The sequence below is a fragment of the Hemiscyllium ocellatum genome, chromosome 43 (genome assembly GCF_020745735.1).
Source record: "Hemiscyllium ocellatum isolate sHemOce1 chromosome 43, sHemOce1.pat.X.cur, whole genome shotgun sequence".
In the NCBI taxonomy this organism is placed as follows: domain Eukaryota; kingdom Metazoa; phylum Chordata; class Chondrichthyes; order Orectolobiformes; family Hemiscylliidae; genus Hemiscyllium; species Hemiscyllium ocellatum.
Window position 1 is genome coordinate 29,539,102 of NC_083443.1, and position 144,179 is coordinate 29,683,280.

General features: G+C 44.4%; 1 protein-coding gene and 1 non-coding gene across 2 annotated transcripts; one reads left to right on the plus strand and one right to left on the minus strand.

Annotated features, from left to right (window-relative positions):
• Positions 1–21,668: 21,668 nt before the first annotated feature.
• Positions 21,669–103,091, plus strand: spock2 (SPARC (osteonectin), cwcv and kazal like domains proteoglycan 2). The gene is made up of 10 exons (XM_060854234.1): positions 21,669–21,920; positions 56,155–56,197; positions 71,705–71,819; positions 77,327–77,432; positions 79,173–79,287; positions 84,122–84,241; positions 87,997–88,215; positions 90,162–90,224; positions 97,002–97,139; positions 99,373–103,091. Exons 1-10 carry the CDS (start codon positions 21,750–21,752, stop codon positions 99,516–99,518), a joined length of 1,236 nt encoding a protein of 411 aa, XP_060710217.1. The 5' UTR covers positions 21,669–21,749; the 3' UTR covers positions 99,519–103,091.
• Positions 88,639–88,711, minus strand: trnar-acg (transfer RNA arginine (anticodon ACG)). The gene has a single exon. It is a non-coding gene; the product is annotated as a tRNA-Arg (tRNA).
• Positions 103,092–144,179: the final 41,088 nt, after the last annotated feature.

A 144,179-nucleotide genomic window follows, 5' to 3' on the forward strand; every position in this document is an offset into this window, starting at 1 on the left:
GCTGATCCTAGTTCATTGATTGAGGATTTATTCACCAATAAATGGATGTGCCAAAAAACAATTCTTTTTCCTGAAGACACAAGCTGACAAATTTAAACTGGACAAAACAAGTATGAAATTTGATACTGTTAGAATGCCCATGCCTGACCTTTATAATGTAGAATAGAAAGACTCTTCCTTTTGGGCACTGGCTGCAGTTTGAACATCACCCTTTTGAGGTAAGGTCCTCTCACTGCCTTCCTAGTGATCAGATGTGTGAACATCAAAGGGGAAACTGGACTGAAATCAGCTTGGTTTTTTTTCTTCCAATTTATTGCGAATTTATTCCAAATGTGCCTGTGAAGATAGAGAGTGCGATGCAGCACCACAGGGGCAGCTGGTTATGGACGCCACAAAGTGGCTTGTTGTCCCTTACATATCTTTGAAATGTAGCCTTTGCTCCTGTTTTGGCAGTGCTTTACTTGTAGCTTTCTCATCCCTGTTTTTAAATTTCTCCATCCTGCAGGCCCTGTAACAAATTGAGATCTCTGTGCAGTATATCTATTGTGGGGCCACTTGTACATGCACTGTTTCAACTGCACCACCTTTGGTTGCTCTGTTTTCCAGCTGCCTGGGACCTAACCTCTGGCAAACTCTCCTTAAACCCCTCTGCCTCTCTCGGAGTGCTGGAGGTGGTTAGTGGCCATATTCTGAATCACAAGTGTATCTGTCATTTGAGCTGTCATCAAACCCACCTTGTGATATCAACAGGGATGATTTCCACCACGTCAGGGACCCAAGGCACCATTACAGAACCGACTCTCGATGCAATTCTACATTTTCATTGCATCATTAGATCCAATCTGCAGCCAAACCACCAACTGCTGCAGCATTTAAAACAAATGAGCTTTCTGTCGCTGCTGCTGTTCCTAGCTGCCACATTGCCTCCCTCAGCAGTTCGATAAGTTCATATGAATTGAGGATAATTATCGTCACCGCTGTCGCTCTGTCAGCAGCCAGGGGAAAACTGGTGGAATCGAAAGCAAAATAACGCGGAGGCAGGAAATGAAAAACAAAAACACTGGAAAGCACTCGCCGTGTTCAGCAGCAGCCGTCGAGAGTAAAAGAGTGTTGACATTTCAGGCTAATGACTTTTCATCAGAAGAGCATTTGAACAAGTACAGGGACAGGCTAAAGGGGGATTAAATAACAGAAAGGAAAAGTAATCCAAGGCAAGTTAAAGAGCGGATGTCAGAAGGAAGGAGAGAACGTATGAACAGTTGTAGGAGAATAGGAGAGGGTGGAGAAAATGTTACAAATAGTCTTCAGAGAAGGGTATGTGGTGGCAGAAAATTGGGTGGAACTGTTGCAGCAACTGTACAAATGGAAGGGGTTTCCCAATCTGAGTGACATCCATCTCACTCCCAGTGGAGCTTATGAAGCACTCTCTGAGAAAGAGTGGGAGCAACGGTTAAGGTCGAAATGAGGTTTACCTCCAATGTTATTGTTGGTTGACTGTACAATGCCTAGTAAGAAAGATGAGGTGCAATTCCTTGATGTTTTGGGAAAAAATAGTGACGCCCCTTTTTGAACGACTCTGCTCCTGCCATTATGGATCTTCACTCACTCCTAATCCCAGCAAGGAGTCAGTTAGCTTAGTTGGCAGCACGGTGGCTCAGTGGTTAGCACTGCTGCCTCACAGCACCAAGGACTTGGGTTCAATTCCAGCCTCGGGTGACTGTGTGGAGTTTGCACATTCTCCCCGTGTCTGCGTGGGTTTCCTCTGGGTGCTCCAGTTTCCTCCCACAGTCCAAAGATGTGCACGTCAGGTGAATTGGCCGTGCTAAATTGTCTGTAGTATTAGGTACATTGGTCAGGGGGAAATGGGTCTGGGTGGGTTACTCTTCGGAGGGTCAGTGCGGACTGGTTGGGCCGAAGGGCCTGTTTCCACACTAGGGAATCTAACCTAATCTAATCTAATTACTGGTTTGTGATGGAGGGTGGTGAGTGAGAGTACAATTCCCACACACGCTGAGGTTGCTGTGAAGGATTCTCCTTCTCAACTTCTTCTCTCATCTGAGGCGTGCTGACTCTAGCGTTAAACCACCACCAGTCGTCATTCTCCAGTGAGAGAGCAATCCAGGGGTCCAGTAGGATAATGGTGACTTTATCTTTTTAATCCCAGCACTGAGGAATGAGAGATTAAGACTCTGATGACAATGAACCTCAAAATCCCATCCTCCAAAGAGAATTGCAAAACACAGGCCCTTGCATAGTTGGTTAACCTTTTGTGAGAGTAATTTTACCACAATTCAGGAAAATTCAGCAACTTCTGAAGGGCTAGTACAAAGAATGGATGGTAAGTGGTCAGTGACAACAGCATCCTGACCCATTTTTCCTTTTAGAAACATACTGCTGCGGACTTCCAACTTTTGAATGCACCTTGATCAAATTGTAAGTGTTGTCTGTTTGCCGGATGATGGATGGTACTGCTTGATTTATTTGTTGCACACTCATGGGCCAAAGGGCGATTGATTACCTTGCTAGTCCATCTCATGGAGCATTCAGTCAAGCGTGCCACTTGGGACTGAAGTCGTGCTTACGCCAGGTTGGACTCGGGTGCAAGTCCTGCTCTCTGAAGTGAGTCTGATAAAGCGGTCTGGGTTTTATCGCAGCCCAGCAGTTTTCAATAGGAGCTGGAGTCAGTTTTCACATATATTGAGTTATAACTTGCGACAATGCCCTCTGAGCTCCCAGTCTGAATTGCTAGCCCAGTATTATAACGACTACTCTACCATACTCTGAGATAAGGATCATAATATTAAATTTATATTACTGTGAGTCTGTCGTGCTTATTCAGTGAATGAAGGTCACAGTCTGTCTCCAAAGTCCGTTAGCCCTCGGGTATTCCCGCAGTATCTGCAAAAATCACTGTCTTCCTTACATTTTGGTGTCAACATTAATTAATTCTGAGCAATTTCCACCATTTCGCTGCAATAAACTCTGTCTAACATATCTGTCTGCCTCTGCCTGTAGCTGTCTTCAGATCCACAGTAATTCTTGAGCCAATGTAATTCCTGGAGCTCCATTAGTGTTTGCAGATTGATGTTTACTGGCATCAATTATTAAGATATTTAAATTGCCAGAGAAAATTGGCAGGAAGGAAGAAACCTTACGATGTTCTGCCTGAAGATATCTGAAATATTCTTTGCGCTGCACAGAAAATACGTCTACGCATACTGAAATGTGGATATCTTTCTGTCGAGATAATATTGTCTGTTTACCTCAATTGACGGCACCTCTATCACCAGATTAAGAAAGAGCTCCTTTTTAGCCCATACTTGAGATCAACATTCCCTCAGTGTTGCTAGAACTTTATCTTCCTCACAACGTCCCAAAAACTGTAGTGGGTCAAGGAGGTGACTCTCCACCACCTTTTTCAGGGCAGTCAGTAATATGTGACCAAAGTTGGCCTAGCCAGTGCTGCCTACATTCCATGAATGAATCTGAAAGAAAACTCCAGTGCATCGCTAATGGAGTGTGGTGTTGCTGTACAGACTATCCTTTAGGGTCACGCATTAAGAGGGCATCCCCTAACATTGCTTGCTCTCCCTCACTCATGTCATTGAATAACGGCTGAACTGCATAATCCTGTCTTCATACCCTTACCTAATAGAAATCTCATTGGTCACAGTCTTGAAATCGTGTTTGCCCAATGTTGACAATAACTTGCATTTATTTAGAGCCTTTATTGAGAAATGTATGACAGCCCGCGCCAGCAGAAAGCTCCAGATTTCTCATCCCTGTTCAATTTAAAGATCTCATGACACTAGTTGAAGAAAAGCAAGGGAGTTCTCTTCCCGAGGCAACACCTCTCACAAACCAACTTAGATCCAGACAAAGATGCAAGAGTGGAATGCCAGCTGAATTCCTTCCCTGAAGGACTTTAGAGAACGGGATGGGTCTTTATGATAATCCAGTGGTTAAACAAATCACCATCCCAGATATAATCATTAGCTGAATTTACTGATACCAGATGCTACAGTGGGATTTGAATTCCTGGTCTCTGGATTATTAGTCCAAGTAAAAAGTGAGGTCTGCAGATGCTGGAGATCAGAGCTGAAAATGTGTTGCTGGTTAAGCGCAGCAGGTCAGGCAGCATCCAAGGAACAGGAAATTCGACGTTTCGGGCACAAGCCCTTCATCAGGAATGAGGAAAGTGTGTGTGTCCAAGTGTCTCACTTATTAGTCAAGGACTATAACCACTGTTACCACTGTCAGATCTGAGGAAGGGTCACTGACCCGAAACATTAACTCTGATTTCTCTCCACAGATGCTGCCAGACCTGTGAGTTTTTCCAGCAATTTCTGTTTTGTAACTACTGTTACCTTACAGCTAAGCTGGTTATTGAAATGCTGGTTCATATAGAACTGGGTTTCGATCATCTTCAGCTCCTTCATCAATGACCCTCACTTCCCTGCATCATAAAGTCAGAAGTAAAGATACTCATTGTGCAATGTTCAGCACCATTCATGACTCCAGGTACAGAAGCAGTCTGTTTCCTTTTACAGTGAGATCTGGACAAGATCAAATCTTGGGCTGATAAGTGGCAGGTAACATTAGTGCCACACAGTGACAGACCGTGACCAGCTCCAATAAGAGAAGATCTCAACATCAGCCCCTGAGACTCCACAGCAGTGCCATCACTGAACCCCCTATTATCAACATCCTGGGAGTGGATATAGGTTTGCTCGCTGAGCTGGAAGCTTCATTTCCACACTTCTCGTCACTATATTAGGTAACATCTTCAGTGAGCCTCCAGGCAAAGCACTGCTGATAATTCCTGCATTCTTTGTATATGTTTGGGTTTCTTTGGGTTAGTGAGGTCATTTCCAGTTTTTTTTTCTCTCAGGGGTGGTAGATGGGGGTCTAACTCAATGTGTTTACATCGAGTTAGGACCCATCTATCACCCTATGAGGAAAAGAACTGGAAATTTCATCATCACAGGAAATGACATCAACCCAAAGAAACCCAAACATATAAATAGAAAGCAGGAATTATCAGCAGCGCTTCGGCTGGAGTCTCACTGAATAGTATGGTGACGAAACGTCTGGAAATGAACCTTTCAGCTCAGCAAGCAAACCTACATCCAGCTACAAATCTTCTCAAAACTCACTAATCATGGGAGTTGGTATTGACCAGAAATAGAACTGTAGTTAAAAGAGCAGGTCAGAGGCTAGGAATTCCGTGATGATTAATTCACTTCTTGTCTCTCAAAGCCTTTCCACACCTAGACGCACAGGTCAGGAGTGTGATGGAAGACTCTCCTCTTAGCCAGATAAATACATCTCCAGCAACACTGAAGAAGTTTCACATTATCCAAGGCAGAGCAGCCAATTTGATAACCTGACAACATTCACTCCACCACTGATGCTTAGTAAGAGCAGTGTGTACACTTCCAGATGCACTGCAGCATTCACCAAGGCTCCTTAGCACCTGCATTGACCACTTCCACCTAGAAGGTCAAGAGCAGCAGATACAAAAGAACAGCACTACCTACAGGTTCCCCTCTGAGCCACTCACCGTCCTGACTTGGAAATATATCACAGTTCCTTCAGAGTTAAAATCCTGGCACTCCCTCCCTAACAACAGTGCATGTACCTATACTCCAAGGACTGCCATGGCCTAGGGTGGTAGCTGATGACCACCTTTTTCAGGGCAATTAAAGATGGGTAATAAATGCTGACCCATCCAATCAGCAAATTTAAGGGACCTGTTGTGATTTGAATGTTCAAATTGAGGCTTTGAGGGTTGGATTGGCAGGGAGCTACATTTGACCCCGAAGCCTAAATTTGAACATTCTTGGAGAACCCCATTAGTATTACTAATATATATCATGAATCCTTTGCATTTATAAAGCACCTTGCGCAGACAGTGCGACCCAAAGTGACCTACAATCAATGACACATTTCTTGAAGTGTAATATGAGTTGTAATAATAGACCTGCTGCAAGAAAGTTGTACCCAGCAAGCTCCCACTGACAACAATGAGATAATCACCAGATTATCTACAGTTCTTTTATGGATAAATATTGGCTAGGACATCAAAGGACAACCACATTCACCCGAGGGAGTAAAGAGGTTCTTGGTTATTATCTTACCTGAGAAATGGCACCCACAACAGTGAAGTACACCCTCAGCACTGCATTCATTAGGCCAGATGATAAACACGAGCCTTTGATGAGGGAATCTGAACTCACTAACCTGTGACTCAGAGGCAAGAGTGCTACTTCCTGAACCACAGCTTGTTCATGCCTAATGAAGACAATAACAAAGTCTGATTGTAGGGTTGGGAGCAGTGAGGGATTTGGGGAGCCCAGGGATTGTGAGCTTGACATTTGGAGTGGGGATACAGGGAGGTGCCAATGGTGGGGGTGGAGAGTGGTGGGGACAGGGAATGTGTGGGTGGGGAGTGGCGATTGGGAGCTATGTGGGTGGAGAGTGGTGGGGACAGGGAATGTGTGGGTGGGGAGTGGTGGGGACAGGAATTGGGTGGGGTGTCAAGGTGAGCAGGAGCTGTGAGGGAATAGTGGGGACAGGGAATGTGTGGGTGGGGAATGGCAATTGGGAGCTGTGTGGGTGGAGAGTGGTGGGGACAGGGAATGTGTGGGTGGGGAGTGGTGATTGGGAGCTGTGTGGGTGGAGAGGGGTGGGGACAGGAATTGGGTGGGTGGGGAGTGGTGATTGGGAGCTGTGTGGGTGGAGAGTGGTGGGGACAGGGAATGTGTGGGTGGGGAGTGGTGATTGGGAGCTGTGTGGGTGGAGAGGGGTGGGGACAGGAATTGGGTGGGTGGGGAGTGGTGATTGGGAGCTGTGTGGGTGGAGAGGGGTGGGGACAGGAATTGGGTGGGGTGTCAAGGTGGGCAGGAGCTGTGAGGGTGGAGAATGGGGAGATTATTGTGGAGTGGGGAGTCAGAGTGACAAAGACAAATGAGATGATGAACATAGTGCTCATATGGATGATGCAGAGATACAGTATGGTGACCATAAAGAAAACTCATGAAAACTACAGGGAACCAGATTTTAGATGTTGTCCCATTACCAATCCAGATAAAAACCAGTATACACCAGAGAATCTTGATCTGGTTTTGTGTGGGTTTCATACTGGTCCATGATCGATTTCTCCCTTTGGATTTCTGGGCACTGCAGTAAACAACTAGTTCAAATGGTTACTAGAGTTTGACAATTGCAATTGCATACACTGCATTGCTGATGAACCTAGTGGGCTTTTCCATTTACGATTTTCAACTGCTCTTTGTCGGAGGACTAATTGCAACCTCCATTCTGTTAAAGGGTTGGCTTTACGGCAGCCAACTGTAATAGTTTTGCTCTACATGAATCTCACAGCACGTCACTGACATTGATGGAGTGCTTCTGCCTAACGTGGGATACACTGTGTTTGTCTCCTAGTTTTTGCAGAGGAGAGTTTCAGATAAAGATTATTCTCCCATGGCATGGTTTTGTCAAATGTGGAAGTTGTAGGATACATAGAAGAATATGTCAGCCTTTTACATCCTTTCTCCTTTAATATTCTTAACGCAGCCAATTCTGCTGCCAAATTTCTCTCAGAAACAATTGCACATTAGTATTCTAATCCCTTCTGTGCAAACTATGTTTCTGTTTAATGCTATCTGTTGTTTACGTACAGAATGGATTTCTAAATGGATGCTAAATGAATTGTGGTGCAAAGATTTGCTAATTGACCAATTTTAGCTAAGTTTATAGAAATTCAGATCCAACAGGCTTTCAGTGCCAAGAGCACATTGCACTTCTTGGCAAAGGGCTTGTGTGATCATCAGGATTCAACAGCACAATATTAATTTGTGTAATGATCAAATCTCATCCTTGGTTTTGCCACTCTTTAAGAAAGATGTTTGTCTTTTTACTTAACTTCCGAATCTTGTTTTAAACAGAAATTGCCTTTACTTTTGCTTTACTTGAGTAATTTCTTGCCATTATGATCAGAAGTGGCACAAAGACAGCTTGCTGCTGATTTATTCCAGCTTTCTCAGAGGACGCCAAGTTAAAATTACACAGGGGCAAAGATTGAGCAGATCCTTCAATATTTTAAATAAAAGCAACACACTGGAGAAACTCAGCAGACCTGGCAGCGTCTGTGAAGGGAGGAAACAAGGGTAAACATTTCGAAACCAGTGTGACTCTTCAGTTATGCTAGACATGCTGAGTTTCTCCAGAACTTTTTATGACCTTGAATGCTGCGTCTGGTTTTGGTCGTTGATACATGTGAGAAGCATTCAAATCCTGGGACTGACACACAAGACTGATGCTTGCAAGACTCAAAGCTGAGGAGGGACTTGGGCATTCACCCCTGAAATTTGGCAATTGTGATTTGTTGTTGCATTCAAGAAATGCAAGCATTTCTGGCTCTACATGTTATGTCAAATATGAAAGTTGTAGGATACATAAACGAATGACTGGGCCAGCATTTGTTGCCCGTTTCTAATTGCTCTTGAGAAGGTCGAAGCGAGCTAACTTCTTAAACACTGTAGTCTGTCTGGTACAGATACACACACAGTGGTGCAGGTAGTGAGTTCCAGCGTTTTGTCCCCACAACAGTGAATATAGGCCAATATAGTCCTAATCGTGGATGGGCATGTGGCTTGGAGGGGATCTCACATGCATCTGTTGCTCTTGTCTGTCTTGGAGGAAGGTGCTGACCAAGATGCATATGTGATACTCAGCCCTGCAGAAAGACAAAATTCATAGCAATCCTTCAGATTAAATCATGATGACAACTGAATTTGTATCGTGTTTCCAACATTGTGGAACAACATGAGGAGTAAGGGATAGATGCTCAGGCAAATGTGGAGAAATTAGGCAGGGCAAATATTTAAAAGAAATTTGGATAGTACATGGATAGGAATGGTTTAGAGGGATATGGGCCAAATGCAGGAAAATCGGACTATTTGAGTTAAGGACACCTGGTCGGCATGGAGGAGTTGGGCTGAAGGGTGCTGTATTACTCTATGACTCTATGACTGCAGATTGGAAGAGGCAGATTTTGAGATGGAACCTTTTAAAGAAGGAATAGAGACACATTAGAACTGAAGTAGCTCAAAACCTATCACGGTCGGCACGGTGGCACAGTGGTTAGCACTGCTGCCTCACAGCGCCTGAGACCCGGGTTCAATCCCCGACTCAGGTGACTGACTGTGTGGAGTTTGCACGTTCTCCCCGTGTCTGCGTGGGTTTCCTCCGGGTGCTCCGGTTTCCTCCCACAGTCCAAAGATGTGCAGGTCAGGTGAATTGGCCATGCTAAATTGCCCGTAGTGTTAGGTAGGGGTAAATGTAGGGGTATGGGTGGGTTGTGCTTCGGCGGGTCAGTGTGGACTTGTTGGGCCGAAGGGCCTGTTTCCACACTGTAAGTCTAATCTAATCTATCCTCAACTGGCCGATGGGAAAAGAAAGAGGAATGTTCAAGTCTGGAGTCAGAGGAACATCTGAAGGCAATTATCAGACTGAAGGAGACCGCATAGATCGGGAGGTCATAGAGTACATTTAAAGAAGGACAGAATTTTAATGCATTGGGTGAAGGTCTGCAAACGATCAGGAGAACTAGAGTTTGTTCAACTTGAAGCAGTGGTGTTTTGGACATATTGCGGCTTACAGAAGGAAAAAGATGTTAAGTCAGGAAGGAGCAAGTAACAAGTGTCTGAGGGTGTAAGCAATGGAGGAGGTAAAAACAATGACTGCAGATGCTGGAAACCAGATTCTGGATCAGTGGTGCTGGAAGAGCACAGCAGTTCAGGCAGCATCCAACGAGCAGAGCCAAGGTAAGGGTGGGGGCAGGCAAGACAATGAAAGTGAAACTTAAGTGATCCAAGTGATGGATATTCACAGTTAAAGAGGATCCCAGCAATGTAAACAGTGTGCTATAGTTTGAGAGAGAATTCCTGGTGAAGGAAATGGTGTTCATTATGAGGATTATGGACTGAGTTGGAGAAAATTATGACTTATCCAAGGCCAAGTGTCAGACAGACAAGTGTCGAGGCAGTTGGCAAGTCAAGAAAAGTGATGGAGAGGTTGAACTATTTGTCACTGGCATTCAGATTGAATCCATCACTATGTCTACTATGTTTTGCCAAGGAACTATATATATATATCAGAAAAGAACAGACAAATAATAGATCTTGGAAGACTTCCCAGGTGGAGATGATTCATTGAAAAAGGTTGGAATGCAACCACATAAGGGCAGTCCAATAAGGCTGGACAACAACCAAGAGGCATTGGAGCAGAATGACTTGATCAGCTGTCCTTAATGTGACAGAAAAGTCAAAAGGGCGATAATGTGTTACATTCGCAGAGGACCAGTCCACGGTTTCGAATCTAGAATGAATGACTTTGGTTTCAAAACACAACTATCAGACAGATCTATAGGATTCTCTTCAAGTTGACATACAGGTTCAGTTAACAGTTAGGAAGTCTAATGGAATGTTAGCATTCATTTCAAGAGGGTTAGAATACAAAAACAGGGATGTACTGCTGAGGCTGTGTAACTCCCTGGGCAGATCGCATTTGGAATATTGTGAGCAGTTTTGGACCCTGTATCTGAGGAACAATGGAAGGTGTCCAGAGGGTATTTACAAGAATGAAGCCAGGGATGAAGGGCTTGTCATACGAGAAGCAGGTAAGGACTCTGGGTCTATACTCAATGGAGTTCAGAAGGATGAGGGGCTGATCAATGAAACCTATAGACTACCAAGAGGCCTGGAAAGAGTGGGCATAGAGATGTTTCCACTAATAGGAGAGACTAGGAACGAAGGACACAGCCTCAGAATTCAGGGACTACTTTCAGAACTGAGATGAGGATGAATTTCTTCAGCCAGAGGGTGGTGGGTCTGTGAAACGCATTGCCACAGAGGGATGTGGAAGCCAAGTCAGTGAATGTCTTTAAGACAGAGATGGGTTCTTGATTAGTGAGGGAATCAAGGGTTATGGGGAGAAGGCAGGAGAATAGGTTTGAGAAGTTCCTGATAAAGAGCTTTTACTTGGAATGTCGACTCTCCATTCCTTGGATGCTGCCTGACTGGCTGTGTTTTTCCAACGTCACACTTTGAGAAAATTGTCAGCCATGATACAATGGCAGAGAAGAATTGATGGGCTGAGTAGCCTAATTCTGCTCCTGTATCTTCTGGTCTTAAGATTTCAGCGAGCCCAGGTGAATGGAATGAACAACATAATGAGAAGATTGCATGAGGAGTGGTGGAGGTAATCATTGTGAAATAGTTAAAGGAATGGCTTAGTGCTTTACAAAGGAGCTGTAGCAGCATGTCAATGTGCCCTTTGTCCATTTCTACTTATGTGTTCTTGCAAAATAAGCTTACAGCCGAAATCTGTGGCAGTCTGTTTCACTTCCTAGTGTGGATATCTCTGGAAAACTATATAAAAGGAAAGGCTCACATTTCTATCACATCTTTCACAATCACAAGACATCCCAAGCCCTTTACAAGCAGTTACATAGTTTTGAAACGTAAGCACTGGTGAGGGAAATGCAACAGTCAATTTGTACACAGTAAGTAGCAGCAAACAGCAATATAATAATCATTGGATCATTAAAGCAAAGAATTATGGATGCTGGAAATCTGAAACAAACAGAAATTGCTGGCGAAACTTAACAGGTCTGGCAGCATCTGTGGAGTGGGAAGCAGAGTCAACATTCAAGTGACCTTTCATCATCAAATCATCTTTTTTTAGTGATGATGATTGAGAGATTTAATGTTGGTCAGTGCAGTGGGGAAACCTTTCTTATTCTTTGGTTATGGGCTCTTCTGTGACCACAAGAGGATCATACTGTTTCACCTGAGACACAGAGTCTCCAACGTTTCAACCAGGAATGAATACCTCCAACAAGAGAGTATCTAACTATAATAAAAACACTAAAATTACAGAACTGCAGATGCTGGATATCTGAAACAAAACCAGAAATTGCTGCAGTAACTCAGCAGGTCAGAGTTAGCCTTTCATCTGATGAAAAGTCACTGGACTCGAAACGTTAACTTTGTTTCTCTATCCACAGATGTTGCCAGATCTGCTGAGTTTCACCAGCACTTTCTGCTTTTGTTTCAGAGAGTCTAACTATTTCAATTGCATATCATCACTGAATTCCCCCCAAACTACCAATATCTTGGACATTCCCACTGACCAGGCTAGATCAACCAGATAAATATTGTGGCAGGGCTCACGCAGTGCAGTGGTGCTGTCCCCACCTCTGAGGTCTGGGTTCAAGTCCCACCTCCTCTAGAGGTGTGTAATAACATCTGTTGACAGACTGATTCGGAAAATATCTATAAATAATCGGACTGCTAGAACAGGTCAGAGGTAAGGAATCCTGCAGAAAGTAACTCACTTTCTGAATCCCAACATCTACAAGGCACAAGTCAGGAGTGTGATGGAATACATCCCACTCCATAAACATGCCCTGTCTGCGCTGCCAATTTTAGTAACAGCGGTATATCCCACCTACAAGATGCTCTGCAGAAATCCACCAAGTCATTGTGGAAAACACCTTGCAAACGTGGGTTCCACACAAATGATCACTACCATCTAGAAGGACAAAGACAACAGATACATGGAAACACCACCACCTGCAAGCCACTCATCATTCTGACTTGGAAATATATCACTGTTCCCTAAGTGTCACTGGATTAAAATCCCTAATAACACAGTTGGTGCCCCTCCAACCCATTGACTGTAGAGGTTCAATAAGGCATCTTGCTATTACCTTCTCAAGAGACACTTACGGCTGAGAAATAAGTACAGGGACACCCACGTTCTGTGAAGTAATAAACAAAAGTCCAGCACTCCCTCAGAACTGCGCTGGAGCATTGCCAAGTAATGAAAGTGCACAAAAAAAGCTATGCAATACCATTGATATTTTGCTGTGTCATTTTCAATTGCCGTCCCATCTTCTGAGAGCATTTATTTAAATTAGTGTATGTTGGACATACACCAGCTATGTCTCTTTAAAATGACCATTCGCACTGAGCGAGCATAGATTGAGAGTCGGAAGGCTACTTGGCTGTGGAAGGGATTTCAGCCGGGTCCATCCTGTCTCAGATCCTAGTTTGCAGACAGGCAATCATTCAAATAGCAGCCTCTGCTCGGAAACCGGAATCTATCCTGAATAATTCTCTTGTTGAAATGTATCTGCCTAATTTTACCCTCTTTTGTTCTTGAAGCCTGACAGAAGCCCAACATACACTTGACAATCACCACATTGCCTGCGGTCATTCCTCAGCTATCTATGTATAGCTGTTCATCATCACTGTGAAAGGATTCAGAGAATAGCAACAATGTGCTTCCATGGTTCAGGGATTAGCTTAGAATGATAGACTAGGTAAAAACAAGGATTGCAGATATTGGAAACCAGAGTCTAGATTAGAGTGGTGCTGGAAAAGCACAGCAGGTCAGGCAGCATTCGAGGAGCAGGAAAATCAACGTTTCAGGCAAAAGCCCTTCATCAGGAAGAGAGGCAGGGTGCCTGCAGAGTGGAGAGATAAATGAGAGGGGTTGGGGTGGGGAGAAAATAGTATAGAGTACAATAGATTAGTTACAGTGTGGAAACAGGCCCTTCGGCCCAACAAGTCCACACCGACCCGCTGAAGCGCAAACCACCCAGACCCATTCCCCTACATTTACCCCTTCACCTAACACTATGGGCAATTTAGCATGGCCAATCCACCTGACCTGCACATGTTTGGACTGTGGGAGGAAACCGGAGCACCCGGAGGAAACGCACACAGACACGGAGAGAATGTGCAAACTCCACACAGTCAGTCGCCTGAGGCAGGAATTGAACCCGGGTCTCTGGCGCTGTGAGGTGAATGCGGGGGGGGGGATGGAGGTGATAGGTCAGAGAGGAGGATGGGGGAAGGTAGCAAAGAGTACAATGGGTGAATGAGGGTGGGGATAAAGGTGGTAGGTCAGAGAGGAGGGTGGAGTGGATAGGTAGAAAGGAAGATAGGCAGTAGGACAGGTCATGAGGGCGGTGCTGAGCTGGAAGGTTAGAGCTGGGGTGAGGTGGGGGAAGGGGAAACGAGGAAACTGGTGGTCTACATAGATGCCCTGGGGTTGAAGTGTTCCGAGACGGAAGATGAGGCATTCTTCCTCTAGGCGTCTGGTGGTGAAGGAGGCCCAGGATCTACATGTCCTCAGCAGAGTGGGAGGGGGAGTTGCACAGGGCGGTGGGGTTGATTGGCGAGGGTGTCCCGGAGATGTTCCTAAAGCGCTATACTAGGAGCAACAGCTCTTAACTTTGATGGAAAGGAGTGAAATACAGACAAAATGATTGTTTAGTTTAAAAGTAAGAACAGAAGTGGATACAATCCAAATTGGGCAGAGTTAGAGATTAGGACCTCTTTTCCCAATGAAAGCTGAGGAATAGAGTCCTGGGAGAAGTAGCTAATTGCATGGGACTAAATTATTTGAACTGTTGAGAAAGTCAGACGAAGATTCTTGAGATATTAATCTGTCTGTTTTACTCTGACAGGGTCAGGAAAAGAATCTGCAGCTGAGATGGAAGGGTGGGATTTATGGTTCTGGTAATTTTACACTGTTTGTGCAGTGCTCTCCATGTGATAAAACATCTTATGGAACTTCACTGGGGTGTTATGAAGAAATATGATACCAAAGCACATAAGGCAATAGTAGGGCTGATGACCAAATGCTTGGAAAAAGAGGTAGCTTTTTAAGGAGTGTTTTGAAAGGAGGGTAGAGAGCAGAGGTGAAAGGGTTTAGGAAGGGTGTTCCAGAGTAAAGGACCTAGACAACTACAGATAAAGGTGCCAGTAGAGTGATTACATTCAGGGATACTCAAGGTGAGAATGTCACTGAATTTAGTAATGCGGAACTTCCAGTCATGCTCTGGTGACGGATTCAAATCCATCCTGGTGGATGGTGAAATTCCAACTCAATAAGAAAGAAAATATGGAATTAATAAGCTAACCTGATGGGGACTAGGAAGGTCATGTTGCAGCTGTACAGGACATTGGTTAGGCCACTGTTGGAATATTGCGTGCAATTCTGGTCTCCTTCCTATCGGAAAGATGTTGTGTAACTTGAAAGGGTTCAGAAAAGATTTACAAGGATGTTGCCAAGGTTGGAGGGTTTGCGCTACAGGGGGACGCTGAACAGGCTGGGGCTGTTTTCCCTGGAACGTTGGAGGCTGAGGGGTGACCTTATAGAGGTTTACAAAATTATGAGGGGCATGGATAGGGTAAATAGGCAAAGTCTTTCCCTGGGGTGGGGGAGTCCAGAACTAGAGGGCATAGGTTTAGGGTGAGAGGGAAAGATATAAAAGAGTCCTAAGGGGCAACTTTTTCACACAGAGGGTGGTACGGGTATGGAATGAACTGCCAGAGAAAGTGGTGGAGGCTGGTACAATTGCAACATTTAAGAGGCATTCAGATGAGTACATGAATAGGAAGGGTTGGGAGGGATATGGGCCGGGTGCTGGCAGATGGGACTAGGTTGTGTTGGGATATCTTCGAGTAAAAAATGAGGTCTGCAGATGCTGGAGATCACAGCTGAAAATGTGTTGCTGGTCAAAGCACAGCAGGCCAGGCAGCATCTCAGGAATAGAGAATTCGACGTTTCGAGCATAAGCCCTTTCAGCTGTGTTGGGATATCTGGTCGGCATGGACAGGTTGGACCGAAGGGTCTGTTTCCATGACTCTATGACTCTATAACCAATGTCAATTGTTGTTAAAAAAATCTCATCAAATTCACTAGGAAAGGAAACTTGCCATCCTACTGGTCTGGTGATGGGTCTGCCTTCCTTACCTGGTCTGGTGATGGTGATGGGTCACCCTACATGTGACTCCAGGCCCACAGCAATCTGGTTGACTCTTAACTGCCCTCTGGGCAATTAGGGATGGGCAACAAATGCTGGCCCAGCCAGTGACACCCTCATCCCATGAACAAATATTTTAAAAATAACTAGCTGACTTCAGAGGGTCGTGGGGGCTGGAGGCGACAGGGAAATACGAAGTCAGGGGGCACACAAGGATGTGTTGCTTATTGAGAGCCAGTGTCAGTCAGTGATGTACCATAAACACTGTACAGTTTGACTTTGGACCAGTACGGAATTGGCTAGAAAAGTTCTTGCTCCAACAATGTCAGACCAAGTTGGTTGATATCTAAATATCTCAGATCATAATTGTTATAGAAAGTGGACATTAGTCATTCCTGACTAAACAGAGATTAGAGCTGCAAATGTGTTGCTGGTCAAAGCACAGCAGGTTAGGCAGCATCTCAGGAATAGAGATTAGGATGTATATGTATACGTGATTGTAATCGCTAAAGAGAAGAAAAAAAACCATGGAAGATGACTTGTATTAGATTAGATTAGATTACTTACAGTGTGGAAACAGGCCCTTCGGCCCAACAAGTCCACACCGACCCGCCGAAGCGCAACCCACCCATACCCCTACATTTACCCCTTACCTAACCCTACGGGCAATTTAGCATGGCCAATTCACCTGACCCGCACATCTTTGGACTGTGGGAGGAAACCGGAGCACCCGGATTCTGTAGCACTTTTAAGAATTCAGAACATCCAGGGGGCTTTAAAGTCAAGAAAGTTGCAGAAGTGGAAACATAGCACTCAGATTTAGCACAGTAAACTCCCATAAGCAGCACAGTGATATCGAGTAGATTAGTGTTTTTGTGATGTTGGCCGAGGGATATCCTTTAGTCAGGACACCAGGGAGAAATGACAGAGATGTACAGCACGGAATCAGACCCTTCAGTCCAACTCGTCCATGCTGACCAGGTATCCTAAATTAATCCAGTCCCATTTGCCAGCATTTGGCCCATATCCCTCTAAACCCTTCCTATTTATATACCCATTTAGATGCCCTTTAAATGTTTTAATTGTACTAAGTCCTGCTCTCTTTCAGAAAAATGGCCCAAGATTATTTTGTATTTCTACTAGTAGAAATCATATCTGAGATATGATTAACATCATATCTGAGAGCACCTTCAACAGTGCAGCACTCCCTCACAACTGCACAGAAAATCAATCTTGAGTTTTGTGCTTTAGTATCGGAGTGGGTCTTGAAACCACAACCTTCTCACTCAGAGGCAAGTGTCCTGCCAACTGGACCAGAGCACATCCCTACCACAGCCCTTACTGAATAGGGATTTAACTGCAGGTGGATCATGGCAAACTGCTTCATTCTCATCAACAGGACCTGCACAGGATGGCCACCTCTGTCCCTAACTAATTTGTAAGTCAACATCTTCTACTCTGTTCTTGATCTGGCTGGAACATATCTACATAAATGCAAACAGCAGTACAAGCATATTTTAAAGTGAATATTTATCCATCATTTCCTGTGCTAATTGGCAATCAATATTGCAAATAGGATGGAGCAATTTCTTATATTTTTGACATACTTGTACAATTTTACAGCTTCTGTTTGACATCTTTATTGTTTTCCTCTCTGGTCTGACCATGCTGTTTCAGTCTGTAGATGCTAATTCATGTGAATCTTTGTATATCTAAGAGTGTTTGTGCATCACACAGTGTGTACCTAGAGTTTGCGTATGAAGGCATGTGTCTGTGTATTGAGGGGGTTTGTGTACATAAATATGTGTGGCTATGTAACTAGGTGCATGCATCTTTGTAATTGTGTACCCACAGGGTTTTTATATGTAGGTGCTTGTATCCACAGTGTTTGTGTGGGTGTGGGTGTGTGTATGGGTTTGTGGGTCTGTGTATCTGCGGTGTTTGTGTGTCTAAGTAACTGAGTATTTTTAAGGGTGGCTCTATCTGGAGTATTTGCATTATACAGTGTGTGGCTGTTCACCTACAAGGTTGTTTGTAATTGTATATTTCTGTGTACCAACAATATTTGTGTGTACAGTTACACCATTTGTGTGTGTGTACCTACAGTATTTGTGTGTATCGACAGCATTTGTGTATGTACCTACAGCATTTGTGTGTGTACCTACAGTGTTTATGTGTACCTACAGTTTTTGTGTGTCTTTGTACCTACAGTATTGTGTGCGTACCTACAGTATTGGTGTGTCTCTGTACCTACAATATTGTGTGTGTACCTGCAGTATTTGTGTGTCTTAGTATGTACAGTACGTGTGTGTGAACCTACAGTATTGTGTGTACCTATGGTGTTTATGTGTCTCTATATCTACAATATTGTGTGTCTCTGTACCTACAGTATTTGTGTCTCTCTGTATCTACAGTTTTGTGTGTGTACTTACAGTATTTGTGTGTCTCTGTACCCACAGTATTGTCTGTGTACTACAGTATTTGTGTGTCTCTGTACCTACAGTATTGTGTGCATACCTACAGTATTTGTGTGTCTCTGTACCTACTGTATTATGTGTGTACCTACAATATTTGTGTGTTTCAGTATGTACAGTATTTGTGTGTGTACCTATAGTGTTTATGTGTCTCTATATCTACAATATTGTGTGTGTACCTACAGTATTTGTATGTCTCTGTACCTACAGTACTGTGTGTGTACCTACAGTATTTGTTTGTCTCTGTACCTACAGTGTTTGTGTACCTACAGTATTTGAAAATGTGTTGCTGGAAAAGCGCAGCAGGTCAGGCAGCATCCAAGGAACAGGAGAATCGACGTTTCGGGCATAAGCCCTTCTTCAGGAATGAGGAAAGTGTGTCCAGCAGGCTAAGATAAAAGGTAGGGAGGAGGGACTTGGGGGAGGGGCGATGGGGATGCGATAGGTGGAAGGAGGTCAAGGTGAGGGTGATGGGCCAGAGTGGGGTGGGGGCGGAGAGGTCAGGAAGAAGATTGCAGGTTAGGAGGGCGGTGCTAAGTTCGAGGGATTTGACTGAAACAAGGTGGGGGGAGGGGAAATGAGGAAACTGGAGAAATCTGAGTTCATCCCTTGTGGGTGGAGGGTTCCTAGACGGAAGATGAGGTGCTCTTCCTCCAACTGTCGTGTTGTTATGGTCTGGCGATGGAGGAGTCCAAGGACCTGCATGTCCTTGGTGGAGTGGGAGGGGGAGTTGAAGTGTTGAGCCACGGGGTGGTTGGGTTGGTTGGTCCGAGTGTCCCAGAGGTGTTCTCTGAAACGTTCCGCAAGTAGGCGGCCTGTCTCCCCAATGTAGAGGAGGCCACATCGGGTGCAGCGGATGCAATAAATGATGTGTGTGGAGGTGCAGGTGAATTTGTGGCGGATATGGAAGGATCCCTTGGGGCTTTGGAGAGAGGTAAGGGAGGAGGTGTGGGCGCAAGTTTTGCATTTCTTGCGGTTGCAGGGGAAGGTGCCGGGAGTGGAGGTTGGGTTGGTGGGGGGGTGTGGACCTGACGAGGGAGTCACGGAGGGAGTGGTCTTTTCGGAACACTGATAGGGGTGGGGAGGGAAATATATTCCTGGTGGTGGGGTCCGTTTGGAGGTGGCGGAAATGACGGCGGATGATACGTTGTATACGGAGGTTGGTGAGGTGGTAGGTGAGGACCAGTGGGGTTCTGTCCTGGTGGTGGTTGGAGGGGCGGGGCTCAAGGGCGGAGGAGCGGGAAGTGGAGGAGATGCGGTGGAGGGCATCGTCGATCACGTCTGATCTCCAGCATCTGCAGTCCTCACTTTCTCCTCGAAGATTTTTACCTACAGTATTTGTGTGTCTATGTACCTACAGTATTGTGTGTATACCTACAGTATTGTGTGTGTACCTACAGTCTCTGTACCTATAGTACTGTATGTGTACCTACAGTATTTGTATGTCTCTGTACCTACAGTACTGTATGCGTGCCTATAGTATTTGCGTGTCTCTGTACCTACAGTACTGTATGCGTACTGTACTGTATTTGTGTGTCTCTGTACCTACAGTATTGTGTGTGTACCTACAGTATTTGTGTGTCTCTGCACCTACAGTATTGTGTGTGTATCTACAGTATTTGTGTGTCTCTGTATCTACAGTACTGGATGTGTACCTACAGTATTTGTGTGTCTCTGTACCTACAGTACTGTTTGTGTACCTTCAGTATTTGTTTGTCTCTGTACCTACAGTATTGTGTGTGTGCCTACAGTATTTGTGTGTCTCTGCACCTACAGTACTGGATGTGTACCTACAGTATTTGTGTGTCTCTGTATCTATAGTATTGTGTGTATACCTACAGTGTTTGTGTTTCTCTGTACCTACAGTATTTGTGTGTCTCTGTACCTACAGTATTGTGTGTGTACCTATAGTGTTTGGGTGTCTCTGTATCTACAGTATTGTGTGTGTACCTACAGTGTTTGTGTGTGTACCTAGAGTATATGTGTGCCTGTGTACCTACAGTATTTGCGTGTCTCTGTACCTACAGTAATGTGTGTGTACCTACAGTGTTGGTGTGTGTACCTACAGTATTTGTGTCTCTGTACCTACAGTATTGTGTGTATACCTACTGTGTTTGTGTGTGTACCTACAGTATTTGTGTGTCTCTGTACCTACAGTATTTTGTGTGTACCTAGTGTTTGTGTGTCTCTGTACCTAGTGTGTGTGTGTGTGTGTACCTACAGTATTTGTGTGTCTCTGGACCTACAGTATTGTGTGTGTACCTAGTGTTTGTGTGTCTCTGTACCTACAGTGTGTATACCTACAGTATATCTGTCTCTCTGTCTCTCTGTATCTATAGTATTGTGTGTACCTATAGTATTTGTGTGTCTCTGTACATACAGTGTTTGTTGTGTACCTACAGTATATGTGTCTCTCTGTACCTATAATATTGTGTGTACCTACAGTATTTGTGTCTCTGTGCCTACAGTCTTGTGTGTGTACCTACAGTATGTGTGTGTCTGTGTACCTACAGTCTTGTGTTTGTACCTACAGTGTTTGTGTGTGTACCTACAGTATTTGTGTGTCTCTGTACCTACAGTGTTTGTGTGTGTACCTACAGTATATATGTCTCTCTGTTCCTATGGTATTGTGTGTGTACCCAGTATTTGCGTGTCTCTGTACCTACAGTCTTGTGAGTGTACCTACAGTATTTGTGTGGTTCTGTACCTACAGTGTTTGTGTGTGTACCAACAGTATGTATGTCTCTCTGTACCTATAGTATTGTGTGTGTACCTACAGTATTTGTGTGTCTCTGTACCTACAGTGTTTGTGTGTACCTACAGTGTTTGTGTGTCTCTGTACCTACAGTGTTTGTGTGTACCTACAGTGTTTGTGTGTACCTACAGTGTTTGTGTGCCTCTGTACCTACAGTCTTGTGTGTGTACCTACAGTGTTTGTGTGCCTCTGTACCTACAGTATTGTGTGTACCTACAGTGTGTGTGTGTACCTACAGTATTTGTGTGTCTCTGTACCTGCAGTCTTGTGTGTACCTACAGTATTTGTGTCTCTGTACCTACAGTGTTTGAGTGTGTTCATACAGTATTTGTGTCTGTGTACCTACAGTCTTGTGTGTGTACTTACTGTGTTTGTGTGTGTACCTACAGTATTTGTGTCTTTCTGTACCTACAGTCTTGAGTGTACCTACAGTATTTGTGTGTCTCTGTACCTACAGTGTTTGTGTGTGTACCTACAGTGTTTGTGTGTCTGTGTGTTTGTGTTGGGGGAGGAATGGGTGCCGTATATACTGAGGCGCAGGCTCGCACAGTCTCAGATTAGAGAGAGAGAGAGAGTGAGGGACGGGGGTGGGGAGTGTCGCGGATTCAATCAGCTCGCATTTCACAGCGACCAACCTGCGGGAGCAGTCGCATCCCTGTGGCCTGGGAGAATGCTGAAGCCGCTGAACTTGCTGCTGATCCCCTTGCTGCTGGCCGGAGCAGCGGACAAGGACAGTCCTGAGAAAGGGGACAGCAAGGGGAATTACCTGGAGGATGAGCAATGGCTGTCCGGACTCTCCCAGTACAGCCAGCAGATCAAAGACTGGAACCGCTTCAGAGACGTGAGTGATTCATTCGGAATTCCAATCAAACCCATTGATAGGGAACACGGGAAGCTGACCCGCTATTCCCATCTGAAACACCGCAGAGAAATTAAATTTATGCATTAAAACAAAAACGCTCAGAAAATAATTGCAAATGACAAATGATTTGAAGATCGGTAGAATTTGGCTGGAGGGGGAAACTCATTAGGGGAAAGGCTAAATGGTGGGATTGTAATTATTTCGGACTTGCAACAATATTCCCAGCGTGGTGTCTGCATTCACCTGCCCTGGCAGGGGGCAAGATTGCATATTGCACCATTAAATACAGGGGATTTGGTTAGGGAGGGGGCCACTGGGGTAAATTATGAGGGGGGGCCACATCGAACTGGCTATGGACGTGTCAGCTGCCAATAACAGTGTTAGGGGTTGGAATGGATGTTTTGCAGCCTCTCAGTCAGTTCATTGTATCTGTTCTGGCGAGTTCTGGTTATTTTTTTGCCTCCGGGTGAAATCTGCAATGACCCACCCCCCCCAAAGAAAACGCAGGGGAAAGGGTTAATAAACCCAGCCGTATCATCTAGCAGGTAACTTCAGTTCGTAAAGATCTTATCCCAACCACACTGCTTCTCCCAAATGTGTTTAATAAACACAGTTATTTATTTTTTTTGAAACATTAGGAAGGGTAAATCTTGAATGAGGGTGTCTGAGGAGATTGGAGTCTTTTAAATAGGTCATCAGTGGGTATTGTCTTGTTGGCTGTAGCAGTTCTGGATGATGAGGTAGGTGGTTCAGGAATGGAGATTGGTGACATATCTGACACGCACTGGTCTTTTTTTTGCGCTCCAATTCTCAGCTCCCTCTTGTACCGTCTTGTGGAATATTTCAGCCAGCCTCGGTTCTAGTCTCGGCTGAGAAGCTGGGCTGAATACCCCTTTGGAGGAAAGACACTGTGTGCTTCACATCGCCTCTGAGGTCTGAGCTGAGATGTTGCCCCTTTTTCTGTAGCTGTGGTGACTGAGCCTGTCTAAGGTGGTATAAGGTGAGGAAAGGCTGAGGCATTTGGGGCTTTCATTGGAGAAAAGAAGGTTTAGGGGTGACTTGATAGAGGTGTACAAGATGATTAGGGGTTTAGATAGGGTTGACCATGAGAACCTTTTTCCACGTATGGAGTCAGCTATTACGAGGGGGCATAGCTTTAAATTAAGGGGAGGTAGGTGTAGGACAGATGTTAGGGGTAGATTCTTTACTCAGGGAGTCGTGAGTTCATGGAATGCCCTGCCAGTAACAGTGGTGGACTCTCCCTCTTTATGGGCATTTAAACGGGCATTGGATAGACATATGGAGGAAAGTGGGCTAGTGTAGTTAGCTGGGCTTGGATCGGCGCAACATCGAGGGCCGAAGGGCCTGTACTGCGCTGTATTTTTCTATGTTCTATGTTCTATGTATAGTGCCTCTGAGCTAGAAGCCCTGGACTGATGGTTGGGGGAGATCAACATAAGGAGCTAAACACACACCAGTGGCAAGTGATGAGAGTCCGAGGGATTCCTGGTGATGGTTTGAAACAGAAATAGGAACAGGAATAGTCCATTCAGCCCTTCAATCCTGTTCCACCATTCCGTATGATCATGGATTCATATATGATCCTCTATCTCAACTGCAATTCCTACTTTCTCCCATTACACCTTAATGCCTCCACCAGAGCAGATCTGTACATGCTGAGGCTGTAAAGATTCAGACAGCATTTGGAACATTGCAGGTAGTTTTGACCCTGTGTCTAAGGAAGGATTTGCTGACGTTGGAGGAGATCAAGAGAAACACTACAAGGATGATCCTGGAGTGAATGACTTTTCATGGGAGGAGTGGTTGAGGACTCTGGGTCTGTATCCAATGGAGTTTAGAAGGCTGAGAGGGATTCAATTGAAGCTTACAGAATACCAAGGCCTGGATAGAGTGGCCTTGGAGAAGATTGTCCCAAAAGGAGAGACTAGGACCCTAGGGGACAGGCTCAGAGTGAAGAGACAACTGTTTTGAACTGAGGTCGGAGGAATTTCTTCATCCAGAGGGTGGCGGCTGTCTGGAACTCATTGGCACAGAGGGCTGTGGAGGCCAAGTCATTGAGTGTATAAGACAGAGATATATAAGTTCTTGATTAGTAAGGGGATCAAGGGTTACAGGAAGAAGGCAGGAGAATAGGGTTGAGAAACATATCAGCCATGATTGAATGGTGGAGCAGATTCAATGGGCCAAATGGCCTAATTCTGCTCCTATATCTAATGGTCTTAAAATCGAAAATAAAATCTAATATAATCAATGACTTGACCTCCACTGCCTTCCGTAGTAGAGAACGGAAGTTGGAGTCTGTACCATCGCTAGCCATAGTTCCAAAACGAGCATGTTGCCATGGCAACACTGACCCTGAATGAACTGGAATGCACCGTCACATCTCATTAAACAGGTTGGATCCTCTCACCATCTGGAAAAGGTTAAGCGGGCGATTTTCCAAAAAAAACTTCTGAATTTATATAGCACCTTTCAACGCTTCAGGTTGCCACTTTGCAGACATTGTAGTACTTTATTTTTTAAACTGTCATCGCTGCTGTAGGGAAACAAATTAATGACTTCTGCACAGCAAGCTTCCACAAACAACTAGGTGATAACAACTAAACAGCACCTTTGTGATGTTCAGTTGCAAGTTTAATAACAGTGTCAACATTGGCAAGATCTCCTCAGTGGTCCTGTGCATTGAGTCTGCTCCACCATTCGATTGTGGCTGATATGTTTCTCAAGCATATAACCTTGTAACCCTTGATCCCCAAACCAATGGATAACCTTTTTATCTCTGTCTTAAATGTACTCAAGGACTTGGCCTCCACAGATGTCGAGGTGAGGGAACGGGGAGAGTGCATGTGGAGGAAACAAACAGAAAAGGCTTATTAATTCTGAGGCACTTGGCACCTTGGTAAGGGAACTGGGTCAATAGTCCATTTAGGAAAGGGGTTTAATAGTTATGTAGATGTCAATCGATCTGTTTAAATCACTTGGTAATTAGGAAGACAGTTTCAGTCTGTCGAGTGGGGAAGGGATTGAGTCAGTTATGCACACAGCTTGAAAGACGGTATTTCTCTGGAGTGAATGGCCTTTTCTCCAGTCAAATTTTATGTTCTCACTTAGATCCTCGTTTGCCAGCTTGGAGATGCAGCTCTGCTTTCCAGACCCGTGCTGAAATTGTTTGCTGCATTCAGGGATCTAAGATTCACAGCGTGCAGTGACAGATATTGCTGGGGTGCAGCTGAAAACAATCATCCCCGCTTTGCATGCAGACAACTCTGCACAGCACCACAAATCCTCCCCCCCCCAATGGTCACTAATGCCCAGCGAGAATGTTTTGGCATGCTGTAAGACTGTGCAACACGTTCCTTTGCCGAGTGCATGTAAACTACTTTGACGCACAATCACACTGAAAATATTGCAGAGACTGGGAAACATCTGGCTTCTGAAAGGATATAAGTGAATAATGATCATCTGCCCAATTATTGATCAGATACGTTGGTGTTGGACTGGGGTGGACAAGGTCAGAAGTCACATGACACCAGGTTATAGTCCCAACAGGTTTATTTGAAATCACAAGCTCCTGCACCTGATGAAGGGGCAGCGCTCCGAAAGCTTGTGATTTCAAATAAACGCTGTTGGACTGTAACCTGATGTTGTGTGATCGCTGACCAGTCATTGATGCTTTACCTTTCAGCAGAGTTCATTGATCCTTCCTCTTCTTAAAAAGGGTGACATTACAAAATGGACTAGGGTGGGTAGCCTTTGAGCATTTGTCCAGAGCAGAATTCTTGTCTTAAGAAGTCACCACATCTGCAGAACATCTACTTCCACCCATGGTCTGAAACTTGCTCACGCATCAAGTGTCATTGAGTTAGAATGATTGTTTTTAGAAGTCAAATCACCATGGCTTACAAACCTATGACTGTGAAACTGTTACAGAAACATTAAGTAGAGTAAGAAACAAATTAAGTTATTCTTAATTTAATCATTCATGATACTCATCACCTCAGGACCTGAAAACACTTTGCAGCCAATTAGAAATGTTTGAAATGTGGGCTCTGTAATAATGTTCGGGTGACTGCGAGGGTGAAGTATTGCATAATGAGCACAAGGGGCAACTTTCTCCCTCCTGTAGCCCTCCCTGCAGGCCCTCTTTCCAGCTATGACCTTCACAAGCAGAGCTGCACCTTCTTGGCTGCAATTAGGTGTGCATCAGAAGTGATGCTGAATGAGCGTAGATTGGCTTCAAAGCACTTAACTTACAAATCCTTTTGACAGTGTTGTTCCCAGAGCTGCCAAGATCAGTGATAATGACATAAGCTTAGAAATTACAGGAGCAGACATTGGTGGAGGAACACTTAACTCATTTGTGTGAAATTCTCCCACTCACTATTTTAGCAGACATCACGTCTAATGCATTTGTGGTTCCATTAGCTATCGGCAAAGGCAAGAGCACTCTCACATTACAACAGAAGGTTTAAGTCCCATCCCACATACTTAAACACAGAATCGAGGTTGACACTCCTAGTTAGCTTTGATGAAGGGCTTTTGCCTGAAATGTCGACTCTCCTGCTCCTCAGATGCTGCCTGACCTGCTGTGCTTTTCCAGCACCACTCTAATCTTGATCTCCAGCATCTGCGGTCCTCACTTGGTCCTAGTTAGTACAGAGGGATTGCTGCATTGTTGGAGGTACTGCCTTTCCAGTGATACATCAGACCAAAGCCTTCTTTGACCTCACAGACAGATGCAAAAGATTGCACAGCCTCTACTTGAGGAAGAATGGGGGGGCTATCTTCCCAGTGTCCCTGCAACTAATTATTCTTCAACCAGCATTGGCGAAGGTGATACCTGAATATGCCACAGATCTGAAATAATAACAGAAATTGCTGGAGAAACTTGGCAGGTCTGTGCAGGGAGAAACAGAGTTAACATTTCGAGTGCAGTATGATTCTTCATCAGAACCCAAGCAAATAATCTGATCATTATCCCATTGCTTTTTGAGAAATTGGTCTGTGCCTGTATTAGCTAATTGCATTTTCAATATTGCAAGAGGCTATATTTTAGGCATTATAGGCCATGCTTTGGGACATCCTGGGATCATGAAAGAAATTATCTAAGTCTTCTTTGATTAAAGGAGTGAGTGGAAAAATGTCACACTCCTGGTATATAAATATTACCAACTCATTTCAACTCTGAAGAAATGTTGTAGTTAAAAATGCTGAGATCTGCTTGGCTGGCTCTGAGGAATCTTTGCTTCTGTTAAGTATACTGAGCAACCTGGTTGTAACAGGTTGGCCTTTCAAAGAATTGTTTGGGATCCCTGAAGGCCGGCAGACCATAAAATGTAGGAACAGAAATAGGCCATTCAGCCCATTGAATCTGGAATCTGCTCTGCCATTCAATGACATCTCCGCCAATCTGGTCATCCTCAACTCCACTTTCCTGCCTTTCCCTTGAATCCCTTATTGATTAAAAATCTACCTCAGCTTTGGACATAATTATGACCCAACATCGCAGCCCTCCATGGTAAAGAATCCTACAGATTCCCTCTCATCTCAGAGAATAAATTCCTTCTCATCTTTGTCTTAAATGGGTATTGCCTTTATTCTGAGATGATGCCCTCTGGTCCTAGACTCTCTCACAAAGAAAAACAACCTCGCTGCATCAACCCTGTCAAGACCTCTAACAATCTTTCATGTTTCAGTAAGATTGCTTCTCATTCTTCTGAAGTTCGATTAATATTGGTCCAACCTACTCAACCTCTCGCTACAAGACAATCCCTGCACACCCATGATCAAAGTAGTGAACCTTAGACTCATAGAGTCATAGAGATGTACAGCATGGTAACAGACCCTTCGGTCCAACCTGTCCACGCCGACCAGATATCCCAACCCAATCTAGTCCCACCTGCCAGCACCCGACCAATACCAGTTTGTCTTTCCTCAGATAAGAGACCCAAACTGTTCATTGTATTCTAGAATTCCTGTACAAGCTTTTATGCCTTCAGTAGGAAGGAAAATGTTCAGCCGCACATTATACAGTTTTTGTTGGATGGACTTTAACCAGGAATACGTCATAATGGGCAGCTGAGATATAATCTCTGAAATACAATATTCTCCAAGGTGAAAATGGTGGTTGTAATAAGAATGGAAAGTGCTAGAGAATCTCAGCAAGCCTGGCAGCATCTGTGGCGAGAGAAGAAGTTCATGTATCGAGTTCGATATGACCTTTCTTTGGATTGGTTTTCATAATGTCAAAGTGATTGTGTTACACTGAGATAAAGCTGTCTTTATATAGCAGCCTTTCCTGTCTTTAACATCCCATGGGATAGGTTACTTTGAAGTTCCTCATTCGTGATGAAGGGCTTATGCCCGAAACGTCAACTCTCCTGCTCCTCGGATGCTGCCTGACCTGCTGTGCTTTTCCAGCACCACACTCTCAACTCTAATCTCCAGCATCTGCAGTCCTCACTTTCTTCTCCTTTGAAGTTCAGTCATTGTTGTCCAGTAAGCACATGAGGCTCTTGCTTCGCACACAGCAAGATCCCACTAAGAGCCAGGAGGTGAATGACTGATTAATCAGTTTCGGGTGGTGTCAGTTGAGAGAATTCCCAGACTTTGCTTTAATGCTGCTGTGGGACGTTCCACACCAACCGGAGTTTTGTTGAATATCTCACATCCTAATGGGTAAATGTTTATTCACTACTGAAAATGAGTGAAAGACCAGGAGGGGAGATAGAGTGAATGTCTTTCACACAGAATGTCGTTATGATCTGGAATACAACGTTTGAAAGAATCATAAAGTTTTACAGCAAAGAGGCCCTTCAGCCCATCGTGTCTCATAGGATATCCAGCACCTGGCTATTCTGGTCCCATTTCTCAGCACTTGGTCTGTCATAGCCTTGCGTTCTATATTGTCTCAAGTGTTCATCTAAAGTATAGTGATGGTTACCACCTCCACCACTCTACAAGGGAGTGCGTTCCAGACTCCTGTCACTCTCTGGTGTTAAAAAAAACCTTTCTTACATCACCAGTAAACCTCCTGCCCAGCAAGTCAAATCTATATTCTCCTGGTTATTGCCCCCACATCTAAGGGAAAGCCTTCTTCCCCCAATGCCCCTTATAGTTTTGTTCATCTCAATCAGGTCCCCTATCAGCCATCTCTGCTCTAAGGAAAACAACCCCAGTCTAATGAGTCTCTCTTCAAAGGTGAATCACTCCAGCCCAGACAGCATCCTGGTGATCTCCTCTGCACCCTCTCCAGTACAGTCCCATCCTTCCTACAGTACGGTGACCAGAGCTACACACAGTGCTCCAGCTGTTGTCTGGGTAATGTAATATAATAAGAGCAAGTATCCCATATGCCTTTTTAACCAATGTAGCCACTTGTCCTGTTGCCTTCCAGGATCTGTGGACATTCACACCAAGGTCACCCTGTTCCTCTGTACTTCCTACCATTCATTGTATGCTCTTGTGACTTGTCAACCATCCCAGAATACATCATTTCACTTCATTCAGGATTAAATCCCATTTGCCATTGTTCTACCCATCTAACCAGCCCCGTTTGTGTTTTCCTGCTGTTTAAGACCTTCCTCCTCACTATTTAACATGCCATTAATTTTCAAGTTGCCTGTGAACTTATTAATCATTCTTACTACATTTTTGTCAGGATCGTTAATGTACACAGGAAACAGCAAGGGACCCCAGCACTGAACCCTGCAGTACCCTGTTGGTCACAGGCTTTGACCATCACTCTCTGCCTCCTGCCACTAAGTCAATTTTGGATCCAGTTTGCCAAATTGTATTGGATGCCATGACCTCTTCTTGACCAGTCTCCCATGCAAGATCCTATCTACAGCCTTATTGAAGGCCATGTAGAATGCATCCACTGCACTATCTCATCAAAAAAACTCAATAAAACCTACCAGAGGTGATCTACCCTTCACAAAGCCATGTTGATTATCCTTACCTCTCCAAGTGGTGACTGATTGTTTCCTCGGAATTGTTTCCAAAAGTTTTCCAACCGCTAATCTTAAGGTAGTAGTAGCAGAATCAGAACCAAAAGGTAATTGGCTAAACACTTGAAAGGGAGAGTCTGCGGGACAATGAGGAAAAAGCAGAGAGAGTGGAAGTAACCAGATATATCTATCCAAGAGCTGGAGTAGGCACAATGAGTTGAATGGGTGAAAGTGAGGACTGCAGATGCTAGAGATTAATGTCGAGAGGGTGGTGCTGGAATAGTTGATATTTTGGGCAAAAGCCCTTCATCACGATGCTTTGAATGGCCTCCTTACATGCTCTCGGGTTCTCTGATCTCAGGGTGGAAGAGGGTTAGGTACTTCTTTCTGTCCTAGGCTTTAAGGATTCTTACCCTATTGAAAAAAAAATCCAAGAAATTATGTTGGTTAGTAAAATCTCCGTAACCCATTTCCCCCTCTCTGCTTGGCGTTTCCTGATAAATGACTGAGCAATTTTTAAAAATTTGTTTTCTTCATTGTATTCTTTCTGATTTCACCTCTGACCTTTACCCTTGCTTTTAGCTGCTGACCTTTTCTATTTTATTGGTATTACTTTTATATGTTGCTCTTGTGAAAATGCTACACTCCTGATTTTTCCAAACTCCAAAGGTGCTGTCCATCTGCCTCCTTCTTCTGATCTGTTTATCATAGTCTTCTGGTGAAACACATTCACACAGGACTGCTTGTGTTGTTCGATTTTTAATATTTCGTCCTCCTTATATATAAATGCTGGTAAACGTGTGAAAAGATTGGCTCCAGTTATTTTCATGTTAGTGATAGTTGTCCACTCACTCATCAGGGATTGATTAACTCCATGGGCTAGTTTATTTAAAACATTAAAACACAGCATAAGTTATGAAGCAGACAGGACAGCAAACAAACAGAATTCTCTGTGTCCAGCTTGGAGACTCATAGCAGACCAACTGTCAGGCAGAGTCACAGCATTGTTCACACTGTCATTGAGTTCTTAAAGGTGACCTCTCTTAAAGGCAAAGTATGCAAACAAGTTTTATCCTTCACCAGGATGCTATCTGCAACATAACAACAATGAGTTAACATCTAAGATTTTTTTAAAATCCAAACTTGCAGCCAAGTTTGACTAATCGTTTGATTTGTGGTTTATTAGTATTTGTGTTTGACTGAAGCTCCATCTGCCCTTTCATTGTTGATGTAAATGATCCCACAGCCCCATTTCACAGAAGCACTGAGAATATTTCCCTGGTTCAGGTGTATCCCTCAGTCAGCATTGTCAAGAGCAAGGTTCAGATTAGAATGAAGCCATTGTCATATGTAGCAGTTTGCTGTATGCAGATTCTCTCTGTTGACAGCACTTCAGAAATATGTCACTGTCTGTGAGCTGGTTTGGGACGTTCTGAAGTGGTGAAAGTCACTTTGTAAATGCAAACGGTTTCCTAAGTCAGAGCTAAATGGTTTTCATTCTGCTTTTCTCAGAGGGAAATGCCCCAAAACCCTTTCTAGTAAGAGTTTATCAGTTTGGAGTAGCAACAGAGATCTTGTTTAGAATCATTTAATTTGAATTGATTTGATTTGTTTTTGACACGTACCTGAGCACAGTGAAAAGTTTTGTTTTGTGTGCAGTACAGGCGGGTCATAACATCTTAGGACTTACAGATCATAGGATGCTTAGACAGAGCGAGTCATTCAGGGTTACAGCTGTACAAAATCAAAATCAGCATTAGATTTGAAATTAGAGAATTCCTAGAATCCCTGCAGTGTGGAAAGAGGCCATTCAGCCCATTATGCACTGGCCCTGTGAAGGGCATCACACCCAAACCCAAGCATGCATTTATCATAGCTAACCCACCTAACCTGTATAGTATGAGACAATTTCTCATGACCAGTCCACCTAACCTGCACGTCTCTGGACTGTCGGAGGAAACTGGTGCGCCCAGAGGAAACCCATGCAGACACAAGGAGAATGTGCAACCACCACACAGGCAGACACCCGAGGGTGGAATCGAACCCGGGTCCCTGGTGTTGTGAGGCAGCAGTGCTAACCACTGAGCCACCGTGCCACCTGTTTACTTTCCATTCCCTGTCCTCACCCCCGCGCCCCCCCACTTTATTGTATTATTGCCACCTTGGCTGAGATTAGTCGATTGACTACTTAAAACTGAACTCAGCACCTTTCGGGTCCCAACAGATATTTTCTGATTGACCTGTTCAGGGAAGTCATTACACAATGCTGGAGTATGTGGGACTTGAACCCAGACTTTCTTGTCCAGAGGTAGACGCCTACTGCTGTACCATGAGAGCCCCTTATAAACCAGGAGCAAACAACCAGGCCATCAGTCTGAGTCTCTGGTACACTAATGAGCCATCGCCTTTGTGCCATTTCCCTGCACTGTGAGATGACAACATTGACAGCTCCTCCTCGGGGTGTTTGAGGTGTTGAATGGAACCTCCCCCAACCTCTGCGTTGCTTTAGCCTGGAGGAGCGAACCCGTCAAGGTCACATTGTCAATGGGCGACACAGCAGTCCGTCTGGTGACTGAGTGCACTCGAAATCCTTTTGGAATTCTTAAAATTAAACCACGGAACACAGGGCAAGAGCTAGCTCTGACGTCTAGGAACTGAGCTGCAGGCAGCTCCAGCTATTGTTTCCGCCCCCTCGGGCTAACTCCATTTCCATGGCAGCAGGCTCTGTACAATACTCTCTGTACAACGAGAGCTGCTCCCTGCCCCAGGCTGAACACAGAAACTGATGGTGCTTTTTGGACCGTAGCTTCCCTTGTGTACTGAGAATAAATCGCCCAGAACATTACCTGGGGATGTGAAGGTGTTAAAAATAACAGACTGTAGCCCTGCATCATCTCCCTCACACACACACACACAGCACTCTTCAGATGCAGTGAATTGCTTTTGCAACCTATTGGTGCAACAGCTGCCAGGCGCACAGCAGGGCCCCACCCTCAACCACCAGCTAAACCTGTGGCTCTGAGTCAGGGAGGAGCAGAAATATTGTGCAAGGTGATTGATGGTACATCAGGTGCACAATGTGGTGCCATTGTCCCCATTGCAAGAGAACTCACGGGGAGTTGTTGTTGGCCATTGCTGCTCCCTGTTAGACAGAGAGGGATGACTGGTGATGGTTTAACGTGAGGGTCGCCACATCTCAGGCGAAGGGAGAGTTTCCTAAGAAGAGTCCTTCATGGTAACTCAGCTGGTGCTGGAATGGAGCCCACGCTGTTGGTGTCACTCTTTGGATGAGTTGAGATCATAGTTATTCTAATGGTTTGGATGGAAGAGACCGTAAGCAACAGGAACAGGAGTAGACCATTCAGCCTCTCAAGCCTCCTCCACCGTCCAGCGGTGTAGTGACCAAAATGAGGTCAGACAAGTGGATCTCCTGGAATATGAGTTCCCTGGCTGGGGCTGTTAATCTGGTCTAATCAGGGAGCCCTGGCTGACAGATATAGACAGGCGTGTCAGGTGCTCTGCTCATTCCAGGAGGTGGCTCTGAGGGAGCTGGATCAGTGTATTGTATTATGAATGTGTAAACAAAGGGTGACTTGGTGACGGGATACCAGCCTTCGTGGAGTTATTTCAAATAAGATTATAGCTGATTTGATATTCCTCATGTCCTTTTAACTGTGTTTTCTCTATAATTCATGATCCCTGTGCTGACAAAAGATCTACCTATCCCAGCCTTAAATATAGAAAGGACTCCACCCCCACAGCTCTTTCAAGGTCAGAGTTCCAAACAAGGGTCTGTAATTCCTAATCTGTTTGAAAAGGGACCTTTCAATTGAAAAATGTTTCAGAACTTCTGATGACGTAGTTTAGTGAAGAAGGCATTTGGTATGCTTTCATTTATTGGTCAGAGTATTGAATGCAGGAGTTGGGAGGTCATGTTGTGGCTGTACAGAACATTGATTCGGCCACTTTTGGAACATTGCTTGCAGTTCTGGTCTCCTTCCTATCGGAAAGATGTTGTGAACCTTGAAAGGGTTGTTGAGTTTCACAGGGGTAATGGTACACCAGCGCACTGTGCAGCTGGTTAGATTGGTTATTGTTCAGCTTTGGTCTCCTTATTTGGAAAAAAAAGGATCCAGGTACTTTGGAGCACAATCTTGTGGTGCATTCGTAATGTCCCTATCTCTGGGTTGGAAAGTCCTGCTTCAAGTCTGAGCTGCTCCAGAGATGTGTCATGTCATCCGAGGAAGGGCCACTGGACCTGAAACATTAGCTCTGATTTCTATCCAAGGATGTTGCCAGACCTCCTGAGATTTTCCAGCAATTCCTGTTTCTGCGTGTCATGACATGTCTGAACAGGCTGACAAAGATACCTAAAGTTGCTCTGGAATAGTTTGGAGAAAGTCCAATCGACTCAATCCTGGGATGAGAGGGAATTTTCCTTTGAGGAAAGGTTGGGCCTAAGTCGATTGAAGAATGATCGTTGATCTTACTGAAACAAAGAAGATTCTAAGTGGAGATTAGGATGATGTTTCTCACTATGGTAGAGACTGGAGTGAAGGGTAACGTCTTAAGAGTAAGAGATTTCCTTTAAAGGACAGAGATGGGGAGATGTTTCCTGTCAGAGGGTCTGTGGATTCTGTTTCCCAGAAGGCAATGGTGGCTGAGGCATTGAATGAATTCTGAGCTGAAAACAATGATTTTTTTTGTGAGACAGGGAGGTCATGGGTCATGGGTCATGGGAGGTAAAGTGGGGCCTGTAACCAGTTCAGCCAAGAATACATTGAATGATGGAGCAGCCTCAATGGGCCAAATGGCCTACTCCTACACCCATCATACAATGTAGGCCAGGCTTCCTACTCTATGTTTGTGTGTTATCAGTTTCCAGGATTGTGATCCTCAAAAATTTAGAAGAGTTATTTTTGTGGAAACATCTTGCTAAACAATGAACTGGGAGCAGCAGGTTACTGACCTGAGAGTTCAGTGCAAGGCATTGACAGAAACGCACACGTCAGAGATTCTTCGGTAGAACAGACTTTCTTTATTTGAATAAAACAAAGAACTGCAGACAGTAGAAATTTGAAACAAAAACAGAAATTGCTAGAGAAACTCAGCAGGTCAGGAAGCGTCTGTGGAGAGAGAAACAGAGTTAACATCTTAACTCAGTAACCCTTTCTTCAGGACTAATAGCATCTGGAAAACAGTGGTCCTTATATTGAGGAAAAGGGGTGGGATACAGGTCGGAGGGAGTTCCAGGATTTTGACACTGACGGGATGGTGAAATATTTACAAATCAGGATGGTGTCTGGTGGTGCTCCCATGTATTTGCTGTCCTTGTCTTTCTAGATTCTAGATCAGAGTGCTGCTGGAAAAGCACAGCAGTTCAGGCAGCATCCGAGGAGCAGGAAAATCGACATTTCAGGCAAAAGCCCTTCATCAGGACCAGAGGCAGAGTCCCTGCAGGGTGGAGAGATAAATGAGAGAGGGTGGGGGCGGTGGGGAGAAAGTAGCATAGAGTACAATAGGTGAATGGGGGTGGGGATAGAGGTGATGGGTCAGAGAGGAGGGTGGAGTGGATAGATGGAAAGAAGATAGGCAGGTAGGACAGGTCATGGGGACAGTGCTGAGCTGGAAGTTTGGAACTGGGGTGAGGTGGGGGAAGGGGAAATGAGGAAACTGTTGAAGTCCATATTGATGCCCTGGGGTTGAAGTGTTCCGAGGCGGAAGGTGAGGCGTTCTTCCTCCAGGCGTCGGGTGGTGAGGGAGCGGCCCAGGACCTCCTTGTCTTCGGCTGAGTGGGAGGGGTAGTTGAAATGTTGGGCCACAGGGCGGTGTGGTTGGTTGATTGATGCGGGTGTCCCAGAGATGTTCCCTAAAGCGCTCCACTAGGAGGCGTCCAGTCTCCCCAGTGTAGAGGAGACCGCATCGGGAGCAACGGATACAATAAATGACATTGGTGGATGTGCAGGTAAAACTTTGGATGTGGAAGAGTCGTTTAGGGCCTTGGATGGAGGTGCTGGAGGAGGTGTGGGTGCAGGTTTTGCAATTCCTGCGGTAGCAGGGGAAGGTGCCAGGATGGGAGGGTGGATTGTTGAGGGGGTGTGGACCTGACCAGGTAGTCACGGAGGGAACAGTCTTTGCGGAAAGCGGATAGAGGTGGGGAGGGAAATATGTTCCTGGTGGTAGGATCCGTTTGGGGATGGTGGAAATGTCGTCGGATGATTTGGTAGGGTGGAAGGTGAGCACCGGGGGGGGATTCTGTCCTTGTTACGGTTGGAGGAGTGGGGTCTGAGGATGGAGGGGCGGGATGTCTTTCTAGATGGTAATGGTGGTTGGCTACGGAGCCTAATGCAGTGCCAAAACCCAACATCATTAGGGACGGAATTCTCCCCTCCTGATCTGGTCTGGCTTGTTATGTGACTGCGGATCCATATCCATCCTTAATTGCCCTCTGAAAAGACTTAGTGAGCCACACACTTCAAGGGCAGTTAGGGATGGACAATAAATGCTGGCATGGCCAGCAATGCCCTCAACTCATGCAAGAAGAAAGAAAAAATGTTTGCCACCATAGTTGTCCTTTGGTGATGGGATCATTAAGTAAAAAGTGAGGTCTGCAGATGCTGGAGATCAGAGCTGAAAATGTGTTGCTGGTTAAAGCGCAGCAGGTCAGGCAGCATCCAAGGAACAGGAAATTCGACGTTTCGGGCCAGAGCCCTTCATCAGGAATCATTGGGATCATTGAATTGGAACCTTTAGGTTGACTGCTGTTGCTATTTCAGAATGATTAAGAAGCTTGACTTAGGAAAACATTGCAAATTAAAGTTTGCATAGTATGCTGAATGATTCGATGTGTTGATAATACATAACAAAATTATAAAGTATTACAGCAATCTCAGAGCACAAGAGGCAAAATCCTATTGTTACCACAAGGAGATTGTTCACTATCTTGTAGATGTTAAAAGGTTTTAAATGACCATAATACAATTGATTAGATGGAGCCAAACCTTGGGAGGAGGTTTGACAGAAATAAAGAGGGGTGTGGATAGATGGTATAAGAAAATTTTAGCATTAGTAGAAAAGATTAAGAAATCAATTATTTGAAGACAAATATTAATCAAAACTACTAGAAAGTAGCCATACTAAGCACTAATGAGTTCTTGCTAAGAACCAGTACAACACGCCAGAACATTACAGAGAAGAACAGCTTAGAAAACAGCCCTGTGGTCCATTGAATCAGTGTCAGATAAAAAACAGGCACCTAGCTATTCCCCCACTTAGCCAATAGCCTTGTGTGTCTTAGCATCACAAGTGGACATCTGAATATTTCTGAAACATTTCAAGGATTTCTGTCTCTACCACCTTTACAGACAGTGAGTTCCAAATACCCACCATCCTCTGGGTGAAAAAGTCTTCTTTACCTCCCCTCTAACACCTTACTTTAAACCTCTGCCCCTTGGTCATTGATCCCTCCACCAAGAGAATAAATTCTTTCCTGTCGACCCTGTATTAAAGTCATAGAGATGGACAGCATGGAAACAGATCTTTCGGTCCAACTCGTCCATGCCGATCAGATATCCCAACCCAATCTAGTCCCACCTGCCAGCCCATATTCCTCCAAACCCTTCATATTCATACATTCATCCAGATGCCTTTTAAATGTACCAGCCTCCACCACTTCCTCTGGCAGCCCATTCCATACACGTACCACCCTCTGCGTGAAAATGTTGCCCCTTAGCTCACTTTTATATCTTTCCCCTCTCACCCTAAACCTATGCCCTCTAGTTCTGGACTCCATCTGTGGAACTCATAATTTTGATTGACCTGTTTCTGTGTTAGAATTATATTCTATAATTCTAAGACTGAATACAATATAAAACTGAAGGATACACACTCCATTAATACTCCTTATGAATGAACATGGGTCAGTGGACAAGAGTTTGTGGTTTTAGTTATGTTTATTGGTCAATGCATTGAGTGTAGGAGTTGGGAGGTCATGTTGCAGCCATACAGGACATTGGGTTAGGCCACTTTTGGAATACTGCGTCTAATTCTGGTCTCCTTGCTATAGAGAAGATGTTGCGAAACTTGTCCAGAAAAGATTTACAAGGATGTTGCCAGGTTTGGAGGGTTTGAGCAATAGCGAAAGGTTGAACAGGCTGGGGCTATTTTCCCTGGAGTGGTGGAGGCTGAGGGGTGACCTTATAGAGATTTATAAAATCATGAGGGGCAAGGTATGGTGAATAGCCAAGGTCTTTTCCCCAGTGTCATGGAGTCCAAAACAAAAGGGCATGGATTTAAGGTGAGTGGGTAAGGGGCAACTTTTTCATGCAGTGGGTGGTGTGTGTGTGTGGAACGAGCTGCCAAAGGAAGTGGTGGAGGCTGGAATAATTACAACATTCAAAAGGCATCTGGATGGGTCCATGAATGGAAGGGTTTAGAAGGATATGAGCCATGTGCTGGCAGGTGGAACTAGATTTATTTAGAATATCTGATCGGCATGGACAGGTTGGACTGAAAGGTTTGTTACTGTGTTGTATATCTCTATGACTGGACCATAAGGCTTGTCTTAGGAGAAATTGGACAGTCCTGCTAAGAAGTGGATTGTTCAACATTTGTGCTTCTGTGGTAGTAGGTGAATTTTCCAAACTTCTTCCCTTACCTAGAATAAAAACCTACAGATGAACTGGTTCATTCATATCACTGCAGTTTAATCATAGAATCTCTACAGTGTGGAAACAGGACCTTCTGCCCAACACGCTGAAGGGTAACCCATCCAGACCCATTCCCCTACATTTACCCCTGACTAATGTACCTAGCCTACACATCCCTGAACACTACGGGCAATTTAGCATGGCCAATTCACCTAACCTGCACATCTTCAGACTATGGGTGGAAACACCCATAGACACGAGGAGAATGTGCAGATTTCACATAGATAGTCACCCGAGGCTGGAATCAAACCCAGGTCCCTGGCACTGTGAGGTGGCAGTGCTAATCACTAAGCCACTGTGCCACTCTAAGTTTGGGTGATTTTGCTCCAACACTTTAAAATGCTTCACTGGCTGTAAGACACTTGAAGGCATCCCGACATTGTATAAATACAAAGTCACTTCACGCATTTCCTGATTGTAACATTAAGAACGGAATCTTGCAAACAAAATGGATGCTTCAATTCATTAATATTTGCAGACAGCAAACCAATGAAATATTAAACATTTTCACAGACAATTTGTTATCAGTTTTATTTTGCTTCCACGGTGTCCATTCTGCACAATCAAAACCAGAAATGGCTGGAAAACCTCAGCAGGTCTGGCGATATCCGCAGAGAGAAAACCAGTAAAACGTCTGATTTTTGAGGAAGGGTGACTGGACCCGGAATGGTAACTCTGTTTCTGAGTGCACACACACACACACACACACACACACACACACACACACACACACACACACACACACCTAATGAGCTTATCCAGCTCTTTCTGCTTTGGTTTCAGATCCTCAGCATCTTTGCTTTATTCCGCAGGATGATGTGTCCTCTTCCAGATTAGTTCCCTCTTGTTCCAGAGGCTGATTTCTTTTTTATTATTAGCTCATAGGACATGAGTGCTGCTGCCTAAAGCCACAATTATTGCCCATCCCAAATTGCACAGTGATCAGTTGATAGTCAATCATATTGCAGACTGGAGTCACATGTAGACGAGACAAGGAAGGATATAGTGGAGTGATGAATTTTTACTAACATTTGACAGTGGTTACATGACCAACAGTAAGCTGCAGCCTTTTATGCTTGACTTTTATCGCATTAAAATGTTACCATCTGCCAGAGAATTTGAACCCATTCCCCCCTCCCCACCTCCCCCCAGGACATTAGCCTTGGGGTTCAGGATTACTCATCCAGAAACGACCCCCCACCTCCCTGCTGTTAAACTGCAGTGTAACAGAAATCTGCCGTTGAATTAGGCTCCTGTGACCTTAGTTCATATTCAGCAAAAACATTTCACACAGTCATTAATTGCTTTAGCTGAACTACATTAATGTCTGAACCTAATTGTATGTGCTGTAGTGCTGCTGCAGGAAATTTAATTAAATGGTGTTTCACCTGCATAAATTTGCAATTTTCTGTATCATGGAGACAAATTATTTTGCATAACCTACTATCCCATAGGCCAGAAGTGTCTAATCATTTGCTTTCAAGTGTCATCTGACATCAAAAATCCTCAGGGACGCATTTGATGACTAAATGCATGCTCCCATTAATTTCCAGATATCCCAAATTGCTTACGCTATCAAACCTTAATGTTCTCATTTATGTTGACAAAAAGAAAGGCTTGCATTTATAAAGCGCCTTTCACAGCCTTACAATGGCCTGAAGCCTGTAGCCAGCTAAGTTGTTTTTTGAAAGTGTAAAGTCTGAGTAGGAAACGGGTGAGATCATTCACACAATTCAGGACCCCCCCCCCTCAGGAAGAGCAAATGAGATAATCTGTTGTGATATTCCTTCCAGAACAAATATTGCAAGAACTGCCCTGCATTTTAAATCAGACCATTGGGTCCTTTACATTCTACCGAGAGATGAGAAAGATATTGGAAAATCTCACGCGAAAGGCAGTACTCCTGACAATGCAGTCCTCCTGCAGTACTGTGGTAAAAATGTTGACCTGAATTATAATCTCAAATCTCTGGAGTCGGGCTTGGGTCCACAAACTTGTAACTCAAAAGTTCATTGAATTCAGAAGATTAGTGACCCTGTGCAAGAAGAAACTCCTCTTCATCTGAATTGATCGGATCGAAACTTACAGCATACTGAGAGGTCTGAGATGTGGAGATGTTGCCTCGCGTAGGAGAGTCTAGGACCCAAGGGCATAGCCTCAGGGTGACGGGATGACTCTTTAGAACTGAGATGATGAGGAGCATCACTCTGAAAGATTGTGATTTCAGGTAAACCTGTTGGACTATAACTTGGTGTCACGTGACGTCTGACCTTGTCCACCCCATCATAAAAATTAATCAACTGGAGCCTTGAATAAATTAAAAGACCCAGCCCTCCCTACCTTTTGCGAAAGAGAATTACTCAAAATGAGAGAAGGAATTTCTCCTCACCTCTGTCTTAAAAAGGGAGGTCTTATTCTTAAACTATGGAAAAGACCTCAGTTTTAGTTCTCCGCCCCCATCCCAGACATTCATTCCAGAAGGAAACATTTCCTAAGATTCCAATTTCCAAGCTAGAAGTGCTTTGGCAAATAAAATTCACACTAGTTGTTCTGGTTAAAACTCACCCGTTGAATTGTCTCCAACCCTTCATGGTCTAACCTCTTTCTGATGAGAGGCCATTTTGCTCTCATACAATCATTGGAAGAAATTAGAGTCTCTTGTGCAGTGGTAGTGTCCTTCCCTCTGAGTTAGGAGAGCCAGGTGCAAGTCTCACGTGCTGCAGAGGTATGTAATAACATCTCTGAACAAGTTGATTAAAGTAATTCGAGGGACAAAATTAAGGACTCTTGTGGTGGGATGGTAGTGTCCCTCCTCTGAGACAGGACACCATATTCAAGTCCCACCAGCTCCAATATGTAATGACCTCCCTGGACTGGTTTCTCAGAAATGGTTCAAAGGCAGAAATTAAAGCCATGGTCCTAAAATCCAGAGATCCCAATAAGGGGGAAATGGCTGAGAGAGCTCTTTTGTCCTCAGTAAATCTGACTCTTTCTAATGTACCAAAGTAATTGGTGAAACATTCTGTTAATTTAAATGAAAAATGTTGTTTGAGACCTGAGGAATATTGTACTAAGCCCCTATGGGCAATAGAAGAGGAGTAATTTTCACTGATTTGCAAATTCTATTGAATTAAGAAAACTTTTATTGAACAGTGTCATCAATGTTCACTCAAGCCACATCACATCAAATGAGCTACATGGAGGTACAGTGAACGCTATTAAATGTGAACACAGCAGCCGTTTTGAGCACAGCAAGATCTCATTATCAGTGATGGAACAAATTCTCATTTAACTTACATCCAGTGAAAGTAGAAATGTGGGTAGATATGAGGAAAACGTCAGCTCTCGAACATTGTCTTCCAAGCTCAGGTAGAATAATAATTTGTAATGGTAATAATTAACATGCCCAGGAACAGATCATATGTACGACTGTTATTCTGAGGTGTGCACCATTTAAGCATTAATTTAGTAGTCAACAATCCAGTTGAGATTTCACAAGCATTTCTTTTTTAATGATGTAAAATTCAGAATGACCTTGGAGGTTCTCCTGAGGAATGTCCTGCCTGAACGTACAGCTCTTCACTGAAGGTGAGAACAACACGATTTTAAAACCCAGTCTGAGACTTGGCTCCTTTATTGAACATCATTTCTTTAATTTGAACAGTCAGATTCAGCGTTTGCCACATGGACCCTTGATGACGCAGAGGGAAGTGTGAAAGTGAGAAGATAATAAAAGCAGAATGGTTTGGCCATGGGCAGACTCAATGGACTGAGTGGGCCTCTATCTGCTACTGTGTTCAGTTGTAAAGGGATCATAGGGATATTGAACCACAAAGTATAGGGTCAACCAGGGAAGCACAGACTTAAAGATGAAGTGTTCTGGAGTGACAGCAGGAAGCACGTTATCATACAGAGTGCAATCATATGAGCTCCTTTCCCATCCCCCCATGAACCTCCAGAGGAAGTGTTGGATGCGAGTCCAGTTACAATGTTTAAAAGACATTGAGAAAAGACATGAATAGAATAGATTTGGAGGGATATGAGTCAAATACAGGCAAAAGGGACTAGTTCAGTTCAGGATACCTGGGTTGGCATGATTTGGAGATGCCGGTGTTGGACTGGGGTGTACAAACTTAAAAATCACACAATACCAAGTTATACTCCATGGGTTGGCATGGATGAGTTGGACCAAAGGGTCGGTTTCCATGTTGTATGACCTTATGACTCTATGGTTGAATGAATTTCCACTGCTTCTGTGTTGCAGCAGAGGTATCACACAAAGCTGATTCATTGCAGCAAGCATAATGCTCCTATGAAATCTGATCATGAGATTGGTATCAGTTTGGTAGTTTTTTAGTAGTTATGATCCCAGCAGATATTAATACTGGACTGAAATCCCGCACTGAAATCGAGCTTGATCTTTATTTTCTTTAATGGGGGGGGGTCTTTCACTGAAACACAAATGCCACACAATGCTGATGATTTGGTTTTAACAAAAGTTTATTACGCAGAAGAAAAGAAGATAGAATAAACCAAGCTATTTACATATAATGCACATTGAACATTTTCAAAACATACACTAAAAATACAAACAGCAGAGAGAATTCACTTTGCTTTCACATTGATATCTTTAACTTCACTGTTTCTTTCAATTCCCAGTTTTGACAGTTTGATTACCTCTTCCTTGAGAAGTCACATAATCGAGCTTAGACTTTCTCAGCTTCAAATAACCTCTTCAGATTCTGCATAACACTGCTGGTATGAAGGTCTCAACTGAAACCCTTACGATGAGATAATGTATTTCCTATTTGACTCCTCTCTCTAGGGGAAACTCTCTAAGAGTATGTATATGTTTAACCAGAATTACAGAACTGAATCCAAAAGCTTTCCAAGCTATGGTTTTTCCATTAATTAAAAAAAAGTCCTGATTCTTCTAAACTGAAAACAAGCCGATGCTCTTCAGTGTTTACTCTGTCGCGTATTGTACACACCTAACCACAGAAGATGTATGTGTGATCTATTTTTTAGCTGTTATAAGTAATTAGTCAATTAAGCTTGAAAAAGGATGTTGAGTTCGCACGACTTGCAAACTGCATGAATAATACCCATTATCACTCCACAGGATCCTTGTCTCAGACTGGTTTATAATCAAACATGGCTTCATAAATACTGACAAACTATTCATTAAATCCCCTCATACACAGAGTCCAACTCCATATGCCACTAGTTCAAAATCCAAACTCTTAAATGATATTAATCTCACATCTTGCATCAGACAATGCCAAGTTACTGTTGTGGGTTGGTTACATGGATGATGCGGTTTCTTCATTCCCTCAGTAATTAGCTACAGCGCTGACTACATCATTTGGTTAATAAGGCAGTTAACCAGTTGACTTGAGGAATGGATGCAGCTCTTTCCAATCATTACCCCACCACCACCTTTCGCTTTCCTCTATCCTTGGTGAAGACGGGTCTGCAATCTACTGTCCATGACTCTGTGAGGGCACGTACCAAGGGCTAGCAAGTGGGTTATGCTGAATGGCTATTCGTTGGAAGCAATGAACCAAGTGGCCTCAATCCATACCACAACTTTCCATGGATCCGTGGCTCAGCAATGAGGGTGCTAGCCAGGGATGGTACCCAGGATGTGAGCCGCCTGTTACTGTAGATTGTTGGGATACTTGGCTGGGGAAGCTAGAAACAGTGCTTCTGGTTTCGCTACCAACTGTGTCAAGCCAATCTCAGCAGCTGGATCATTGGTGGGGTCTTGGTATAACATCTCAACTGACTTTTGTGTCTCACTACCTGTTGATCATGTGCCTTTATTACAAGGACCTTGTGTGCAGTGGTACTCACTGTATGCTGGAGAAGAAGGTATCTCACTTGCCCTGAAGATGTGTCACAAAATACAAAATACTTCCTTTGCATCTTTTATTAAATGGATGGTCTGGGCAAGCATTAGCTTGTTAAAGGAACTGGATACAGCTTGACAAATCTCCCAATGAGCTGCGGATCCACTCATAATCGTATTAATTTTGTTTGGACTTGGTTTTGACTTCCCTGAACTTACTGATTATTTTCGTTTTTCTTCCTCCCACTTTCTCCCCATCTCATGCTGCCGGTCAGGAAGTGGAGGTTAGTGGTAGCTTTGTTCTGATTCATGGTCTAATTGTTATTACCATCAATATTCTTGTATATGGTATAATTTTTGATCACTGTAAAAAAAACTCATATTTTATATTACTGTAAATGCACTATCTTAGTTTGTCATAAACGCTGTTGCATTACAAAAGGATAATGGATCCTGATTTACATGAACATTCTTAACAGTGATATTTGAATAAAGTAGAGAAAGTGAGGACTGCACATATTTGAATAAATTTAATTTAACTTTAATTGTTCCCAATAAATGTTACCTCCTAAATTTCTGCTCATGTTTCTTCATCGTTTATGGTTAACTTTGACAGGTTAAAAATGTGATTTTGCTTCCCCTAACTGTTTGCCTGTCTTTGAAGAGTGCCCAACCTCTCTAACACTGGGTAGCAGCTGATGATCAGAAGGCAGTACTCTTGCCTTTTCTCAGGAAGCTGTGATTTAAATCTCCACTTTAGAGATTTAAATACAAATAGAAAGCGACTTGATGCAATTATGAGGAAGTACAGATTTGCCAGAGATACCATCTTTTGTTTGAGATGTAAAACCAAGACTCACTGACTTTTAATTAATTTGATTTTGATTTTATTGTCATATGTACTGAAGTACAGTTGTTAAGCATCACATAACACCAGGCTATAGTCCAACAGGTTTATTTAGAAGCATTAACTTTCAGAGCACCGCTCCTTCATCCTTTGAGTTACCTGATGAAGGACCAGCTAATGCTTCCAGACAAACCTGTTGGACTGTAATCTGGTATTGTGTGATTTTAAACTTTGCACACCCCAGTCCAACACCGGCTCCTCCACATCACAAGTACAGCAGTACAGTGAAAAGTGTATAATGTCACCACACAAGTACCTAGTATCTTAAGGACAAGGTAGAAAGAAAAAAACAAAGTTAAAAGTTCTGGATGTAGGTTTGCTCGCTGAGTTAGAAGGTTCATTTTCAGATGTTTCGTAACCATGCTAGGTAACATCTTCAGTGAGCCTCCGAATGAAGCACTGTTGGTGTAGCTCGCTTTCTATTTATATGTTTGAGTTTTCTAGGGTTCGTGATTTCATTTCATGTGGTGACATCATTTCCTATGGTGATGTCATTTCCTGTTCTTTTTCTCAGGGAGTGGTAAATGGGGTCCAAGTCAATGTTTTTATTGATAGAGTTCCGGTTGGAATGCCATGTTTCTGGGAATTCTCACGCGTGTCTCTGTACTCTGAACGAACCTTCCAGCTCAGCATGCAAACCTACACCCAGAACTTCAACCTGAGCTCCAAATCTTCTCAAAACCCGCTAAAATTAAAAGTTAAACATTGCAGTAATTGTAGTATAGTGTAAAACATACCAAATAAGATTAAAAGTTACACATTGCAGACCTTCTTAGTTTGAAGTAGAAAATAAAGTTCAAACATTACAGTTTTTCTTAAGTGCTTAGCCACGGTGGGACCGCACAGCGAGGAATCACCTTGAGACTGGAAGTCCATGTTGAGGCCAGTTATAGTTGGCAGAAGAATTCCCATGATATAACAAATAATAGAAGGGTTCTCATCAGTGTCCTGATCAATATTGAAAACTGAAAGAACTGTAGATGCTGGAAATCAGAAACAAAAACAGAAATCGCTGGAAAATCTCACCAGGCCTGACACCATTTGTGGAGAGCAGTCAGAGTTAATGTTTTGGGTCCAGTGACCCTTCCTCACAACTGATAGTAGTTCAGATAATGTTTGTTTTTATGCTGAAGGGAGTAAGGAGTAAACGATAGATGGAGATAGACCCCCGAAGAGAGAGAAGAAAAGTTGGACAGACAAAGGAGTGGATAATGGTCAGCCCTGGATGATGAATAGCTGTTAATGGGGAACTATTAGTGGTTAATAATGGGTTTTGTGTAATAGCAGACCATGTGATAATGAGGCCTGGTGTTTGTCCCTCAATGTTTATCCCTCAACCAGGAGTAGTAAAGGCAGATGATTTGATAACAACCGCACTGCTGCTGAGATGGCTACTTTCTGCCCTGTAAGGATTCTAGGATTCTATATAAGCTTTCTGCCCTGTAAGGATTCTAGGATTCGATATAAGCTTTCTGCCCTGTAGGGATTCTAGGATTCTATATAAGCTTTCTGTCCTGTAGGGATTCTAGGATTCTATATAAGCTTTCTGCCCTGTAGGGATTCTAGGATTCGATATAAACTTTCTGTCCTGTAGGGATTCTAGGATTCTATATAAGTTTGTACAAACTGGCAACCAGAAGCTTTAGCCTAAAAACTGAATTTTAAGGAAGGGTCTTAAAATTGAGACCAGAAAGATCAGAGAGAGAGTTCCTGATCAATGGGCCAATATTTAAAATTGTTAATACTATTTTTAACACTACTACCAGCTCATGATAATTTGGGTTTTGCAACCGGGGAATTAAAGTGTACAATGTATAGAGCATTTTTCTGCTTGTGTGAATCTCTTAAGGACACAACGTCTAAAACCTGTTTGTGAAAATCCAACCTGGCCCTTTCTATTCCCTGCCTTCTGCATTCTAGGAACAGCAGTTTAATCATTATGGTCATGAGGGAGTGCTGCATTGCTCGAAGTGCTGTCACATGGACTTCAATCCCTCTGAATGCCCCCTCTCTCCTTGCTAACTGTTTGGAGAGCTCTTAAAACCCTGCTCTGTTTCGAACATGTCTGCTGGTCTGTTTTCTGCCTGTTCAGTCACTCTCCAGTGCTAACATACCCTAAACTGCCTCCCGCCTCTAAACCATTCAGATGTCTGTCCAGCAAATAGAACTTCAGTCTTGGTTTTACTTGGCAGAGAGACCTCTAGCCCTCTTATGCAAAATGCCCATCCTTTCCTGATCTGCATGTGTGTGTGTGTATGTGTGTGTATATAGGTGGCTATGTGAATGGATGTATCATTATAATGTACGTAAAGTAATCTCAAATATATACACGGCCAAACAGAGAGTTCACTATCTGAAAATGCAGCTCAGAAGTTTGTAAATGTTTATACCATCCACTCTATGGATCGGAGTCAATATAATGATTGATATTAATTGATTGATATTAACCCAGAGTGTAATGGGCTCTGGTCTAGTGTTGAGAACACTACCAGGCAGTGCTGCACTGTCAGAGGTACTGTGTTTCAGATGGGGCTTTTAATCAAGGGCCTGTCTGCTGTCTAAGGTAGATGTAAATCATCCCATGGCATTCCACGTATTTTGAAGAAAAACAAGATAGTTCTCCGTGATCACCAACTTCACTGAAGCAGATTATTGTTGTCAGTGATTATCGACGCCAAGAGGCAATCCCAAACTAAGTGCGAGACCCAGTCTAACCACATGGACAGCCATCGTGTGTGAAAAGGTTTACACAACGTAATGGGCTACAAAACAACAGTACATCCCTACCCAACGAGCTCAATGCATTCGACACTCGCTTTGAACAGAAACTGTGTCACCCATCCCACCAGCTTTGGATGAACCTATTCCCACGGTTACCGCTGCTGACGTCGGATTAGCCTTCTCAAGGGTGACCCCACAGAAAACAACTGGTCCAGATCAAGTCTCCGGCCATGCGCTCAGATCCGGTGCAGACCAGCTGGTGGGAGTATTCGCTGACATTTTAGTCTCTCTTTAATATGATCTGAAGTCCTCACCTGCTTCAAGAAGACCACCATCATCCCGGTGCCAAAGAAAAACCACTCAGCGTGCCTCAATGACTACCACCCAGTGGCTCTGACCTCTATAAATGCTTGGAGAGGTTAGTCATGGCTCACATCAACACCAGCCTCCCCCGATTACCTCAATCGTTTGCAATTCTCCTACCTGCATAACGGGTCCATGGTAGACAACCTCTCCCTGGACCTACACTCATCCTTGGAACATCTGGATAGCAAAGATACCTACGTCAGGCTCCTGCCTATCAACTATAGTTCCGTTTCCAATACCATAATTTCAAACAAACTCCTCTCCAGACTCTAGGTCTTGGCTCCCCACTCTATAACTGGGTTCTGAACTTCCTGACCCATGTACTGCAATCAGTAAGAATGGGTGGTGACACCTCCAATAGGAACCTCAACATCAATGCCCCGCAAGGCTGCATACTCAGCCCCCTACAATACTCCCGAAACGCTCACAAAATTCCACCTCAACTCCGTTTACAAATTTGCTGATAGGTTGGATCTCCAACAACGAGACAGAATACAGGAAAGATATTGAGTACGTAGCAGCACAGTGTAAGGAGTTAGGGCCTCTCCAGCAATGTTAGCAAAAAGAAGGAGCTGGTCAGTCTTTAGGAAGCTGAGTGGAGGGCACAGCCCGGTCTGTATCCACGGGGCTTAGGTGGAGATGGTCAAGCGCATCAAGTTTGTGGGGGTGACGATTACCAGCAATCTGTCCCGGCCCACCCAGCTCAATGAGATGGTTAAGAAAGCATAGCAAAGTCTCTACTTCCTCAGGAGGCTAAGCAAATTCAGCATGTCCATAAAGACTGTTAGCAATTTTTATAGATGCACCATAGAAAGCATCCTATCTGGATGCATCACAGCTTGGGATGGCAACTACTATTGCCAGACCACAAGAAACTACAGAGAGTTGTGAACACAGCCCAGTCCATCACACAAACCACTGACTGTCTAAACTTCCCACTGCCTCGGGAAAGCAACCAACATCATCAAAGACCCCTCCCACCCTGTTATACTCTCTTCCACCCTCTTCCATTGGGCAGAAAATAATAAAAGGTTTGGACACACATATGAACAGATTCACGAGCTGCTTCTTTCCCGCTGTTATCAGACTTTTGAATGGCCCTCGCAAATGTTCATTCTGATCTCTGTCTCTGCACCTTCCCTGCGGCTGTAACACTATATCCTGCACTCTGTTCTGCTACCCTGATGCACTTTGTATGGAACAATGTGCCTGTACAGCATGGAAAAACAGCACTTTTCACTGTATCTTGGTGCATGTGACAACAATCAATCAATTAATTATTATTGCTGTTTGTGCTATCTTACTGTGTGCAAATTGGGTTCTGTATTTCCTGCATTACAACAGTGCCTACACTTTGTAAAGTGTCTGTTTGGCTGGAAAGTATATTGCGGAATTCTGGGGTTGCCACATAGAAACAAGCCTTTTTCCATAATGTTGACTATACAACAATGCCGATTGATGGATGTATTTGAGAAATGAAATATGATGGCGTATGGGCTCAAGAATGTGCATTTAGCCATAGCCAATCTGAGGTGTTTCTTAAGGGTGTTCATTCCGGGAACTTCTGCTGACTGAAGCAGTGCTATCTGAGCTGATGATGCTATCAGAAGGGTTCGATTGAGTTACTTCATTGTAAGTCGCTACTCCCCATCAATTATTCGCTCTGTGGTGTCTGGCACATTGTCTATAGACGGAAAAGGGATCAATACATTTTTTTTCGAAGAGTTGTCTTAGCCCAGAGGCCCATTAAAGAGAGGCTGCAGTACTCTAACCACTGACAGCTTGAAGCTTCCTGGTATCAACAATCGATAATTTCAGATAAAAATAGAAAATGTCCTAACTGGGGCCTAGAGATGGCATGGGGCAAAAATTAGCCTCAATGTACAAAATGTTTCTTTGCAAGAAATTTCTTCACCTGTAAGCATTAATTTCCAGGATGACTAAGGTTCTGATACCCCTTATTCTTTCATGGGATATGGGCTTCACTGGTAGAGGAGTGTTGTTGCCAGTCAGTAATCGCCTTTGAACTAAGTGGTTTGCTCAGCCATTTCAAAGGGCAGTTCAGAGCCAACCACATCGCTGTGGGTCTGAAGTCACATATTGGTCAGACCAGGTAAGATCGGCAGATTTCTAGAATTAAATACACAAACAGAAATTTCTGGAGAAATTCAGCAGGTCTGGCAGCCCCCGTGGAGAGAAAGCAGAGTCTGGTGACCCTTCCTCAGAATTGATGGGAAAAGGCAGTATTGATGTTGATGCTGGGGTGGGGAAGGAGTGAGCGGGTGATGGCAGTGGGAAGGTAAAGGGTTGGTTAAAAAAAGAAACATGGTGGGAACCACAAGCAGGTGAAAATGGATTGGCTATACTGAAAGTACCCTATATATTGACAGGGCCTGGGTGTGGGAATGGGTCCAGAATATGGGAAAAGATGTTTGTAGTGATTGTAATGAGTTCAGACAGCTGGACCTCATAGAATATGAGTTCCCTGATTGGGGCTGTTAATCTGGTCTAATCAGGGAATCCTGGCTGACAGATAAGAAAGGGGGCATGTTCCAGCCTGTGTAGAGTTATTTCAGGGGACACCATTCATCACTATTCACCAGTGTGAGAGGAGCTATTGGTTCCCACAGGAAGACAGAGCTGGGTTAACCAATGAGATGCAGTCCCAAATATTCCACCCATCTTTGCTGTGAAAGGAAGTCACTAGCCTGGTGAACAGGGAATTATGCACGCATGTTCTCCAAGTGGATTTCCAGAAGATATCTCATGAAGATTTGTACAAGAGCTTATTAACCTTAAAGAACTAATACAGAATTTAAAAAAAGAGGGAGTGTCAGAGATGCTGAAACTCTGGTAGCTGACTCTGAATGAGGCGATACTGAGGTAAAGGACTGTTCATGTGTAAATAAAGGGTGACTTTGCGACAGATACTGGCCTCTGTCGAGTTTTTTCATGTTGAGATTCTAAAATGATTGAAGTCAATATTGAGGCCTGAAGGCCGCAGAAGTGGAAACGGAGATCCTGTTCTTCCAGCATCACTGGAGCACTACAGACAGAGATGTTGGCCAGGGAAACACAGTGGTACAATCTCAGACAGGCAGCTCAGTCATTTTTTTGGCAGAATTAAGGGCAGGACAAGAATATGGAGCAGGATATGTTGGACTAAGGTGAGGAGGAATATCTTCACTGAGAGGGTGAGGAGTCTTTGGAGTTCTCCCCCAGAGGGTTGTGGAAGATCCATCACTCTGCTTGGGAAAGAGGTCAATAGATATCAGTGACATCAATGGAATGTGTGAATAGTGCAGAAAAGTAATGTTGGATTGCGTGATCAGCCAGAGCTCAGACAGGTTCAAAAGGCTGAATGGTCTGCTCCTACTTAAATGTCAAACTGATCTCATCAACGCAAGTTAACTTTCAAATGTTAATAAACCCATCTCAAAGTTTCTGCACTTATATCCTTCTATCCAGACTAGTCCATGTTATCTCTAATATATGAAGAGGTTGCATCTCTGAAATGAATGTGTCATAACTGTTGACAACCTTATCTGTAAATGGTTTTCAAGCACATTTTTCACAGGAGAAGGAAGCTCAAAATTGTCCCATTCTAAACCATCAAATTAAGTGTGCGTGCATGTGTGGACAGTGTGTGTGTGTGTGTGTGGTGGGGGGTGGGGTGAGTTAGTCACCTCATTTCCTTTGGTGGGACAACACATCCATCCTAGGACAAGCCAGAGACATGCACTAGAATTCCAAGAAGCATGGCATTCCAACTGGAACTCCATCAACAACCACATTGACCACCCCCTGAGAAAAAGAACAGGAAATTACATCACCATAATAAGTGACGTCACCACAGGAAATGACATCACTAACTCAAGGAAACCCAAACATATAAATAGAAAGCAGAAAACACCAGCAATGCTTCATTCAGAGGCTCACTGATGTTACCTAGTATGGTGGTGAAAATGAACCTTGCAGCTCAGCAAGCAAGTCTACATCCAGACCCTCAACCCGAACTACAAACTTTCTCAAAACTTGCTAACTTCTAAGTGGTAGATATTTGGAACTTACTGGCAAATGACATTTGATGGTTGGTCAACTGTTAATTTTAAAACTGACGTTGATCAATTTTGTTATCTGAAAAAAAAAGGATATAGGACAAAGACAGAGTCATAGAGATGTACAGCACAGAAACAGACCCTTCAGTCCAACCTGTCCATGCCAACCAGATATCCCAACCCAATCTAGTCCCACCTACCAGCACCTGGCCCATATCCCTCCAAACCCTTCCTATTCATCTACCCATCCAGATGCCTTTTAAATGTTGCAATTGTACCAGCCTCCACCACTTCCTCTGGCAGCTGATTCCATACACGTACCATCCTCTGTGTGAAAAAGTTGTCCTTCAGGTCTCTTTAATGTCTTTTCCCTCTCACCATAAACCTATGCCCTCTAGTTCTGGACTCCCCAACCCGAGGGAAGAAACTTTGTCTATTCATCCTTCCATGTCCCTCATGATTGTATAAAGCTCCGACACTTGGCCTAACCAATGTCCTGTACAGCCGCAACATGATCTTCCAACTCCTGTGCTCAATACTCTGACCAATAAAATAAAGCATGCCAAACACCTTCTTCACTATCCTATCTACCTGCGACTCCACTTTCAAGGAGCTATGAACCTGCACTCCAAGGTCTCTTTGTTCAGCAACACTCCCTAGGACCTTACCATCAAGTGTTTAAGTCCTGCTAAGATTTGTTTTCCCAAAATGCAGCACCTTGCAATTATCTAAATTAAACTCCATCTGCCACTTCTCAGCCCATTGACCTATCTAATCAAGATCCTGTTGTAATCTGAGGTAACCCTCTTCACTGTCCACTACACCTCCAATTTTGGTTTCATTTACAAACTTACTAACTATACCTCTTATGCCTTGCATCCAAATCATTTATATAAATGATGAAATGTAGTGGACCCAGCATCGATCCTTATGACACTCCACTGGTCACAGGCCTCCAGTCTGAAAAGCAACCCTCCACCACCACCGTGGGCAGCACGGTGGCACAGTGGTTAGCACTGCTGCCTCACAGCGCCTGAGACCCGGGTTCTATTCCCGCCTCAGATGACTGACTGTGTGGAGTTTGCACGTTCTCCCCGTGTCTGCGTGGGTTTCCTCCGGGTGCTCCGGTTTCCAGTCCAAAGATGTGCGGGTCAGGTGAATTGGCCATGCTAAATTGCCTGTAGTGTTAGGTAAGGGGTGAATGTAGGGGTATGGGTGGGTTGCGCTTCGGTGGGTCGGTGTGGACTTTTTGGGCCGAAGGGCCTGTTTCCACACTGTAAGTAATCTAATCTAATCTAAACTCTTTTTCTACCTTTGAGTCAGTTCTGTATCCAAATGGCTAGTTCTCCCTGTATTGAATGAAATCTAATCTTGCTAACCAGTCTCCCATGGGGAACCTTGTCGAATGCCTTACAGTAGTCCACATAGTTCACATCCATCGCTCTGCACTCATAAATCCTCTTTGTCACTTCTTCAAAAAATGCAATCAAGTTTGTGAGACATGATTTCCCACGCACAAAGCCATGTTGACTATCAATAATCAGTCCTTGCCTTTCCAAATACATCCTGTCCGTCAGGATTCCCTCCAACAATTTGCCCCATGATCCCGGCGAATGACAGAATAGATCCAAGGGGTTGAATGGCTTCCCCCGCTCCTGTGTTCCTACATGACAGGATACAATGTACTTAATAATCAGCCTTCCATTTCCTTGATAATAAACCAAGCTGTTAACTGGATGTTATTTCTTCTTGAGGTGGCACCTCCCTTGTTTCTTGTAAAATAGAGCAATGGCACACCTCTGACATCACCCATTGCACCTAAAAATCAGTTACCTGTAGTCCAGAAATAATACTGTGTGAATATTCACAACGGAAAGCCTAGTCCATCATCCAACTCAAATTCCGCCCTTTGACAAGTTAGATGGAGTGAGCCTGTTTAAACCGATCAGTGCTCTGCTGAAACACACAGTGATTATGTGCTAATGTTAACACAAGACAGTATCAGAAACTTAATATTCTGGTGTCAGGCCACCAGTATCGAGTCACTGTACGTTTCAGGGGGCCACTGATGCGGTGACGTGGTTTAATTTCACGTTAATTTCTCTCATTGCTGGTGTCGCCTGGTCTTTGGTCTGTGCTGACATTTCGGATGACACCTCACCTTTAATTCGCTACTTTGCAGTGTGTGTCCTGAGTGCTCCCCTTACATTCCATGACTGCAGCATTAGCCACCATGACCTCAGTCACCTCAGCTGTAATTCCCTCTTTACTGTGCTCCCTTGTCTTTTTTTCTCTTGGACCCAGCTTTTTGGTAACTTGTCCTAAAGTCTCCTCAATTTGTTCTCTCTTTAGATGCACTTTGGGACATATGAAGGTGCTATATAAATGGAAAATGTCATTGCCTTTGTAGCCAATCATGATATAAAACAGGAAGATCAGTTGTTAACATCACTCCAGCAAAGGGACGCACACCAGATGGTGTTTGAAGTAACTCTCGCACAATTTTATAATGTCATGATGTCTATAATAATTCCCATCTATTTTGAACCTCAACTGGAAAACATAATAAATCTTATAAAGAAAGGAAGGAGTCACATTCATGAAGGTTTGCAGAACACCCCCAAAGTGTTTGACACCAATTAATTAATTTTCAAAACTTTACACACTGTTATGTTATGCCAACGCTAGATTTTGGATTCATGTTTCACCTGAAATGGCATCACCAACAATGGAGCATTCTTTCAGTGCAGCACTGAATTATCCACCTCAAGTGTATGGTCAGGTTCTATACTGGGGCCTAAACTGATCATCTCCCAACCCAGAGGCACAAGGGCTGTCAACTGAGCCAGTCTATCACACGGTCATCTAGTGTGTTGTACAACCAAAAGCAAAATCTAGAATCTCTGCAGTTCATCGCTTAAGTCTCAAGTTGATTAAAGCTTTGGGTGGTACATATGGCTTCACAACAGCCATTCATTACACGCAGAGTTTCAGTGAAGGACTCACACTTCGAGTCAATGGCAATGTCCACTTCGTTCTTCTGGCTTTCCTGACAACAAGTAAAATTGTGAAACAGCGTCAAAGAGTGCTACAGAAACTCAGCAGGTGTGGAAGTATCTGTGGAGAGAGAGAGAGACTGAGTTAACGTTTTGAGCCTAATCTGACTGTCCTTCATGTGCATTATGTCTGGGAGGTGAGGAAGAATACAATCTCTCCCTTACTCCCAACCTGCCACTGTTGTGGCTGCGTTTTGATTCATCATTCACACAAAGGAAGGATTAAAATTTAATCTCATAATTCGAGTGCCACAGAATGATTAAGAGAGTGACTGGTATCCTGAGAGGATTTTGCAGGGAGAGGGGGATTGAGAGGGACAATCCAAAGAAAATTATTTTTAATGTTTTGAAATAATCAAAACTAAGGAACACAACTACTCACAAAACTTAATTAACAGACACCAAATCCCAAGAATAGCTAAAAAATTCGTAAGATTTGATAAAGCCTTATTTGAATGCAAATCTTTTGTAATATCTCCATAATGTAAGTACGCTGCTTTAAAAGGTAGATGACTGATGATGTACAAATAATTAATTTTCTCTTTTCTTTACATTATCCTTCTCCTCATTTTTCAGGATGACTACATCCGAAACTGGGATCAGAAGACTTTTGATGAAGGTGAGCTTTTCCATTACACTCAGAGTCATAGAGATCTACAGACAACGGCCCTTTGGCTCATCATGTACACACCAGTTAAAAACTACCGTATAAGTATGAACTATAAAGAGAGGTTAGGAAAGAATGAGCTGTAAGGAAAGGGCTAGAAAAACTCGGGTTGTTTTCTGTGGAGTGGCGGAAGCTGAGGGGAGACTTGATAGAAGTTTATAAAATCATGAAATGCGTAGATAGGGTTGACGGTCAGAATATTTTTCACCGAGTTGAAATGTCTCATACTAGGGGCAAGTATTTAAAGGTGAGAGGGGGAAGGCTCAAAGCAGATGTAAGGGGCAAGTCTTTTACACAGAGGGTGGTAGGGAGTCTGGAACCCCCTGCCAGGGGCGGTGGTGGAGTCAGATACGATAGGGGTGTTTAAGGGACTTTTAGATAAGCACATGAATATGCAAGGAGGGAAGGGATATGGAGCAAGAGCAGGTAGAAGGGATTCATTTAATTTGACATCATCATATACTGTACAGTTCTATAACTATTCTAAATCCATTTTCCAACACTTGGTGCATAGCCTTGTATGCCTGGCATCAGAAGTGCACATCGAGATGCTTCTTATGAGGGTATCTGCTTCTCCCACCCTTACAACTCCAGGTTCCTACCACCCTCTGGGTAAAAACGAGATTCCCCACATCTCCTGTAAACCTCCTGCCTAGTTCAGCTTCAATCTATGTCCCCAGTCATTGAAGAAAGGAGGCAGAAAATCAAACGGTCACCAGACTGTTTCCTGGGATCCCAGGGCTGTCTTACATGTTGAGTATTTAATTCTCTGGGGTTTAAAACAATGAGAGGCAATCTCATTGAAACATAGAATGTTCTAAAGAAGCCCAGGGGTAAATATTGAGAGGTACTGAAAGGATTGAGAGCCAGAGGGCACTGTTTTAAAGTGAATTGCAAAAAGAACCAAATGCAAGGTGAGATAACATTTCTTCTACACAGGATTGGTTAGCGTCTGGAGTGCACTGACTGGAAGTGTGGTGGAGACAAATTCAATTGAGGCATCCCAGAGGGTGATTATTTAATTAAGCAAAAACATGCAGGACTACAAAGAAAAGCCAGGAGATCGGCACAAAGTTTAAAAAGCTGAGAGAGCCAGTATAGACACAGTGGGCCGAATAACAATGTTCTGTACCACCACAATTCTGTGATAGTTTCTGTTGACTGCGGAAGACACAATCTCAGGACAAAGAAGTCTATGACTTAGGACTGAAATGAGGAGACATTTCTTCACTCAGCGGGTTGTACAGCTTTAGAATTCTCTACCTCAGACAATTGGAGAATATATTTAAGGCTGGGAGCAACAGAATGTTTGGTTTCCCGGGGAATTGGGAGTGTGAAAATTGGTGGGGAAAGTGGAGTTGAGGCAGGATATCAGGCATGAGGATCAAGGGGCTGAATAGTCAGGCCCTCTTCCTATCTCTTGTATCCTGTGTCCTGTAAACTTGAAGAACTTTTTGGAGATTTTTTTTGGGAAATGCCAGAATTTCAAGCTCATGGTCAACCCAATTTCTTTACCAATTGTCCAGACTGGTATGTCAGCTCAAAGCATTTAACTTCTGGGTCCCTTACTCAGTTCCAAGTTGTAACTCTTCCTCTCTCCATCTCTCAGACGGACTCCATCTCATGGACTCCCTCTTTCTCTCCCCTCCTGCTTCCACTCCCTCCCACTCCCTCCCACAACCCTCACATTCTCTTGTTTTATCTCTCTGTCACCACCTTAGTCTTCAGGATTCCAACTGCAGTTTTAATTTTTCTCAACCGTACGGTGGCTCAGTGGTTAGCACTGCTGTCTTGCAGCACCAGGGACCTGGGTTCGATTCCCACCTCAGGCGACTGTGTGGAGTTTGCACATTCTCCCTGTGTCTGCGTGGGTTTCCTCCGGGTGCTCTGGTTTCCTCCCACAGTCCAAAGATGTGCGGGTCAGGTCAATTGGCCATGCTAAATTGCCCGTAGTGAGAGGTTGTTGGTCAGAGGAAAATGTGTCTGGGTGGGTGATTCTTCGGATGGTTGGTGTGGACCTGCTAGGCCATAGGGCCTGTTTCCACGCTGTAGGGAATCTAATCTAATCTAAACCGGTTATGGGGAATGAGTTAGTGTTGAGAACAGGCCTTAATTTAAGGCTGGTTGGCTTTATAGAATCCCTACAGTGTGGAAGCAGGCATTTGGCCCATCAAGTCCATACCAAACGTGTGAAGAGCATCCCATCTAGACCCACTCTCCCACCCAAAACCCTGGATTTCCCACAGCCAATCCACCTAGCCTGCACTTATTTGTACTGTGGGAGGAAACCCACGCAGACACAGGGGGAATGTGCAAACTCTACACAGACAGTCACCCGAGGCTGAGAATCGAACCCGGGTCCCTGATGTTGCAAGGCAGCAGTGCTAACCACTGAGCCACCATGGTGCTGGAGGGCAGCTGGCTGGCTGATCACTCTGGAAAGGCAGAAGGGGGTTGGTGTGGATTAGTCGGTATACTGCCAGCAAGCCTTCAGTCTTGACAAACACTGAGGATATGATAGATCAGCAGGGAGGATCTTTTCAACTGCATTGCCCCTGCAACACTTTGCTGTACATCTGGGTGTTTTTCTTTGACATCCATGTCCCACGGAGTGATTACTGACCGGGCCAGCATTTATTGCCCATCCCTAGTTGCTCTGGAGAAAGTGGTAGTGAGCTGTCTTCCTGAATTACCACAGTCCGTGAGCTGTAGGTTGATCCACGATGCTCTTAGGGAGGGAATTCTAAGATTTTGACCCAGTGAAGCAACGGCGATATATTTCCAAATCAGGATGGTTTGGAGGGGAACTTACAGCTGCTCCAATATCTGGATTAGTGGTGCTGGAAGAGCACAGCAGTTCAGGCAGCATCCATTGGATGCTGCCTGAACTGCTGTGCTCTTCCAGCACCACTAATCCAGAATTTGGTTTCCAGCATCTGCAGTCATTGTATTTACCTAGCTATTCCAATATACCTGCTGCCCTTGTCCTCCTCGATGGTAGTTGTTATGGGTTTGGAAAGTACTGTTGGAGGAACCTTGCTGAATTTTTCTTGATCAATTTCTTGTAGATAGTACACAGTGAATGCCTGTGGTGTAGAGAGTGGACGTTTGTGGATGTGATGCCAAAATAAGCGAGATGCTTTGTCCTGGATGGTGCCAAACGCCTTGTGTTGTTGGAGCTTCACTCATCCAACACAGTCCCGATTTGTGCCTTGTAGATGGTGGACAGGGCTTGAGGAGTCAGGAAATGATTGGTTCACTGCAATATTTGTAGCGTCTGACCTGCTTTTGTAGCCACTGTACTAATATAGCCAGTTCGGTTTCTGGTCAATTTTTAGATTAGATTAGATTAGATTACTTACAGTGTGGAAACAGGCCCTTCAGCCAACAAGTCCACACTGACCCATTTCCCTCTACTAATGCACCTAACACTATGGGTAATTTAGCATGACAAATTCACCTGACCAGCACATCTTTGGACTGTGGGAGGAAACCGGAGCACCCAGAGGAAACCTACACAGACACAGGGAGAACATGCAAACTGTATTGTCAATGGTAAGCCCCAGGATGTTGATAGTGGGAGATTCAGCTATTGAATGTCGGGGACAGTGGTAAGATTCACTGTTGTTGGATATAGTCAATGCCTGGTAATCATTGGGGAGTGGATGTTACTTGGAAAGATACTCATGAGGTGATTTCTGGGCAGATTTCAAAATATCATTGATCCACATGCAGTCTGATTTCGTTCAGCTATCTCATTTAGGAAAGGGCTGGTTTATAACTGAGCCATGACAATGGGCTTGCCATAGTCTTATCGATCACCCAACAGTGTGAGCTGTGGAGCTGGGACAAAGTGCACCAGTAACAGATGAACTCATCTTTAAAAAGAACTTATTGAACTGTTTCAGGGTGCTCTACATCCTTTCATTGCCAACGAATGCCTTTGAAAGTACAGTCACTGCTGCAGTGAGACCCATTGACTCCCACAAACTGCAATTAGGTAGTTGGCCAGATGGTAATACTACCACTGAAACTGAGGTCACATTCTGAGGTCCTGGGTTCGAATCCAGCCACAGTGAAATTTGAATTCCATTTTAAAAATAAAGAATTAGGAGTCTCATGATGACCTTAAATCCACTGTTGATTGTCAGAAAACCCACCTCCTTCACTAATGTCCTTTAGGGAAGGAAACTGCCATCCTTACCCGGTCTGGCCTACATGTGACTCCAGACCCACAGCAATGTGGTTCAGTCTTAAATGTCCTCTCTTGAAGGCAATAAGTGCTGACAAAGCCAGCCATGCCCTCATCCCATCAATGATTTTTTCTCTTAAATTGAGGGATAAATATTGATCCAAGTCAGAACCAAGGGTCACAGCCACACACAGCAAAGGAATGAAATGGTCCCTGTGAATGGCAGTGGTAAGTGAAGAGTTGGTCTGGTGTTTTCAGAAAGCAGCTCTCATACTGAGTGACGGTGTCAGGTTAGTGTCAAAAAGTATGGTGCTGGAAAAGCACAGCTGGTCAGGCAGCATCCGAGGAGCAGAAGAGTTGTCGTTTCGAGCATCAACTCTTCAGCCTGATGAATGAAGAGCTTATTCTTGAAATGTCGACTCTCCTGCTGCCTGACCTGCTGCGCTTTTCCAGCACCACACTTTTTTCGACTCTGATCTCCAGCATCTGCAGCCCTCACTTTCTCCCTGGTGTCAGGTTAGTGCTTGCTCTGGGGAGTGTCACTAAGTCGATCAACGCCTGGGGGTTTGGGCTCAGTGGGGAGTTGTGGCAGGAATGAGGAGATGGGGTGTGAACCCAGTTCACAGCTCATCACTTGCCCCCTGCCCCCCACACAGCCAGAAACTAACACACAGCTGCCAGAGTGAAATGGATCAATGCCTCAGCTGGACAGCACAGTGTAGCTTGGTGTGGAGTCAGCTTGTTCTTCTCAGCTATCAGAAATCAATTGTATGTACACAGAATATATCACCCGAGTTTAACAGCCTGAGGCTGAGTGATACAGGGCTCAACCAGCAGAGTGAAACATCTGAAACACTCAGTGATTTTGCTGCGGGAGACATGAACAAGAGGCTCCGCAGTCGAGATGGAAGGGGTTTTGAGGAGGAGGGGGGAATTTTAATGTTTGGGGTTATTGGAGTATGGTTCCCAAAGTGGGGACCACTGGCAGGGAACTGACCGCACTCTCTCTTAGCCAGACCCTAGCCATTCTAGAAAAGCTCAGCAGGTCTGGCAGCATCTGTGAAGAGAAATCAGAGTTAATGTTTCAGGTCAGGTGGGAACTGAGTTCTGAGGAAGGGTCGCCGGACCTGAAGCGATAACTCTGATTTCTCCTCACAGATGCTGCCAGACCTGCTGAGCTTTTCCAGCAATTTCTGTGTTTGCTCCAACCCCCTCCCCCCCCACCACCATTTTGGGTTTGAGCTAGTTGGGGCTGTCGGTCAGGAACTCAGCTATCATGGAATTGCAGAAGTGTTCCAGCGCAGAAGGAGGCCATTTGGCCCATCGTGAGTGCACCAGCTCCCCAAATGAACATTATCACTTTGTACATTCTCCTGCCTTCCTCCCCTGACATCGCACACGGGTTCTGTCCAAACATTCACACAATGGCTTCTTGGCTGCCTCAGTTGAACCTGTTTTCCATCACACCTTCAGGCAGCGTGTTCTACCTCACTGCATGAAAATGCAATTTCTTATATTCACACAGACGTGCAACTCCTGCGGGCTGCCCTTTGTATTTGACTTGAACTTGACAATAATACTCCTGTCAGCCAACACAAAGGTTGGTGCTGTCATGCTTACATGTCCGCGGCAGTCAGGATTAATTGGTTAACTCTGTCAGACAGACCACAGGCGTGTGGCCAGCTGTATTATTTTGTGCAGCTCCTCCCGCTCTCTGTGAGCCTCACTGAGTGGCATCTCCATTTATCGGACATATTCTACACGAGCCGTGATGAAACCTGGAAGCCTGCTGCAGGCCCCTTGCCCTTCACCGGGACTTGGAAGTTGAGCTGGAGCATTTTACAGTCTCGCTACACAACGTAACTCGCTGCAGATGAGCTGGACCGTGTGAGATAGGACACTATCCGAGGCTCCAACTGCAAAGCTTTGAGAAAGGGTGTAATACGCTCACCTTTCGCCCTGGGTGTGTTGTATAATCAACACCCAGCATCCATGACCCAGATAGTTGGTGGGCTGTTAATTTTTAGCCAGGGGCATTCACGTAACCCCTGGATATGTGAATTATTGTAGTGAAATCCAGAATCACTGGAAGATATGGATAGTGCGCTACATTGGTACTGGTGTGAATTGTTGATAAAGCAGCTGACCCCACTACCTCCCTCCCATGAAGGGCCAGTTTACCAGCTGTGTACTGAACATGTACGGCCAGAGAAACAGTGACGTGAAGCATGGAAACAGCAGGGAGTGATGTTTATCGTTTAGCACTTTTCCCGTTTGGATTAGACATGGCCAGCTGAATGAACACACACATGCATGACCTGGCACTGAACAGAATGCTTCATCACTTGTTGTAGGACCTGACAGTGAGCGAATTAGTTGACAGGATGTTGCCTGGGCTGGGGCGTTACGGTTCGGAAGAGCGATTAGACAGACTGAGGTTGTTTTCCTTGGGGCAGAGTAGACTGAGACATGATTACAATGTAGAAGACGATGAGGGGCATCAGTAGGGTAGACAGGAAGAAACTTTGCCCCTCGATTGACTGGGGTGGGGGGGGCAGGCATAGAGTTAAGGTAAGGGGCAAGAGGTTTCAAGGAGATGTGAGAAAAACCTTTTCCCCAGAGGGTGGGACTCACTGCCTGTAAGGGTAGTAGAGGTAGAAACCCTCATAAAAGTGAAGAAGTATTTAGATGTGCACTTGTGACCCCAAGACACACATGGCTATGGGTCAAATGCTGGAAAGTGAGATTAGAATAGTGAATAGTGAGGTTAGAATAGTAAGTGTGAAGAAGGGCTTATGCCCGAAACGTCGAGTCTCCTGTTCCTTGGATGCTGCCCTGACCTGCTGCGCTTTTCCAGCAACACATTTTCAGCTCTGATTTCCAGCATCTGCAGACCTCACTTTCTCCTAGAATAGTGAGATGCTTGTTTTTGTCCAGCACAGACTCAGTGGGTCGAAGGGCCTCTTTTTGTGGTGTAGAATCCTTTGACTGTCATTCGCATGAGAGCTAGATGACAATTTTTGTTGATGTTGAATGAGATTAAGCCAATTGGAGTCAACCAATTCAGAGCAAATGTGCATTTTTACTCATTTATAATTGCTCTGTCTTTGCCATCCTGCCTTGTCCCCAGCTTCATAAAGTTTCTGACCTATCCGACATCCTGACCTTTATTACCCGGAGTTTCCCACTCTTCGGGCAGCACTTCTCTGTCACAAAGAAAAATTGCAGGAAGATGTGGAAGATTGGGGAAGTGGAACTAACTGTGAATGATCCTTCAAAAAGCCAGGGCAGATTCGATGGGCTGAATAGCCTTCTGTGGTCTACAGTTCCATGAAATTATGTCAAGCTAATCAATGATTGGCGGACCAAGTGGCTAAGGTTCCAATTGGTGGAGGGCACATTTCAGTCTGACATGAGTGTCTACGTATCCTGATGCCTGATGCTTTTGTCTGAAACGTCAACTCTCCTGCTGGCTGACCTGCTGTGCTTTTCCAGCACCACACTCTCGACTGGATGTCTCTGTGCGGAGAGCAATTTGGGAATCGCTCTCTGGTACAGGGGTGGATCCAGGGAACACAAAATCATCACAAACTTATTGAATGAGAATGTAAAGAGGGAATGCAATGAGGGTGAGAGTAGGGTCCTTCTGGATGGCCATGTGGTCCAACTGGCTTTCCTCAGATAATATAAATGACAGTCCCTTCCTGATAGAACGTGGGAATGAATCATCCACCATCTCGAGCTGAGTCACCTAATTAACCACCACTTTGTCAGGCAAGGCATCTGAGAACACAGAAGTTGGGGCACTAACATCTGCACAGCAAGATCTCACAAAGAGCAAAGTTTTGTTTCAGGTGATGGGCCAAATGGCCTGCTTCCATACTGTATGCTGCCTTTTCCATTTGGTCACAAGTAGTAGTAAGAGGCTATTTGGCCCATTAAGCTTGCTGCACCATCATGGCTGATGGTCTTAACTCCACTTTTGTGCCAATTCCCTTAGTCAATCTAATACAGCCTGGAAGAGATTAATGAACCAGCCGCCCCTGCCCAATGGGGAAGAGAATTCCACAGATTAATGACCCCCTGAGAGAAAACAATTCCTCCTCATCTCGGTCTGAAATGGGAGATTATTTGGAAGTCTGCCTCTTCGTTCTACTCCCCTATGATAGGAAACATCCTTCCAGCACATTCTCTGTCACACCCCCTCACAGTCTTTTATTTTTCATTACGATCGCGTCATTCTTCCAAACTTCAGTGAGTGAACTTTCTCAACCTTTTCTTACATATCCCAGGTATTAGCTGACTGAACCTTCTCTGACCTGCTTCCAATCCAAGTATTGCCTTTTTAAAGAAAGGGACTAAAAGTACATCGTGTATAGAATCATAGAATCCCTCGAGTGTGGAAGCAGGCCATTTGGCCTGTTGAGTCCACACTGACCCTGCGAAGAGAAGTCTGCCCATCCCTGTAACCCTGCATTCCCCATGGCTAATCCACCCAACTTGCATTACCCTGGACATTATGGACGATTTAGCATGGCCAATCCACCCTGACCCGCACTTCTCTAGACTTTGGGAGGAAAATGGAGCACCAGACAGAAACCCAGCAGTGCTAATCACTGAGGCATCATTGCCACCTAGCCATAAGACATAGGAGCAGAAATTAGGCCATTCAGCCTGTTGAGACTGCTCTGCCAATCAATCATGGCAGATAGGTTTCTCAACCCCATTCTCCTGCTTTCTCCCCGTAACCCTTGATCCCGTTGATACTCAAGAATCTATCTATCTCAGTCTTAAATGCACTCAATGACCTGGCCTCCACAGCCTTCTGTGGCAATGAATTGCATAGACTCACCACTCTCTGGTTAAAAAAGTTTCTCCTTATCTCTGTACTGAAAGATCTTCCCTTTATTCAAAGGCTGTGCCCTCACGTCCTAGTCTTTCCTATCAATGCAAGCATCTTCCCAACATCTACTCTGACCAGGCCATTCAGTGTTCTGTATGTTTCAATTCATTCCCCCTGTACTCTTCTATATCCATCGACTATAAACCCAGAGTCCTCAAATGTTCGTCATATGATAAGCTTTTCACTCCTGAGACCATTCTTACGAAACTCAGCACTTCAAGAATGATACCAACAAAGCACTGTCTGTACAGCTGTAGAAATACTTTCCTATGTTCGTACTCCATCCCTCCTCTGCTAAAGATCAATTTTGAATTGGGACTAATTAGAATCTTTTACCTGAGAGAAACGATGTGACCTCATCCATTAGAAAGACAGCGCCTCCAACAGTGCAGCACTCTCTCATCTCTGCCTGTTGCTCAAGTCCTCCTGTGGGCCTTGAACCCACATCTTTTGATTCCAAGGGAAGAATGCTCACTTGAGATTGGTTTCCGCACAGTAGGCACATCAAGGAAGGTGACCAGTCTCTGACTGTTGGTCATTCTTGGACACGGGTATGTGTTTTTAGGCAACACGATGATATAAAAGAATCTGTATGCGTTTACCTCTCAGCTGGGGAATATATTCCCAGTATCTCCTCAATTTAAATGGGATTTAATGATTATTTAATGAAGTCATTAAAATTTAAAGAGCCCTGTTTTTCTCTTTGGCTTTTAGTCAGCGCTTGCATTCAGATGTTTAGTGGCTTACGTTGCAACAATCCAACACAGCCCCTGTGGACACCACTAACTAATTTACCCTCGGTAGACCACTTACAGCAGCAGGCACATAACCTGCCTTCCTCAGGATGTTTAACGATAGCAATTTGCATTTATACAGCGCGCTTAATGCAGACTTAAATGGCCCAGGCTGCTTCACAGGAGGGTTACCATGAATTGGATGCCAAATCAAGAAGGAGATGTCAGTCAGGCGACCGGGAGTCCGGTCTCGTGGCAGGGTTGTACGGCACATCCTAAAGGAGGTGTGAGAGGCGGTGGGGTTCACAGAATGGGATTTGAGAACAAAGGGCCTGGATGACTGCAGTCTTGGCCACCCATATGGGATCGGGTGATGAAAGGGCAAGCCTGAATAACGGGAAGATGCGACTGTTAGTTTGCGAAAGAACGGAAAGTGAGGCTTTTGTCCTCAGCCCTCATTTCTCCACCCCAGCCTTAACAACTATGGCTCCCAAATGGACCATGTGGTGTATCAGAGCGTAAGAAACCCCACAATGAAAGATAAATCCAGCTGGGAATTTGAGGAACATTGTCATCTGGAGAGTATTAGAAAGTAGATTTTGTGCTTCAGAGAGTATTGAGGTGAATAGCTTTGATAGGATTTAATGAGAGCATTGAGACATACATGAGGAAGAAAGGAGTAGACAGATGTGTTGAAATCAAGATCAGAGTGGTGCTGGAAAAGCACAGCAGTTCAGGCAGCATCTGAGGAGCATCGAGTTTCCTGCTCCTCAGATGCTGCCTGACCCTCTGTGCTTTTCCAGCACCATTCTAATCTCCAGCTTCTGCAGTACCCACTTCCGCCTAGATGGGTTGGAGTGGTGAAATAAATGACTGTGGTGGGTGGTTCATGTGGAGTATGAGACCCAGCATGGAACAGACAGGAGGACTTGAACAACAGGCAAAGCTGAGGGAGTGCTGCACTGCTGGAGACACTGTTTTGTACTCTACCTCAAAGCAATTTTAGTAGCTGGAGTGTTGGACACTCCTGGTGTGTGGCAGCAACTCATTTCAGGAACATCACTGACGGCTGCTTCCCCCTCCCCCCAAACTAAGTAACGAATCTTCTAATGGGGACAAAGCTCAAACAAAACTCCTCCTGATCATAGTCCCTGTGGAAATGATCAGAACTCATCAGAAAGTAGCAGATACATGTACGGCAGCTGACGACGTGTTCAGTGAGGGTGAGGCGTGTGAAAAAATGTCTAACCGAGGTTAGGGTGAATTGGCCATGGTAAATTGCCCGTAGTGTTCAGGGAGGTGTAGGTTAGATGCATTGGTCACCCTAAATATAGGGTAAAAGGAATGGGTCTGGGTGGGTTACTCTTCAGAGAGTCTGTGTGGACTTGTTGGGCCGAAGGACTGAACGAATTCTATGAAGCTGCCACCATCCGAATGGACCTGCCAGGTGCCTTTTGGGTACCTAGCGTTACTTTGAGAGAATCGTTCCCTCCTCAGGGCAGCGACGGGCTTCAAACTTTGCAGTAGAGAATCTGAAAAGAACACAGGAATCATGAAGAACACAGGTGATTCTTTTTTTTAGATTAGATTATTTACAGTGTGGAAACAGGCCCTTCGGCCCAACAAGTCCACACCGACCCGCCGAAGTGCAACCCACCCATGCCCCTACATTTACCCCTTACCTAACACTACGGGCAATTTAGCCTGGCCAATTCACCTGACCCGCACATCTTTGGACTGTGGGAGGAAACCGGAGCACCCAGAGGAAACCCACGCAGACACAGGGAGAATGTGCAGACTCCATACAGTCAGTCGCCTGAATCGGGAATTGAACCCGGGTCTGTGTACCTTATGTTGGACATGTGCTGTTTTGCATTGTCTGGTGATTCTAGACATAGCCATAGCGATGTACAGCAAGGAAACAGATCCTTCAGTCCAATTAGTCCATGGCAACCAAGTATCCTAAGTTAATCTGGTCCCATTTGCCAGCACTTGGCCCATATCCCTCTAAACCCTTCCTATTCATTTGCCCATCCAGATGCCAAAGAAATGTTGTTATTGTACCAGCCTCCACCACTTCCTCTGGTAGCTCATTTCATACACACAGGATCCTGTGTGTGTAAAAGTTGTCCATTAGGTCCCTTTTTAATTTTGCCCCTCTCACCCTAAACCTATGCCCTCTAGTTTTGGATTCCCCTATCCTGGGTAAAAGACCTTGACCTTATCTATGTCCCTCATGATTTTATAATCCTCTGTAAGGTCACCCCTCAGCCTCCAATGCTCCAGGGAAAACAGCCCCAGCCTATTCAACCTCTCCCTAGAGCTCAAACCCGGCAACATCGTTGTAAATTTTTTCTACACCCTTTCCAGTTTGACAGCATATTTCCTATGGCAGAGAGACCACAATTGAATGCAACATACTAAAGTGGCCAAACCAATGTCCTGTACAGCCGCAACATGACATCAGCTGTGCATCAGCTGACAAGCCTTCAGTTTGAGATCTCACGGACCCATTCAGTCATCAGTTCCAGTTCAAAACAACTTCAGTCCAGTGGGAACCCAGCACAACACAGCATTAATGCCAACTGCAGAATTGGCTGCAATAATCAAACTCAGTCTGCAGTGCAGTGTTGAGTTTATCTGCAATTGCGATCAGAGAACCTTCCAGAATGAGGCCGTTTGGGCCAGGCAACCCTGCTGGTTATTTGAAGGAGCTAGCCAATGAGTCTCAGAATCCACCACCTTCCCCCAACCCCCACTCATAGCTCCAAAATACTTAGGCCTTTTCCCTTTTTAAACATTCATCCCTCTTGAGACTGGCTATTCAATCTGTGTCCTTTCAGGCAGTACTTGCATTGATGTTAACAAAAGTGCAATGTGTTCTGAAATAAAATGTTCTCCCCTTCTGTTTTTCTTTGCCAACATCAAGCGCTTGTGACATCTAGTGTTGGCAGTTGGATTGTGACTTAGGTGTCATGTCTGAGCTGTCTGAGATGGAGGGTTCTCATCTGTGTGTGACTTTGGAGGGCAATCTCAGAGTTCTTAAATTTCTCGGCCAGACTGCAGTCATTGCAGCTGATTAAACCTTGAACATTATTGTGGGTTGGCTCAGGTATTGATGCTAGACTTTACACTTAATTCTGGAATATTCCTTGGTTTACTGCCCTAATTCTGTCTTCAAAAGGCAAGGGATAGAATGACTGTTTCCCTTCGCAATCCAAGAACTGAGTCTCAACTTAAATGAGCCTTTGAAACTTGAGATTTCTCAGGGTGTGGGATTGGTGACGCTCCTTTTTAAAGATAAAAAGCATTCTCCTTTATCAAAGCAAGAATCCCATCCCCTAGAGGGAGCCAGAATTCTGGAGAACCAACGCAACCTCAGAATGTTTTCTCTCCAAATGAAGATTCCCGGCAGTGAGGGAACTGTTGCCCCCACTTCTTGTGAAATTTCAAATGCCTTCAAGTTATCAACAGATTCTGCCAACTGGACCCAGAGCGGTCATCAAAGATGGACAGCAGAGGGGAGGCTTGAGGGGATGGAGGGTGAGGAGACAGGGTGGGAGAGAGTGGGGAGGGGGAAGCAAGAAAGATCAAAATTTGAACTTGCTAAAGGGAGATGTGATTTGATTTGACTTATTGTCACATGTACCGAGATATAGTACAAAGTATTGATTTGCATGCTATCCAGACAAATCATACCCTACATCAGAGTGAAGGAGCAGCGCTCCAAAAGCTAATGCTTCCAAATAAACCTGTTGGACTATAACCCGGTATTGTGTGATTTTTAACTTTGTCCACCCCAGTCCAACACTGGCACCTCCAAGTCATTATATTAGAATATCAGGGGAATAGAATAGAATGCAAAATATAGTGCTACAGCTACAGAGAAAGTGCAAAAAACGGCAAACTTTATTATACTATTTATAAGTCTAATAACAGCGGGGAACAACTTGATCTTGAATTTGGTGCTACATTACCTTCAAACTTTTGTATGTTCTTCCTGATGGAAGAGGGTATAACCAGGGTAGGAGGGCTCTTTGATTATGTCTGAAAATGTGTTGCTGGTTAAAGCACAGCAGGTTAGGCAGCATCCAAGGAATAGGAAATTCGATGTTTCGGGCATAAACCCTTCATCAGGAATGAGGAGAGTGTGCCAAGCAGGCTAAGGTAAAAGGGAGGGAGTGTCGGCAGCTTTCCGGAGGCAGTAGGAAATATAGATGGCGCCAATGGATGGGAGCTGAAAATGTGTTGCTGGAAAAGCGCAGCAGGTCAGGAAGAAGGGCTTATGCCCGAAACATCGAATCTCCTGTTCCTTGGAGACTGCCTGACCTGCTGCGCTTTTCCAGCAACACATTTTCAGCTCTGATCTCCAGCATCTGCAGACCTCACTTTCTCTGCCAATGGATGGGAGGCTGGTTTGTCTGATGGAGTGGGTTGTGTTCACAACTCTCTGTAATTCCTTGCGGTCTTGAGTAGAGTAGTTGCCCTACCAACCCTGTGATGCTTTTGGGTAGGACACTTTCTATGGTGCATCAAAAAGATTGGTAAGGATCACTGTGGACTTGCCATATTTCCTTAGCGTTCTGAGTGCTTTCTTGCTGTAGCGTTGACATGGATGGACCAAAATGGGACAAAACTTCAGGACAGACTCTAAAACCTGGTTTCTAGTTGTGAGGGGAGTAGGTGAGATCAAATAAAAATTACACGTGGAATAAAACATGTTAATATTGCTCGCACCTTGTTTGGAATAATGTCTGCAAAATGCGGACAATGGGCACAGACTGATAAAATGTAAATAATTTCATTGAGGGCCTGGAATGCAGTTGGAGAGTGAGCTAGTGCAGTCCAGGAGGAGTCGGAGAGATGCTAAAGTCATAGAGCCATACAGCACAGACCTTTCAGCCCAACCCGTCCATGCTGACCAGGTTTCCCTAACTGAATTAGTCCCATTTGTCTACATTTGGCCAATATCTCTCTAAACCTTTCCTATTCTTGTACCTGTGCAAATGTCTTTTAAATGTTGTAATTGTACTCACCTCTACCACTTCCTCCGGCAGCTCATTCTACACACGACCCATCCTCGTGAGGGGAGTAGGTGAGATCAAATAAAAATTACACGTGGAATAAAACATGTTAATATTGCTCGCACCTTGTTTGGAATAATGTCTGCAAAATGCGCACAATGGGCACATCACACATCGCACCCTCCCCATTGACAAGGACATATGCGTAGATAAGTGAACGTGTGCTTCTATTGTAGCATATGTGGAGACTTTGGGCATGGAGCTCATTTGTGTGCAATTCGTAACACGGATGCTGTGTCACCCATGAGAATACTTGGCCCAATTACCTAGGTTGCCCCTTTTAAATCTTTTAAATTTAATTTTTTTAAAATGGTATGCTTGCATTTTATTGGCCCCCTAACAAATAGGTTATTAACAGGTAAAGAGGTCAGGAAGGTTATGACTTAGGAGTACCTTCAAAGAGCCAGCAAAGATGCAGTGGTCCAAATGACCTCATTCTGAAATGTTCCCTGATTGTAGCTGCAGACATTTGGAAAACCCAACTGTGTATTTTTGAGTATTCTCCTAGTCCGTAAGTGACTATTGTGTGTTTTTTTCCCTCTGCAGCACTGGATCCCACCAAGGACCCCTGTCAAAAGGTGAAGTGCAGCCGACACAAAGTGTGTATCTCCCAGGGCCAGCTGAGGGCCATGTGCATCAGTCGCAAGAAACTCCAGCACAGGTTAGATGCGCCGGGATGCCATTACGTTCTCTCACACACGCCAATGCGACTTGCTGCAAGATCTGCATAGGCGTGTTTCTGGTTGTGCGCATTCATACTCTGTACGTGAGGGATGCTTTCCCTTCTGTAACATCACAGACAGTCCACACCCAATGAAGATGTACATCGCACCCTCCCCATTGACAAGGACATATGCGTAGATAAGTGAACGTGTGCTTCTATTGTAGCATATGTGGAGACTTTGGGCATGGAGCTCATTTGTGTGCAATTCGTAACACGGATGCTGTGTCACCCATGAGAATACTTGGCCCAATTACCTAGGGTGAAGGTGACCTTTGCCCTCTTGGATAACCTCCCAGCAACCGTCATGCCTTCTGCACTGTGTTGTCTAACCATCATGTGATTGTACCTGTTTGAGTCCAAACCCAACTCCCTCCATCCTGCATGAGTTAATGATTTGGTTCAAAGTAAGGCAGCTTAGTCCAGCCTAGCTCACACTCCACATCGGATTGAAGGACATCTTTGTCCGTTCACATCTGCGATCAATCCAATCCCACGGGTGGTGACATATCCCAAGTTAACCTTGGCACCAGGACGTGAGGATACTGTGAGCAGCAATATGTTAATTGACTAAATTGATGGAAGAATTGTCACTTGAGTGATGACACGGCATCTGAAGCTGGGCAGAACTTGTGTCAAAATGATCCCTGATAATGAAACAGAATCCTTTTAAAGTCAGACGCTATTGATTGTTCTGCATTATTAATGCTCTGGCTGTCTCTGCGGGAAATATAATTGTCCTCTGTATTCCAAATTGTCTTGTTACATTTGGGCAACATTGAAAATTGTTTTGGTGTGCACTCAGCAAAAGGAGAGCGAATTTCCATTGACTGATCGGGTGGTGGGCCATGAGTGGAGTCCTGGGGGAGGTACTTGATCTCATCTCAGTTGGTGTCCTGAACAGGGAGCTGGTTGAGAAAGCAGATCATAGAATCCCTACAGTGTGGACGTAGGCTCTTTGGCCCATCAAGTCCTCACCTAGCCTCCAAACAGCATCCTATCCAGACCCAGCCTCCGCTTACCCCCTCCTATAACTTAACATCTTCCATGGTGAACCGACCTAGCCTGCACCTCCTTGGACACTGTGGGGCAATTGCCCATGACCAATCCACCCTAAATTGTGCAGCTTTGGACTGTGGGAGGAAACCAAGGCAGACATGGGGAGAATGTGGTAACTCCACACAGGCAGTTGCTTAAAGTTGGGATCGAACCTGGGTCCCTGGCACTGTGAGGCAGCAGCGCTGACCACTGAGCCACCGTGCTGGAGGCTTGTAAACAAAATTACATAACTCTTGTTGATTGAGTGTAGGTGGAGGAAGGAACATAGATTTCTTAAAAACAGATACAGGCAATTGGTGTCCTGATAACATTAAGGTTTTAATTGACAGACTGGCATTTGGTCAGTCTGTGAGAGAGAGACTGATTGGAGTTTGCTGATTGGAGTTATACCAGGCACAAAGGAAGATGGTTGTAGTTGTTGGAGGTCAGTCATCTTCACTCCAGGACATCTCTGCGGGAGTTCCCAGGGTCGTGTCCCAGGCCCAACCACCTTCAGCTGCTTCATCAATGAAGCAAAGGTGAGAACTGCAGATGCTGGAAATCAGAGTCTAGACGAGAGTGGTGCTGGAAAAGCACAGCAGGTCAGGCAGCATCTGAGGAGCAGGAAAATCTGGACAGATGAAGGGCTTTTGCCCGAAACATCAATCTTCCTGCTCCTCGGATACTGCCTGACCAGCTGTGCTTTTCCAGCACCACTCTAATCTAGACTCTACTTCATCAATGACTTCCCCTCCATCATGAGGTCAGAATTGGGGATGTTTGTTGGTGAATGCACAATATTCAGTTTAAAGACCTCATTGGGATCTTTGAAGCTTTTACAGAGTGGGCAGAGAGAAGGTGTTTTTAACCATGTGAGTGTTAAAATGAGACACCATAAGTATAATTACTAATAAACCCAAAGAGGAATGCAGAAGAAAGTCGTTCACTCAGAGAGTGGTTAGAGCATGGAATGTGCACCATAAAAGGAGTGGTTGTGGTGTTCAGACAAGCTCGATATATGTAGGTTTGGGGAGAAGGAGGAAACAGAGTGGGGAAGTGCTCAAACACTAGCATAGACTGGAAGGGCTGAAAGGCCTGTTTCTGTACTACTATTTCTAAGTGGTGATTAAGTCTGAAGCCAATGCACCTGGAGAAATTAATTTGAGCAGCTGTAACCTGTCCGAGTATTTAATGCCTATTGTAACATGTCCTATACAGAGGATCCTCACTGGTTGTTAGAGATATATTTCAGAAAAATCTGATGGATTGCAAAAGAACAACATACAGCTATTTATTTCTCATAAGAACTGTATGAATTAATTCTGACAACACACCAAAATAATGACATGGATACAAAAGAGCTGAACGAGTAATTAAAATTGTTCCCTAATAAAATCGGGCGGATATCAGAGCAACAGATAATGTGGACTCATTGCATTAGTGTTAAATATTTCTGCTGAAATGACTTTAACTCAGACTCAACATGTAACAGAACATTATTGGAAATTGAAATGAAGCTGAGTTGTCCTATCCAGGTGGCCTGCATTTCTATAAAGTAGCTGTACAGATCTAAAGCCATTGCTGATCAATCAATAATTGCTCTAGATAGGAACACAGAATTGTTAGATAAGAATGGACCAAGGTCCATCTAGTTCAGCTTCTACTGATATGTCATTTGTTCCAATGATAATGGAATTCTGATCCAATAACAACAATCAATTATTAGCAGGGCGACACGGTGGCTCAGTGGTTAGCACGGCTGCCTCACAGTGCCAGGGACCTGGGTTCGATTCCCATCTCGGGCAACTGTCTGTGTGGAGTTTGCACACTCTCCCTGTGTCTGCGTGGGTTTCCTCTGGGTGCTCCGGTTTCCTCCCACAGTCCAAAGATGTGCAGTTTAGGTGAATTGGCCATGCTAAATTGCACTGTAGTGGTAGGTGCATTAGTCAGGAGAGTGGGTTGCTCTTTGGAGGGTCGGTGTGGACTTGTTGGGCCAAAGGCCCTGTTTCCACACTGTGGGAAATCTAACCTAATCAATGAGTAAATATTCCAAGGCAATGATGGAGAACTTTGAAATCCATGAATTCACCTGTTCCTTCCAAGTACACTATACTTACTTCATGTTATGACTGACATGTATTATTCCATGGTGTTAGTTTCTGAACCTGCGTGTCACTTATGGTTAGAACCAGATAGAACGGATCAGTTTACCAACTGCCTGTTCTTTTGATTGGCCACTTACCCACTGATGGGTTGACTGAGGTGATAGGTCGAGTTAATGTTTGCCAACACCACCCCCCACTCAAACTTCCCTCTTGGTGCATAGTCTCTCAGAGGTGCAGCTCCTTGGATAAGTTCCTTGTTGTTGTTCTGGTACAACATGTTGGAAGTGAATATCTTTAGTATCTTGAGGTGACTGGAATGGGCACGCAGTTTGTCAGCGTGTATTCTCAGTGAGAACAGCAGACGATACAGAAAATCTCATCAATTGCTTTATGATTTTGTGTCCTTCACAAAAATAGTAATTCAATCTGCATCACAGAAAGAGGCCATGTGGCCCTTTGTATGTTTCTTTCATTAACTGTTCCATTATAATCCTTCTTCCCCATATCTTTTTTTTTAATCATTAATCCCATTAAAATAACGGCACAGAGTCCCTGTATCATGTTATTCTTATCTTCATAATTAAATATTAAGTACCGCCAGTTCTGCTATAGCGTGTCTTTCATTAACGTGAATGGATTGTAACGTGATTGGGTGAATAGGGAACGCTGTTTCTAAAACACAAACTCTTAAAGTGTGCATTGGCTGTAACATGAGTACATCGCTAACACTTCCAGTGTATTTGTATATTGTGGCTTCGCTCAGGAACACACTACCACATTCTGGACGAAATTACTGTACTCTAATCTCTGCCGTGTTTAGAATCCTAGACGACTACAGTGCAGAAAAAAGCCCTTCGGCCCATTGTGTCTGTGCCTGTCAAAATCAACCACCTAGCTATTCTGATCCTATTTTTCCAGTAGTTGGTCCATTACCTTGGTTTTGCAAGTGCACATAGAACATAGAACATTGCAGCGCAGTACAGGCCCTTCAGCCCTCCATTGTTTCACAGGTTGGTGCAACAATGTGAAGTCCATCTCACCTACACTGTTCCATTATCATCCAGATATTTATTCAATGACCATTTAAATCTCAGCGTTCTGATGGTTTTGGCCTCCACCACCCATACAGGCAGTGAGTTCCAGATTCCCAGCATCCTCTGGGTGACAAATCGTTTTCTTCACATCTCCTCGAAACCTTCTGTCCTTTAAGTCTGTGCCCCTTGGTCATAGAATTGTAGAATCCCTATAGTGTGGAAGCAGGCCATTTGGCCCATCGAGTCCACACTGATGCTCTGAAGAGCATCCCACCCAGATCCACACCCCTACAATATCCCCATGACCTTTCATTTCCCATGGCTAATCCAAATGGCCTGTGTATCCCTAGACACTGTGGGACAATTTAGCATGGCCAATCCAACTGTCCAGCACATCTTTGGACTGCAGGAGGAAACCGGAGCACCCAGAGGAAATCCACACAGACACGGGGAGAATCTGCAAATGCCAACCAATAACTAATTCAGCAAACATAGTTGGCAGGAGGGTCATTGATCCCTTCAACAAGGGGAAAACATTCATTACTGTCTACCTTATCTATGCCCCTCATAATTTCAGCCATGTCACCCTGCCCCAATCTCCTCTGCTCCAATTAAAACGACTCCAGTCTGTTCAATCTCTCCGCCATAATTTTAAAAACTGTCCAGCCCAGACAACATCCTGGTAAATGTCCCTCTGCAGCGCTATCATATCCCTCTAAAATGTGGATTCCAGAACTGCACACAGTACTGTAGCTGTGGCTTAACCAATGTTTAATCATCATTGCCATTGCTACTAACCACAATAAAGCTTTTAAAAATACATTCCTGATTTTCCCTCTAATAATACTGAGCTGGGTGACCTCACAATCTTTTCCATCTCGCACAGTTGAAAATTTTTATAGTTTAAAAACCACACAACATCAGGTTATAGTCCAACAGGTTGATTTGAAATCACCAAGATTTTGGAGCACTGCTCCATCATCAGGTAGCTAGTGGGGCAGGATCATAGGACACAGAATTTATAGTAAAAGATCAAGGTGTTATACAATTGATGCAATGTGTTGAACAAACCTAGATTACTGTCAATGTTTAGAATGGTTTTCATGGTTTTGAAAACCTGGACGAGAATATTCCTTATTTCCTGGAAACAGAATTGAAGGTGCTCAGTTACATAGCAGAGTTATAAAGGGCAGGTTTTTAACCTCTTTTTTTCAAGAAGGGTATACTGGTTTTTCAGATATTCCTCATTGCTAATTTCTGTTTGTTTCAGAATCAAGCAGTCTTCCCTGGGGCACGTGGAGAACACTTGCAAGCCATGCCAAGCAGATCAGGTGGAACCTGTGTGTGGCTCAGATGGTCACACCTACTCATCGCAGGTAGGACTGGTTTTCCGGAGCTCCCTGGATGGAGCGGAGTGCGCTTCCCTGGAATTCTGACAGAACGTTGTAACTTTCAAATGCTGGAAGGAGCCATGGGAAAGAGAGGCACATGGATAGCTCTGTCAATTGGCTTGATGGACCCAATGGCCATAACACCATATAATGTAGGAGTCAAAGCAGGCCATTCAGCCCATTAAGCTCTGCCATTCAATGAGATCGAGCCTGATCTGATTATCTTCAACTCCACTTTCCTGCCTTTTCCCTATAACTCTCGATTCTCTCGCTGATTAAAGATCTGTCTATCTTAATCCTTAATGACCCAGCCTGCATATCCCTCTCTGTTACAGAATTCCACAAATTCTTCCTCACCTCTGTTTTACTCTGGGATAGAATTCATTGAATCCCCTACAGTGTAGAAACAGACCATTAGACCCAACAAGTCCATACCGAGCCTCCGAAGAGTATCCAACTCAGATCCAGTCCCCTACTCTGACATTCTGTATTTGCCCCTAACCAATGCACTTAACCTCCACATCCCTGAACACTATGGGCCAATTTCCCATGGCCAATCCACCCTAAACCACACATCTTTGGACTGTGGGAGGAAACCCATGCAGACACGGGGAGAATGTGCAAACTCCACACAGACAGTCGCCCGAGGATGGAATGGGACCCGGGTCCCTGGCATTGTGAGGTAGCAGTGCTAACCATTGAGCCACCATGCTGCAGTATCCCTCTCCTGTTAGTTTTCTCTCAGATAAAGCCCCATCTCACAGAAGGAAGCCTCTTCTCCCCATCTACCTGTGAGACTCCCTATGAAGGCCCAATCCCCTCATAAGAAAATCTCTCTGTGCCTGGGATTAGCCGTGTGAACCTTTTCTGGACTGCCCCCAATGCAGGTATACCTTACCTTAGATAATGGACCCAAACCTGTTCATAGTATTTTCTGTGAGATCTGAATAGTGCCTTATATAGTTTTAGCAAAACCTGTTTTTTATCCTCCATTCCCTGTTAAATAAAGGTCAAAGTTCTACTTGCCTTCCCTATTACCCACACCATGGTAGTTGAGTGGTTAGCACTGCTGCCTCATACACAAGGGACCTGGGTTCAATTCCAGCCGCAGGTGTCTGTCTGTTTGCACATTCTTCCCATGTCTATATGGGTTTCCTCCCACAGTCCAACAATGTACAGGTTAGATGGATTGGCCATGCTAAATTGCCCGATAGTGTTCAGGGATATGCAGGCTAGGTAAATTAGCAGTGGAAAATGTGGGGTTACAGGGCTAGGATGGGGTCTGGGTCTGGATGGAATGCTCTTCAGAGGGTTTGTGCAGACTCGATGGGCCAAATGGCCTCTACCTGCAAGTAGGGATTCTATGAAGTACCACATAGTAGGCTATTGTGTCAGGGGTAGTATATTAACATGGTAACTAACAGAAGACAAGAAGGTTTGTGGCATTATTCCATTTGTGACTGTTTGTTATGGATGCTCTGGGTTTACACCATCAGTGCACTGACCCAGAATCAAAATAACTTTCTGTGAGAGAAAACTAACAAAAAGGAATTGAAAGGAATTCAAAACCATAATCGCGGTATTCCATTAATTAGCTGACAACTCTTTCCAAAGTGGGGGAATCCACAGAGTAGGTGCAGTTGAATTCATCTGTTGACTTGTTCTAACCCCGCTTCTTCCCTCCCTCTCTGTCTCTCTCTCCCTCTCAATTCTCTCTCTCCACAGTGTAAGCTGGAGCTACAGGTCTGTCTGACTGGGAAACAGCTCAACCGGCAGTGTGAAGGCAAATGTCCATGTCCAACAGAGCGCACTCCGACCTCTGACCCTGCAAGCAAGTCAGGTGAATACCAGCTGTGGGCATAGAGTTCCAATGATAGTGATGATGATCAGCTAGGCACAAATATAAACCAACCATTGCTCCAAACCTATTGCCAATAGACCCTCACTCATTGAGTCTATTCCAGATGGCAATTGATGGATTTTGAGTGGTGTGGGGAAAGTGCAGAAAAATTGAACTGGTTTAAAAAGTCAGCCATGATTGTATTGAATGGTAGAATAGGGTAAGGGGTCACATGGCCAACTCATGCTCCTATTTCTTACATTCTTAACTAATTCACCCAGGCAAATACAGGTTAGTGACAAAAAATGTGTTTGTTGATAACAAGCCAAGATTTATTTTTCTGAAAATTATACCCATATTCATTAGATTTCTGAAAGTACACTACAAAGCATATTGAGTTATAAAGAACAGACAATAAAATTCAACATGTCCTCCTGCATCATGATCCATTCTTAGATGCGTCAATCCAACTATAGTACTCATAACGTTTATAACATACGTTCTGTGTCAGGTACAAGCCTTCGATAGTGTTGTGGATAAGAGAGACCTGTAGGTTCAGGCACATAATTCTTTGAAGTTTGCATCACATGTTGACAGGGTGGTGAGGAAAATGGTTGGCATGCTTGCCTTCATTGTTCAGGCCTTTGAGTGCTGAAGTCGGGGCATCATGTTGAGGTTGTACAAGACATTGGTGAGGCCTCTTCTGGAACACTGTGTCCAGTTCTGGTTATAGGAAGGATATTAATAAGCTTGAGAGGATTCAGGAAAGATTTGTTACCGGGAATGGAAGGTTTGAGTTATAGGGAGAGGCTAGATTGGCTGAGACTATTTTCACTGGAGCGCAGGAGGTTGAGGGGTAACCTTATAGAGATTTTTCAAATCAAGAGAGGTTTGTATAAGGTAAATAGCAGATGTCTTTTCCCTAGAGTGGAGGATTTCAAGACAAAGGGTATATTTTTATTGTAAGAGGAGAAAGATTTGAAAAGGACATGAGGGGCAATTTCTTTACACTGAGGGTGGTTAGTGCGTAGAATAAACTTCCAGAGGAAGTGCTGTATTTGGGTACAGTTAAAACATTTAAAAGGTATTCGGATAAGTTCATGAATAAGAAATATTTGGAGGGATATGGGCCAGGAGCAGGTAGGTGGGACTAGTTTAATTTGGGATTATGGTTGGCATGGACTGGTTGGGCCGAATGGTCTGTTTTCATGCTGTACATCTCTATGACTATGACCTGTTGATAAATCATTTAAAATTGAAAATTACAGCAAGTGCAATAGAATTAAACTTTTCTCTATACAGCCTGTTTCATTCTGAGATCCTTCAACATAATTTTGATATTATCAGGTATAGGTTAATGGGGGTTAAATGAAAATTCAGGACAAGCAGATCATCCATGATCTTATGAATATCAGCACTAGCTCAAAGGGCTGAATGGACTACTCCAGCTGCTAATTCCATTCTTTCAATGTAACAGGTTCAAGATGTTACAAGTTCGTGGTAGCCTGTGGCTGAAAGGCTTGAGGTTGTGATCATTTCCAATTCTTTATTTCCCAAAAAGATGTTTTCTTCATAATATTTGTCCAAACAATTTACAAAACCATTTCACCTTAAATCCCATAGAATTTGCAACAGTATTCAACTTGTCCGCAATTGATGTCATTCATAAAATTAGGAACAAATTTAGGAGAACACTTCAGCTTAAATCTTATAGAATTTACAGCAACATTCAACTAATCCCCACAGTGTACAAGGGGCTGGACACGGTAGAAATACTTGGGCTGCATGCCTCACATTGTAAGTCAAGAGGATTGAAAATATATTCAGGCGTATCAATGTGGAGCATGAAAACAAAATACATCCGTTGCACTTTCACTCGTTTAAGTAGTCATTTGGTCATACAGAACCCAAGTATTGCTGTAAAAGGACACATATTCTTGATGATTACATTTGTGCACTCATCAGGACATTTTCCAAGAATACCAATTTGACGGGAGAACCAATATTCGTACTACCTGAGGGGAGAGTGCTGATTTGTTGGCATGTGAACTCTGATTGGTAGAAGGAAATTATATTAATCAATGCTGATTGACAGCTAACTGCCAAACTTTGTTTAAATTTTAACCCTGTGAGGCTGACTTTAATTGGTCAGGGCATTGACCTTAAAAATGAACTAACGAATGATTGTCATCAATAATAAAAGCAGAAATTGCTGGAAAAGCCCTCAGCAGCATGTGTGTCAAGAGAAATCAGGTCACCAGACTCAAAACGTTAACTCTGATTTCTCTGCTCAGATGCTGCCAGATCCTGCTGATCTTTTCCAGCAACTTATGTTTTTATTTCTGATTTACAGTATCTGCTGTTGTTTTGGTTTGTAATGGCTGCCATCTGTGTAGTTGAGTTGAAACAGGTGGAGTATGTGTGCATGTTCTTTCTGTCTGTGTGTTAATGTGTGTAACTTCCAAAATGCTCAAGCTCAGCTGACAATCTTCATGAGTGCAAGATTAAAAGTTTCGACCACATGTGTCCTTTTTGTAGCAATTTGCGATCTCTGATGTCTAATTTGGATTGTTGTCAGCTTCAGGCTGTATATCTGACATGAAATGCATTTTGTAAACATTAAGTTTATTGCAATCATAGCAGGTGGAACATTGTATCTGGTCTACAAACCAGCATTTCACCCTGTGACTATAACATTCAATTACCATCTCACTGTTAACAGTGACCTGACAGCATTCCCCAGCATCAGGAGCCAAATTCCTGTTTAACTATCAACACTCCATTTTTATTTCTCCTTTGTGCTTATCCGAGATCAACCTTTTGAAGAACGATGTTCGAGTCAGAAAAAAAATTTACATCTTAGTGGGACCAACAGGGTAACTCTTTTGGGAGCCAGTACAAACACGATGGGTCGAATGGCTTCGTACTGTACTGTAAAATTCTCTGATTCCATCTCGGCTACAGTTAGGCTACTGTTTAAGCTCTGTCTCTATTTATACACTTGTGTACATGGGCCTCCATGTTCCTTTATTTTTATCCACCTAAATAAACCCTAATTTTCACTTTATCCATATCTAAAAATCATTTACCCTGAGAAATAGTGGTGAATGTTTAATTATATAACTTCACATCTCACTCTAGACCCCAGGATTTGAGTACACAATTGAGGCTCGGCTTGACATTTGAATTCTGCATTTGAATAACCAATTGCATGAAATAATTACTCTGACCTCTAGTCTAGGCTTCCAGTGCTCTTCCTAATGTTGCATGATCATTGGAACAGGAGTAGGCCATTCAGCCCCCATTCAATGTTCCACCATTCAATGAGATCATGACTGATCTGTGGCCTGTCTCTGTATAGCTTCCCTTGGCCTATATCCTTTAGTACATCTGCTGAACAAAAATGTATCCATCTCAGATGTAAAATTATTGATTGATCTTGCGTCCAAAGAGCATGCGCAACAGCATTCCAAGCATCTCCCACCCTTTCTTGTGTAGAAATACTTCCTAACGTCTCTCCTGAACCATATGGCCCTAATTCTCAGACTATGTCTCCTCGTTCTATAATCTCCAACTAGTGGAAATAGTTTATCTTTACCCTGTCTTCTCCTGTTAATATCTTGAAGATTTCAATCAGGTCACCCCATCGCCTTCTAAATTCTTGAGAAAACAGACCTAATTTGTATAATCTCATAAAGTAACCCCAGAAATCCAGATATCATTGTTGCAACTTAGGTTGCACTGCCTTCTAGGCCGATATCTCCTTCCTAAAGTGTGGTGCCCAGATAAATCTAATGTCCCCGGTCATTAATTGTGTAATCCATAACTCTGGATTTGTCATTTGCCAATTGGTGCACCAAGAATTAGTGCAAATATTTTTTGAACTCTTCTTAAATCCCGTATTAAAACGTGGACATGGAAATTGGTAACACTAAACAAGAGTCACTCCATCTAATCTGTCTATCATTATCCTGGGATTTGTGCGATGTAGATGATTGGAGTGCCTAATCGCTATCCATGAGCCTGCAATAGATTTAGACATGGAATCATAGAATCTCTACAGTGTGGAAATAGGCCATTTGGCCCAACAAGTCCACACTGACCCTCCGAAGATTAACCCACCCAAACTCATTCACCTACCCTATTACTCTACATTTTGTGGGTGGCACGGTGGCACAGTGGTTAGCACTGCTGCCTCACAGCGCCAGAGATCTGGGTTCAATTCCCACCTTAGGCGACTGTGTGGAATTTGCACATTCTCTGTGTAGGTTTCCTCCGGTTTCCTCCCACAGTCCGAAAGATGTGCAGGTTAGGTGAATTGGCCATGCTAAATTGCCCGTAGTGTTAGGTGTAGGGGAATGGGTCTGGGTGGGTTGCAATGTGGACATGTTGGGCCGAAGGGCCTGTTTCCACACAGTAAGTAATCTAACCTTACCCCTGACTAATGCACCTAACCTACACATCCCTGAACATGGCCAACTCACCTAACCTGCACATGAAATGGGAGGGACAGAGAGCAAGGGAGCTCGAGATAGCGCAGAGGTGAAGCCTTGTTTTTGGTCCATTTTAAAAGATGTTCATTTTCATTGCCTTTGGTTGAGTTCAGATCTGTTGTATAGCAGTTGATCCAAGGGCTTGTTTCTCCTTGCCGCCTAAATGTTTAATTTCGACTCTCACAGATTTATTGTTCTTCTCGGGCATACTTCACTGACAGCGCATCATCTCTTTCGCTAACAGTTTAAGGGTTCAAATTTCGCACCCCCATGTCAGAGTATTGATAATGCTACCCACTCCACAAGTAATTGCATCATTGGCTCTCTCCTTTCCTCTCCAGCTGACTGCACCGGCCAGGATCTGGCAGATCTCGGTGATCGACTCAGGGACTGGTTCCAGTTGCTGCGTGAAAATGCGAAACAGAACAGCTCAGGGAGACCTGGGAGCAGTGCGTCCAGTGGTAAGCTTCAGAGAGATTCTCCCAGCAGCTAGAACAGGCTGCACTCAGAGCAAGACATTGACTGGTACAAATTGCACCTACCATCATAGGCAATGTGCCATGGACCAGACCCCGCCTCAAAATATTTTAAGAAGCCTAGAGCCTGACATTATCTTATTTTAAAGGCAATTGTACTGTTCCCGATGCGATCTGGCTGGTCAAACTATTTGATGTTAAGAAAAACAATTTATTTAAACACTGCGGTTATAAAGAAAGAGGAATTTAGACTAACTTAACTCTTTCGGACACTTAACAGAATAATACATACAGTAACAATTACTAATTAACTGTTCCAATATTGTAACATCCCATAATCACACCCTTTGGCAAAAAGGAAAGGTCAGAGGGAGTCACAGCCAATAGACATTCACTGAAGCTTCCGATTCTGTCGAGACGCCAACTGCTCCTGTCTAAAGCTGAACTGAAAACTAAAAACAAACTCGAGAGCCTGGTCTGTGAGAGCTGGCCATGCCCACCCAGGCTGCTTCTATTGTTCCAACCTTTTTAAAAAAAACTGCAAGGACTCTTGCAGTAAACTGCAACTGCTGTTTACTCAAGTGGTCTTCAGTAACTGGCTCTGCCCTTCTGCCTGAATAATGTGTTGCTGGAAAAGCGCAGCAGGTCAAGCAGCATCAAAGGAATAGTAGAATCAACGTTTCGGTACAAATCGGGACAACTCACGTAACACCAGGTTATAGTCCAGCAGGTTTAATTGGAAGTACTAGCATTCAGTGCGTCGCTCCTTCATCAGGTGGTTCATCACAGCTAACTGATGCAGGAGCAGCGCTCCGAAAGCTATAACCTGGTGTTGTGTGATTTGTAACTTTGTGCACCCCAGTCCAACACTGTACAGATGATACCAGACCACTTTTCCCGAAACACATTTTCAGCTCTGATCTCCAGCATCTGCAGTCCTCACTTTCTGCTCCTCTGCCTTCCAACCTCTCTTTTTAAAAAAAGGACAAAATAACCTCTTAAGATTCCCATATGGTGGTAATGTCACTGGATTAGTAACCTGGTGCTAATGCTCATTCCTGATGAAGGGCTTATGCCTGAAATGTCAATTCTCCTGCTCCTCGGATACTGCCTGACTGGCTGTGCTTTTCCAGCACCACATTTTTCGACTCTGATCTCCAGCATCTGCCGTCCTCACTATCTCCTAATACTCTGGGGGTATGGGCTCAAATACTGATATAGCATTTGGATTTAAATTCAATTTGGGAAAATATGGACTTGAACAACAGGTCGTTGGTTGTTGTACAAACCCGTCCTGTTCACCAATGTCCTTGAGGGTAGGAAATCTGTTGCCCTTCATTGATCAAAATCAAAGTACCGTGCGTGCTGGAAATCTGGAGTAAAACATAAAGTGCAGGAAAACTCAGCAGGTCTGTTATCATCTGTACAGAGAGAAACAGAATTAATGTTTCTGCTCCTGTGTGACTCTTCAGACTTAAAACATTCATTCTGTTTCTCTCTCCATCAGTGTAGCCGGAGCTGGTGAGCTTCTCCAGCACTTTCTGTTTGTATTTCAGTCTTCCATGTCTGATCTGGTCAATGTGTGACTCTTGACCCACAGCGATTCTTAACTGCCCTCTGAAGTGACCTGGGAAGCCTCTTGGTTCAGGAACAATTAGAGGTGGACAACAAATGCTGGCCTCACGTCCCATGAGAGAATAGAAGAAAACCAACAAGAGACATATTAATGTTACTGCATGGTTACAACACACAGTAGCTCTATGGGTGCTGGTATCAGGCTAGAATGCATTGTACCTAAGCTTGAATTGTACTTATACTGTTGTGGAAAACACACAACAGCTTTTTCTTTCCTTTTACATGGTTGTTTGACAGGGTAGGTTTAAGGTGATTTTTAACTAGTGTGACATTCGGAGAATAAAGTGTTTAGGAATTAGACTGCCCTTCCTGAGAATGTGGTGGATAGCAATTCAATAATAGCCCCTAAAAGGGAATTGCAGTAATGGTTAAAGGAGAGATAAGCAGTGCAGTGATAGTGGGAACAGGAGGAGCGGTGGGACTAACTGCTTTGTTTGATGCCAGTGTTGGACTGGGGTGTACAAAGCAACAAATCACACAACACCAGGCTATAGTCCAACAGGTTTAATTGGAAGCACTAGCTTTCAGAGCACTGCTCCTTCATCAGTTAGCTGTGATGAGCCACCTGATGAAGGAGTGACGCTCCGAAAGCTAGTGCTTCCAATTAAACCTGTTGGACTATAACCTGGTGTTGTGTGATTTGTTGCTTTGTTTGACGAAGTTAATTTATTTGGTTAATTTGGAAGCACTAGCTTACAGATTGCTGCTCCTTCATCAGGTAGGTCCTTCATTCAGCTACCTGATGAAGGAGCAGTGCTCTGAAAGCTAGTACTTCCACATAAACCTGTTGGACTATAATTGGGTGTATGATTTATATCTTTGTCCATCCCAGTCCAACACCGGCGCCTCCATATTTTGTTTGACAGAGCCAATGAAGAATATAAGACTATTCTGTGATGTCTTCAATGATTCTAGGATGTCACCTAGACAGGGGAGAAAACGTCTGCAACACAAATTCCCAGCTCAGCGAACAGAACCACAACAACTATTCTATAACGCCATGGACTCGTAAATTTCACTAAGATCTTTATCCATGATGTGGAGGTGCTGGTGTTGGACTGGGGTGGACAAAGTCAGAAGTCACGTGGCACCAGCTTATAGTCCAACAGATTTATTTGCAATCACGAGCTTTCAGCGTGCTGCCCCTTCATCAGGGTGAAGTGGTGACAAAGGGACAGTGCTCTGAAAGCTTGGGATTGCAAATAAACCTGTTGGACTATAACCTGGTGTCATGTGACTTCTGACTTTGTCCACCCCAGTCCAACACCGACACCTCCACCTGGTGTGGTGCGACTTAAGATCTTTAGAGTAAGGGGGGGGAGAGGATTGTAACATGGAATTCAAGAACATTTCACCAATTACATTCCAAATTTTGGACTGGGTTTGACTTGGTCTGTCTCCACATTGATGTACCATTTCTCAAGCCCGTCCAAGGAAATGCAGCCCTCAATCCAAAGGAACCCTTAAAAAGACCATCCGGCCATTCATCCAATTGTGGGATCTTATTATGCACAGCATGACTACTATATTCACTAATGTGTGCATCTTGCACCTCTGTACTAGATAGGATTTGGTCTTGGCACAGTAAAATCCCCACTATAGGCTGAAGTCTAGCCAATTGAGAGAGTCCAAGTCAACCTAGACATTTCAGTGTATTCTCTCAGAGAATGTTTCTGCTGGGAAATGGCCTAATGGTATTACCGCTGGGCTATTCATCCAAAGAGCCAGGGAATGTTCCATGGATTTGGGTTTGAATCCTGCCTCAGCAGTTGGTGGAACTTGGATTCAGTGAAATTCTGGAAGTAAGAGTCTAATGGTGATCATGAATCATTTGTCAGGAAAAACCCTTCTGGTTCACGAATATCCCTTGGGGAAAGATACTACTGTCCTCCCCTAATCTCTGACTCCAGACCCACAGCAATGGGGTTAACTCTTAACTACCATCTTGGCAATTAGGCAATAAATGTTGGCACTGCCAGTGGCACCCTCATCCCATGAATGAAGTAAAATAGTGTCTTGGTTTACCTAAGGATTTGCTTCATTTCTTAGCCATAACTAGCTTCTTTCTAAGTCATAATCTCTGTTTTTTTTTCTCTCTGGTAAAGTGTTGGATAAGAATATGGTGGCCAGCTGCAGGGATTCAGTCGGTTGGATGTTTTCCAAGCTGGATACGGATGTGGACCTGTTCCTGGATGAGGCAGAGCTTGCAGCCATCAATCTGGACAAATATGAAGTCTGCGTGAGACCCTTCTTCAACTCCTGCGACACCTACAGAGACGGACATGTTTCCATGGCTGAATGGTGTTTCTGCTTCTGGAGGGAAAGTAGGTGTTGCCGTGATACTAATGTCAGTGTTGGTAGCTGGACCATTCCTTCACTAGTCAACGTCCACCCAATGTTTTATGAAATGTGCCCAAATTCAACTGGATGATTAGATTACTTACAATGTGGAAACAGGCCCTTCGGCCCAACAAGTCCACACCGACCCGCCGAAGCGCAACCCACCCATACCCCTACATTTACCCCTTACCTAACACTACGGGCAATTTAGCATGGCCAATTCACCTGACCCCGCACATCTTTGGATTGTGGGAGGAAACCGGAGCACCCGGAGGAAACCCACGCAGACACGGGGAGAACGTGCAAACTCCACACAGACAGTCGCCTGAGGCGGGAATTGAACTCAGGTCCCTGGTGCTGTGAGGCAGCAGTGCTAACCACTGTGCCACCGTGCCGCCCAAAGTACTCGAGCCAGCCAGGAGTCGAACCTAGAATCTTCTGATCCGTAGTCAGACGCGTTATCCATTGCGCCACTGGCCCACTACAACAAGACGAACCCTGTTTCAGCAGTAACACAGTTTCAGTTTTCATTGTATTGAACTGAATCATTTCCTCTTGCTGCCTCTCCCCCTCTCCTTTCATAACCGCCCCCACACGTTTTGTGCCAGTCTCTCCGCTGATTTCTTCCAGTTGATGTTTTAGAATCATAGAATCCCTGTCGGCTGGAGGCAGGCCTTTCAGCCCATCAAGTTCACACCAACCCTCCAAAGTGCATCACCACACAAACCCCATCCCCTGCATTTCCCATGGCTAACCCATCTAGCCTGTACATCCCTGGACGCTATGGGCAATTTAGCATGGCCAAACCACCCTAATGTGTACATCTTTGGGCTGTGGGAGGACACTGGAATACCTAGACGGTACCCACTGTTGTGGACCAGTCCAGACCCCTCAAAACTTTCAGGAAAGTAGCCCAGACCCTAACTTTGCTAATTCTTTTAAACAGGTGGAGTGATTGCAGCTGGTGAAACTACTTAGTTTTAAACTAAACAATTTATTTACAAGATTACCAAATGAAACACAAACAAAGGAGAACAGAATGTAGAATAACTTAACCTACCTGAAAACCCAACAAATTTTCCCAACTTAGTGATGCTGTTCCAAATGCTTGCAACCTTCCTCATAAACACCCCTTGGCACAAAAGGTAAGATCAAACACAGGGTCTTACAAGAGAGATGTCAGAGAGAGAGAGGATCGACCTGCATGGACCTGCTTGGGTCCAGCAGCTTCACAACTGCCTGCTTGTTCAAACCAAACCAAACCAGAGAAAAGCTGAGCTGGCAGAACTGGCCACTCCCCTTCCATTGTTCCAGTGTTTTTTATTCAAAACTCGAAAGCCCTTTTCCTGAGGCAGTATCTGTTAACTATAATCAAATGGCCCTAAAACCCTTCAAAACCTTGACTTTTGGGAATCGCTGCTTTTCCGACCTCTCTGAAAAAGAAGCCAAGGACAGTATATTCTTGTTAAAGGAGCAGCGCTGTCACACCACGGGGAAAATAGCAAACTTCCCCTGAGGCTGGAATCAAACCTGGGTCCCTGGCACTGTGAGGCAGCACTGAGTCACTGTGCCAGTCTTTTCTGAATTTTCAATCTGGTGGCTATTTTCCCAGTTCTGCCCCCTTGTCCATCTCCAGTTTTAGTCATTCCACCACTGTTCAGCTCACTGGACTCTAAGCTGTGGAATGCCTGTCTGTACCTTCCTGACTCACTTAGAAACATCGAAAATAGAGAAAGGGGTAGGCCATTCGTACCTGGTCAGCTCTCCCTCCCTCCCTCCCCTCCTGAAAACCAACCTCTCCATCTCTCCTGCTGTCTCCTCACAAGCTGCGATTCGCAGAGTGCTCCTGTGAAGGGTGTGCTGGTGTATTCACTGGATGTGGAATCATGCTGTTGGTTGATCGATTAATGTTCTCTTTGTGTTGACACAGAGCCCCCCTGCCTGGCTGCGCTCGAGAAGATCCAACTGCAAGAGGCGGTGCGGAAAGTGCCTGGTGAGTCTCGGCTGGAGACTGTCATCTTTTTTCATTAGCTCACAGCCTCCAGATTGCAAATCGCAGCTAAGTGAACTCTTCAGTGCAATTAACTGCCAAGGAACCTCAGCTCTGCAGTGCACATAGAAAGATGGAAATGCATCAAAACTGCATGCTTTTGAAAAGTCCTTGAATTCCCACAGGGGCCATTCAGCCCATCAAGTCTGCACCGACCTTCTGAAGGGCATCCCTCCCAGACCCCTAACCCCACCTTTCCCAGGCCTAACCCATCTAATCCTGCACATTCCTGGACACTATGTGCAATTTTCCATGGCCAATCCTGCGCATCTCTGGAGTGTGGGAGGAAACTGGAGCACCCGGAGAAAACCCCCGAAGACACGGGGAGAATGTGCAAACTCCACACGGACAGTTAGCTGAAGGTAGAATCGAACGCAGGACCCTGGTGCTGTGAGGCAGTAGTGTTAACCGCTGAGCCACTGTATTGCAGAAGGCTGAGAAGAGATCTGATTTCAAAATCATGTATGATCTAGATAGAATAGACAGGGAAAAGCTGTTTCCACTCGTAAAAGAGAAGAGAAAGGGAAGCCATATTTAAATATGATGTGCAAATAAAAGAAGGGTGATGTAAGGAAAGTATTTTTCACACAGCAAGTAGTTAAGGTCTGGAATGCACTGGCTGGAACTGTGGTGGAGGCAGGTTCAACTGAGACATTCCAGAGGGGCATTGGATGGTTATTTGGATAGAAATAGTGCCTAGGGGTGGGGGGGAAAGGCAGGAGATTGGCACTTGGGGATGGAACCGGTGCAGGAACAATGGGCTGAATAGCCTCTGCACTGTAACAATTCTGTGATAAATAATAATTACAAATGCAAGGTGTCTTTAATTTACAGAATGGAAATGAAAGGTATTCCCAATCATTAACTTGCTATTTATAAGTTTTATAAAGCAGGAGATTGGGCTGTCTTGTCATCTCAATGTTCTGTATTTTATTCTATGCCTTTTGCTACAAAACACACAAGTCCGTCACGTCACATAGTGGTATCAAAGTCAGCAAGTCTGGTAGTTACTGAGCTTGTACTAGGAACATCAGAAATTGAAAGCTGTTAGATTGTTGAAAAACAAATAGTTCATTAAACGTTCTTCTGGGGAAGTGATATTACCTCAGAAGAAAAATTCACGTAAAAACACGGTGACAGGAGAGTAGTGTCTTTCTGGTCTCCCTCCTATCGGAAGGATGTTGTGAAACTTGAAAGGGTTCAGAAAAGATTTACAAGGATGTTGCCAAGGTTGGAGGGTTTGAGCTACAGTGAGAGGCTAAATAGGCTGGGGCTGTTTTCCCTGGAGTGTCGGAGGCTGAGGGGTGACCTTTTAGAGATTAATGAAATCATTAGGGGCATGAATAGGATTAATGGGTAAGGTATTTTTCCCAGAGTGGGGGAGTCCAGAACTAGAGGGTTTAGGGTGAGAGGGGAAAGATTTAAAAGGGACCTAAGGGCAACTTTTTTACGCAGAGGGTGGTATGGAATGAGCTGCCAGAGGAAGTGGTGGAGGCTGGTACAATTGCAACATTTAAAAGGCATCTGTATGGGTATATGATTAGGAAGAGTTTAGAGGGAAATGGGCCAAGTGCTGGCAAATGGGACTAGATTAGGTTAAGATAGCTGGTCAGCATGGAGGAGTTGGACCAAAGGGTCTGTTTCCATGCTGTACATCTCTGTGACTCTATGATTCAAGTGTCGATCTTGGAACTGGTCCTAAGTTGGAAGCTTCTCAAATGATTTTTTTCTTTGCCTTTTGGGGCAGAGAACAGAATGTTTTCATTTAACATTACTTTTGGAAATTTTACTGTACAAAACAATTATAATACGTGAGAAAGGAGACAGGGAGACAGAGTTTGGGAGAGGCTGACATTTCCAGGATTCCTGAAGAAGGGCTTATGCCCGAAATGTCATATCTCCTGTTCCTTAGATGCTGCCTGACCTGCTGCGCTTTTCCAGCAACACATTTTCAGCTCTGATCTCCAGCATCTGCAGACCTCACTTTCTCCTCGAAGATCTCCAGAAAGGGAACTTCTTCGTAGTGGACTGAGCTTGGGAGATTTACCTGTTTCACGCAGTTGTTGAGGGTTCTGTAACAGTGTTAGTAGCAGTGGACTAACTACAGGCAGGGGCTTTCTGGATCTGTTATTTTGGAAGGCTAGATCCAGGAGTTAGAAGGATCAGAGACGGAGAGGGCTGAGCATTTGACCAGAATCCTTGCCTGTTAGGGGATCTGAGGAGGGGGCTGTTCAGTTGCTGGGAGCTGATGGCAGTAAATGAGTGGCTGAGGAGATGGTGCAGGGTGCAAGGATTCTGATTTTTTTTTTGGATCGTTGGGATCTCTTCTGGGGCAGAAGAGACCTGGTCAAAAGGGACGGGTTTCACCTGAACTGGAGGGAGACCAATATCCTGGCAGGGAGCTTTGCTAGTGCTATTCAAGAGCATTTAAATGACTGGGGAATGGGGAGGGGGTTATCCTAAGCAGTAGTGAAAATAGAGAGAAAGCTGAGGATGGTTCAGAAGTTAAAGAAAGTAAATTAATTGGAGAAGACAGGCAGGAGCATGTCAGAGAACGAGGTGCAACTGATTAATTAAACTGCATTTATTGCAGTGCAAGGCGTCTGACAGGTGGATTAACTCAGGGCATGGTTGGGAGCATGGGACTGAGACATTATGGCTGTTACAGAGACATGGCTGAGGGAAGGACAGAACTGGCAGCTCAATGTTCTGTGCTAGAGATGGTATAGGAAGGATAGAAAGGGAGGCAAGAGAGGAGAGGAGTCGTTTTTGATTAGGGATTAGGTTCTTCGAGGGATTATGCAGTGAAGCTAAATGGGTGGAATTCAGGAATAAGAAGGGGGTGATCACCTTGATGGGATTGTACTATAGGCTTCCCAATAGTCAGCAGAAACTGAGGTGCAGAGATGTCGGGAGATCTCAGATATGTGTAAGAATAATAGGGTTGTATTGGGTAGGTTTCTGCATGCTCCCACAAATAGCCCAGATATCCGGTCAAGCCTACCTTCACTGGCCTGAGCTCTGTGACTCATGTTTTGCATTGTTAAGGCGGGTAATTGTTTGCATTCGTGGCTTCTTCCCCGAATGAGGCACACCATCCCACCTTCAAGAGCAGCTGACCAATTGGAGCGCCAACAGCTCCTCTAGTCCCAGCAGCGCCACTCAGGTGTGTGGCCATTGCTGGAATTGCAGGTCAGTCCAGACCTGAGCAACCTGAAGGAAAGTCGGGGTTGGGGCTTGTTGGAGCCAAGTAGACAGCTCCCTGCTGAGGAGGTAGGGGTGATGAAGCATTCTACCCCCTCCCCCCCTCAACTGATAACAAAATACCAGCAAGGAGCTGTTAAATGGTCATTAATGGTCAATTATGTACCTCAGTTGGCCTAAAGGCAAGCAGGCCATCAACACCTTGATAAAATCCCTGCAAGCTCACTCCACCAGCCAGCCCCTGGACACAGTGTAACATCCCAGCTGAAGTCCCGAATCTGAATATGTGTGTGCATGTGTGAATGTGTGTGCATGTATGCACGTATATAATGGATGTTTGTGCATATGTGGGTGTGTTTGAGCATGTGTGTACATGTGTGATCAGTACTTGTGCACCTGTGTGTTTGCATGTATGTGTGTGTTTGCATATTTATGTGTTTCTGTTATGCATTTCCCTGCGTGTTTGAGTGTTTTGGTGCGAATGTGTGCATTTGCATGTGTCTGTTTTTAGTGTGTACATATGGCTGTACATGTGTGATGGGTGCTTCTGCATCTCTGTGTATAACCGAGTGGAAACCCGTATCCAATCTCCACTGAACTACAACACAGATCCTATCCTTAAAAGGCGATCCACAGGGCAGAGTATGCAGCCTATGCATTTTCCCTGGCATCTTGTGAAACGGCATTTGTGTCAGGGCTTCAGATTTGGAAAGTGCTTCAATGTTTGCAAAAGCAAATCTGATCGCGAGTTGTTCAGCAGATAAATTGCTGGTTAATGATTGGGGTCATCAATTCAGGGAGCTGGTTGGTTGTGGTTTGAAATGGCTTAAGCTACAGTAAACCAAACAGTAGATTAGATTAGGAGGAGATTGTGTAGTTTATCTCCAAAGCACGTATGCAAACATCAAAAAACACGTCAGTCTGGCTTGTTTAGTCGAATAGCCTGTAAACTGGGAGAGCCTTTCAGCAGAAAGCAAAAAGGAATTGGTGAGCAGAATGGCTGACAAAATCTGGTTTGATTTTTATTGTAAGTAGGATATTTAGTAAGATATTAGTCAACACATCCTTTTGATCAATCTATTTGTCCCTAAAAACCAGAGAACTAATCCGTGGTTCCTTCAATTTAATGTATGGTGTTCAGAATTAGTTTAAGACAGCAGAGATTTCAACAAATCCAACCAGAACCTGAACTAGACCAAACACGAGGACTAGAAGTTAGGCTGGGACCTTTTTCACTAGAGCGTAGGATGCTGAGGGGTGACCTTGTGGGCGGCACGGTGGCACAGTGGTTAGCACTGCTGCCTCACAGCGCCTGAGACCCGGGTTCAATTCCCGACTCAGGCAACAGACTGTGTGGAGTTTGCAAATTCTCCCCGTGTCTGCGTGGGTTTCCTCCGGGTGCTCCAGTTTCCTCCCACATTCCAAAGATGTGCAGGTCAGGTGAATTGGCCATGCTAAATTGCCAATTTAGGTAAGGGGTAAATGTAGGAATATGGGTGGGTTGCGCTTCGGCGGGTTGGTGTGGACTTGTAGGGCCGAAGGGCCTGTTTCCACACTGTAAGTAATCTAATCTAATCTAAAAAAAACCCATAGAATCCCTACAGTATGGAAGCAGGCCCTTCAGCCCAACAAGTCCACACCAACCCTCCGAAGAGTAACCCACCCAGACCCATTGCACTACCCTATTACTCTAAATTTACCCCTGACTAAAGCACCTAACCAGCACATCCCTGGACACTATGGTGCAATTTAGCATGGCCAAGTCACCCTAACCTGCACATTTGTAGACTGTGGGAGGAAACCCACGCAGACAGTGGGAGAATGTCCACACAGACAGTCGCCTGAGGCTGGAATCAAACCCGGGTTCCTGGCACGGTGAGGCAGCAGTGCTAACCACGAGCCACCATGCTGTAGAGATTTTTTTAAATCAAGAGAGGTATAGATTAGGTGAATAGCAGGTGTCTTCTCCCTAGGGTGGGGGATTTCGAGACTAGGGGCCATATTTTTATGGAGAAAGATTTAAAAAGAGCATGAGGGGCAATTTTCTTAAACGGAGAGTGGTTTGTGTGTGAAATGAACTTCTAGAGGAACTGGCAGATGCAGGTTCAGTTACAACGTTTAAAAGACATTTGGATGGATACATGAATAAGAAATGTTTGGAGGGATATGGGCAGAGCACAGGAATGGGGCTAGTTTCATTTGGGATTATAGTCAGCATGGATTGGTTGGACCATACGGCCTGTTTCCGTGCTGTTTGACTCTATGACTCTAAGTGAAGGTCAGAGACTAGGAATGTTCCAATGAGTATTGCACTTCCTGATGCCCCAAAGCCTTTCCACCACCAACAAGGCACAAGTCATGAGTGTGATGGAATAGTCCCCATTTGCCTGGATGTGTGCAGATCCAACAATACTCAAGAAGCTCAACACTATCCCAGAAATCCGCTTGATTAGTACCACATCCACTTCCTCCAGCACCGTCATTTAGCAGCAGTATGTGTACTATCTACTAGACCCACTGCAGAAATTCACCAAGGCTCCTTAGACAGCACCTTCCAAACCTATGACTACTTCCATCTAAAAGCCCAAGGGCAGCAGGTGCATGGAAACATCTGCAAGTTCCCTTCCAGGCCACTCACCATCGTGACTGGGAAATATATCGCAGCTCCTTCACTGTCACTGAGTCATAATCCCGGAACTCTCTCCTTCAGGGCATTGTGGGTGAACCTACAACACAAGGTCTCCACCAATTCAAATGGACAGCTCACCATCACCTTCTGAAGGGCAACTAGAGACTGGCTAGAAATGCTGGCCCAGCCAGTAATGCCCACATCCCTTGGATGCATTAAAACAGATTGATTTTGATGACCATTGCACTTGTGGTTCGTGGTTGTGCCTCTGTGGCAGTTGTGAATGTCGTTCAAAAGTAATTTCTTTTGGAATAAATTCATTGGGCTTAGGGATCTTAGAGGTACCAAACACCGGGGGCCAGTCAGTCACTCCTCTGCCTTCCTACAGTTCTCTCGCTGTCCCCAGAGCATCAGCATGTCCACTACTAAACCCAGTGCACTCGTGATGAGAAACTGAATCAAGGCCCTCGTGTCCTTGTTTGAATCTTTCTAGTTTGGGATTACGTTCAGCACGGGACTGCTTGGACTGAAAGGTCTGTGTGACTCTATGGCTCTGACTCTCAAACTATTGGGTGGATTTGAGGATCCCTTTGGTCTAATTTGTTGATGAGCTGGGAAATTGTTCCTAGCCAATGTTCTATCCCTCAACCCACACCTCCAATCTGCTTGAAAAGCTAATCCTCATTGTTTGTGGGAGCTTGCTGTGTACAAATTGGCTGCCATGTTTCCTGCATTGCAACAGTGAGTTCCAAAGCACTTAATGGTTCTGGACAACATAAGGTCACAAAAGGCGCTATAGAAATGTACGTTTTTAAACTCTACTCTGTAAAGAGCTGATGTTCAGAATTATGACGACAGTGTGAGTAACTCTGTTCTCTGTCTTACAGGTACCTTCATTCCTAGTTGCGATGAGGATGGTTACTACAGGAAGCTGCAATGTGATACTTACTCTGGCGAGTGTTGGTGTGTTGACCAGCAAGGCAGTGAGGTGACAGGAACCCGGGTTAAAGGGAACCCTGACTGTGGTAAGAGCCACATCTCACCTAGCTGCTGTGGTCTGCTTTGGGCTGTTCTGTATTGCCCTTTCTCACAGACAGTAATCTCCCCAGGGGGACAGCCACCTAAATGGAGAGATCTTGGTAATGTCATTGGACCAGAGGTACGGGCTAATCCTATGGGATCAAGGCTACAAATCCCACCCATGGTTGTTAATGGATTTAAAGTCTGGAATTGAAATCTAGTCTCTAGTATTCTTCAGTGTCATCTTAACCCATCTGGTTCATTAAGGTTCATAGAGGAAGGAAATCTGCCCTGTTTCTTCAGTCTGGCCTATATGTGACTACAGAGTGGTTGACTCTTATTGTAAAAGACTGGAGATGTGGGGAATCTGAAATCAAAGCAGAAAATACTGAAGAAACTCAGCAGGTCTGGCAGCATCTGTGGAGGGAAAAACAGATATTGTTTCAATTCCAATCTTATCCTTTGTCAGAACTGGAAGGGGTTGGAAAATTGAGTTGTTTCTGCCATTAACGGAGGAGGAGGTGGAGCAGGTGGTGAGGGCGCCCAGAGCAAATAGGAGTGATAATGGTGGTAAAGAAGCAATGGAGATGTAAAATAGGTGTAAATAGTAGGTATGGATTGGAGAAAATGGATCCACTCTGCTGAGAACAAAGCTAACAAGACACAAACAAGTCATGGTGGGGGAGGGGAGGGATGTAAATAAAATGTGGGGACAAAAGTCATGCCCTGAGGTTGTTGAACTCAATGAGTTTAAACTGTTGTTCCTGCAGCTTTCGCGTTGCATTGGCTCCGAACAGCCCCCTGAAAAGGCTAAGCAAGCCTCTCAGTTCGAGGGTGATCAGGGAGGGCCAACAGATGTTGGTCCAGCCACTGACAGCTGAGTCCCAGGAAAGAGTGAACAAAAAGAACTAAAGTTTTGAATCAGAAACACCCTTGGTGGATTTGGTGCTGAATTAAGAGACTCAGGCTGGTCCTTTGTGTTCAGAATATTTGAAGGATAAACCGGCCATGGCTTTTCAAAATTTTAAAAATTCCGGGTCAGGTTGATGGAGGGGAACTGTGTCCTTTGCTGGGAGAACAAACAGAAGGTTAAAAAGGTCAAATCAGAGCCAGGCTATTCAGGAAGCACTCACTCATCCAAAAGCTAGTTTGGGATTACGTTGGACCTGGACTGGTTGGGCCAAATGGCCTGTTTGCAAGCTGTATGGCTCTATGACTCTCTAACTCCTGAACTTCATGGCTGAAAGGTCTGGGGTTACTGGCGGTGAACTGAAGCTTTCAGAAGGATCAATGGAGTTGTGTTAGATCAGAGTATCAAAGGCTGAGTGGAATAAAGATGGAGATGGGTACAGATCAGCAAGGTTTAATTGGATGGTGGAGGAGGTTGAAGGGGCCAAATGACCTCCTGTGTCCCTCATGTTCCTCTAGGGTTGGGTGTCCCGGCTGTCATTGTGGGGACAGTGGGCTTTACAATTGTTGTTGTTGCTCGCACGAATTAGCCTGCCTTGGGATTCCACCTTTCCTGCAAATGTTTGGGGTGCTTCAGAAGAAGGGCTTATGCCCGAAACATCGAATCTCCTGTTCCTTGGATGCTGCCTGACCTGCTGCGCTATTCCAGCAACATATTTTCAGCTTCAGAAATCCAACCAGGTGAATAACCACCACCGGATCGCAAACGTAGATCATTCGAACCCATCATACCAGCACGGGCTGTATTATCCAGTCTGGCTGTATAATCCAGTGCCTTTTCCTCAATGCCTGATCACCATTTCTATCCAAATAACTATCCAATGTCTCTCTTGAATGTTTGAATTGAACCTGCCCCTACCTGAATTCCAGGCAGTGCATTCCACACTCTTAACTATTCACTGAGTGAAAAAGATTTTTCTCACATCACCCTTGCTTCATCTGCACATTACTTTGCACCCCTCTCATTCTTGTTCTGTTTATGACTGGAAACAACTTCACCTTTAATCGTGAATCTATTAATTCTAAAAATGAAGTAGGAAAGGTTTTCGATGGGCAGTCATCCAATCGGTTAATGAAGGCTGGATATGCTTTCCCAATTGGTGGGGCTCTGTGAAGATTGACATGTCAGGAAACCAATGGGAACAAGAGTGGGGCCATTGCAAAGGAACGTCCAAACATGGTCCCAAAGTGCCCACCTCCCTCTGTCTGCTCTTTGTCCAGCTAATTGCGTTCCCTGTGAGTGACCCTGGTTTTCTGTCATTTCTGCAGAGGATGTGATCAGTTTCTCCGGTGATTTTGGCAGTGGAGTCGGCTGGGAGGATGAGGAAGAGAAAGAGACTGAAGAGACTGCGGAAGAAACAGAGGAGGAAGAGGGTGAAGCTGGGGAGACGGATGATGGAGGCTACATTTGGTAACATCGCAACAGCTGTCTGATAAACACTGCTAACCATTTGGCACATGTTTTCCACCCTTCATGAACAACTTTCACTCCTTCTGATTAACGCATCCTCTGTCCTACAGTGTACACTACCAGTTCCCGATGACCGCCTTGGCACCAGTGAGTGACACTGCTCGCTGCTTCATTGCATATTATTTTATCACACTTGACACTAAGGGGCACAGAATGTTACCACCAATAAATGGCTAGACTCCCCAGTGATAGTGCTGACCAGGACAAATGCACAATTTACAATTTTAAAAATCCAGATTGTATCACAAACAATCCAGAGAGGGGGAGGGGTGTGAGGGACTCATTACTGTAGGCAAAGGTTGAATATCAATATCATGAAATAGAGAGGGATGTGACAGCTGCTTCATTTTAAAGTAATGTTTGTGAAAGGTATCGTGTACAACGTCAGCAGCTCCCCCATTGCCCCGTCACCCACTGACCCTTCACTCACTGCCTCCTCACCTACTGCCCCCTCACCTACTGCCTCCTCACCTACTGCCTCCTCACCTACTGCCCCCTCATGCACCTCAAACTCACCCGCCACTATTCCCCCACTTATCACACCTTCACCCACTGCCCCATTACCCATTGACCCATCACCCATTGCCCTGTCACCCACTGACCCTTCACTCACTGCCTCCTCACCTACTGCCCCCTCGTGCACCTCACACACACCCACCACAATTCCCCCACTTTCCACACCCTCACCCACTGATCCCTCACCCACTACCCCGTCACCCATTGCCTTGTCACCCACTGACCCTTCACCCACTGACCCTTCACCCACTGCCTCCTCACCTACTGCCCCCTCATGCACCTCACACTCACCCATCACAATTCCCCCACTTACCACACCCTCACCCACTGACCCCTCACCCATTGTACCATCACTCACTATGCCCTTGCCCATCGTTCACTGCACATTGCTCCTTCAATCACCACACCTGGCCCTCCCGCTGTCACATCCTGCATGGTCTTACAATGTCAACTCCTCAGCCAGTGCCCTTTAGATTGTGCCCACCCGGATGTGCCAGTAATGTTTCTGCAAGTTAGCTTCATTTGAAACTCAGAAAGCCCACTCCAAAGTGGGAGATAAATTAGTGTGAGTGTGTGTGTGTGTGTGTGTGTGTGTTCATATGGTAGAGGGTACAGGGGAGAGAATCAGCAATCCTGAGACTGTGTAAAATGTAGGTCTGTTTTCTGACGGCAGAAATGTTCTCTTAAGTGCTCAGAACGTTTAACATCACTCAGGTCTGAGAATTATACACTGGGTGTAAAAGTACCCATGACTTTGAGTTAATTCAAAGTCAGAGAATTGTCAAACAAGGCTATTCAATATTTCAGTTTCAGAAAGAGATCATGTTCCTCTCTGGGAGCTCTTTGCAGGTTCAGCAATATTCCTGAAAAGGTGTCACTGGGAAATAAACTCCTGAGTGAAACATTATTGTTAGCAGAAGATTTGCCCTGTAGCTGATCACCCTGTTATTTAGTCATCTGTATTACAGTCAGGCTGTGTGTCTGAAGGACTGAGGGATTTATTACTGTGAAGCTAGTGAAGTGTGAATGTTTTATTCCTGCTTGTACTCAATGTTAAAGCTACCTCCATAATCCTTCCCAATATCTGACTAGCAGCTGTTTGACAGGATGCCCGTGAATTTGAGGTTATTTACTCACCAGCGATTGGGCTGCTGTTTTTCAGTTGCTCCAGGAAAAATATACACACCCATGAAACACATCATGTCTCCATACATGTGCACACACACACACACACACACAATATACACACAGACACACATATACACACAGACACACGCGCGCACACAATATGACACACAGACACACACAACAATATACACACGGACACGCACACCCACAGACAAAGACACACGCACACATAACACATACATGCACATCTCTACGACTCTATGCACATGCACAGACACATACAGACACATATACATCCAGAAACACATGTACAGACACACACACACAAACATTTTCCAAAAAGTATACTTTGTTCAAGCACGACAAAAGTATGTTTTGTGACCGTTCAAATATAACATGGAGTGAAATGTAATACACATCCTGCTTGATTTAATATAATGTGGTGATCTGAGGAATCTCGCTATACTTACAATCTTCAATGGGGATTCCATTTTCAGCAGATTACACCCAAAGCAACCAGCGGTCTTGGATTTCTGAGGAGGAACCTTTTGTATTGTAACAAAAATATCAGACAGGTTACCAAACGTTGGTTTCTCCAATCCCAGAGTGTGTTCACTGTGTGTGGGATCCTTATACAGCAGGAGATAGAAGTAAGATTCAAGTCCCTCAAAGGCATGTTGCTTGATTCTGCACCAATCCCACACTAGAGTCACATCCTTGATCAAAGATTCAAAACAACAGCAAAGAGGGGACTGAGCACATTCTACGAAATATGGGATGGACAGAGTGTTGGGGAGAATTGACAGAGTAAAAAATGAGGTCTGCAGATGCTGGAGATCACAGCTGCAAATGTGTTGCTGGTCAAAGCACAGCAGGTTAGGCAGCATCTCAGGAATAGAAACAGCTACCTGGTACCTTCCAGCAATTACATTACACAAGATAGCTGTCCACGCTAACTGCAAAGGTTGTATGTTTCCAAGACAATACATTATTAATCTTCTTCCCAAGGATAATCCTAAATGGAAAAAGCTGCCAATCAATGTCATTACAGCCCCGTCAATCAAAATCTTCAAGACCCACCTTCAGATTATTTCCTTTTATTCTCAGGACTTATCATTTCAGCAGCTCGCATCTGGTTGAGCTAAATGTTAGCACAGCAGAATATCCGTCCCTGATGCCAGTGTAACTGAAGCAGCAGCAGAATTACAGCTTATGATTGCAATTTTGAATTGCTGTTAAGCAGACAGCCCAAGGGGTTTTCCAATGCTGCAGCCCCTCACTGTACTGTGCTGGGAGGCTTCTCGATAGTGACCTTTTCCCATCAAACCAGCTGCCCCAGGCCTTGGATTGTGCCAGTCTGTAACACTCAAACCAACAGCTCTTTACACTGCAAGACCAGGAGCTTTCAGGTTAACTGAGTTTCACAAACACACACATACCTCTGTGCATGTGCGCATGCACACGCACTCACACACACACTCACTCATGCAGACACGTACTCTCACACACATACATCCATGCATGTGCACGTGTGCACGTGCGCACACACACATACACACATACTCTCACACACATAGTTCCGTGTATGTGTGCGCATGCGCACACACAGAAACACACACACTCATGCAGACACATACTCTCACACACATCCCCCCCTGCACATAAACATATCTCTGTGCATGTGCACGCTCACTCACACATGCTCACTCACTCAGACACATACACACACATCCCCTACGCACACACGTGCATACGCACACACACACACACACACACTTAGATGCGCGCGCGCACACACACACTTAGATGCGCCCGCGCACACACACATGCTTAGACGCACACATGCCCACACCGTCAAAACGTGTGGCGCTGGAAAAGCACAACAGGTCAGGCAGCATCTGAGGAGCAGGAGAGTCAATGTTTTGAGCCTAAGCTCTTCATCAGGAATGTTCCTGATGACGAGTTTATGCTCGAAACGTTGACTGTCTTGCTCCTCGGATGCTGCCTGACCTGCTGTGCTTTTCCAGTGCCACACTTTTTGACTCTGATGTCCAGCATCTGCAGTCCTCACTTTCTCTCACATACTCACACACACATTGACACACCCACACTCAAATATGTACGTACACCCACACTTTCAGACACACAAGCATTCCCACACCCACCAGAGACATACCAACCAAATACTAATTGCTGTGGCTGTAACTTCCATTACTCAGCTCACACTGACCAAAGTAGCAGATTAGATGGAAATCTCACATAGGTAAAATTCCGATGTTCTAAGTGATTCCAAGTAATTCTGTGCTTTTGCTGATGCAAATTTCTTCACTGGCTCCAAACAGGCCTTTATTCTGATAGTAAGCACTGGCCGGAGAAAATCCTGATAAGCAGCTTCTGAATTGCCCAGCACTTGGGGTTACACTGGGCAGACTGGAAGCAGCTTTGTTGTAAGGATCTCTTCCCCGTACCTGACACACAGTGAGTTACAAGTTCCAGGTAATGGGCAGGGACCTCACAGAATGAGCAATGTTCTTCAGTTCAGCACAGGAGCCAGCCGAAAAGAATTTCAGCAGTGCGTTGGGAGAAATAGCATATTGCCTTCAAAAAGGCTGTGACCTGCAAATGGGATAAGCGTGCAGAATTAACCAAACAGTATTCCTCCTCTGTACCCGACAGTATCTTTCAGAAAGTCATTCATAAGCTAGAGGAGTTACTGAGACTGAGCTGTACATCAGTGGGGGGGTACAGAACTTCACACTGACCCTCACAAAATGACCCTCATGCTCTGACCCTCGCACTTTGACCCTTGCACAGACCTTCATACTCTGACCTTTACTCACTGACACACACTCTGACCCTTACACATTGACACATGCTGACCCTCGCACTTTCACCCTTACACAGACCTTCATACGCTGACCTTTACTCTCTGACACACACGCTGACCCTTACACATTGACACACGCTGACCCTCGCACTCTGACCCTTGCACAGACCTTCACACTCTGATCTTTACACACTGATACACACTCTGACCCTTACACTCTGACCTTCACACACACCTATAGCTAACCCCATACCAAAGCATGCCCAGCTCTTTTGTTTAATTTTAACTTGTTCTCAACTTTGATAGCAGATGGGGGACAATGTAGCGCACATGTTAATAACTGTCTATTACCCATTACTTACTACTTAGTTTACCTCAGTGGGGAGAAGAGTCAGGAGGGGTATTTAACTGTTACGTCCATTTCACACACTCCCCCAAATCAGTTTGCTAAGTACACTGTGATGATGATCCAGTGGAAAGGGCGAAAATAACATCAGACTGCACAGAATCAACAACTGACTTGCAAAAGCACCTGTCATGAAATGATTCATGGCCAGTACCTATCCCAGCCTATACTCAGGGCACTACAGAGAACACCAGGTGAGTGGTACAGGGCTCCGGTATAAACATCAGACCTGGCTTGGAAAGTCCCAGGCTCTCTTAAATCAGACAACTGCTGCAGGGTCTTGAACCCATTACTCAGGCTGACCGTCCAGTGCGTTACTGAGGGAGCATTGCACTGTCAGAGACATCCTCTTTTAGGAATGGTGTTATTGGGAGGCTCTAACTGTCCTGTTCGGGAGAGGGGAATGGGAAAGATCCAGTTACACTGTGTGAAGAAGAGCAGGGTGAGTTCTCCCCAGTGTCCTGCTCCTGCTCGTAATTCTCCCCTCAACCAACACCTCAACTTGGGGCCCTGGACATTGCAGCACAGCTGTGGGCCTTTGACTTGTCTAGGCTGGTAGTACATCACTGGGATAGAGGATCGGAAAACAAAATCTTAAAATGCTTTTAAACACTGCACAGGAATTCCTGGCTGGTCAAACATCTAACTCTTGCGACTTGTATTACCTAAGCACTCTTCTGAGCTCCCCCAGTCGAGAGAAGAGTGTTTGTAGGAGCTTCCTATATTAGGCCTGACCAGCTTGAAATGACCTTGTACCTATTCAGATCTCCACAACTTCCAGCTACTCTTTCTCTAATTAGATAATGTTTGTAGCATAAAGCACTTGAGAGTACCAAGCAATTGGCCTAAATGACAGTTTTTAAAATTGTAACGGTCATTGCTTTCTCCAGTTAATTACTCCAAATGCTCTCAGTTATGCACTCTATTTCTCTGATCAGAGTCACCACTTATTTGGATGTGACAGCTTTCGTTTGTCTGTAAGTTATGTAGTCACAGTCCTGTAGCCATGTGATTTGGATTTTAATTTCCTAAGTGCAAATTGTTTTGCAAAGATTGAGTATTAAGAAATATGAATCCACCTTGATGTTATTCACCTCTGACGTGTTATTGAAGTTTGAGATGTGAGTAAAGAATGCTGTAAAGAATCTAAAAAACTGTAAGTTTCAAGCGATTAGCACTGCTGATGGAAGGATTTTAAATTTGTTAAAATGAGTAGGGAGGGTGGTCAATCAGCAGGAACGGGTGGGGAAAAGTCTGTGATAAGAATAATCATGGGGGGAAGGGGTTGGCAAATTTTTCTCCTCATGCTCTGCATTTTATTTTAAGATGGCAAAGGGACCAATAAGTGATGAGATGTGTGGCTGGACCATTTGGGTTTAGTGCTTCAATTGTAAAAGCATGCTCCTCTTAAGATTAACGAACCACACAAGACAAGCCAAGCAACGGGGTCCCCATCTTAATGAGTTTCACCGCTTTGATAAACAGTTTACAGGAAAAGTTTGAGGAAGGGTTTAGAGTAAAGTTGTGTTTGCATGCCCGGCTTTCATAGGAGCAAAGGTGCAATCCATGTCCGCTTAAATTGTATCAACAGCGTGCAGCGTAATGTAGCGAATTTAGAGGGTGCATTGTAAAACAACAGGGTAACTCCAAATAGACAGCAGTCCCATTCTTGCACAGTGCTAGAAATATGTAGAGAAAGTGGGTAGGATTGGGGGAGGGGTTGTGGGTCAGAAGGACCCCCTCCATTTATGTCACACAGTAGTAGTGAGGCATTTTGTCTTGATTCCTTTCTGTGGCAATGGATTTGTCTGTAATGCTCTAATAATCTGTATATGGATCAATCTCAATCCTATTCTTCACTCACTGGGTAGATTAATGTATGCCTTCAGATACATGGGACTTACCAGAATGTATAAATCTTGTTGTACTGAATGTTAACTGCTTGGAGATGTCTTATTCTCAATATTTACATTGTATTTGATAATAAAAAGAACCCATTTATCCGAGCACTGTTCTATTTTGTCCCTAGCTGCGCTTCACAATACAACTTTCCCATCTGTCCCCTCAGCATCATGGTTAATTCTTACAAATTGCTATCTTTCCATATGCATGAATTGTTGTAGTTGTGCGCTATATGTTTTCGATTTTTATAAACTGATATAAGTAAATTTGTTTCAGTCTTTATATTCGTTCAGAGGTCATGGGTGTCACTGAGTGGGCCAGCACTGATTGCCCATCCCTAGTTTCCCTGGAAAAGTTGGTGGTGAATTCAAAGGAGATTAACTCCAGTCAAGTCAATAAACTGAAATGCAAATTTATCAAATCTAATGTGTATTTAAAAATGAATTAACCAGTAGCCAATCAGGCGAAAGTGAGGACTGCAGACGCTGGAGATCAGAGTCTAGATCAGAGTGGTGCTGGAAAAGCACAGCAGGTCAGGCAGCACTCGAGGAGCAGGGAAATCGGCGATTTGAGCAGGAGCCCTTCATCAGGATGTTGTCTGACCTGCTGTGCTTTTCCAGCACCACACTTTTTGACTCTGATCTCCAGCATCTGCAGTCTTCACTTTCTCCTCAGGAGAAATGGGGCCCCTATGCATCCACCCTCCATCACTGGAGTCTCTGTGCAAACCCTTCCACACTAATGGACAGAGAATGTTGTGCATTAGTGATGTGTGTCCCCTCTTTCACAGCGTTAGGTGGTGAACTGTAAGTGCTCTTGAAAGGCTATTTGTTAACTCTGGGGACTTGCATTTGTGAAATAAATAAAAAAAATTTCTTTCCTTGGCCCCCTTCATATCTTTATCGAGTGAACATTTAAATGCAATGATGATGATTGCCTCAATCATTCCAACTGGTATTGAGGCCCACATTCTCACCACTCGCTAGATGTGGGTGACTCAGTGGTTAGCACTGCTGCTTCATTGCACCAGGGACCTGGATTTGATTCCAGCCTTGGGTGATTGTGTGGAGTTTGCACATTCTCACTATTTATATGTAGGTTTCTACCGAGTGTTCTGGTTTCCTCCCAGAGTCCAAAGATGTGCAGGTTAGAGTGGATTGGCCATGGGAATGTAGGGTGGGATGTGCTGGGTCTAGTTGGGATGCTCTTCTGAGAGGTGGTATGGTCTCGATTGGATTGAATGACCTCTTTCTACATTGTAGAGATTCTATGTGGAGATTTCTTCCAAATTCCCAAACAGATTTATCAGTGACTAGTTTACATAGATGGTTTTGAACGGTCCCACAAGTAAAATTTGTTTTTCCACCTCAGCCACCTGGCAACCATCTTTCTAAGTTGCAAACATCAAAGTAAGAAAATGAAATGAAGAAGTGCAGATTCTGGAGATCAGATTCTGACAGGAACAGAAATTGCTGGAGGAACTCAGCAGGTCTGGCAGCAGGTGTGGAGAGAGACAGCAGAATTAACATTTCGAGTTCAGTTCCCCTTCAGAGCTATCAAAGCAAGGAATCCACTTTTGACATCATTACCTTTCCTCTGCCCTCCCTTTCAAGTGCCCTCATTAGGGCTTTTACTAAAGGCCTCAGGCTTTCCCAGGTCTTGGCAGGTAATTGTTTCTCCCCCACCCACTCTCAGTGTTTGTGTTTATATGGTCAATGGGATCTCTGCCTGCTGGAGTGAATCTCACCCTGTGCAACACAAAGCCTCTCTTTATTCACACTGTAACGAGATCTCAAAGCCTATTTACTTTTCCAACGCTGCTGCATCGTTTTCTTTCGCTGCTCCCTTCAGGTAAAATTTCACATCCAAGTTGCATTGTAATCGAAAGAGTCTCATTATTAGGATGCCATGTGGACTCACATTATGGGGAATTTGTGGCATAATTATGGTCCATTTGGTTCAAACTGCAAAAGGACCATCTCCCACCCACTTCATCTCACCCAATCTTTCCGTAATTTTCCAGTTCATGTGTTTATCCAGCTCCCCTTTAATTTATCCATGCTATTTACCTTGGCTACACTAGTGAATTTGATTTGATTTGATTTATTGTAGTCACGTACCTAAGTACAGTGAAATGTGAAATGTTTTGAGATCGTAACAAACAAGGACATACAGATCCTAGAGGCCGAATCACAGTGAGGCATACACGGTTACAACTGCACAGGAGGTGCATAAAGCAAGGTCAACATTAATTGAAGTCAGAAAGGTCCATTCATCAGTCTAATAACAGCAGGGAAGAAGCTGTTCTTTAACATGTGTTCAAGCTTCTATATCTTGTGTCCAATGGAAGAGGTTAGAAGAGAGTATTAACAGGGTGGGAGGGGTCTTTGATGATGTTGGCACCCTTCGTGTGGCAATGAGAAGTCTAGCTGGAGTCCACCGATGGGAGGTTGGTTTTTGTGATGGTTCATGATGTTAGCATTCTCTAGAAGTTTTCTTTGAAACTCTTGTGGCATTTATTGGTGTAAAAAATGAGGTCTGCAGATGCTGGAGATCACAGCTGCAAATGTGTTGCTGGTCAAAGCACAGCAGGCCAGGCAGCATCTCAGGAATAGAGAATGCTGCCTGGCCTGCTGTGCTTTGACCAGCAACACATTTGCAGCTGGCATTTATTGGTGATAATTTCCATTCTTAGGAGTCCTCATCCCATCCCACTCAACAACAATGGAGACACCTTTAGGTCTACCCTAACCCTGTCATAGTCTTAACCAGCTCCCCTCCATGTTCTGAGGAAGGGTCACTGGACCCGAAAAGTTAACTCTGATTTCCGTCCACAGATGCTGCCAGACCTGCTGGACTTTTCCAGCAATTTCTGTTTTTTTTGTGTCACCTCCCAGTTCTCTGTTTTCTAGAAAAAAGACCTCAGACTTTTCGAGAAAAGTTAGTTCTGGTAAAGTAAGTGAAAAGTCAACTTGTTCATTGTCCTGCTGTTTTGTTAAGGAGAGGTAACTGGTGTGGTTCAACCTGAGGGTCACTGCACCTTAGGTGAGGGGCAAGGTTAAGACTGACTCATCCAAGGTCAGAGCTATCAAAGCAAAGAATCCATGCATTTAAAGGTTCATAAGATAAACACAGAGGTGGAAAGGAAAGGAAAGATAAATGTTATTTTATTTAATGAATGCAAATACCCCGTGCTAAGCAATAGCCTCCTCACTTATTGAGCTTAAAGTTCATTTCTACATTATGGCACAGTGGCTCATTGGTTAGCACTGCTGCCTCACAGTACTGGGTTTGATTCTAGCCTCAGGCGACCGTCTGTGTGGAGTTTGCGTATTCTCCCTGTGTCTGTGTGGGTTTCCTCCCACAATTTCGCCACGCTAAATTGCCCATAGTGTTCAGGGATGTGTAGGTTACGTGCATCAGTCAGGGGTAAAATAGGATAATATGGTAGGGGAAAGGTCTGGGTGGGTTACTCTTTGGAGGGTCGGTGTGGACTTGTTGGGCCGAAGAGCCTGTTTCCACATTGTAGGAATTCTATGATAAATCAAGGATTTAGTTTTTTGCTGTAAAGTGAATTGTACACGTGCAGGCCAACTGTGCAAGTGTTTAACATTACCACCCTGTTTCTTGAGTCTATTACTGAAGAAGTAAACCCAATGGTTTGTTTGCATAAGAATCAGCTCATGAATATTTTGTGAATTTGAGAGAAATGTGTTTGTGCCAGTTCCTGCAATAAAATGGGAATGCAGCTCGTCAATTCCACCTTTTAAGGTATTTAAAGACAATACTTAGAAAGACAAACATGAGTTTCCCACTATTTCTCCCTTCTATCATCTCCATTGGAAGAAGGTTTTAGATTACTTACAGTGTGGAAACAGGCCCTTCGGCCCAACAAGTCCACACTGACCCGCAACCCATCCTTACCCCTACATTTACCCCTTACCTAACACTACGGGCAATTTAGCATGGCCAATTCACCTGACCCGCACATCTTTGGACTGTGGGAGGAAACTGGAGCACCCGGAGGAAACCCACGCAGACACGGGGAGAACGTGCAAACTCCACACAGTCAGTCACCTGAGGCGGGAATTGAACCTAGGTCTCTGGCGCTGTGAGGCAGCAGTGCTAACCACTGTGCCACCGTGCCACCATGAAGGTCATGTGACTCAACGATTACCAGCCCTGATTCTGACCCAGAAGGTCTGGGTTCAAGCCCATGTCAGAAGGGAAGTGTGTTCCTCCCTAAACAGGTTGATTCCCAGGTGCCTAATGGATGGTCGGTAAGAGCGGGAGAGTTTTCTGGTCAGGCATCCAACAGAGCACGATGACAAACCACTGCAGTGTTTAGGCCAAGAGTGTGGACCAATGGCACACCCCAGAAGCGAGATGGGAAGATGGCATTCTTGAGGGTGACACTCTGGCTCAGTGGTCAGCACTGCAGCCTCACAGTGCCGGGGACCCAAGTTCCATTCCAGCCTCGGGCGACTGTGTAGAGTTTGCACATTCTCCCTGTGTCTGCGTGGGTTTCCTCCACTTTCCTCCCACAGTTCAAACACATGCAGGTTAGGTGGATCAGTCATGCTAATTTGCCCTGTACTGTGCAGGCTATGTGGATTAGCCATGGGTGCATAGATCCCTCAGACTTGCCACCCAAGTGGATAGGGTTGTTCAGAAAGCATATGGTGTTTTGGCTTTCATTAACAGGGGGAATTGAGTTTAAGAGCCGCAAGGTTTTGCTGCAGCTCTACAAGACCTTGGTGAGACCACATTTGGAATATTGTGTCCCGTTCTGGTCACCCTACTATAGGAAAGATGCAGAGGCTTTGGAGAGGGTGCAAAGAAGGTTTACCAGGATGCTGCCTGGACTGGAGGGCTTGTCTTACGAAGAGAAGTTGACTAAGCTCGGACTTTTCTCTCTGAAGAGAAGGAGGAAGAGAGGTGACCTGATCAAGGTATACAAGGTAATGAGAGGCATGGATAGAGTCAATAACCAGAGACTTTTCCCCAGGGCAGGATTGACTGGCACGAGGAGTCATAGTTTTAAGATATTAGGAGGAAGGTATAGAGGAGACATCAGAGGTAGGTTATTTACGCTGAGAGTTGTGAATGCATAGAATGCGTTGCCAGTGGTGGTGGTGGAAGCAGAGTCATTGGGGACATTTAAGCGATTGCTGGACATGCACATGGATAGCAGTGAATTGAGTTGTGCGTAGGTTAGATTATTTTATTTTAGATTAGGAATAATCCTCAGCACAACATCGTGGGCCGAAGAGCCTGTTCTGTGCTGTACTTTTCTATGTTCTATGGTAATTATGGGTTTAGAGGAGTTTTGGGCGGCACGGTGGCTCAGTGGTTAGCACTGCTGCCTTGCAGTGCCAGAGACCCGGGTTCAATTCCCATCTCAGGCAACTGTCTGTGCGGAGTTTGCACATTGTCCCCGTGTCTGTGTGGGTTTCCTCCCACAGTAACAAAGATGTGCAGATTAGGTGAATTGGCCATGTTAAATTGCCCGTAGTGTTAGGTGAAGGGATAAATGTAGGGGAATGGATCAGGGTGGGTTGCTCTTCGGAGGGTCGGTGTGGACTTATTGGGCTGAAGGGCCTGTTTCCACACTGTAAGTAATCTAATCTAATCTCAAAGGGGAGCTGGGTTTGTGTGGGTTGCTCTTTGGAGGGTCGGTGCAGTCTCAATGGGGCCAAATGGTCTCTTCCTGCTTTGTAGGGATTCCATGAGGACAGACATTCAAGCAGTAATCACCTCTAGCCTTACAACCCTCTAAGATCTCTGCACCTGCTGATTCCGGCCTCTTGCACCCCATCTCTGATTTGCACCATCCCAGGATTCACAGATATGCCCTAATCCCTGAATTTCCTTCTATGCTCAAATCCATCCCTCTGCACCTAGCTCCTTCCCTTGCTCGTCTGCTCCAATTTTGTGGCTCAGTGTCAGTACACAGTTGTAAAACACCTACCTTGGGATGTTTTAATACACAAAAAGTGCATTAACAAGACAATTAGTCATACCCTGACCTTGTACCAATGGGATTTACATGGTGCTGTCCATGTACAGAAATTTCCTCTCAGAGTGAGTCCTCTGTTTAGGTGAGATTACAGGAAGAATCATAGCAAATGTTCTTAATGAGACAGCGTGATTAAACAGAACATTTTTAACAAACAACCATCGTTGCTCCAAATACTGAACTGCTTGTAAACAATGGCACAGAAGGTGCTATCAAAATTCTATTAGTTAAATCTGTTAATCTCTCCCGGCCAAAATTCAATCCACTCCCAACACACTGTTTGCAGTTTGTGGAAACATGCTGTGCGCAAATTGGCTTCCGATTTCTTACACAGCTACAGTGAATACATTTCAGACAGAACTACGTTTGGAATGTAAATGTTTTGGAACAACCTGAGTTTGTGAAAGGTGCTATGTAAATGCAACTGTTGCTTCGTTTTTAGCATCAGTGCCACATCAAGCTAGTTGCTTGTGAAGCCTAACGTGAAGCTGAGAGTCCGTGTAAAAAGGCCAGCCCCATTCTATCACTGTAGGAATTCCTTTTCCATAAATCCCCTGCACCAGCATGAGCTAGAGGGAATATCGGAAGGCTGGAAAATGGGAAGCCTTCAAAAATGGGATCATGAGAGTCCAAAGACATCAAAGACATATCAGAAATGACTTCCAGGCTACTCAGACTCCTTGGCATCATGGTAGCCCACAAGACTACCAGTACACTTATTAGGGATAGTCAACATGGCTTTGTGCGTGGAAAATCATGTCTCACAAATTTAATTGAGTTTTTTTTTAAAAAGTAACAAAGAGGATTGATGAGGACAAAGTGGTGGATGTGATCTATATGGACTTCGGTAAGGCATTTGACAAGGATCCCCATGGGAGACTGGTTAGCAAGGTTAGATCTCATGGAATACAGGGAGAACTAGCCATTTGGATACAGAACTGGCTCAAAGGTAGAAGACAGAGGGGGATGGTGGAGGGTTGTTTTTCAGACTGGAGGCCTGTGACCAGTGGAGTGCCACAAGGATCGGTGCTGGGTCCACTGCTTTTCATCATTTATATAAACGATTTGAATGCGAGCAGAAGAGGTATAGTTAGTAAGTTTGCAGATGACACCAAAATTGGAGGTGTTGTGGACAGTGAAGAAGGTTACTTGAGAGTATAATGGAATCTTGATCAGATGGGCCAACAGGCTGAGGAATGGTAGATGGAGTCTAATTCAGATAAATGCAAGCTTCTGCATTTTGGAAAATCAAATCTTAGCAGGACTTATACACTTAAGGTCCTGGGGAGTGTTGCTGAACAAAGAGACCTTGGAGTGCAGGTTCATAGTTCCTTGAAAGTGGAGTCACAGGTAGATAGGATAGTGAAGAAGGTATTTGGTATGCTTTCTTTTATTGGTCAGAGTATTGAGTACATGAGTTGGGAGGTCATGTTGAGGCTGTACAGGACATTAGTTAGGCCACTGTTGGAATATTGCGTGCAATTCCAGTTTCCTTCATATTGGAAGGATGTTATGAAACTTGGAAAGGTTCAGGAAAGATTTACAAGGATGTGGCCAGGATTGGAGGGTTTGAGCTACAGGGTGATGCTGAGTAAACTGGGACTGTTTTTCGTGGAGCATCGGAGGCTGAGGGGTGACCTTATAGAGGTTCATAAAATCATGAGGGGCATGGATAGGATAAATAGACAAAGTCTTTTCCCTGGGTTAGGGGAGTCCAGAACTAGAGGGTATAGTATGGTGCATGTATGGAATGAGCTGTCAGATGGAGGCTGGTACAATTACAGCATTTAAAAGGCACCTGGATGGGTATATGAATAGGACAGTTTAGAGGGAAATGCGCCAAGTGCTGGAAAATGGGACTAGATGAAGGAGCGTTGCTCCGAAAGCTAGTGCTTCCAATTAAACCTGTTGGACTATAACCTGGTGTTGTGTGGTTTTTTTTTAACTTTGTACACCCCAATCCAACACTGGCACCTCCAAATCGGGACTAGATTGGGTTGGGATATCTGGTCGGCATGAACGAGTTGGATCGAAGGGTCTGTTTTACGCTGTACATCTCTGTGACTGTAGTCAGGGGACTCAGGGTCAGATAAGGATTTGCTTCACAGCAGCAAGGCACAGGGGCTTTTCTGAGCCAGATAAAGCACACACGCACACACACACACTCTCTCTCACACACACACATACACACATACACACACACACTCTCTCACACACACACACACTCTCTCTCACACACACACTCACACACACACACTCTCACACACATACACACACACGCTCACACACAAGCACACACACTCACTCACACACACGCACACACACTCTTTCTCTCACACACACACTCTCTCACACACACACACTCTCTCTCTCACACACACACACTCTCACACACACACATATTCCCACACAAGCACTCACACTCTCATGCTCACACACACACTCACACATACACACACACTATCACTCGCAAAAACACATATATTCACACCTCCACTCATTCGTACACACACACACACACACATACACACACTGACACAATCACATACACGTGCACACTTACACACATACACACACACTCACCTACTAGTTTCCATAGCTAGTATTTCCCTACATGGGTCACTAGCCTGTCACCAGAGGATACAATTATACAGGGGTGTTAACTGCATTGACATGGCTGACTAGGAGACTATACCACTCTTTCTGCCTGCCTGAGGTGTACATCAAGAGGATTTACAGATTGACGATCTGCTGGACTGGGTTACGTTGTAACTCTCCTAAACTGTGGGGTGGGACCTGAATCCAAAGCCTCTCGATGTATACGGTAATGGTTCTGAAAGAGTTAATATCTATGTAATTCTGAGCTCTGTGCAGACACACGACCTCTGAGTGAGGAATTGATTGGAGTCTGGAACAGTCTCTTAATGTACTTTCTCTATCTCCTGTTAGTAACATTTCCTGGACCAAAGAGTGAATGTAACCTGGATGCAGTTACTGTGAGCTGATAGACCAGAAGACAGCGGAGCAAAAGGAGGCCATTCTGTCCATCGAGACAGCTCTGCCATTCAATAAGGTCATGGTTGATCTAATAACCCTTAACTCCATTTTACTGCCCTTACTCTATAATCCTTACTGTTTAATAAGCTGTCTCTTTAATATACTTAACAACACAGCTTTGATAGCCCTCTGTAGTAAAGAATTCCACAGATTCACCACATCCTGAGAGAAGTTCCTTCTCAACTCTGTCTGAAATGTGTGACCCCCTGACTCTGAAATTATACCCGAGACTCTCCCACATCTCCCCGGTCCAATCCCCTAAGAATCTTGTAGTTGCAATAAGGCTGCCTCTTGTTCTTCAGAATTCCAATAACTACATGCCTAAACTACTCAACCTCTCCCCACAAGATCAGCTCGCTGTACCTTCTCTGGACTACTCCCAATGCCAGTCCACCCTTCCCTCGATAATGGGATCAAAACTGTTCACTGGATGTGGTCTGACCAGTGCCTTGATCAAACTGCATCTTGTTATGAAAGTCAAGACCCTGTTTTCCTGAGACTTATATGGTTCATCCTCCACCACAGACTGAACAGATCCCTTAGACTACAAAGGGCACGCTGTAACCCGACCACAAGCTACCAGTGTTTGGGATTGAAGCATCACATTATGTCACATCGTGGCCATACATGACATTAGTTCGGCCACTTTTGGAATAATGCATTCAGTTCTGGTCTCCCTGCTATAGGAATCATGTTGTGAAGGACTGAAAAGCTTCAGAAATGATTTACAAAGATGTTCCCAGGATTGGAGGGTTTGAGGAGAGGATGAATAGGGTGGGGCTGTTTTCCCTGGAGCGTTGGAGGCTGAGGGATGATCTTAAAGAAGTTTATAATATCATAAGGGGTATGGTTAGAGTGCATAGGCAAGACCTTTTTCCCAGGATGGGGGAGCCAAAATCTAGAGGGCATAGGTTTAGAGTGAGAGGGGAAAGATTTAAAAGAGACCAACGGGGCAACTTTTTCTCGCAGAAGGTGGTACGTGTATGGAATGAACTGCTAGAGGAAGTGGTGGAGGCTGGTACAATTACACATTTAAAAAGCATCTGGGGTTGGGTATAGAGAGATATAGGTCAAATGGGAACTGGGTTAATGTAGACTATCCAGTCCGTATGGACAAGTTGGACCGAAGGGTCTGTTTCTGTGCTATTCATTTCTATGAATCTATGACAGTTCTGGCTCAGAGATGGGGTCGATACCCCCTGCATCACAAGACCTCCTCCTAGCAACAACGTGTTGTATTATAGAGCAAATCGAAGAGGAAGGGTAATCTGTGCACGGGGGAGAATCAGACAAAGCACGAGCCACAGTGCCTGAAGTTGACAAAGACAGTGAGAAGTCTAAAATGTTACTCTCCCTCAGCACAGCTGGGACTCAGTGAGGTTCCGTTCAGGCCGATGCTGCCTTTGATAGAGGTGACTGTCTGAGCTCTACCTTCAGGCATCAGACAGGAGCGGGGAGAGGGAAACAGGAAAAACAAGACTCATGCATCAATTCACTCCTGTAAAAATACTGTGCCTTTACACTCCGTGTGAAGGAGACTGCAAAGAGGCATTTATTAATTAACCTCTTATCAGCAAAATACTCAGTGCACCTTTCATAACAATAAAATTCAGACAGAAGTTCCTTTCTCCAGGGGTCTTATCAAACTGAACTTATTGAAGACAGAGTCTGTGGTATTTTCACACAAACAATTTGCAAGCAAAATACATTTAAATAGCAGCTTTCACAACCTCAGGACATCTAAAATGGGTTACAATGAATCAAGGGTAGTCAATGTGGCAAATTTTGCACACAGGCAGGTTCCAAAACACAAATACAGCCACTAATCTGCTTTTGTATTGTTTCAGTTGGTCCCTGGGATGAGAGGGCTGCCTCAAGAGGCTGACAGAATGGGGTTAAATGCAAAACACTGCTGGAGAAACTCAGCAGGTCTGGCAGCATTTGTGGAGAGAAAGCAGAGTTAACGTTTCAAATCTGATGACTTTTCACCTGAACGGAAACTTGGATCTGTGCTTTCTGGAGCTGAGAGGAATGAGGAGCTATCAGTGAAAGGTTCTAAATACTGAAGGCACTTGATGGGGTATACAGTCAGTGGTGGTTCTTGCTGGTTGGTGAATCTAAAGTACAGGTTATTGCCTCAGAATGAGGGGGTGATTTAGAATGCATTTCAGAATGAGAGAGGTATAATAACTTCACTAATAGTGAATCTTTGGAATTCTCCAGAATCATAGAATCCCTACTGTGTGATAGCAGGCCATTCAGCCCATCGAATCCACACCAACTCTCTGAAGAGCATCCCATCCAGACCTACCCCGCTACCCTATTCCTCTAACCCTGTATTTCGCATGGCCAATCCATCCAGCCACCTACTCCAGAATTTTGTGAACGTTCCATCATTGAATACATTTAAGGCTGAATTTTCATTCAATGGGAAATGGAGGCATATGAGGAATGGGCAAGAGAAAGAAGTTGAAGCCCAGCTCAACCATGGCACGGTAACTCAATAGTTAGAACAGCTACCTCACTGCCTAAGGGATCTGGGTTTAATTCTACTCTCGGGCAACTGTCTGTGTGGAGTTTGCACATTCTCCCCATGTCTGCGGGGGTTTCCTCCGGGTGCTCTGGTTTCTTCCCACAGTCAAAAGATGTGCAGGTTAGGGTGGATAAGCCATGGGAAATTGCCCCATAATGTGCAGGCTAAATGGGTTAGCTGCAGGGCATGAGGGTTATAAGGCAGAGGGGTGAGCCTCGGTGGGATGCCCGTTGGACGGTTGGTCACTTCAACAATTTGGATCGTTGGATGGAATGTTTGTAGCTTGGAGCTATGGGATCACTAATTCAGTCAGCTGATAACATTCCAGTCATGGAGTCAGCAATTTACTGACTAACCCTCACTCCTGAGACTTCAGTGCATACTCTCAGCTGATGCCCCTCAGTGCAGTACGGAGGGAGTGCTGCACTTCCTGCAGTGCTGTCTTTTGTAGGAGTTTGCAGGTGCTATGTTTCAAGTGTGGGCAGATGTTAAAGACCCCATGGAGCACGAGGTTAAAACGTGGCATGATTTCGGGAAAGAGTTGGATGTAGCACTTGGGGCTAAAGGCTAATGGGAAAAGTAATTACAGATTCTTGTTGTAAACACCACCCCCTACCCCACCCCCCACCCAAAAGACAGCACCTCCAACAGTGCCATGTTCCCTCAAAATGTACTGGAGTGTCGTCCTTGATTTCATGTTTTATTCTATCCAGGCACCTCAATCATATCTTCCCTCGGTAGTGGTGCTCTTAAAGAACACAAGCCTAGACTGTCCATCCTTGCAAGTAATGACAAGCTGAAGCAAAATTGGGCCACTTTGAGATCAAGAAGCCAATGGGAACCAACAGATTACTGACCTAAAAGGAAGGGGAAGTCATTGAGGCTGCAACACACACCCACATGCAATTATCTAGAAACTCTGTCACTGCTGAGAGGTTGGTTTGAGTTCAGTTGGATGCATTGTCAGCTGTAGCATCCTAACATGCAATGAAACAATGATGTGGTTGCTATCCCGTATATATAGCCTTTTATAAATCTGATCTAGGAATCAGAATGGTACGGTTTCTTGCTTTCTTTCTCAGTTCACATCCAGGCACCCAGGTTAACATGCTGCAGAATCTCCAAATCAAAATCCTTTGCATATTTTCACATCGTTATCAGCATGAGTGATATTATTAAGCTGGAGAGGGTTCAGAAAAGTTTTGCCAGGATGTTGCCAGGAATGAAGGGTTTAAGATATGAAAATAGACTGGAAAGTCTGGGACATTTTTCGCTGGAGCAGAGGAGGCTGAGGGGTAACCTTATCGAGAGGTTTATAAAATACTGAGGGGAATAGAGAAGGTGAATAGCAAGTGTCTTTTCCCTAGGGTGGGAGGTGTCAGGACAAGGGAGCATATTTTTAAGGTGAGAGGGGAAAGATTTGAAAAGGACAATTTTTTAACGCAGAGAAATGATTTATGTATGCAAGAGGGAGTGTTGGGTATGGGTACAGTTACAGCATTTAAAAGATATTGGGATAAGTACGTGAATAAGAAATGTTTGGAGGGATATGGGCCAGGTGCAGGTAGGTGGGACGAGTTTAGTTTGGGATTATGGCTGGCCGTGGACTCGTTGGACCGAAGGGTGTGTTTCTGTGCTGTATGACTCAGTACGATGCAGAGAAATAGAAACAGCTTTTTAAAAAAGGTGTCCTCACTGTCAGTCGTGAAAAAACTAACAGCGGTCACTTCAACAATTTGGATTGTTGGATGGAATGTTTGTTCCTGTACCTCCAAGCTATGGGATCACTAATTTGTTCTGCTGGTAACACTCCAGTCACTGAGTCAGCAGTTTACTGACTAAATCTCACTCCTGAGACTTCAGTGCATACTCTCAGCTGATGCCTCAGTGCAGTACGGAGGGAGCACTGCATTTCCTGAAGTGCTGTCTTTTGAAGGAATTTGGAGGTACTATGTTTTAAATGTGGGCAGATGTTAAAACAGTCGAGGTCAAAACATGGCATGATTTTGGGAAGGAGTTGGATGTGGCAGTTGGGGCTAAAGGCTAATGGGAAAAGCAATTACAGACTATTGGGAAATTTGATTTGATTTGTTATTGTCACATGTACTGAGATGTGTTGTTTTGTGTGCTATCCAGGCAGGAGGGGAGGGAATGGCCTAGTGGTATCAATGCTGGACCGGTAATGTTCTGAGATGGTGGGATATGAATTCAAAAAATACCTGGAGTTAAGAGTCTAGTGATGACCATGAGTTGATTGTCAGAAAAAAAACACATTTGGTTCATTAATGTTCTTTAGGGAGAGAATTCGCCATCCTTCCCTGGTCTGGCCTACATATGACTCCAGACCCACAGCAATGTAATTGACTCTTAACTGCCCTCTGGGCAATAAATGAAACCTCATCCCATGAGCAAATAAAGAATAAATCATACCTTACATCAGGGTAATAGAACAGAATGCAGAACATAGTGTTACAGCTACAGAGAAGGTACAGAGAAAGATCAACTCTAATATGTGTGAGTCAAGATTAGAGTGGTGCTGGAAAAGCACAGCAGGCCAGGCAGTATCCGAGGAGCAGGAAAAATCGATGTTTTGGGCGATTCCTGATGAAGGGCTTTTGCCAGAAACATCGATTTTCCCTGCTCCTCAGAAACTGCCTGACCTGCTGTGCTTTTCCAGCACCACTCTAATCTTGACTCTGATCTCCAGCATTTGTGGTACCCACTTCCACCTAATATGTGAGAGATCCATTCAAAATTCTGATGACAGAAGGGGAAAAAGCATGGGGAGTGGCAGAACAGGCTGGAAGGCCAAGAGGCCTACTCCTGCTCCTATTTTCTGTGCTTCCTTTGACTATTTTGAAGGGGGCGAGGGAAGTTTATTCTCCTAATCATTACCAATATCGATCGCTTGATCAACGTCATGTAAAACAGATTATCTGTTTGTTTCTAAACGTATTTGCAGTTTGTGGTTGTTGGTGTGTGATGCTGACACAGCTAAAGTAGAAGATGAGGAAAGGAGATAATGTGAATAGGCAGTACCATTGCCCTTAGCAGAGAGGTCAATAACCAAGGGTCTTCAAGTTAATAATAAGCAAGATGGGAGTTGTAAGGACTTCACCCAGAGAGTGGTAAGATCTGGAAATTATTGCATCAACTTTTCACTGTACTCATTTGAGTATGTGACAATAAAGCTCATTCAATTAATAAAGGTCATCCCATTTAAAAAATCCTTGGATTACACACTGGATGTGATTTAACTTATACAAGGTTAAGGTTCGACGTGGTAAAGTTCTTTCTCAGTTGGCAAGGACAAGATGGACCAAATGGCCTCCTCTGGGCCGGAACATTTCTTATTGTCGGGCAGGAATTGCAACAGCTTCACTCAACAAAGAGCAGGAAGAGGTGGGCCTAATTGGAGAGGTCTTCTCAAGGTTCAAAGAGTTAGGTGGCCTGAACCTACACTGTGTGATGGTATTAATATCCAGTTCATGCAACATTGAACTTCTTTCCCATCTGCTCTTTTCTCAATGACCATGCTACTTGAACTGATCATCAGATTGTGGGTTCAAACCCCACCCAAGGACCTAAGCTCACTCACAGAAAGTATGGTATTGCTTGAGATGCTGTCTTTTAGATAATGTATTAAACGAGGTTCCTTGGGAAAAGTGAGGATTGCAGTTGCTGGAAAGTCAGAGTTGATAAAATGTGGCGTGACACATTTTATTAACTGAGGTTCCCTTCCATATGATCCCAGTCACAGTTTTGATGAAACAGCAGAGGGTTTCCCAGTATTCTCACCAGCCCTTGTCACAAGTCAACACTTATCCATTTGCCATTTGAGGAACCTTGCTGTGTTGGTGACTATGTTTGCCAACAAGACAACTCATAAAATATTGTCTGTAAGCAGGCAAGGCAAGATCTTTCCAACTTCTTCCTCACTGCTGTTCTCACATTTCATCCACTGCTGGGTTTCCACTGAAGATTCATCTGGTCAATGAGCCATTATTAAGACAGATAGAGTAAGAGTTCTAGTTGAACTAATCTCAGTCCCTGGTCTTGAGAGACGATGCTATAGGGCCACAAGGTACATTTGGACATAGATGGTTTCCGTACCTGAGGAGTCATCAACAGTGCTGAACATTGTGCAAACATAGTGCAATATGTGATATACAATGAGCAGGCCGATGTGGCGCACTTTACACTGTTTCTTCATAAAGGTGCTACAGGATCTGAGAAGACAGATTGCCCTTTACGTTTTGGGAGACCGTACCGGTGATAGTGCAGTGAAATGCTGAGGGAGTAAAAATGCAGAAAATCGATGCAGGCCGTTCAGCCCTTAAAGCCTACCCTGCCGTTCAGTATGGTCATGGCTGATCATCCAACTCTGTCCCCTGTTCCTGCATCCTCCTCATGCCCTTTGATCCCTTTAGCCCTCAGATGTGCATCTAGCTCTTGAAAACGTTCAATGTTTTGGGCTCAACCCCTTTCTGTGTCACAGAATTCCACAGGCTCCCCACTCTCCGCCTGGAATCTCTGTTCATGTCCCTGGAAAGGGCCGAATACCTCAGACTCAATGGGAACTTCATGTACTGAGCTCCAGCTGATAACAGACCGGTGCCCAAAGCTATGCAAAGGCTCCAAGTGATCCAACAATGCAACAAATTAAAATCGAGTCCCCCCTTCCTATCTCTGCACCCAAAGGGTTAAAGAATTACTCTAACCAGCTCCAACTGCATCTGCATGCTGAGCAGTACATTCTGTATTTACAGAGGGAGGGTTCAATTCAAGTTTCCTGTCATCTGGATGCCAATTGAATGTGCACACTCAGCGTTTTTCGCTCACCTCCCCTGACCCCAGTCTGGATCACCCACTTCAGGGGCCTGGGTCGGGTTGAATTACCTGCTGGTTTGCACATGCTATGATTCTGAAAGAGGTGAGGGAGCTGTTCAGTACACTCTGCATTTGTTCATCAAAGCAAACATATCAGATTTCAGACTGTGGGCTGAGCACAGCAGTTGTCAACAAATACAGAAATTGCTGGAATTGAATAGAACTGAAGGAGGGTTGCTGCACCCTGAAACATTAACTCTGATTTCTCTCTCCACCGATACTGCCAACCAGCTGAGTATCTCCAGCAATTTCTGCTTTTATTTCTGATTTTCAGCATCCACAGTTCTTTCTGATTTTTTTGTCAACAAACAGGTCTTGGCTTTGACTGAAACACTCTCGCTTTGTAATTTGATGGATCGTGGCTATCTGCCCGATTGAATGGACCATTCTGAGTGAATACCCCTCTGTGGAGTATTGAAGGAGTGCCACACTCCATCAGAACACACTTTGCGCGTGGGAAATTATGTCTCACGGACTTGATTGAGTTTTTTGAAAAAGTATCAAAGAGGATTGATAAGGGCAGAGCGGTGGACGTGACCTATATGGACTTCAGCAAGGTTCCCCATGGGAGACTGGTTAGCAAGGTTAGATCTCATGGAATACAGATAGATTTTAGCCATTTGGATACAAAACTGGCTTGAAGGTAAAAGACAGAGGGTGGTGGTGGAGGGTTGTTTTTCAGACTGGAGGCCTGTGACCAGTGGAGTGCCACAAGGATCGGTGTTTGGGTCCACTGCTTTTCAGCATTTATATAAATGATTTGGATGTGAACATAGGAGGTATAGTTTAGTAAGGTGACACCAAAATTGGAGGTGTAGTGGACGGCGAAGAAGATTACCTCAGAGTATAATGGGATCTTGATCAGATGGGCCAATGGGCTGAGGAGTGGCAGATGGAGTTTAATTTCGATAAATGTGAAGTGCTGCAAACCTTATCAGGACTTATACACTTCATAGTAAAGTCCGAGGGAGTGTTGCTGAACAAAGAGACCTTAGAGTGCAGGTTCATAGCTCCTTGAAAGTGGAGTCAAAGGTAGATAGGATAGTGAAGAAGGCATTTATAGAGTCATAGAATCATAGAGATGTACAGCATGGAAACAGACCCTTCGGTCCAACCCGTCCATGCAGACCAGGTATCCTAACCCAATCTAGTCTCACCTGCCAGCACCCGGCCCATATCCCTCCAAACCCTTCCTATTCATATACACATCCAAATGCCTCTTAAATGTTGCAATTGTACCAGCCTCCACCAGATCCTCTGGCAGCTCATTCCATACACGTACCACCCTCTGCATGAAAAAGTTGCCCCTTAGGTCTCTTTTATATCTTTCCGCTCTCACCCTAACCCTCTAGTTCTGGTCTCCCCCACCCCAGGGAAAAGACTTTGCCTATTTATCCTATCCATGCCCCTCATAATTTTGTAAACCTCTATAAGGTCACCCCTCAGCCTCCAACACTCCAGGGAAAACAGCCCCAGCCTGCTCAGCCTCTCCCTGTAGCTCAGATCCTCCAACCTTGGCAACATCCTTGTAAATCTTTTCTGAACCCTTTCAAGTTTCACAGCCTCACCTGTGACTATCGATGATACAAATATCTCAGCAAGAGGCCCAGCAATCACTTCTCTAGCTTCCCACTGAGTTCTCGGGTACACCTGATCAGGTCCTGGGGATTTATCCACCTTTAACCGTTTCAAGACATCCAACACTTCCTCCTCTGTAATCTGGACATTTAGCAAGATGTCTCCATCTATTTCCCTACAGTCTATATCTTCCATATCCTTTTCCACAGTAAATACCGATGCAAAATACTCATTTAGTATCTCCCCCATTTTCTGTGGCTCCACACAAAGGCCACCTTGCTGATCTTTGAGGGGCCTTATTCTCTCCCTAGTTACCCTTTTGTCCTTAATATATTTGTAAAAACCCTTTGCATTCTCCTTAATTCTATTTGCCAAAGCTATCTCATGTCCCCGTTTTGTGGTCTTGATTTCTTAAGTATACTCCTACTTTTTTTATACTCTTCTACAGATTCACTCGATCTATCCTGTCTAAACCTGACATATGCTTCCTTCTTTTTCTTAACCAAACCCTCAATTTCTTTAGTCATCCAGCATTCCCTATACCTACCAGCCTTCCCTCTCACCCTGACAGGAATATACTTTCTCTGGATTCTTGTTATCTCATTTCTGAAGGCTTCCCATTTTCCAGCCATGCTTTTACCTGTGATCATCTGCCTCCAATCAGCTTTCGAACGTTCTTGCCTAATACTGTCAAAATTGGCCTTTGTCCAATTTAGAACTTCAACTTTTTAGATCTGGTCTATCCTTTTCCATCACTATTTTAAAATTAATAGAATTATGGTTGCTGGCCCCAAAGTGCTCTCCCACTGACACCTCAATCACCTGCCCTGCCTTATTTCCCAAGAATAGGTCATGCTTTGCACCTTCTCTATTAGGTACATCCACACGCTGAATCAGAAAATTGTCTTGTACACACTTAAGAAATTCCTCTCCATGTAAACCTTTAACACTATGGCAGTCCCAGTCGATGTTTGGAAAGTTAAAATCCCCTGCCATAACTACCCTATTACTTTAAAGTCTGGTTGAAGATTTGTAGCTCGGGTGTCCGTTGTTGTGGTTCTGTTCGCCGAGCTGGAAGTTTTTGCTGCAAACGTTTCGTTCCCTGGCTAGGGAACATCATCAGTGCTATTGGAGCCTCCTGTGAAGCGCTGCTTTGATGTTTCTTCCGGTATTTATAGTGGTTTGTTCTTGCCGCTTCCGGGTGTCAGTTTCAGCTGTAGTAGTTTGTACGTGGGGTCCAGATTGATGTGTCTGTTGATGGATCTTCTTGCCGTTTCCAGGTGTCAGTTTCAGCTGTAGTGGTTTGTATATGGGGTCCAGGTCTATGTGTCTGTTAATGGAGTTTGTGGATGAATGCCATGCCTCTAGGAATTCCCTGGCTGTTCTCTGTCTGGCTTGTCCTATGATGGTAGTGTTTTCCCAGTCAAATTCATGTTCCTGGTTGTCTGAGTGTATGGCTACTAGGGATAGCTGGTCGTGTCGTTTTGTGGCTAGCTGATGTTCATGGATGCGGAACATCCAATTTTGAACATGACACATCATCTTTCCTCTCGGATGGATGTACAAGGTCTGCTATTTCAACGAACAGGGTAGATAGCCCCAGAGTCCAAGCCAACATTAGGATTCTTACCCAATAACTTTAACAGAAATAATCTCACAGTTATCTACCAACTTGAGCTGGAGCCTGTCTGTGCACTGTTTAAGCTCAGTGGCCATCGGTCAGGGAAAATGGTCATCCCTGTCTCCAAATCTGTGAAGCCTCACCCACCCCTGATGCTGGTAATGGACCTAACTCTTGGGGAATGTATTCAGGGACATTTACGAAGGACACTTTGTGAGGGACATGACAGTTGGTGGGCGGTAATTGTAAAGGTGATGATTCTGTCCATCAGTAAAATCAACATTTAGAAATGTAGTCAACCCAACAATAACCCAGAATCAGCAATTCATGGTTACAGCACCTAGGGAGGCCACTCTGCCCTCTCTCAGCAAGAGCAGTGTAGTTAGACCCACACACTCCTCGATCCCTTCCTGAGCTGTAGCTCAGCTGTTGAAAATGCCTCTACCTTCTTTTCGTCAGCAACCATTCACTGTGTAACAAAGATTTTCTTCATGTTGCCATAGCTCTTTTTGTCAATCATCTTCCCTTTCCCTTTAACACCACTCATGCAGTACCTGTGGGGAAACAAGAGGCAGTGTGTCCTGATATCTAAAGAGCAGTGTTGCAAACCCTCCAGGATTGTCCTGAAGAATTGTGTGAAAGAATGGGATTTAGCTCCCAGACACTGTTTCCAGGGAGAAATCATGTTGTGGGTTTGGGATATGAACAATAAATGTGTGTTTTGTTCACTTGCTTGAATACAAAGGCAAGGAAAGAATTGCAGAGGGTGGTTCAATGTGAGGTCATGAAACATGCAGCAAGATCTCCAATCAGGCTTGATGACCATGTTCAATATGGACTGACGATGGGTCTTTAAATCTGAAACATTGACTCTCTGCCCTTAATTTCTCACAGGTGTTGTCTGATGTGACAAATTTGCAGCTTCTTCTGTTTCTGTTTACATTCTGCCAGCATCTGCAATGTTTTTGTGATATAAGATGAATCTGTCACAGAGCTGGCTTGTCACATGCTAAGGAGCAGTAGCAGAATCGTCTGGACTCAGCCAATGTGCACCTTCCACAAACTGAGACATTACACCAACTGAGACATTTACTGGCACTGATGCATTCCCCTCTCAGGTATCTGTGAAAGATCGCATTGTACAATTTCAGACAAAAGTGGGAGGTTTATTCCTGTTATTTTAAGCTGGTGCACCTCCCCGAAGCAAGACCATTGAAAACAAGCAATCATTTTCACATAATTTTGGGGATGTTGCTGTGTGAAGAGTGGCTGCTAATTTTCTTTTCTGAATATGTGGAAGTCTCTTCACAAATCTTTCTTTATGTTGGGTGACATCAGTTTCTAGGAAGATCTGACCTAGTTAGCTGGAATTGAGCAGCTTCGTTACAAGCTGATAGTATTAGCAGACTAAAATCAACAATCTTTTCAGCTCCTTTTTGGAGTGGCCTGGTGGCTCAGTGGTTAGCACTGCTGCCTCTCAGCACCACGGCTCCAGGTTCTATCCCAGCTTTGGGTGACTGTCTGTGTGAGGTTTGCAATATTTACCCTGTGACTGTCCTCTGGGTACTCTGGTTTCCAAAAGTGTGCAGAGTAGATGGATTGGCAATGCTAATTGCGTCCATGGGTGTGTAGGCTAGGTGGATAAGTCATGGGAAATGCAGGGTTACAAGGATGGGAGGGGGGTGCTCTTTGGAGGGTTGATGTGGACTTGGTAGGCCAAATGGCTACTTCCACACTGTGGGGGGGCTCTATGATTGTTTAACTACTATAATGGTTACTTTGAGCTACAGCCTCCAGGGGTGTGTACTAAAATGTCTGGACACTGGATTTAAAACATTCAAACTGTTGGGACTTGCTAAATCGAGTAGCTGAGTAAACCTACGTCTGGTTGGGTTTGGCACGTGTTCTTCTTGAAGAAGATTCATACAACAATGAGTGCTTTTATATAGCTCTATTAGTCATACTCGTAAATGAACTGAGTCACGTAGAACTTCTTAAACCCGTAACTGATGTAACATTGCACCATGAATCACACCTGGCATTTCCAAAATGCACACACCTTGTATGAACAAGCTCAGCTCATTGGTATAGGCATATGGTGGTCAGGGGCATGCTTAGAGACATGTGATGGAAACACTCCTGGATTTGGATTTTTAAAATACATTCATGGGCCAGCATTTATTGCCAACACTTATTTCAGTTCATGATGTGGAGGACCCAGTGTTGGACTGGGGTGGACAAAGTTAGAAGTCACACAACACCAAGTTATATTCTAACAGGTTTAATTGAAAGCACTAGCTTTCGGAGCGCCACTCCTTCATCAGGTACTCCACAACCACCTGAGCTCCGAAAGCTAGTGCTTCCAATTAAATCTGTTGGACTATAACCTGGTGTTGTGTGATTTTTAACTTTGTACACCCTAGGCATCTCCAAATCATAGTCCAATAGGTTTGTTTGAAATTACAAGCTTTTCAGAACATCTGGATAATAAGGATGGAGAAAGTGAGGATTGCAGATGCTGGAGATCAGAGCTGAAAAATGTGTTACTGGAAAAGCGCAGCAGGTCAGGCAGCATCCAAGGAACAGGAGAATTGACGTTTCGGGCATAAGCCTGAAGAAGGGCTTATGCCCGAAACATCGATTCTCCTGGATAATAAGGATACCTATATCAGGCTTCTACGTTTTGATTACAGCTCTACCTTCAACCTTATAATCCCAATCAAACTAATCTCCAAACTCCGAGATCTCTTCCATGACAGCCCTCAACACTAGTGCCCCGCAAGGCTGTCTATCCAGCACCTTACTATGCTCCCTGAACACTGATGACTGTGTGGCCAAATTTCATCTGAACTCCACCTACAAGCATCGCTGATGACACCACCATTGTAGGCCACATTTCAAGCAATGCTGAGACAGAATGCAGGAAATTGATAGAGTGTTTGGTGGTGTGGTGTAAAGATAACAACCTCATCCTCAACGTCAGCAAAATGAAAGAGCTGCTCATTGGCTTCAGTAAGCCAGGAGGAGGATACTCCCCGCCTGTATCAATGGAGCTGAAATGGAGAGGTTTGAGAGCATCAGATTCCGAGGAGTGATGATCACCAATAATCCATCCTGAATCGCCCACATTGTTGCAATGGTGAAGAAGGCACAACAATGCCTCTTCTTCAAAGTTTGAGAGAAGATTTGTAGCTCGGGTGCTCGTTGTTGTGGTTCTGTTCGCCAAGCTGGGAATTTGTGTTGCAGACGTTTCGTCCCCTGTCTAGGTGACATCCTCAGTGCTTGGGAGCCTCCTGTGAAGCGCTTCTGTGATCCTTCCTCCGGCATTTATAGTGGTTTGTATCTACCACTTCCGGTTGTCAGTTCCAGCTGTCCGCTGCAGTGGCCGATATATTGGGTCCAGGTCGATGTGCTTATTAATTGAATCTGTGGATGAGTGCCATGCCTCTAGGAATTCCCTGGCTGTTCTCTGTTTGGCTTGTCCTATAATAGTAGTGTTGTCCCAGTCAAATTCATGTTGCTTGTCATCTGCGTGTGGCTAATAAGGATAGCTGGTCGTGTCGTTTTGTGACTAGTTGGTGTTCATGGATGTGGATCGTTAGCTGTCTTCCAGTTTGTCCTATGTAGTGTTTTGTGCAGTCCTTGCATGGGATTTTGGACACTACATTGGTTTTGCTCATGCTGGGTATTGGGTCCTTCGTTCTGGTGAGTTGTTGTCTGAGAGTGGCTGTTGGTTTGTGTGCTGTTATGAGTTCTAGTGGTCGCAGTAGTCTGGAATGAGAACATGCCGCAACCCAAAGGACTAGCCACACTACCGTACATCAAGAGCATTTCCGAACTGACAGCCAGACTACTATGACCACTAAGACTCATAACAGCACACAAACCAACAGCCACCCTCAGACAGCACCTCAGCAGAACGAAGGACCCGATACCCAGCATGAGCAAAACCAATGTAGTGTACAAAATCCCATGCAAGGACTGCACAAGACACTACATAGGACAAACAGGAAGACCGCTAACAATCCTCATCCATGAACACCAACTAGCCACGAAACGACACAACCAGCTATCCTTATTAGCCACACACACAGATGACAAACAACATGAATTTGACTGGGACAACACTACTATTATAGGACAAGCCAAACAGAGAACAGCCAGGGAATTCTTAGAGGCATGGCACTCATCCACTGATTCTATCAACAAACACATCAACCTGGACCCAATATACCGGCCACTGCAGCGGACAGCTGGAACTGACAACCGGAAGCGGCAGAGACAAACCACTACAAATGCCGGAGGAAAGATCACAGAAGCGCTTCACAGGAGGCTCCCAAGCACTGAGGATGTCACCTAGACAGGGGACGAAACGTCTGCAACACAAATTCCCAGCTCGGCGAACAGAACCTCAACAATGCCTCTTCTTTCTCAGGAAGCTAAGGAAATTCAGCATGCCTATAACGACTCTCACCAGCTTTTATAGATACACCATAGAAAGCGCTCTATCTGGATGAGTTCTGAATGGACTTCTGAAATCTCAAATCTAACGTTGATCTTATTTTTTGTGCACCTTCTCTGCGGCTGTAACATTGTATTCTTCGCTCTGTTCTATCACCCTTATGCACTTTGTCTGGTATGATCTACCTGTACTGCACGTAAAATTCTAGGTACATAGAGCCACAGAGTCTTAGAGATGTACAGCATGGAAACAGACCCTTCAGTCCAACTTATCCATGCCGACCAGACATCCTAACCTAATCCAGTCTCATTTGCCAGCACTTGGCCCATATCCCTTCCTATTCATATACCCATCCAGATGCCTTTTAAATGCTGCAATTGCACCAGCCTCCACCACTTCTTCTGGCAGCTCATTCCATACATGTGCATATGACAATGGCAAATCAAATCAAATTAAATCAACACTTGAGAAGCTTGACACCATCTAGAGCAAAGCAGTCCATTTGATTGACATCATATCCTCAAACATTCACTCCCTCCACCACCAACACACAGGAGCAGCAGTGTGTACCACCTACAAGATGCACTGCAGAAATCCACCAAGGCTCATCTGATACGCTCATTTCCATGTACAAAGACAAGGGCAGCAGATACATGGGAAAACCACTACTTGCAAGTTCCTCTGCAAGTCACACACTATCCTGGCTTAGACGATTTCTCTGTTCCTTCGAATTGCTGGCCAAAATCCTGGAAGGCCTTTATGGACAACACTGTGGGAATCACTTCACTCCAAGTACTTCAGTGGCTCATGGCTGGAGCCTATTACTAACCTTCTCTCAGCACAATCAGGGACAGGCAATGAGTGCTGGCCCAGTCAGCAATGCCCACAACCTATGAATGAGTAAGTATAGTAGTAAGTGTTCAAACAAAGCCAGGTGCTGAGATTCATGGAACACATTTTTGTTTTTCACAGAATTTCAACAGGGAGAAAGTGAGGACTGCAGATGCTGGAGATTAGAGTCGAGAGTGTGGTGCTGGAAACGCACAGCAGGTCAGGCAGCATCCGAGGAGCAGGAGAATCGATGTTTCCTGATGAAGAGCTTATGCCTGAAACATCGACTCTCCTACTCCTCGGATGCTGCCTGACCTGCTGTGCTTTTCCAGTACCACACTCTTCGACGCAGAATTCCGACAATGTGGAAGCAGGCCATTTGACCCAAGTCCACAACAGCCTTCCAAACAGCATCCCACCCAGATCCACCATTTCCCTTGCCTGCACATCCCTGGACTATAAGGGCAATTTATCCTGGCCAATCCATCCTAACCTGCACATCTTTGGACTGTGGGTGGAAACCAAAGCACCCAGAGGAAACCCACGCAGACACAGGGAAAAGGTGGAGAAAGTGAGGACTGCAGATGCTGAAGAGGTCAGAATTGAAAACGGTGGCACTGGGAAAGCACAGCAAGTCAGGCAGCATCCAAGGAGAAGGAGAGTCTACGTTTTTGGCATAAGCTCCTCATGGTGACTGCGCAAACTCTACACAGACAGTTGCCCGAGAGTGGAATCGAAACTGGGTCCCTGGTGCTGTGAGGCAGCAGTGCTAACCACTGAGCCACTGTGCCACCCTAATACTGGAAGGTTCTCTTGTATTCTATCACGGAATGCATATGTCGCTGGCTGTGTCTGCATTCATTCCCATCCCTAAGTGTCTTTGAGGAGATGGGGGCGAGCTGTCTTCTACAGTGCATGTGACAGACCTGAGATGTTCATTAAAGCCAGGGTGCTGAGTTTCATGTAATACATTTTGTTCTTAATTGGACAAGCTGTTTATTATTTTCCTTCCTATATTGGAACAAGGGAAAGATATGAAAAGTATTTTCTGTAAATCATTAAAAAGTATTGCATAATAACTTGCCTTTGTATGGCACATGCAATGTAATAAAAGATCCCAAATCAAATAAATGTTTATTAAGCAAAATTGAACAAAATGACATTTTAAGAAACACATTGTTTTAAGCAGGTCTTAAAGGAGGGAAAGGGAGGAGATTCTGGAGCTCGGGGTCAATACAGCTGAATTTTTGATTTGATTTATTGTAGTCATGTACCTAAGTACAGTGAAAAGTTTTGTTTTGCGAGCATTACAGGCAGATCATAACATACAAGAGCATACACATCATAGGGTGTTTCAACAGAGCGAGGTATACAGGTTAAGGTTGCACATGAGGTGGGCAAAGCAAGTTCAACATTAGATTAGAAATTTGAGAAGTCCATTTAGCAGTCTAATAACAATGGGGAAGAAGCTGTTCTCGAACCTGGTGATACATGTGTGTAAGCTTCTGTACCTTCTGCCTTAAGTAAGAGATTAGATTAGATTATCTACAGTGTGGAAACAGGCCCTTTGTCCCAACAAGTCCACACCGACCCGCAACCCACCCAGACTCCTACATTTACCCCTTCACCAAACACTACGGGCAATTTAGCATGGCCAATTCACTTAACCTGCACATTTTTGGATTGTGGGAGGAAACCGGAGCACCCGGAGGAAACCCACGCAGACATGGAGAGAATGTGCAAACTCCACACAGAGAGTCGCCTGAGACGGGAATTGAACCCAGGTCTCTGGCGCTGTGAAGCAGCAGTGCTAACCACTGTGCCACCGTGCCGCCCACAAGAGGTTGGAAAAGAGTATAACCTGGGTGGGAGAGGTCTTTGATGATGTTCATTGCCCTTCCACCACATTGAGAAGTGTGATGGAATGCATGACTGGGAGGTTGGCTTGCGTGATAGTCTGGGCTGTGCTCACAACTTTCAGTAGTTTCTGGGCAGGCTGTACCAAGCTGTGATGGATCTGGATAGAATGCTCTCTATAGTGCATCGGTAAGGATCCTTACGGACATGCCGAATTTCTTAAGCTTCCTGAGGAAGAAGAGGTGTTGTGTCTTCTTGACCATTGCATCTATGCAGGAGGGCTAGGACCGATTGTTGGTTATCATTACTCCTAGGAACCAGGCTGCTCATGATAAAGTGATGAAAAACAGGAATTGAAGGATTGTGGAGCCAGAGGAGACAGAGATAGAGAGGGGTGACCCCCCCATGGGGTCTGTGGATCACAGGAATGGAAATGTCGAGGTGGAAATATTCTAGGTTCAGGAACCGGTGTGAGACAGTGGGCACAAGGGTTATGGGTGTGTCACAACAGATATAAAGAAATAAAAGTTCTCATAGTCAGGGCTCAATTCAGTAAATCTTGTGAAATCCACACAATTTAATTGAATATCTTAACCACCTAGTCTGCACAGGAAGTGATGTCTCACAGCCTCTCCTGATCCTGGTAATACTGACAACATGATACGTCAGAATAACGTGACAACATGTTGTAGACAGACCGGAAACCACAGTGTGCATTACATTGATTACTGTAAAAAGGCAACAACAGAGCCAAACATGCCACAATCAGACTGGTGACTCATCATGAGTTACAGATAGGAGGCTCTTGAGAGTCCTCTGTTTAATCTATAGTATTAGTAGTGTTATTGTGTGACTTGTCCAATTCAGCATTACCATTGTCCTTATATTTCACTCAAGTTGCTGCTCCACATCAGGAGTTCCTGTACATACAGTAACAACTGTTGAATTCAGTCATGCAAATGTAACAAAGTGTCTGGGAAAACATCAATAAAAGTAAAGTGTTGCAGATGCAGGAGATCCGAAATAAAAAGCACAAAGTGCTGGAGAAACTCAGCAGGTCTGGCAGCATCTGTGGAGAGAGAAAAACAGAGTTAATGTTTCAAGTCCAAAGGCTCTTCTTTGGAAATGAAAGGCTCTGGACAGTGAGGAATTTTGTGCTGTAGATAAACTAGAGTAGCAGAGGTGTAAGTAAACTTCGGCTTCAGCTGGAAGGTACTGGAGGCCTTAACCAATGAGGGAGGAAGTAAAAGGGCAAGTGTTACACTGTCTGTAATTGCATTCCTTCCTCAACTGAAGGAAATGTTTCCTTTGTCAAAAGAGAAAAAAACCCACTTTTTTTCACTTTTTTTCAGGGTAGCATGGTGGCTCAGTGGTTAGCACTGCTGCCTCACTATGCCAGGGATCCGGGTCCAATCCCAATCTTGGGTGACTGTGTGGACTTTGCACATTCTCCTCACAACTGCGTGGTTTTCCCCTGAGTGCTCCAGTTTTCTCCCACAGTCCAAAGATGTACAGGTTGGGTGGATTGGCCATGCTATAATTGCCCATAGTGTCCAGGGATATGAAAGCTAGGTAGATTAGCCATGGGAAATGCAGGGATAAGGTGGGAGGGGTGGGGGGGCAAGGGTTCTGGATGGGATGCCCTGCAGAGGGTTGTTGTTGACTCAATGGGCTGAATGGCCTGCTCCACACTGCAGGGATTCTGTGATTCAGTTCTGAAGCAGACTCAAGCTGGACTGGAAACATTTAACCCGGTTTCTCTCTCCAGGTACTGCCAGAGCTGTTGAGTTTCTCCAGCAATTTCTAAATTTTGTATCAGGAAAGTCATCAAGAGCCTGTCGAGAGTGCAGTAAGCCTGAAGTTTGCTTCCGTTCAGATTTGCACTTTCATTTCGTCATTACCATCGAGTGCATCAACCTCTGCAACATCAGTCATTTCCCGGCTTATCTCAACACATCTGGGGCTGAAACCCACACCATACTATTATCAACCTCTAGCTAGACTCATTGATAGAAATAGTCTCCAAAGTCTCTGTTTGCATGTGCTAATCTAAACCTTGACTGGCCTAAGTCCTCCTCAAATTGTTCACCCATCAACCTTGTGTTAGCTGATAGGCTCCTGGTCAGGCAACACTACAGTGTTCAAGCTGTTGTCCAAATTCCTTCATAGTCTCACCTCTTTCTACTCATGACATTTTTCCAGCTCTAACACCCTCCTGTGTCCCTCCAATGCCAATCTACAGTGTATGCTCCATTTCCTTAGCCTGCAAATGGCGGACTTGCCTTCAGCTGGTTAGACTCTGGAATATCCCCCATAAACCTTGTTGCCTCTCCCTATCATTGGCCAAGTTATCAGTTGACTGTCCCTTATGTGGCTCAGTGTCAAGTTTTATTGCACTTTTCCCCAGCGGAGCAGCCTGGGAAGTTTTAGATTAGATGAGATTACTTACAGTGTGGAAACAGGCCCTTCGGCCCACACCGACCCGCCGAAGCGCAACCCACCCATTCCCCTACATTTACCCCTTTACCTAACACTACGGGCAATTTAGCATGGCCAATTCACCTGACCCGCACATCTTTGTGACGGTGGGAGGAAACCGGAGCACCCGGAGGAAACCCACGCAGACACGGGGAGAACGTGCAAACTCCACACAGTCAGTCGCCTGAGTCGGGAATTGAACCCGGGTCTCTGGCGCTGTGAGGCAGCAGTGCTAACCACTGTGCCACCGTGCCACCCATTTTATGTCAAATGCATGAGGTAAATGCGAGTTACTTCTGCTGCTGATGTCAGCAGAACTAAAATTTGGGCAGGCATCTCACTTTTCAGTGAATTTACATTATTGCACCATGTTGTTAATTATCCCAATCAGTCATTTGGTAGAACAGGACTTGAACCTTGCTGGAAAAAGAGACATGGTCACAGAGTAATTGAGTCACACAACACAGACACGGACACTTCGGTCCAAGCAGTCCTTGCCGAACATGTTCCCAAACTAAACTAATCCCACCACCTGCGCCTGGCCGATACCTTTCCTTTATTAAACTGGAGAGGATTCAGAAGAAATTTACCAGGATGTTACCAGGTATGGAAGATTTGAGTGATAACAAAAGGGTGGGACCTTTTTCACTGGAGCGTAGGAGGTTGAGGGGTGACCTTATAGAGGTTTATAAATCATGAAGGGTATAGATAGGATTAATGGTTGGTGCATTTTCCATAGTTTGGGGGATTTCATGACTAGGGAACACATTTTTTAAGGGGAGAGGAGAGAGATTTACAAAAGGCAGTGAGTGGCAACTTTTTTTTACATTAAGGGTGGTTCGTGTGTGGATTGAACTTCCTGAGAAAGTGGTGGAGGTGGGTACAATTATAACATTTAAAAGACATTTGGATGAGTGCATGAATAGGAAAGGGTTGGAAGGACAATGGGCTGGGGCAAGTAGGTGCGACTAGATGATTTTGGATTGTGTTCAGCATGAGCTGGTTGGGTGATAACCAACAACCTGTTCTGGACCTCCCACGTAGATGCAATGGTCAAGAAGGCACGGCAGCTCTTCCTCCTCAGGCAGCTCAGGAAATTTGGCATGTCCGTAAGGATCCTCACCACTTCTACAGATGTACTGTTGAAAATATACTACCCAGGTGCATAACTGCCTGGTATGGCAACTGCTCTGCCCAGAACCGTAAGAAACTACAAAAGGTTATGTTCATAGCCCAGCCCATCAAGGAAGCCAACCTTTCATCCATGGACTCCATTTACACAGCTCGTTGCAGCAGTAAGGCTGCTAATATCATCATGGACCATCGCACCCTGATAACGATCTCCCAAAACTTCTTCTGCCAGGCAGAAGGTACAGAACCTTAAACACAAACACCAGCAGGTTCAGGAACAGCTTTTTCCCAGCCGTTATTATACTGATGAAAGGACTCTCTAACTTCAAATAATGCTGTTCTTGCGAACGTTGATCTTGCCTAGTGCATGCCCTGTGCCACGTACCCAAATGCCTCTGTCTAAGTTTGTTTACTTTGTCATCCTATGATCATATGTCCTTGCTTACTATGACCTGCCTGTACTGTTCGTAAACAATGTTTTTCACAGTACTTATGTACACATGACAATAAAACAATCAATCAATCAATGACTCTATCCAAATGACTTTCAAACGTTGTAACTATAGCTGCATCCACCACTTCCTCTGACTGTTCTTTCCACCCACGAACCACCCTCTGTGTAATAAAATTGCACCTCATGTCTTTTTGAAAACTTTCTCTTCTCATCTTAAAAGTATGTCCCCTAGTTTTGAACTCCCCTTTCTTTGGAAACAAACCTCTGCTATTCACTTTCTCGATGCCCCTCATATTGCTGAGGTTTTTCATCCAGCACTCATCAGGACAAACGCCAGAATGCCAAATTTCAATAGGTCGCAATACTTTATACGACAGAAGGAAAGAATGCTGATTGGTTGGTAAGTTGACTCTGATTGGCTGAGCTGTTGCCATGAGGAGAGTAACAAGGATTGGCTATCTATGTTTTCACATGATTTCAAAAAGGTACAAGGCTTGAACATATAAATTTTGTTTGTAGAGAATGACTCCTGTGCATGTTGCTTTTAATCATTATGAATAAGCTGCATGGCTCATATAAAAACAAAACACTGCAAATGCTGAAAATCTGAAACAAAAACAGAAATTGCTCAAAAACAGAATTCTTCGGGAACTCAGAGGTTTGGAAGAAGGGTCTCTGGACCCGAATTATTAACTCTTGTCTCTCTCCACAGATGCTGCCAGACCTGCTGAGATTTTCCAGAAGTTTCTTTATTTTTTGTGATTTCCAGCATTTGCAGTTCTTTGGGGTTTTTTTTGGAGAAACTCAGCAGGTCTGGCAGCTTCTGGGGAGAGAGAAGCAGAGTTAACAATTCAACTCCAGTACAACTCTTCGTTAGAACACTCAGATCTGTTCTCAAAACCAAGGCGAATATGTTTAAACCTTGAGCCTTTTTTGAATTATTCAAGAGCTTTCGGAGCCAATAGTTTCTCACCATTTAATCCATGGCAACGTTTCAGTCGGTCAGAACTGACTTGCTAATCAGTCCGCACCCTCGTATCCATGAATCAAACCAAAGTCTAGTGTAAATATTATCTGATCTGAAGAGTATACCAAGTCACATTATACCATCTTGATTTGGTTTATATAGTGTCTCAGTGGGTATGACTCTTATCTCTGAGTCACAAAGTCAGAGATTCAAGAAACTTGACCCCATAATCTAGGGCCTCCTAGTGCACTGCAATGACTCTGTGACACACTCAGCGTTACTGAGGGGGTGCTGCCTTTTTCAATTAATGTTGTCTAAGGCCCTAAGGTACTATTTGAAGGGTGTGGATGTTTTCCCTTCCCTATGTCCTGACCAATATTAATCCCTTAATCGAAATCACCTCAGCAGATTATCTTGTCATTTAAACTTTGCTGTTTCTGGGACCTTGTTGTGGGTATTTGGTTTGGTTAGGTTTTCTGACAAAGCAATATTTAAAAAGAACGTGTTGACTGTAAAACACATTGTTAAACCCCGAGAGCTTGAAAGGAGCTAGAGAAATGATTTCATTGGTCAGAGTACTGAGTACAGGAGTTGGGACATCATGGTGCGGCTGTGCAAGACATTGATGAGGCCACCTTTAGAATGCAACATACAGAGCCCTGCTTTAGGAAGGAAGTTATTAAACTGGAAAGGGTGTATAAAAGATTTACATGGATGCTGCCATGGTTGGAGAGTGTGAGTTATACGGAGATTCTGGATAGGCTGGGGCTTTTCTCCCTGGAGTGTAGGAAATTGAGGGGTGACCTTATAGAGGTTTATAAAATTATGTGAGGTGTAGATAAGTTGAATAGCTGAGGACTTTTTTTGCCAGGGTAGAGGAGTCCAAAACGAGAAGGCATAGGTTTAAGATGAGAGGGGAAAGATTTAAAAGGGAATTGTAGAGGGTTCAGAAAAGATTTACCTGGATATTGCTAGGATTGAGGGTTTGAGCAATAGGGAGAGGCTTGATAGGCTGGGACTTCTTTCATTGGAGCACAGGAGACTAAAGGGTTTATGCAATCATGAGGGGCATGGATAAGGTGAATAGCAAAAGGTCTTTTCCCCAGGGTGGGGGAGTTCAAGACTAGAGGGTGTAATTTTAAGGTGAGAGGAGAAAGAGACCTGAGGTACAACTTTTTCACATGGAGGGTAGTTTGAATATGGAATGAGCTGCCAGAGGAAGTGGTAGATGCAGGTACAGTTACAACATTTAAAAGACATTTGGATAGGTACCTGAATAGGAGGGGGTTAGGAGGATATGGACCAAACATAGACAAGTGGGACTAGTTTAGTTTGGGGAAAACCTGATCCGCAATGGAACGAAGGGCCTGTTTCCACACTGTGTGACTCTATAATTCTATCGTTTTAAATTCTCAATTCGAGATAGCTGTGTGAGAGGATAGAGTGCATCCAGTTCCAGGGAATTTTCCAGTGACATTTTAGGAAGAAAATATCGTATCTGTATTCCATTGAGGAATTACTTTTTAAAACGTAGCAACCATTGTTGGGGAAAGACATGAGAATTGATTTTTGGAAGAGTTTATGGAATGAGCTGACAGTTAATTGGACTTTTTTTTATTATTTGTTGATGCAGGAATAGGTTATAGAATGCACTGCTCCCAGGAAACTTACCATTAGAGAATCACATCTGCAATCCCGTCAGCAGCCAGGGCACTGCCTTTCCGAAGAAGCATGATAAATAACTCCCCATTGCCCACTTGGCAGACCGCGAACTATGTAAAGGAAGAAAATGAAAGTCCTCCTGGCAATATTTATCTGCCAGCCAATGTCAATAGAACAGCTTATCTGCTATCTTCTATTATGAGACGGTTTGAACATTGTAGTGAGAATGCTTTGTTTAAATTATATTACACATTGTTCAGAACGCATCTTGAAAACTGTGTGCAGTTTTGGTCTCCTTATCTCTGGAGGAATGTAAATACCGTGCAGTCGGTACAGCAGAGGGCTACCTCTTGTTGGCGGCACGGTAGCTCAGTGGTTAGCACTGCTGCCTCACAGCACAAGAGACCTGGGTTCAATTCCAGCCTCAGGCAACTGTTTGTGTCGTGTTTGCATGTTCTTCCTGTGTCTGTGTGTGAGTTTACCTGCCACTGTCCAAAGACACGCAGGTTAGGTGGATTGGACATGCTAAATTGCCTTATAGTGTGTAGGCTAGCTGGGTTAACTATGATACATGTAGGCCTACAGAGATAGGGTTGGTATGGGCTGAATGGCCTCCATCTGTCCTGTAGAGATTCTATGACCAGGTTGATCACTGGAATGAGTGGATTGTCTTCTGAGGAAAGATTGGATGTGTGGGGTTCCACTGGAGTTTAGAGAAGTGGTCTGACTGAAGTCTATAAGATCAAGATGGACTTGGAAATTTTATTTCTCTTGTGCTTGTTAGGGGCACTGTTTACAAATTAGCAATCCCCTTTTAGGACAGAGATAATGACATTGAGAGAATAAAACAGAATCTTGATACATTCCATTGCAGATGAATCAAATGTTGTCAGGGGTAGACGGGAAGGTGGAATTTGAAATACAAACAGCTGAGCCATGAATTTATTGAATAATTGGAGTTGAATAACCCCCATGCTGCTCCACATTCATATATTTACTAATATGAGCAGCAGTGCAATCATATTGAGACACCCAAGAAAGAACAGTATGCTGTATGGAGACCCAGGTTGAATTTATTTGCACTTTCTGCAATTTTTCAAGTTGAAAAATGTGAGGTTTACATCAAGTTTAAAATCACAAGTTGGTATGTTTTCATTTACTTCTACAAATTTTACAATATTTTTGGTGGAACATATGCGAAAAGCGATGAAGCTTTGCACTTACACACCATCACATCTCTCAGAAACAAATTCAGGCTTTTTACTGTGAATTGTTTTGAACAGCAGCAATGTCTTCATGGGCAAGTACAGCAGCAAATGTAGAACAAACAGATCTGTGATAACTGCTGTGAAATGCCTTAAGGGACATTTCACTGTATTAAAGGCACTAAAATGAAAGGTATTTCTGCATAGATAAGAAACTGCTCAGAACTTAAACCACAGGTGGAAATTTTTTTGTTCAATTAAACCAGCTAATGATGAAAAGCTTTGAACATAACCACCTTTTATCCTGTTTATATACATTTGTTTTAAAAAGCAGCTTCATTTTATAAAAATTAACCCAACTCCTCGGGAGTGTTTTGTTAACGCTTTGTATGCAATGGGATGTTGGACCTGCCACGATAGTTAGGATTTTGGTCAGTAGGTTAGATCATGCAGCAGCAACACTAGTAAATGTGCGTCTTAAAGACTTTGCATATCAAAGGACAACCAAACTGAGCAAAACAAGTTACTCGTTTTTCCTCCTAGGAGCGCTTGGCCCCAAAGGATGTGGTTTTAAATTGCAAAATATTGTACAAACAGCTCAAATTACAAAACCCATTGCACCTGGGTCCTAGTGCCATCAAGCTGAAAATTAATTCAATCGTGACACATGATTTTCTTCTGAATTGTATATATTATGTTTACGTCACCGTCCCAAGTGCACTTTTTCTCCCAATGTTTTTCTGCCACCTTTCCTGGCACCTCTTGCACTGTGTAATCACAGGAGATATACTCATTATTAAGTATGACACAATACTTCCAGTATAGGAATGGCCCCAGAGGACTGATGCAAGTGCATATGTTCAAATATCCTCCTTTCATCACTTGTCATTCAAAGAGCTGGTGACGGAGTAAACAAGAACCCCAGGTTGGTTTTGGGGATGTGAGTTCAAAGCTTCACCTTGGTAGGTGGTGAAATTTGAATCCAGTACAAATTAAAGCGACCACCATATAACCTTTGTTGGTTGTTGTAAAAGCTCATCTGGCACACTGATGTCCATAAGGAAAGGAAATCTACTGTCCTTTCCTGACCCTACCTATATGTGACTCCAGGCCCATAGCACTGTGGTTGACTTGCAGTAGAAATGGCCTTGCACAGCAATTGACAATAGGCCACTAACACACGTGAACAAATTTTTAAAATGTGCTTTCAAAATATTTTCCCATCGTGACCACATTTTGACAGTCGAAAATTGTTATGAGAGCTGTGAAAGTGGCTGATGGAAAGACCTGTGAGAGCAGGGGATGAAGCTTGTTAGAGGGTGAGCAGGGCTGCTATAACGCAGCTGAACATCCACGCTGGCAATTACTGTCTCAGACCTCATGACCCCAAAACCTGACCTTAAAATCCAACCGCAGGCCCTGAGGCCTTGATCTAACTCCATCAACACATCATTCTATTTCTGTCTCACTTATTGAGATTTTTCTCAAATATGTCAACATGATACAATTTGTGACAATAAAGCTAAAAAAAATTATTTATGTGGAGATCAGAAATGTTCAAAGTACTTCAAGTGTATTCTAAACAAGCTTCTATACAATTTTTTTAAAAAATGTCTTTTCTTTCCAATCCTACCCTCATTTGTCTTTTGTTTAAGTCACCTTTGATAGGAGCAGAAATAAGGCCATTCAGCCTATCGAGTCTCCTCCTCCATTCAATCATGGCTGATAAGTTTCTCAACCTCATTTTCCTGCATTTTCCCAGTAACCTTGATCCTCAAGAACCTATCTAACTCCGTCTTGAACATTCTCAATGACCTGGCCTCCACAGCCTTCTGTGGCAGTGAATTCCATAGATTCATCACTTCCTGGCTGAAAACGTTTCTCCTTATCTCCATTCTAAAAGATCATCCCTTTACTCTAGGGCTACGTTCTCCAGTCCTAGTCTCTCTTCCCAATGGAAACATCTTCCCAACAATCTTCCCTGCCAGTAGCAGTGGTGAACTCTCCTTCTTTATGGTCATTTAAGCGGGCATTGGATAGGCATTTGGAAGTTATTGGGCTAGTGTAGGTTAGGTAGGATTCGGTCGGCGCAACATCGAGGGCCGAAGGGCCTGTACTGCGCTGTATCTTTCTATGTTCTATGTTCTATGTTCTATCTACTCTGTCCAGGCCATTCGGAATTAGAGTCATAGCACGGAAACAGACCCTTCAGCCCAACTCATCCATGCCAACCAGATATCCCAACCTAATCTAGTCCCACTTCCCACATTTGGCCCATATCCCTCTAAACCCTTCCTATTCAGATGCTTTTTAAATGTTGTAATTGTACTAGCCTTCAACATTTCCTCTGGCAGCTCATTTCATACACGCACCACCCTCTGCATGAAAAGATTGCCCCTTAAGTCTTTTTTATATCCTTCCCCTCTCACCCTAAACCTATTCCCTCTAGTTTGGACTCCCCTACCCCAGGGAAAAGACTTTTACTATTCATCCTATGCCTCTCGTGATTTATAAACCTCTATAAGGTCACCCCTCAGCCTCCGACGCTCCAGGGAAAATAGCCCCAGCCTATTCAGCCTCTCCCTATAGCTCAAATCCTCCAACACTGGCAACATCCTTGTAATTCTTTTCTGAACCCTTTCAAGCTTCACAACATACTTCTGAAAGGAAGGAGACCAGCATTGCACGCAATATACCTCTCCCAAACAGGTTCCTCCAAGATCAGTTGTGAATTTTGCTGTTTGTTAAGTTTTCCTAGCCACACTCCAATGTCCAGCGATACAGGTGTTCTGTATGCCTCAGATAGATCCCCCCTCATCATTCTAATTGTGGGTAAACCCAGAGTCCTCAAATGTCCCTCATATGTTAAGCTTTTCATTCCTGGGACCATTCTCGTGAACGTCCTCTGAACACACTTCAGGGGCAGTACATCCTTCCTGAGATGTGGGGCCCAAAACTGTGCACAGTACTCCAAATGTGTTCTGACCAGAGCCTTACAGAGCCTCAGAAATACATCACTGCTTTTATATTCAAGCCTTCTGGAAATCCAAATAGATCACCAGGAGTTGGATGTTTCTGTGG

Bases quoted from the DNA above. Each gene is read 5' to 3' on its own strand.
- spock2 (XM_060854234.1), top strand. From the start codon at position 21,750: ATGCTGAAGCCGCTGAACTTGCTGCTGATCCCCTTGCTGCTGGCCGGA. The intron at 56,198-71,704 runs GTGAGCTTTTCC...TTCCCTCTGCAG, and splicing joins TCAGAAGACTTTTGATGAAG to CACTGGATCCCACCAAGGAC. The intron at 88,216-90,161 runs GTAGGTGTTGCC...GTGTTGACACAG, and splicing joins TTTCTGCTTCTGGAGGGAAA to AGCCCCCCTGCCTGGCTGCG.